Source organism: Cotesia glomerata, linkage group LG8 (assembly GCF_020080835.1).
Source record: "Cotesia glomerata isolate CgM1 linkage group LG8, MPM_Cglom_v2.3, whole genome shotgun sequence".
In the NCBI taxonomy this organism is placed as follows: Eukaryota; Metazoa; Arthropoda; class Insecta; order Hymenoptera; family Braconidae; genus Cotesia; species Cotesia glomerata.
This window is the reverse complement of record NC_058165.1, coordinates 9,793,825-9,915,720: the sequence shown is the minus strand read 5'-3', so window position 1 is coordinate 9,915,720 and position 121,896 is coordinate 9,793,825. Positions and strand designations below refer to the sequence as shown.

The 121,896-nt window shown below is 32.5% G+C and overlaps 8 protein-coding genes, 3 long non-coding RNA genes and 1 other non-coding gene across 17 annotated transcripts; 4 read left to right on the top strand and 8 right to left on the bottom strand.

Moving 5' to 3' along the window:
• The first annotated feature begins 6,892 nt into the window (after nucleotides 1-6,892).
• Nucleotides 6,893-10,996, top strand: LOC123270549 (general transcription and DNA repair factor IIH helicase subunit XPB). The gene is made up of 6 exons (XM_044736659.1): nucleotides 6,893-7,124; nucleotides 7,201-7,409; nucleotides 7,593-7,703; nucleotides 8,690-8,839; nucleotides 8,917-10,662; nucleotides 10,777-10,996. The coding sequence occupies exons 1-6, from the start codon at nucleotides 7,094-7,096 to the stop codon at nucleotides 10,897-10,899; spliced, it is 2,370 nt and encodes a 789-aa protein (XP_044592594.1). The 5' UTR covers nucleotides 6,893-7,093; the 3' UTR covers nucleotides 10,900-10,996.
• A 2,114-nt stretch (nucleotides 10,997-13,110) lies between these two features.
• Nucleotides 13,111-13,943, bottom strand: LOC123270422. The gene is made up of 2 exons (XR_006510598.1): nucleotides 13,370-13,943; nucleotides 13,111-13,307 (listed from the first exon to the last, which is right to left on the bottom strand). It is a non-coding gene; the product is annotated as an uncharacterized LOC123270422 (long non-coding RNA).
• A 647-nt stretch (nucleotides 13,944-14,590) lies between these two features.
• Trnam-cau lies at nucleotides 14,591-14,663 on the top strand. Its single transcript has one exon. It is a non-coding gene; the product is annotated as a tRNA-Met (tRNA).
• A 4,154-nt stretch (nucleotides 14,664-18,817) lies between these two features.
• LOC123270647 (RNA-binding protein NOB1) lies at nucleotides 18,818-21,322 on the bottom strand. 3 transcript variants are annotated; one of them, XM_044736783.1, is made up of 4 exons: nucleotides 21,158-21,322; nucleotides 20,129-20,261; nucleotides 19,790-20,065; nucleotides 18,818-19,747 (listed from the first exon to the last, which is right to left on the bottom strand). In XM_044736783.1, exons 1-4 carry the CDS (start codon nucleotides 21,227-21,229, stop codon nucleotides 18,840-18,842), a joined length of 1,389 nt encoding a protein of 462 aa, XP_044592718.1. In that variant the 5' UTR covers nucleotides 21,230-21,322; the 3' UTR covers nucleotides 18,818-18,839. The 3 variants fall into 3 exon arrangements, with proteins under 3 accessions (XP_044592718.1, XP_044592719.1, XP_044592717.1); XM_044736784.1 differs by having other exon boundaries at nucleotides 18,818-19,501; XM_044736782.1 differs by having other exon boundaries at nucleotides 18,818-20,065.
• Nucleotides 21,323-23,432: 2,110 nt separating this feature from the next.
• On the top strand, nucleotides 23,433-30,800 carry LOC123270255 (E3 ubiquitin-protein ligase Su(dx)). Of its 2 annotated transcripts, none has more exons than XM_044736229.1 (9): nucleotides 23,433-23,748; nucleotides 24,503-24,636; nucleotides 25,547-27,356; nucleotides 27,424-27,666; nucleotides 27,746-27,905; nucleotides 28,123-28,397; nucleotides 29,029-29,254; nucleotides 29,337-29,433; nucleotides 30,429-30,800. In XM_044736229.1, the coding sequence occupies exons 2-9, from the start codon at nucleotides 24,582-24,584 to the stop codon at nucleotides 30,599-30,601; spliced, it is 3,039 nt and encodes a 1,012-aa protein (XP_044592164.1). In that variant the 5' UTR covers nucleotides 23,433-23,748; nucleotides 24,503-24,581; the 3' UTR covers nucleotides 30,602-30,800. The 2 variants fall into 2 exon arrangements, with proteins under 2 accessions (XP_044592164.1, XP_044592163.1); XM_044736228.1 differs by having other exon boundaries at nucleotides 23,434-23,748; nucleotides 24,493-24,636.
• Nucleotides 30,801-34,110: 3,310 nt separating this feature from the next.
• Nucleotides 34,111-35,793, bottom strand: LOC123270256 (ATP-dependent DNA helicase PIF1-like). 2 transcript variants are annotated; one of them, XM_044736230.1, is made up of 2 exons: nucleotides 35,219-35,265; nucleotides 34,111-35,085 (listed from the first exon to the last, which is right to left on the bottom strand). In XM_044736230.1, the coding sequence occupies exons 1-2, from the start codon at nucleotides 35,251-35,253 to the stop codon at nucleotides 34,437-34,439; spliced, it is 684 nt and encodes a 227-aa protein (XP_044592165.1). In that variant the 5' UTR covers nucleotides 35,254-35,265; the 3' UTR covers nucleotides 34,111-34,436. The 2 variants fall into 2 exon arrangements, 1 of the variants encoding a protein (XP_044592165.1); XR_006510551.1 differs by lacking the exon at nucleotides 35,219-35,265 and adding an exon at nucleotides 35,303-35,793.
• Nucleotides 35,794-44,377: 8,584 nt separating this feature from the next.
• Nucleotides 44,378-45,521, bottom strand: LOC123270051 (ubiquitin-conjugating enzyme E2 Q2-like). The gene is made up of 2 exons (XM_044735989.1): nucleotides 45,396-45,521; nucleotides 44,378-44,728 (listed from the first exon to the last, which is right to left on the bottom strand). Exons 1-2 carry the CDS (start codon nucleotides 45,519-45,521, stop codon nucleotides 44,378-44,380), a joined length of 477 nt encoding a protein of 158 aa, XP_044591924.1.
• A 303-nt stretch (nucleotides 45,522-45,824) lies between these two features.
• Nucleotides 45,825-46,747, bottom strand: LOC123270257. The gene is made up of 2 exons (XR_006510552.1): nucleotides 46,621-46,747; nucleotides 45,825-46,532 (listed from the first exon to the last, which is right to left on the bottom strand). It is a non-coding gene; the product is annotated as an uncharacterized LOC123270257 (long non-coding RNA).
• Nucleotides 46,748-66,078: 19,331 nt separating this feature from the next.
• On the bottom strand, nucleotides 66,079-67,209 carry LOC123270049 (ubiquitin-conjugating enzyme E2 Q2-like). The gene has a single exon (XM_044735988.1). It carries the CDS (start codon nucleotides 67,207-67,209, stop codon nucleotides 66,079-66,081), a length of 1,131 nt encoding a protein of 376 aa, XP_044591923.1.
• Nucleotides 67,210-100,419: 33,210 nt separating this feature from the next.
• On the bottom strand, nucleotides 100,420-100,723 carry LOC123271010. Its single transcript, XR_006510758.1, has 2 exons — nucleotides 100,673-100,723; nucleotides 100,420-100,567 (listed from the first exon to the last, which is right to left on the bottom strand). It is a non-coding gene; the product is annotated as an uncharacterized LOC123271010 (long non-coding RNA).
• Nucleotides 100,724-103,166: 2,443 nt separating this feature from the next.
• On the top strand, nucleotides 103,167-107,024 carry LOC123270048. Its single transcript, XM_044735987.1, has 3 exons — nucleotides 103,167-103,796; nucleotides 103,843-104,922; nucleotides 105,051-107,024. The coding sequence occupies exons 1-3, from the start codon at nucleotides 103,167-103,169 to the stop codon at nucleotides 107,022-107,024; spliced, it is 3,684 nt and encodes a 1,227-aa protein (XP_044591922.1).
• A 3,656-nt stretch (nucleotides 107,025-110,680) lies between these two features.
• Nucleotides 110,681-114,415, bottom strand: LOC123270766. 2 transcript variants are annotated; one of them, XM_044736913.1, is made up of 3 exons: nucleotides 114,156-114,415; nucleotides 113,742-114,081; nucleotides 110,681-113,654 (listed from the first exon to the last, which is right to left on the bottom strand). In XM_044736913.1, exons 1-3 carry the CDS (start codon nucleotides 114,304-114,306, stop codon nucleotides 110,975-110,977), a joined length of 3,171 nt encoding a protein of 1,056 aa, XP_044592848.1. In that variant the 5' UTR covers nucleotides 114,307-114,415; the 3' UTR covers nucleotides 110,681-110,974. The 2 variants fall into 2 exon arrangements, with proteins under 2 accessions (XP_044592848.1, XP_044592847.1); XM_044736912.1 differs by having other exon boundaries at nucleotides 110,681-114,081.
• Nucleotides 114,416-121,896: the final 7,481 nt, after the last annotated feature.

Genomic DNA, 121,896 nt, shown 5'->3' with positions numbered 1-121,896 from the left:
GATTTGTTGGCCAGCCTATATGCCGTACTAATAGACGAAACCAATTTTCTGATCTCATGGTGGAGATTCTTTTTGTCTTTTATGAAGTCGGCTAACTCATCAATCTTGTTGCCGAGCCTCTCCATTGGTGACTGTTGGCCGGTGACGGTCGGTAGAGAGTTCATTCTTCCTCGGTGGGTTTGATTAGTGGCAGGAGCAAAAGGTCCTCCACTTTTTGAAGGAATGTTGCTCAGCTGTCCGTTCTCTGCCATCTGGGCTGATTTCATACTCCCTGTAACCTTGCTAGCATTGCTAGACAGCAGAGCCATGGGGTCTACTCCACTGTTCAAACGGTCGCTTGATAACGACGAGTTTAGGCCCGTTTGCACGCCTTCCCTCGCCGGCACTGAGGTATCCATCCTCTGTACTGTAAACGATGTTTGAAAATCTTCTGACATTTTCATATCATTGTTTGGTGTGTGTGTGTGTGTGTGTGTGTGTGTGTGTTTTTTTTTTTTTTTTTTTTTTGTAAAGAGGTACGAAAAAAGATCTTCAAAAGACACCGGTATCGTTAACTCTGCCGCCCATCTTCCGGCAGATATCGATAGTCGGTAGTGTGGATATTTTTACCCACTAAAAAAAACATTCCTCTTCCCCTCTCCCCTAGATGGTACGGGGAGGACTGGATTGGAACCGCGTTAGCATTACTTCAATCCAGTCGTGCTGCGTCTCACGACGCCTACTCCTGGCTACTGGTCCCTTTCTGCGATTTTGTCTTTCAGGAGGTGCTCTGCATAAATTGTAACAGCTGACCAGTTTTCCTCTTGTTTGATCATATAGGTCACCAGGCTTGAGGGGGAGAGCCTGGTGCCTATGATCTCTTCGGTGCTTCTTCTGTAGTCCTTCCATCGAGCACACTCGAAGAATGTGTGTTCGGCGTCGTCGATTTTATCCGGGCAGTATTTGCACGTTGGTGTGCTGTGCAAACCCATCTTGAAAAGATAGGCATTGAACTGCCCATGTCCCGTCAATAGCCGGGTCAGGAAGAAGTCCGTATCCCCGTGCTTCCGAGAGAGCCAGACGTTGATGTTTGGGATCAGGCGCGCCGTCCATCTGCCCGTCTCTCCCGATGTCCATCGGTCCTGCCACTCTTGCTGCGTTTCCGCCTTTATCCTCGTTCTTGCGTCCTTCATGTTATCATCACTGTCTTTAGCGTCATAGAGTTTTGCTCTTTCGAACGCTAAAAGGTCGATGGGCGCGGCTCCTGCAATGACCAATACAGCCGCTTCGGAAACTGTGCGGTAGGCGCAGGCAACCCTGAGAGCGCCTCGCCGCTGTAGTGCTGCGATCTTTCGCCGGTAGGTCTTCTGCTTTAATATGTCTGCCCATATCTCCGCTCCATAAAGCTGTACCGAGTGGACTGCTTCTAGAAGAACTCTTCTCTTTTTTGTTCTTGGTCCCATGGTGTTGGTCATAATTCGTGCTAGGCTAGACACAGTTTTGCTGGCTTTCTTGCATGCACTGTCGAGGTGTTCACGGAAAGATAGTTTCTCGTCTATCATTACCCCTAGATACCGCAGGGCCCTTGTTGATGTCAGCGTTGTTCCTCCCATGTCCATAGCGAATGGTTTTGGAAACCATTTTTGACGGGTCAAAACGACCATCTCGGTTTTCTGTTTGGCGAGTTTCAGGTGATGCTTATCGAGCCAAGTCTCGACGGTGTCGATGGTTTCCCGAACTAGCAGTTCGGCCTCTTCCACGCTGTTCGCCACTATAGTGGCTGCAACATCGTCTGCAAAGCCTGTTAGTTCTACTTGATCTGGCAACGGGATTTCAAGAATCTCGTCGTAGTCTGCGTTCCATAGATCAGGCCCCATTATTGAGCCTTGCGGCACGCCAGCCGTTATGGCGTATTCTTGTGGGCCTTCAGTAGTTTCCACTATTAGCTTTTTATCGTCAAGGTAGTTGTCGACTAGTGCCAGATTTTCTGGCTCCGCGTCAAGCTTGTGCTCCAGAGCGTCTAAAATGTCTCCCCAATTTGCGCTGTTAAATGCGTTTTTGACATCTAGCGTGAGGAGAAGACATACTTTACGAGCTTTGAGGCTACCAGACCATGCTTGTGTTGCTGTCTTTATGACTTTCTTGATCGCTCCGACTGTCGAATGACCTTTCCGGAAGCCATGCTGGTTGGTGGCAAAACCTCCAGCACGGTCGATGTCGTCGCGAAGTCTCCCTTGTATGAGCTTCTCGAGCAGTTTTCCAGCAATGTCTAGCATACAGAGTGGTCTAAACGACGAAGGTGTTATGGGGGTTCCCTTACCTTTGTCTAAGAGAATCAATCTCTGCCGTTTCCAGACCGCGGAAAAGGTGCCAGTTGCCAAGCATGCGTTGTAGGTGTTCAGGAGTAAGTCTGGGTATTCCAGGGCTATAATCTTGATCACCGATGCCGGGATGCCATCAGGTCCAGGTGCCTTTCCTGTTTTGAGTGACTTGGCCGCGTCTTGTAGTTCCTTAGTTGTGAAGGGCGTTACTTCGTTGTTTTTAGTGTAGTGTTTCTTCTCCCGCGGCGGGTGTTTGGGGAAAAGCTCCGCTACGATGCTATCCATTAAGGCTGGAGACTTCGGCGCCTCTGGTGAAGCCTTTCCAAGTCGTTTGGCGACAATTTGGTAGGCTTTACCCCAGATGTCATTGTCGAGATCGTTGCAGATCTCTTTCCACAACTTTGCTTTACTTGCTTTGATGGCTCGATTTAGCGTCTTTTTGGCCTGCTTGTACTCTTTTGAATACAAGTCCTGGCTTGGGGAGCGTTTGGCGGCTCTCGTTGCGCGGCGACGTAGTTGATGGCACATTTTGCGAAGTTCCGCTATGTCTGTTGACCACCAGTACGCCGGCCTGCGAAAACTCCGGTTTTTCAACCGCAGCATAGAGGCGTCACATGCGGCGGAAATCTCCATCGTATTTAGTACTATCCTTTCTGTCTCGCTGCAAGTATCCGGAGCCGGGTTGTTCTGAAGGGTAGACCAGCTCCGTGTAAGTGAAGCTCGCAGCGCCTCTGGATCAAGCTTCCTGACATTCCACTTTCGCTTAGAAAGGTCGTGTTGTGGTACCGGAGTAGATGCCAATCCAACGTTAAATGTCACGAACTGGTGATCACTGCCACTGTATTTTTCGGATACTGTCCAGTTTTCAATCATGTTGGCAATTTTTGGAGTCGCCAACGAAATGTCGAGGATGAACTCTTGGTACCCCGGTCTTCTGAAAGTCGTGGTGCTCCCAGTATTTAGCACTATGAGGTCGAGTCTAGCCACAACGTCAGCGACCTCGTTGCCTCTGGTGTCGGAGAAATCAGCGCCCCATTCAGCCGATTTAGCATTGAAGTCACCAGCTACGATAACTTCGCCGTCGAACTTGGTGATCACATCCTCTATATTTGCCAGTTTCTGTCGGAACACACTAATCCCTTCGTTAGGTGAGAGATAGACGCTCATGAAGTAGATTATGGGGGTTTGAATCCAGACAAAACCTGCTCCACTTCCGCTGTTGATGGTGGTACCGTTCTTTGTATTTGCAATCCAGATTGCCGCCGTGCCAGTTTTGTCTGCGAACCATGCTCTATCTTGGAGGTTTAGATATTGCTCACAGATGAAGCAAACGTCGATCCTCTCTTCAAAGACTCGCTGGCGAAGTAAATTTTGCGCCAACGCACATCTGTTCAGGTTTCCTTGAAGTATGCGTGTCATTTCTGCCCTTTCGTAGCTTCGGCAAGTGCGGTGCGGAATACCTTACAAGCCCCGGAGCCTGGAATATGACATAAGCTATCTGGAGCTTCTTGTTTCTGTGTACAGAGGAAGCACTTTGGCTGTTCAACGCAGTCTGCAGCTTTGTGGTTTCCTCCCCCGCATTTAAAGCAGCACTTGCTTCTGTCAGGCCCCCTGCAGGAGTTCGTCGCGTGCCCGTATCTGAGGCATCTGGTACAGCGTGTTACTTTTACAACTGGTCGAATGCGGCAGTTGACCCATCCGATCATTATACGAGCCTTGTCAAGGATTTTGAACGCGCTAGCCTCGTCTATCTCGCAGAAGGCTGCCCGGTTGCCCCATCGAGTAGGCTTTGTCAAATTTACCCGTTTGATCTCCAGGCTGTCGGTGAAGTCACGTTTGAGTGCTTCGCGGACGTTGTTCTCAGTAGTGATGGCATCCAAGTCCAGGATTTTGATCGTTGCTTTTGGTGTAAGCGTTCTGACTGTACCGATGTTAGCAGTTGCTGTTTTTATCGCAGCCGTGAAAGCGGTAGTGTCTTCAGTCTTGCGACCTATTTCTAGAAGAACGCCCCCTCGCTTCGTTTATTTGATAGGATTTATGTCTACTCCAGTCTCTGTCGGATTAACCTTGGCTTTGATTTCCTTGAGGAGATCGGCGTATGTTCGCCCTTCAGCTGGTTGGACAAGCACAGCTTTAGTTTTTATCTTCTTCCTCCTCGGTTTCTTGGAGCCAACATTGCTTGGCTGGTTTTGGGCTGTAGCAGATTGAGCCACTGGCTCCTGTTCTTCCTTTTTCTTGTTTTTCCGAGTCACTTTGGTCCAGGTATCACCCCGGGCTGTCTTCTTATGTGCTGGCTTATCGATTTCCGAGGAAGGGCTGGGCGTGGATAGCGGCCTCTTCTTGTTTTTCTCTTCTCTATGCTGTGTTTTCTCAGGAGTGACCGAAAACGTCTGGGATTTTTTGTTCAGATCCGGAGATGTTTGCGTGGTTCTCGCCGACTTCGTTGCTGGTTTGTTGGCCAACTTATATGTCGTGGCAATGGACGCTACTATTTTTCTGAGTTCATGGTGGAGATTTCGTTTATCCTTTATGAACTCAGCTAATTCTTCGATCTTGCTACCGAGCCGTTCCATTGGCGATTGTTGACCGGTGACAGTCGGTAGAGAGTTTATCCTCCCTCGGCATGTGTGAGTGTTGACGGGAGCAACAGGTCTTCCACCTATTGGAGGAAAGTTTGTTTGCTGTGCGTCTACTTCCATCAGAGCTGTTTCTTTACTCCCTGTAGCATTGCTAGCATTGCTAGACAGCAGAGCCATGGGGTCTACTCCACTGTTCAAACGGTCGCTTGATAACGACGAGTTCAGGCCCGTTTGTACGCCTTCCCTCGCCGGCACTGAGGTATCCCTCCTCTGCACCGTAGACGATGTTTGAAATTGTTCTGACATTTCCATACCATCTTTTGCTAGGTTTTGGTCCACCCCGAGTATTCTATTTCCTCGGTACCCGACGCATCTGACGTGCAGATATGCCGGGCATTTCCCTATCCGCCACCTGGGGAGGCGCCCGATGCGGGACCCAGCAAGCCCGACACGAGGTGTGTGTGTGTGTGTGTGTGTGTGTGTGTGTGTGTGTGTGTAAGTATGTAAACCTCTGATAACTTTTGAACGGTTGAACCGATTTCATCGCGGTTGGTGCCATTCGAAAGGGCTTCGTCAAACTTAGATTTCCTGTGAAATTGAATCGATTCGGACCGATAGATTTTGAGAAATTTGGAGAAATCTCAAAAAAAATAGGAAAAAAATTTTTTTCAGAAGTGGTTTTTTTTGGGATAACTTTTCAACGGCTTTACTGATCTATTCCAAAAAACTAATCAGCTCTCAACCTTGAAAAACCACGTCGATCGCCGCCAATCCGGTCAAAATCGGTTGATTCGTTCGAGAAATATCGTGAACGAAAGAGAACCGGAAAAAAAAAAAAAAAAAAACAAGTGTTTTTTTGGAGTTACTCCGAAATTTCTAGTTTGACCAATTGAAACTTAGAAATTCTTTATGAGGCTTAAAAAACTGCGTAGAATGCCGCTAACCGCGTAAAAATCGGTTCATTTATTCAAAAGTTATTGCGGTTTGAAAATTCAAAAAATAGTGTTCTATGAAACTTCTATCAGACTTTTCAGCTCAAAGAGCTCAAAAGCATAGAAAAGGTACCTTTTTAAGCTCGGCGAGCTCAAAACAACACACAGATTGTATTTTTGAGCTCGAAGAGCTCAAAAAAAGCGGCCAGGATTAACGGAATTAGCGGGAATAAGTTGCAGAGATGGCCTTTAGGGTCAACCGTTTTCCTAATTTTTTTATAATAGTTGATCTGTTGTAAAAATTTGAAGAATTCTTAAATGTCTTCTAATTTTATTATCATTATTTTTCAAGAAAAATAAAAAAATTCTCTAATGTCTGCTAATGTGTCATCACAATTTTAAATGACATTAAAGTTAGCAGTCACTTAACCATTTTTTAATTTTTTTTAATAAACATATTTTTTCAAGAAAATTAATTTAAAAGAATTGCATTTTTTATTTTTTTAAATTTCTACGTGTCAATTTTTTTTGCCATAATTTATTTGTTAAAAAAACTCTTAAAATTATCAAAATCTGCTAAATTATTTTTCATTAATTTTAAATTAAATATGTAAAAATAAACTTTTAAAAATATTTGAGTACAAACTAAAAAAAAAAATTTTTTTTTCTGTAATAATAATTACATTAATTAAATTAAATATTTAATAATAAATGTTTTTAAAAAAGTTTAATTCAAGACTAAAAAAAATTTTCGTATCACGTTAAATAATTAAAAAAAAATAAAGATATTGATCACTACGAAAATTTTAATTGTCGAGTACTGATTATTTATATTCAGTATCGTATTAATATTTAACAAGTACTTACATATTTATTTATTTTAATATATTCATTGAGGCTCAATTGCAGAAAATGTATCTGAAATTTTATTTTCCCATATTGCATTGTAAATTTTTAAATTTATTACATTTAATGCGGCAACTCTTTGATGAGAAATCTAGAACTCGTTGTTACCGACATAATTTCAACAACAGAGTGGAGCGCCACTTGCAGAATAATAATAATAAATATTTTCATAACTTTCAACACTACGCACGAAACTCAGATGCAACATGCGGAGATCTAAGCTCCGAGACTTAACATTGATAGCCGTTGTGTTGAAATTAAAAAAAGTCATAATAATAGACTGATTGTTTTTAAAGTTATTAAAGTATTTATATCCATATGACATCTATATTTAAATATTTAATTGTTTATTGAACTTAAATATAAAAATCTAAAAATGGGACCACCAAAACGTGTCAAGAAAGAAGGTAGCTTTAAATTATTTATTATTTAAGTATTTTTGGTGATTGATAAAATAATAAAAACACATAAAATTTTAAATAGATCGGGCGAAGTCAAAAAAACGCAAAGAAGAGGAAGATTTTCTTGATGATGAATTCGGTGATAGTATTGACACTGATGGTATACCAGATGCTGCCAAAAATGATGCTGAGAAAGTGGATCAAAATACAGCAGAGGATGAATTTGGTGCTAAAGATTACCGGGAACAGATGATATTAAAGCCAGATAATGCACTGAGACCTCTATGGGTTGTATGTCCTTTTTCTATTTTTTTTAATTTACAATAAAACATTTTATTGTTATTAATTATGTTGGTCATCTGTTTGGGTTATCCGAACATTCTAGTTTATTATTTTTTAGATACTTGATGTGTTGATAGAATATCATTGTCATTGAAAATAATAAAATTATGGCTAGTAATTTTTAATTTACAGGCACCAAATGGTCATATTTTTCTGGAATCATTTTCACCAGTTTATAGACACGCTCATGATTTTTTGATTGCGATATCAGAGCCTGTTTGTCGTCCTGAACATATTCATGAGGTAAATTTTATTATTTTTTTTTTCTAACCAAACAATTAATACTTATATGATACTGTAATTGAGAGACATCGGATAATTTTTAGAAATTTCTTGACTAATAATTTATACCTAAAAAAATTTGTTTAAAAAATTCCATCTTTAGTTAAGCTCTAAAAAAATGATACTGAAGTTTTATTTATTTATTTCTTTGAAAAAGACCTAACAGCCAAGGACAAGTAACAAGGTTACTTAATTTTACATCTTATATAAAAATTATAAATTTTTACATTATAATACATAAATGTTTAGTTACAAAATAGTTTATACAATTAGATACAATAACTTTTGATTTAATCAATATCTATTTTGTAGCTAACATCACTTAGGAAACAGCGGCAAAAGACCATTTATTAATAGTTAATACAATTTGCTTAGCAATCAGTAACTTATATTAAATAATCATATTAATTACATTCAATGGTTTAAAGAAAAATTAGGAAAATGAAAAAGTCAAAACGTCAAGTTAGCTGACAACTGTCAATTTTTTTGAATTCTTATAACAAATCAACTACAATAATAAAAAAGCTTTTTAAAATTTCCACTAATTAATTTTTTTTTTAATTTTCACATGTGAAATTTTTTAAAAAATTTCTTTTTTTTTTATAAATTTTATTGCTATAAAATTCTAAAAAAATTTCTAATGTCTGTCAACTTCAGTGTGATCTAAAAAAATTATAAATGCAATTTTTTAAAAATAATTTTCTACCCCTGGTTTATTTTTTAAGAAAAATCAAAAAATTGTTACGTGTCTGTCAATTTTAATTTCATATACTTATTAATATATAATAGACTGACTTTGATCTGAGCACGCATCTGTAAGCTCCATACCTTAGTTTTTATTTATAAGATTACCAAGCGAATATTTTTCTTGAATAAATTTTTCTTTATTATTATTGATCAATAAATTTATAATTTTTCATAAAAAAAAAAAATTTTTGTTGTTTCAGTACAAATTAACAGCTTACTCACTATACGCTGCAGTAAGTGTTGGATTGCAAACTCACGATATAATTGAGTACCTAAAAAGATTAAGCAAAACAAGTATTCCTGATGGTATAGTTGAATTCATACAACTATGTACCTTATCATACGGTAAAGTAAGTATTAAAATAATTAACTTACTTTATATTATTACAGTAATTACAACTGTTATCTTCAATTTATTTTTTTTCAGGTAAAATTAGTTTTAAAGCATAACAAGTATTTTGTGGAATCCCCATTTCCAGATGTACTTCAAAAATTACTGAAAGACCCAGTGATTCAAGAATGTCGCTTGCGTAAAAAAGTCGAAGATACCGAAAAGGACGGTTTGATAACCAACGTACAAACCAAAGTAGCAGCAATGCAGTTTGGCGCTAAACCACTGGTAGTTCAGCCGACAACTAGTATCACGACTACTGCTGAGAATCCGAAACCAGAAGAAGTAGCCCCTGTACCTGAAGATATTACAACATTTCTTGAAAAAATGGACAAAGAAGATGAGGATGACGAAGATCCACAGCTCAAAATAGTCAGTTTTGAAGTTAATCAAGAAAAAATAGAAATCATACAGAAACGTTGTATCGAATTAGAATATCCTTTATTAGCCGAATATGATTTTCGTAATGATACTGTGAATCCTGATATCAATATTGACTTGAAGCCGTCAGCAGTACTGCGTCCGTATCAGGAAAAAAGTTTGCGTAAAATGTTTGGTAATGGACGTGCTCGTTCTGGTGTTATTGTATTACCGTGCGGTGCTGGTAAAAGTTTAGTTGGTGTCACAGCATGTTGCACGGTACGTAAACGCGCCCTTGTACTTTGCAATTCTGGTGTATCAGTTGAACAATGGAAGCAACAGTTCAAAATGTGGTCGACTGCTGATGATTCGATGATATGTCGTTTTACTAGTGAAGCCAAAGATAAGCCGATGGGTTGCGGAATATTAATAACAACCTATTCGATGATAACACACTCGCAAAAACGTTCATGGGAAGCTGAGCAGACGATGAAGTGGTTGCAGGAACAAGAATGGGGTATTATGGTCTTAGATGAAGTACATACAATTCCAGCCAAAATGTTTCGACGAGTATTGACCATTGTACAGTCGCATTGTAAATTAGGTTTGACTGCTACATTATTGCGTGAAGATGATAAGATTGCAGATCTGAATTTCTTGATCGGTCCCAAACTGTATGAAGCTAATTGGTTAGAATTGCAAAAACGTGGATTTATTGCACGAGTGCAGTGTGCTGAGGTTTGGTGTCCTATGACTCCGGAATTCTATCGTGAATATTTAGGCCATAAAATGAGTAAAAAGATGTTGCTGTATGTAATGAACCCCAATAAATTTCGCGCTTGTCAATATCTAATGCGTTACCATGAGAGACGTGGTGACAAAACCATTGTTTTCTCGGACAATGTATTCGCATTGATACATTACGCCAAAACATTAAACAGACCATTTATTTACGGTCCAACAAATCAAAGTGAACGGATCAATATTCTACAGAATTTTAAATATAATACTAACATAAATACGATATTTGTTAGTAAGGTTGCAGATACCTCGTTTGATTTGCCGGAAGCAAATGTTTTAATACAAATTTCAGCGCACGGAGGATCTAGAAGGCAAGAAGCGCAACGTTTAGGACGTATTTTAAGAGCTAAAAAAGGTGCTATTGCTGAAGATTATAATGCATTCTTTTATACATTAGTATCTCAGGACACTGTTGAAATGAATTACTCGAGAAAACGTCAACGGTTTCTTGTTAACCAAGGATATGCATACAAAGTTATTACTAAATTGTCAGGGATGGACCAAGAGCCAGATATGTTTTATAATACCAAAGAAGATCAGGGTACATTATTACAAAAAGTTTTGTTAGCTAATGATTCAGATGCCGATGAAGAGAAGATTCCGGGAGAAGGTTCTCGGCCGGTAAGTTATTCTTACTACTGTTTTGAATTTTATAATGTTGTTGTAAATTTACTTATGTAATAGTAAAAAAAATTAACGAGTAATAATGTCGATTGTTCTCTTTTCTTTTTACAGACTATGAGAAGAGCTGGAAATATATCATCAATGTCTGGAGCAGACGATGCGGTTTACTATGAATTTAAAAAACCATCATCTTCCACGGCGAAACATCCATTGTTTAAAAAGTTTAGGTCGTAATTTTAATAATGAAGATCAATTTTTCTAACTGTTAATACAATAAAGTTCTTAAAATGTATCTGATTTATTTTGACGAATAAATTTGATACTCAACGAACTAAAAGTGGAAATATTAAATAAATTATGGTCCGTGATAAATTTACGCTAAAGTCCAGGCCTTCACAGGTATAAAGAATTATAATTTTTCGGCGAAAAAATGTAAATAATAATGCAAAACGTGCATTTTTATCGGATAGGGTCTAAGATAACATCGAACCTAAGTCCGTCAATGATGATTTAAATTACTTGAATAATATTTATTTAAAGTGAGTTATAAGAATACATCGTCTGTTACAGTGTTGATAAATCAATTAGAAATAAATTATTAAAATTAAAAAATACAGTGTAAATTCCATGTATGTCACTCGATTTAACGACAAACTCCCTAAAGTGTCGAAATCACTTGGCTTTAGTTGGTTTAGCTTGTCTTCCATACAATGATACACTATATAGCATTACACCTACTCTCAATAACGACAACAATTAAGTAATAAAAAGTACCTTAAGTTGCCAAAATTAGTAAAAACTGCGCAGCTGTGTACGTTGTCTATGTATAATAGGATGGGCCAAAAAAGATGACTAACTTTTTCTTTTTTAATTAACATATTTCTTGTCGACCTGTGTCATGTGAGCATCCCACAAGAGATCATTTAACAATTGAAAACAGATTTTCGGTAACTGACAGACTTCAAGTAATTTGAGTTTTCGTTTGCTATTCAATGTAATGGCCGCGTTCAAGTTTACTAAGTTCTTGGCAGATCTTAGCATATCTTGTAGTAACAACTTAAAGTAACTATATTGTTTTTTTAAAAAATCTATAATAAAACAATGCAAGGTATATTTATTTAAGTGTGTCTAAATATTAATTTTTTGGTAGATAAAGTCAACCCTACTTAGAACTTAGTAAACCTGAACGCAGCCAATGACTTTGATTTTCTGGAAATTTATCTATAGATTTATCTATAGAACTCAAAGTGGTGTTACGTTCTGAGAAAATTAAGTTTTCCCAGATAACAAAATTTTTAATAGTTCTTCAGGTTTGACCGTGTTGAGAAAGTCGATACTTGAGGTAGGTCATGTCATTGATTCCTCTGTGAAGTGCTTTTAATTTTTTTATTTTTAGATAATACTTTTGATTTACCTGCCGACAAGTAGGTAATGGATAAAGAGTCTGAACGCTATTAGGCGCCTCAGGGTGGAACTGCTGATAAGCGCTTACATTTTTAGGGTAGTAATGATGAAACCTTATAGAATAGAATAACTGAACGCTGATAAGCGTGAAGGAACCTGGGTTGAACGCTAAAAAATTTTCTCAACCCTGGGGTAAGGATTTGAGAATTTCCCATAGTAATTAATCAACAGTTAATTCAAAATTTATTAATAAGGTATAGGCAGGTTCAGCCTCGGACCAGCAGATATTGCTTCTCGGCTAAATCCTCGGACTGACTGCTCCAGAAGAAGTTTGGAGACAGAATGTTTATTGCTATCAGGAATAGAATCGGACATAAAATAGAGTTTTGAAACACCCCTGTGGTAGTACTAACTGGTCTTGACGCAACTTTTAAAATATATAAAGGGGTCAATAAAAAAAAAAAAAAAAAAAAAAAAACATAAATGCAAAAGAAAGGTAATTAGATTCATTATTCAACTTTTTTCTACTGTTATCTACATCATTACAATCGTAAAAGTTGATAAACTTGTGTTATCCGCGGATTGGTGGTAGTATCAACGTTTGAAAATATGATCGGCAATATAGGTAATAATTGTCCAGGATAGTTAAGATAGGGAAGTACTAATTATTGCTTGAAATGGTTGTCATGAGGGTATTGGTGAAATTTTATCTTTGTAACAATATATTTGCGTCGGAATAACATATTGACAAGGTGCCCAATCCATTTAGGAATAGAAGGCAAAACGAAAGAGCAGACAAACTGTCAAATGAAGCCAGACTCACTGGCGAGCTACTGGAATTAAAACTAAGCTATGCAGTCTACTACAGAATGATGCAAACAAAATATTAAATGAAATAATCAGAAACGAAGATTTCAAAAGATTGGGATTGACGTACCAAAAATTCAAAAATACAGTCAAACAATGACAAAAAAGCATGGTTTGAAAATAAAAACCTCAAAAGAATAACAATAATTGAATTCAATTTATATTGTGCTTTTGTTTACCCAGGCACTCAGCTGTTCGCCATTGCACCCAGAGCTTACGAAGGGCAATTCCAATTCTCTAATTAACTATTGCAATCTATTATTGTTTTTGAGTTTACATGATAGGGGAGCCATGATTGCAGAGTCTCAATGCCAAAAAAATTACTGTAATAGCGCCCTGTACTCACTGATATATCGGGAAGAGCTGAGTGTCTGGCATCTTCGTTATTAGGTCCACTTTAGCGAGCCACCTAACGATTAGCTAGGCCCTCTACCTCTTTCGTCAGCTCAATTTTGCCCGTACCGCTGGATTACAGTACTGGGACTTCTTGGGTCCGAAATTATGTTCCAGGAGGTTACTGTGCGTGCATTATGGTCCACCCTACAGATCCTACTATATAGAATAAGGCACTTTACAATGGAGCATGTCTGTGATCCAAGGGCAACGTTAGTGGTGAAGGACCCTCTTACTTTGACATGTTGGCGTTCATCAAAGTGAGAGGTCTTCAGATGTTATTTGATCCATACGGTTACATCCCCGGGCCTTGCAGTGGTCCTCGCTGGTGACAACAGAGAGATCCTCTTTGCTGACCCAGCTAATGTGACGATAGGGCTCTACAATAGATTCGAACAAATGATGGGGTCCCTCTATGGAGGTATAGGGGGACCTACGGAAGGTAGAGGTAAATAAAGTAGAAGGTACCCTCCATAGGCCCCTTATATTTTCATTTTTTAATAAAGTAAGCGCCACTTTTAACTTTGTTCAAAAACAGTCCACAGATCACCACCATATGTGGCTGACAATATTATGCACGTAAATATTATTGTGAAAAAATAATAACAATAATACTAATTAACAGAATGAGATCTGGACACATATGTGCCAATGAGTACTTACACAGAATCCAAATTAAAAGCGACCCCACAAGCGACTGTGAATACGAAACACAGGATCTAAACCACCTTTTCTTTAACTGCGACTTATAGCTAAAAAAACATTCGAAAATCTGTCAATTTCTAAAACAAGAAAAAAGTACAAACATGCTATGACATCCGAAACTTAGCCTTTACAGAAAACGTGAAAATTCATAATATAATTGCATCACATAGTTTGCCATAGATATCAAAAAAATAACTAATCTCTGCCACATAAAAATAGACGACGATAATAACACATAATTTAAAATATTCGCGGGATATACGCTCGCCCCCTATAACATATACTAACCGCATCACAAACATTGGCTGTACTAGACTCTCCAAGGGCCAGCTAAGTGGAACTCAGAAATTATGGAGGGTAGAAGTAAGTCAGCAATGAAAAAGAAAATAGAAACACATTGATAAATGAGTTATTCTATTAAAAAATGATTTTTTTTTGTTTTCCGAAAATCTCGTAGATTAATCCCTAATAAAACAATTTTTTTGATGAAAACCATTCCTTTTTTTTTCTACAAAGGTGTGATTAATGTAGGAAATACTCTTTTATGCTCCCAGTTGCTTCGGTAGCGCAGTAGGCAGCGCGTAAGTCTCATAATCTTAAGGTCGTGAGTTCGATCCTCACCCGGAGCATTATTTTTGCCAAAATTTTGAATTTGAAAAGTTAAAAAATGACTTATTAAGGGGGTATTCTGGTCTAGAAATTTGAAAAAATCGATTTTTTTTTTGCATATTTTCAAAGTTTAGACCCTTAAAAATATGTCCTTAAATGAATTTTTCAAAATTCGAATTATTTTCGAAGATACAGTCGATTTTGTGACGCAGCATCTAAGCCGGCCGATCGTCGCGAATCACACAATAAACAGTGGCAGTTCCTGGAAGACTTGAGCACTCGTTCTTTCCAAGAACTCTTTTGTTTTCGACATAAGCCTTCATATATATTCAATATATATTTTTATACTTCTATATATACCTTTATACATACTTAATATACTAGGAATATACATACTAAATATACCAGGAACTGTTCAATGCGAAAGTTATAATGTTGATATTGTTTATCATTTATTATTCTGTTCAGTTTAGTTTCAATCTTGAAGCGAAGTAGACAAGTGCTCTGTGGATAGTTTTGTGAAATAATAAATTTTGTTTTTTTTATTTGCTTAAAAACGGATAGAAAAAGTGCGCGGGGAGCAGTAGTCGTCCAGATAGGCACAAGAAGAAACGATTTTCATCAAATCAATTTACCGCTGAAAAAGATTGTAGTTATACGAGTGCTTCCGCAGCAAAGTTAAAAAAGTTTGGAGATGAGGAAATAGTTATTAACAAAAATTTTGGGTACTGTCTTCTGGAATTTTTCTCAGTTTTTCAAACTCTCTCAACTTTAATTGTGTGTGCTACCTGCAAAGAAGAAATTAAATTTTCTCAAACGGCACCACGCGGTTTAGGATTTAAAATTACATTACAGTGCAGTTGTGAAAATGTTCGATACATTCAATCATGTCCGTTGGTGAACAAAGCTTATGAAATTAATCGCCGGATCGTTACAGCTATGAGACTTTTAGGAGTAGGAAGAGAAGGAATAAATATTTTTTGTAGTGTCATGGATATATGCAAAGGTTTATGTATCAGTACTTACTACAGTTGTCTTGATAATTTTTACATACAGCCGCAAGTGCAATTTACGATCAGCTAATATCAAAAGCTGTAAAAGAAGAGCAAGAATTATTATCAGAATTTGAGCCTAATGAAAATCCAAAACACTTGACGGTTTCTGGAGATGGCACCTGGAAGAAGCGAGGGTTTACTTCACTTTTTGGCGTTACAACCCTTATTGGTAAATACAGTAAAAAAGTTATCGATACTGTCGTAAAATCTAGTTTTTGCCAAGGCTGTAACTTGTGGTAAGAAAAGAAGAAATCTGATCCTCAAGCTTATCAAGATTGGTATGAGGAACATGAAGATTCATGTGCCATCAATCATCGGGGAAGTGCTGGGAAAATGGAGGTAGATGCTGTTGTCGAGATGTTCAACAGATCGGTCGAGAAGCACGGGGTAAAGTACATAAAATATATTGGAGATGGAGACTCCAAGACATTTAAAGGTATTCTTGATATCAACCCGTATGATGATGATCCAGTCGTAGAAAAAAAAGAGTGTGTTGGGCATGTCCAGAAACGTATGGGTTCCAGGTTGCGTAAAGCAAAAAAAGACAATAGTGGTATTGGCGGCAGAGGAGCTGGTAAATTGACAGATAAAGTAATCCATGAGTTGAGTTTATACTACGGTCTGGCAATTCGTCGGCATCCTGATTGTTTGCAGAGTATGAAGAATGAAATATGGGCTACTTATTATCATAAAAGTTCAAGCGATAAGAATCCACAACACATGTACTGCCCAACTGGTTCGTCAAGCTAGTGTAAATGGCAACAAGCCTCAGCTGAGAACACTCTTGAAGAGTTTGTCCACGAACATCCCCCCCTGGATGAAAAAGTACTGAAAGTAATTGAGCCCATTTATACCAGTTTATCGTCTGACGATTTACTACATCGATGTTTGGGATCCGAAACTCAAAATAACAATGAATCGCTCAATTCATTAATATGGACTTTTGCTCCCAAGCATATTCACGCTGGATCTCAAACAATTCAAATTGCGAATTATTTAGCTGTTGCCATTTTTAATGAAGGTTATTTACCCATCTTAAAAATGATGGAACTTATGGGCATCACCGTTGGTACTGAAGCTCATTCATTTGCTATCAGACGTAACGAAGTTCGGATTGAGCGCTCCGAGCTACGAGCTACTGCTGCTTCCAAAGAAGGCAGAACAGCTCGATTAGCTGAAAGAACTTCACAAAACATCGAATATGAAGTTGAGGAAGGCCCAATGTATGGATCTGGAATCGCCGATTAATCCAAAGTGAGTATTGAATGTTATTATACGAGTTATTCTACTATAATTGTTTCTCAAACTTTAAACGCGTTTTTCTCAAAACTACTTTTTTTGAAGTGGTTGACATGATATCTCAAGTTCTACCCGACCGATTCTTTTGAAATTTGGTGGGAATCTTCTTTATATATCTCTCTATCGCGTCTGCCTTGGATTTTAAAAAATTTCAATTTGGAGTATTTTTAAAAAATTCGAAAAGGTCAAAAAAAGGGGGTAAAAAAAAATTGATATTTCATGTCGACGCCATTTTGTGAATTTTTTTTTTTTTCTTGACTAAGGTCAACGCGATAGCGACATCTTTACAGATTGAGAATTTTTCAAATTTTTTTGTTTCAGATCACTACAAGGGCTGGAATCATGTCAACCAGGGTGCACCGTTTTTTTTGTAGCCCCCACTTCACCGACCTGTAATTTGTCCAATTTATCATTTTTTTTTCAATTTTTTTTTATATTCTTGAAACGTTAATAAACATCATATAAAAAAACCTATAGTAAAAATGTTCTTAATTTTTTTTTTATGTTAGTTTGAAAAATGCCTAAAATTTAGGCTTCTAGACCAGAATACCCCCTTAAATCGTTTGGCTCCAAAAAGCACACATATAAACATGAAATGTTAAATATTTGTCTTGAACTAGGACAAAAATCTTCAAATTTCAAAAGTAATTGGAAATTAACGTAATTAAAACTATCCAATTCTATAAATTATCTTGTATTAGAAAAAAAATGCCCATTGTATGAGCTGCAGATGCTTTTGACAATAACTACTAACAAAATTTTTGTCCTCGAATTCATTTCCAAATAATTATTACTGAATTAATTATCATAAACAAAATAAGGTAAAGTACCCAGTAGCTGTTCAGGAACCAGTACCTGCCTGTTTCGTCTAGCAGTAAAGATAGTTTGTTAATTTTTAAACATATTTTATTTATAGGTATATTTTTTAACTGAAACTTTTATTGTTAGAAAAACTTTATCATTAGAAAATATTTTTAGACTGTTTATGGTCATAAGCCTATTTTCGTCTCTTTGAGCTATTGAATATTCTTTTAAACAGTTTTCTCCCTAGAATTTGCTGTACCTCATTTGAAGCTGAACCTTTCAGTTTAAAATTTTAAATACTATCGTAAATTTAGGGATTCAGTATCCTTGAGTTTCTTTTTTATTATCTTTTTAATGCATCCGACGACGAATATTTTTTCTAATCTGTAAGAAAATTTTTCTGTCAACCATGTGCATAACATCTGTTTTCAACTTATTCTCTCTACCTTCAAATTATTTCTTTACGCCTACAATTTTAAGCTACCAATAATTTTGCACAAATAATGTAACCACACCTATCGACCTTTTCCTCATTTCCTCAAACTGTAACCTCTGACTGTATTATCTCAAACAAAAATCGTCAGTCAGTCATCTACTCACAAGACAACTATATCGTCTATTTATCTATCGACAATTTATCAACTATCTATCTGTCGACAATTTATCAATTATCTATTAATCAACCATTAGTCTGAAAATATTAACAAAAGAGTGTAATTTTACATTATCAATAATGTATTTGTCAATAAATCGCTAAGAGTAGAAATTACTCCTGTGTCTTCAAATTCAACAATTCAATTGAAATATCCTTACTCCAGTAAATTGTAGTTAGGAATTAAACACTGCCCACTCTGTGAATTTGTATATCTATATTTACAAATGCAAATATACAAATACATGGAATGAGCAGGTACTGTTTCCTAAACAGCTACTGGGTACTTTACTTTACTTGGTATTTAAAATTAGAAAAAAAAAAAAAAAAAAAAAAAACAAAAGATAAAAATACTATAGAAATATAAAGGTGAAAATTTCACAAATTTATTTTCTTTTTTTTTTACACTCATTAGGATTTTTTTTCATCCAGTACTTATGACCGGCATGGTTAGATCTAATCCCAAGCATAGCTGATTTTGAAAAGACATCTCTCGTTACAAAAGGAGAGTAACCAGCAATATAATCATCATTAAGTGGATTATTCTTCATCCTAGCTAATTTTGATACTCTTTGATCTGGTACAGGTTGGTCAGCAGAAAGAATGGGGTTGACTGCGTGTTTACCACCTTTTGGTGTCGGCAATGAGAATCTTTTTCCACGCACCGGCAATTGTTTCTTATAATTGATGTGAATATGTTCAACACCATTTTCGTCTACGGACACCGCGACTTTTTTTAACGTCTTCAATCCGCAATTGGGACAGAAAACCAAATCCATACGGCTTGTTTTCTTATAACAAGCGTGACAACGGAAGATGAAAGTTCTCAGTTGTTTGATAACTCGTCCATCAAGAGCCGCAACATGCATGCCCATCTGCATTAGTACATTTTGCATTGCAAAATCTGTTGTCATACATGCTACTTTCACCGATTCCTCTGATAATGTGTCTGCGTCCATCATCTTTTTGGCTTTAACAATGTTACTGGGAGTTATCCAACCAGCTTCGTCACTGTCTTCATCTTCATCCTGATCCTTATAATCATCATCATCATCTGCAGACTGATTTTTAACAGGGGCTAGAATGTCATCAACAGTGTGATTCTCATCATCCAATTTAATTTCTTCAGTATTACAATCTAAATTTTTAAATTTCTCAGCCAGATCTGCTGGATCTATTTGTTCTAAATCTGAAATATCTTTTGAATCATCTCCACTTAATTCAGATAATTCTGATTTGACTCGATCATCCTCGTTGATGGAATTAATTTGATCTACTAAAGTTTGATATTTTTCATCATGATCATCATTATCATCATCAACATTATCATTATCATTATCATCATCATCATCATCATCATCATCTTCATCTTCATCTTCACTGTCATTATTACTGTTTTCACCACCTTTAGGATTAAAAAACCCAGCGATACATTTAGGATGAGCTAAAGGCTCTGATTTCTTTAACGGAAGTGTTTTAGCAGTAGTTGGAGCTGATGTGATGTCATCTTTACCAATTTTTTCAATATGTAATTGCAATGTGAGTGCAATAACTTTTATATCTGTCGATGATAAACTTTTATAATCTCCAGTTTTCTTCGCGAATTCAGTTACTGAAAAAAAATATAATTACATTTAGAATTTAATTTCACAGCATGTTTTTAGTAAAAAATTACCTGTTTTAATGTGTTCAGGATCAGCATCTTTAACTTGAAGATCGTAAGGAAGGACAATTAATCTTCGAAGTTGCCTTTTACTTTTGACTTCTGCTGTAACACTTTCTTCAGTAATTACATTAACTGCTACTTTCTGCAATGAATAATAATTAATATAAACATATATTAAAGATAATGATAATCGGTACAATCTACAAGAAGGCACCAATAGATTATTTAGATGGTGTGAACTAGATAAGCTAAAAATTAATGTTAAGAAGTGTGCTTTATAGTTATGCATGGATGTCTAATCTTAGATCCAGTTAATAGTTATCAGATAGAGAAATTAAAAAGTAACCAAACAAAGTTTGTCAATCATATAAGGTATATGAGCAATAGAAGGAATATTATTACGAATCGGCAACAGGCCTACGAATATACAAGCTTTAGATCTCTTGCTGCGAGAAGAAAGTATTTGAAATTGAACTGTGGCTTAAGTTTGTAGTGCCTCACAATAGTTTGAAAACATCAAGAATTAAAACAACAAAAACAATAGCAATGGGAATAAATTGTTATATGTATTTTTTATTTCTATTTAGTTAAAAATTATTATAATCTTGTGTTATTATCTTAATATCGTTTGTTCTGACCATTAATTTATTTATTTATCATTTACCTTTAAATATTAATGATACTGAAATTAAAAGACATCTTATAACTTTTCAGATTTTCACAACAATTAAATTACTATGAAAAAATTTAGTAAAAGAATTCCAAATGTATAAATTAAAAAAACTTATGTGGACAAATTTTCAAAAGTATTATTTTTATCATAATTGATTTGTTATAAAAATTTAAGAAATTGTCAAATGTCGGCTTATCTGTGTCATAAATATATATTGTATTTAATAAATAATGTATAATTGTCGAATGGCGTTAATAAACAAATAAATAAATAAATTGTTTTCTAACAATCACGTGTCAAACTCTTAACCTCGAAACTAAGAAAACAAATTTATACAAAAAAAAATCTATTTACTAAATTATTACCTGCAGTGGTACATTTTTAATAAATGCACTAGTATCAACAATTAAATGCTCAACTTTATTAGTGGAAAACATTTTTATGTAATTTCATAAAATCAACACGTGTTTTACAATAAATATGCGTTAATTTTATCCAATTTGTGTTGATTAATTTTTACACTACTATACCTATAACTATTGTTATTATTTTTGTATTAAAACTTATTTTCATCAAAGCGACCTCATCGAATACGCTTGCGCTGATTTAAAAAATTTAGTGTCTAAAAAACTTACATATTAAAAGAAATAAAATCGTGAATTTAAAAAACAAAAAACACAAAATAAAAAAAAAAATTTCAAATTTTATGTTTGAAAAATAAAACTATACATAACATAATGACCCTGAAGTTAGCAGACACCCGCCATTTTTAAAATAAAAAAACCTGTAATTTGGAAAAAAAAAAAATTTTTTTTAATTTTGAAAAAATACTCGTCTAGATTTTTGAATTTTCTAAACGAGTATTTTTTTCAAAAGATCAAATAATAAATATTCGAGTTATAATTTGAAAATAAATTTTATGATTAAGTATTTTTCATTTAAAAATTTTTACAAATTTAATTACTTTCTGATTTTTATTTATAATTTTCCGAAATCTAGACGAGTATTTTTTTTATTTTTCAGCCTGAAATTCACCGAAAACCGCTATTTTTTAAAAAAATATCTTGTAATTTAAAAAAAAAACAAAAATTTTCAAATTAAAAAAAATACTCGTGTAGATTTGGCAATATTCTGAACGAGTATTTTTTTTTTATATTCATAATTTTTTTTGAAAAAAAAATCATTTGAAAAAAAAAATTTTTAAAAAAATTGAAATTTTTTTTTTTTTTTTTCAAATTTCTTAAAAAATCGATCTTTTTGACGGAAAAAATAAAGATTTTTGAGAAAAAAAAATTTTTTCATTCAGAAAAAGAATAAAAATCAAAAAATTGCTTACAATGGTGATTTTTGCGAAAACAAAGATTTTGAAGCTTCGAGGCACTATGAAAATAAAATCGCAACGCTTTGAATTTTTCAGAGATTTTAGGGGACATTTTAAGGTTGGAAAATTACCGACAATATCCTTCGTTTATCCATTTTATCCAAAGTTATACGAAGATATCCAAATATCCTTATAATTATGCGAATTTTTGTCTTTTTTTCAGTCAAAGTTTTCGATTCAAAAAAATTTTTTTCGTCAAAAGACGTTCACAGTATCTTATAAAGAATATTGTGTAGTTTCCAAAACTCTCCTTGGATTTTCTATACAATCATCATTTCTAGAGATATTTATTATCAAAGTCAAGAAGCACTGTTTTGCTTTGATTCGCGATAACTCCGCGGCAAATCATCGTACAGGCTTTCCGATAACGTCAAATTGAATGGCATTAAATTTTTCAAAAGAGTTTTTGAGTAAAACAAGAGAAAAAAATTTTTTGAAGCCTGTAGACTTTTTTTTAGACGAGAAAAAATTTATAAATTTTTTTTTTGTAGTTTCCTTAGGATTTCTCAGAACCCAAACATGATAAAAAATTTTCATGGTCGTATAGGAAAACTAGACATTCGGAGCTACAATTTGCTTTTTTTTTTTTTTACTGTACGATCATTTTAATCGGAGTTACAGCTCGTTGAAAATCACTCAAAAATTTAGAATCTTTTTGATATCCCTTAATTTTTTTGACTAGTGTATAAATTTATGTTATTCAAATGAAAAAAGTTATGAATATGAAAAAAAAAAAAAATACTCGTTCAGAAAAATGACAAATCTACACGAGTATTTTTTTTTAATTTGAAAATTTTTGTTTTTTTAAAAATGACGAGATATTTTTTAAAAAAATAGCGGTTTTCGGTGAATTTCAGGCTGAAAATTTGGAAAAGTGAAAAATAAAAAAAATATTCGTCTAGATTTCGGAAAATTATAAATAAACATCAGAAAGTAATTAAATTTGTAAAAATTTTTAAATGAAAAATACTTAATCATAAAATTTAATTTCAAATTATAACTCGAATATTTATTATTTGATTTTTTGAAAAAAATACTCGTTTAGAAAATTCAAAAATCTAGACGAGTATTTTTTCAAAATTAAAAAAAAAATTTTTCTTTCCAAATTACAGGTTTTTTTATTTTTAAAATGGCGGGTGTCGGCTAACTTCAGGGTCATCATAACAATGTTATATTTCTGGATAAAATTGAAAAAAAGAATCAAATCGCGCGATTATCAATTAAGCCAAGAGCGCCATCTTGAGGATGTAATTAAGTCTTTTCCTTGGTTCGTTCGTTCTTCTTTATCGTAAATTCGTAATATTTTTATCCTCTTCGTCTTTCCTCTTTGCAACATATAAATGTTGATACTCATTTTTCTTCAAAGAACGGAGATCTAGTTTTCTATATACATTTTGACGTATGGCAAAATGGTGGTTCACTGATAGTAAAGTTCACTCTTCATTCAATGATAATGCAAAAAAAATAATAATAGATACTATTAAAAACAATTAATAACAGCGAATATCAATAAATAGTGTTGTGAATGTGCAATGTATAATAATTTATACTGGATAAATACTATCAGACATTTAGGTTAGTACGATAAACATCAAATTCCTGGCATTAAATTAATATTTTTAATATCCATAATATACACACAAAGCCATATATATATATGTATATATATATATATATATATATCTATATATATATATATATATATATAAAAGTATGCATTGATATATACATGTACAATGTAATTGACAATTTTAGTTTTCGTTTGTCCGTTTAAATTTATCTTTCAATTACGAGTTATGCTTCCTTGGCATTTGTATGACTAATCATTAATGTACATTATTATTTTTTATCATTCCCTTATTTTACTTATCATTTTTAAATATATAATTATCATACATGTATTGTAAGTATCTGTGTATATGAATGTGTATGATTTATACTGATTCTTATTCTATTAATTATATTAGAGAATACATTTTTTTTTCAGAGCGTAATTACAATATTAATTTCAATTGTTAATTAACTATTATTTTTTTTTTACATAAACATTATGATTATGAGTAATAATACTTTTTCTTTTATATAAATATTTATGAATACCTTAGTGAGTATGAGTGTGAAATTTTATTATTAAAAATCAGTTTCGGTTGAGTAGCGACGATTGATTAAAAATATTCATTTAATTTATAATGATTCAAGACACAATTTTTGTTATTGAATTCTGTAGATGTGTATATCAAAAATTATTTGTTGTGAAAATTTATAAATTATTTTTTTTTATTTTTATTTTTTTTTATTTTTTTTTTTTTTTTATTTAAGGAAACAACAGTATTGAGATAAGCAGGATGTTATGATTACTGCCGCTGACAAATAAAATACTGTAACAGTAATTCAATAAATTGAGCACCATGTCTCAATGTGAAGTAGGAACTTCCCCAGGATTTCATCAGCTCAGTATTACTAGTAAGTTTATTACTTTATAATTATTTTTATATTTTTGCTTCGAGATTTTAATGAGAATCGCCGGACTGAGGATTTAGAAAAGAGAAATCAAAATATTATCGGATGCTTGGAAACGTTAATAATTTTTTTTTAGTTTGAATATAAAGTTGATAAATTGTAAGTATTATAGTTGATAGTTGAAAATGTATTGTGTTAAACAATTTGTTAGTTTAGAGTTCATTTGATAACATTAGTTTCTTTAAAAGGAAATAAGAAACACCGCGTCAGTTTAGTATGATAAAATCTTCTGTAATGTTAGCATAGCTCAGGTAACTTTTATAATGTTTACAAGTTGCGAAATCTTGAAAGTTAAATATTTGAGAAGTTCAGAATTCAAAATAAATTCATACAATTTTATTTATTTTTAAATGACAGAAAAAAAATCTTAATTTTTTGATATTCGAATTAAAAAAAAATAACCAATTTAAAAATAAATATAAAAATCGAATCAGATACTTTATGCAAAGTTGTTTTTCTAAAAATTTTTAATTTGATAAAGCAATGTGTTCTTTATTGAAATATAATATAACTTTTGCTTTAACGCTACTCGCTGAAATAATTATGTAAATTTAAATTCAAGTTAATTATTAAAAATATTAATAAAAACTAAATGTCAACTATTGATCGTAAGTTTAATTTTCAAATCCAATTTAATACTCATAATTAATCGACTAAGTGTAAAAATAGAAATTAAATTTTGTCAAGTAAAATAATTTATGTAAATATAATCTTTTTACTCCAACCGAGCAATTTAACTAAAAATAATTTTTACTTAAAATCTTGAATTTCTTCAAACTCGATTCTTTATCTGGTGATTCTTAATTGTTTATAAATAAAATATTAACAAAAATAAAATTAATAAATTTTTCAGTTGAAGCTGCAATCCTGCGTAGTTCATCATTTCTAAAGCCAAATCCTTACGTGGAATTTTCCGTGGACGACAAAAGTCCTCGAAAAACAGAAGTATCTAAAGCAACTTATCAGCCAAAATGGAACGAAGAGTTTACAATTCTCGTGACACCATACTCTCAATTACACTTTCGTTTATTAGATCACAGTACGTTTCGCAAGGATACGATGATTGGCGAGAAACGCATAAGTCTGTTTCAAATTTTATCGCATTACAGCGGTAAACTTGAAAACTTAGAGTTGACCCTAGATTTAATAAACGAGAGTAAACACGATTCGCAGTTAGCCAAAGTCGGTGAATTAGTAACACTGTTCGATGGTTTAAAAATTGATATGTCCACCGTAACACCACCAGCAGTAATAGAGCAAATGCGTCAACCAGCTTGTACATCGTCAATCGGTTCGCACCCATTAGCAGCTGCGAATTCTGCCGATCCGGCAAATAACCGCAGTATATTAAATGGAGGTATCCGGGCGTTGATGCGTGGCCAGGGGACTGAAAACACAGCACCCACGCAACACCGCAGCCCGTATTTAGTTTACGAACCTAGCGATTTTGGGCAATCCGTTATGGTGAATGCCAACGGAACGTCACGTAACGTAATGGGAAACGCAGTTTTGTCTGCAAGGTTGCCGCCGCTCGCCGAAAGTGCATCTTCAGCACCCAGAACAGTAGTCGGATCTATCCGGACTTCTGGTGAGTCCAGTAACGGATCGTCAAGATCAAGCGTCGCTGGATCACGCTTACCTAAATATGCTTGTGATATCCACACCGTAGGATTAGCTGGAGCTCAATCGGATGAGAATTCAGCTCCTTCATCTCGTTTATCAATTGAGAATTCTCGAGATGACGCAATTGACCGTCACAGTGAAGTAACGTCACGTGATAATCCAACTTCATCATTCCCGATATTAGAAAATAACCGCGATGACAATAATTCATCGGTAACGATAACCAGCGGAGGAGTCACTGGAATTAATACAGCATCTGGATTAAGATTACTCGCAGAACGACGTAATGAAAATTCCCAGGCTATTACATCAATGATGGTACCAGATGTGTCTCGGCAGCGGTATGATAATGCACCAATAACGGTGCTTATGCCAAATGATCCGATAACTCAACCGGCTCCAGCTGAAGCTGCTGCGCAACCTATCGCTGAGGTTGAACCAGCCGAAGAACCTTTACCTCTTGGGTGGGATATGCGCTATGATGTCTACGGACGAAGGTATTACGTCGATCATAATACACGCAGCACTTCCTGGGAGAGACCGCAACCGTTACCACCTGGTTGGGAAGTCCGTCGTGATCCGCGTGGTAGGATTTACTATGTTGATCATAACACGCGTAGCACCACTTGGCAGAGACCTAATACAGAGCGACTTCAACATTTCCAACAGTGGCAGGGTGAGAGACAGTTTGTTGTTCAGCAGGGTAACCAGAGGTTTCTTTATCCACAGGCTGGTGGACAGCCTGTTGTTGCCGGTCCGTCGACAAGTGTTGCCACCGACGAAGACGACGCACTTGGACCTTTACCGGCTGGGTGGGAGCGCAGAAAACAGCCAGAAGGACGAGTTTATTATGTTAATCATAAAAATAGAACGACGCAATGGGAGGATCCTAGAACTCAGGGACAAGAAACAGGTATTGATGAACCCCCTCTGCCTGATGGCTGGGAAATACGGCTTACTGAAGACGGTGTTAGATACTTTGTTGATCATAATACACGTACTACTACATTCCAAGATCCTAGACCGGGAGCTCCTAAAGGGTAATTATTGAGTTTTTTTTCTGTATCATTTTTAGTTTTTCTTCTATTTACTTGATGTTTTTTTTAGACCAAAAGGTATTTATCGCGTACCAAGAGCATATGAACGTTCCTTCCGTTGGAAATTGTCGCAATTTAGATTCTTGTGCCAAACAAATGCATTACCTAATCATATAAAAATTAGTGTAAGCAGGCAAACGCTTTTTGAAGATTCTTACCATCAAATAATGAATGCCGAGGCTTTTGCATTGAGACGAAGGTTGTATATTATATTTAAAGGTGAAGAGGGACTCGATTATGGTGGAGTTTCAAGGTAAGTTTATAATTTTTTTTGTCATTATTATTATTATATTATTTAACCAGATATTTATTAATTTATTTTCTGGTTTTAGAGAGTGGTTTTTCTTATTGAGCCATGAAGTTTTAAATCCAATGTACTGTCTTTTTGAGTATGCCAATAAAAGTAATTATAGTTTACAAATAAATCCAGCGTCTTATGTCAATCCGGATCATCTGCAATATTTCAAATTCATCGGTAGATTTATTGCAATGGTAATGTATTATTTTGAATAACTGATCGTAAAACTCTAAAGTAAAGCTCGGCTAGTTTTTTTTTATATTTAATTTGTACAAAAAAATTCATTTAAATGTCATAGATTAATATTTTTTTGAGCATAAAATATAATCTTTGAAAAAAATAAATGACCGCTATTGATTCGATTAAAATAAAAGTAAATTTGAACTAATTTATTGATTTTTTTTTTTCTAGGCTTTATATCATGGACGGTTTATTTATAGTGGATTTACGATGCCTTTTTACAAACGGATGTTGAATAAAAAATTAATAATGAAAGATATTGAGTCTATTGATCCAGAATTTTACAAGTCACTTATCTGGATAAAGGAGAATAATATTGACGAGTGTGGTTTAGAATTGTATTATAGCGTAGATTTTGAGATACTTGGTCAAGTTATTCATCATGAGTTGAAAGAGAACGGCGATAAAATCCGAGTAGTTGAAGAGAACAAAGAAGAGTATATGAGGTACTAAAATTTATTATTTATAACTAGCAACCTTGCAGTCACTATGTGACTGCCGTGATTTGTGAACTAAAAAAAATTAAAATTTTGCTTTATTAAGTAATGACTTTTGTTAAATTGCACTGTACTTTCTTAAATATTGACGTTTTTAAAGATATAAGCTCATCCTGATGTTAAACTCATCAAGAGCTTTCATTTGAGTACCCACGTGCATTTTGATATATTTTTCATATATTCATATATATGTATAAATAAATAAAATATATGAAAAATTGATATGGGTACTCGAATGAAAGGTCTCGATGAGTATAACATCGGGATGAGCTTATATCTTTAAGAATGTCAATATTTCACAAGATAAAAGGTAATTTCTTAATTATGTATCTAGAGATAGAGCATTTTCGAATGCAGCCTAAATACTTATCACAATAAATTGACTATCGTTGAGAATGAAATAAAACCTTGAAAAGGCACAAATTCAAGTCAAGACGTTTGCAATGACACTAAATTTCACTAAAAAAACTGATTTTATCTTATGACTATCTTGGACACAAAATTTTTCTTATTCTCTTAATAATATAGATTACTAATTTTTTATGAATTGTCGATTAATTATAGAAATGAATTCTTTTAGATTAATGACAGAGTGGAGAATGACCCGAGGTATCGAAGAACAAACAAAAGCCTTTTTGGAAGGTTTTAATTCGGTTGTACCATTGGAATGGCTCAAGTATTTTGACGAGCGTGAACTTGAACTGATGCTTTGTGGCATGCAGGAAATAGACGTTGATGATTGGCAACGTAATTCAATCTACCGACATTACACGAGGAATAGTAAACAAGTATTGTGGTTCTGGCAGGTATGAATAATTTTTTTATTGTTTATTATGATTATTTATACTTGTATTATGCAGAAAATCGTCAATGTATAATTTTTTATAGTTTGTACGGACGACAGACAATGAAAAGAGAGCGAGATTACTGCAATTTGTTACGGGAACTTGCCGCGTACCTGTTGGTGGTTTTGCAGAATTAATGGGTAACGTTATTTATTTTAATAATTTTATTTTAAATTTATTGGTTAAGGGGTTACATGGGTTTCTTTCGAGAAAAAATGGTCTATTTTCAACAATTTTTTTTTAATAGAAAAAATGAAATATTTTATTTAAACTATTTACTGACTCAAAGATACATGTTTAATAAGGGATTGCTGAAATTAAAAAAAAAATATTTAAAACTCTGCTAATGTGACGTCATTTCCGACGAGCCCTCGGAAAAAAGATGCGTCCGCGTGATCCGCAGAACTCCTAGCAGGATTATTTAAAATGAAAAAAAAAAAAAAAAAAAAAAAAAATGTGCTTTAGTTAAGACTTCAAATTAAGTCTTGAACGAAGAAAAAAAATGAAAATTGGATTTTTGGAAGAGGTTTTTACAAAAAAATTAAAAATTTGGCAAAAATTTCGCGGCATTTTTTTTTTTAAATTAGTTGTAATTGAAAAAAAAAAATCATTCGTTCCAGACCTTGTAAATTATATCTCAAAGACCTGTCTAAAATTTTATCAAGATCGGTCGAGTAGTTCTCGAGAAATCTTGGGTACCGTCTTTGAAAACATGATTACGAGAAAAACGCGTTTAAAAATTTGAGTGGCAATTCAACAGCGCCTTGAGCGCGCAACTTTTTAAAACTGTATCTCCGAAACTATTATTTGGATCGATTTAAAACTTTAGGACAATATTCTAGAGATGTTGTAGAATTTAATAAGATAAAAAAAACGATTTTTTGAAACCATGTAACCCATGTAACCCCTTAAATGTCACTCTTCAAGATTTACCAAAATTTCTAATTCCAAAAATCATACATCTAATTTCTAATTCCTTGAATTTCATTATAGGAAATTACAAATAATTTCTGAATATATAAAATAAATATTATTGTCATAAACAAAAAAAATCAATTTTTTGAAACCGTGAAACCTATGTAACCCCTTAATTGAACACTTTAACAGCTGGCTAATTTTTAATAAAAAATTATAGGAAGTAATGGACCTCAGCGATTTTGTATTGAAAAAGTTGGCAAGGATACTTGGTTACCAAGATCACATACTTGTTTTAACCGGTTGGATTTACCACCGTACAAAAGTTACGATCAAATGGTGGAAAAATTGAATTATGCTATCGAAGAAACTGAAGGTTTCGGTCAAGAATAGTATTGTCACATTAGTTATATCAACCAAATAATTACAATACAAATCCTCGTTAAAAGTGATCACTGTTAATTTTACTATTTTGTTGTGTCAATTGACAGTTGTAAATTTATCACAACTATACAGGTAATAAGCATAAAATTTCAGTTTTAATATTTAAATATCAAATTCAAATCATTAAAAGACATAGAAAAAAAATCAATTTTATAATTATTGATTTTTGTTATCAGCACGTTTACGTAATTATTTTATTATTCAAATAAAAATTAATATCGTTTAATTTTTTAATATCTATCGGTATACGGGATACTTATAAACTATAAATTTTATATTTTTTTTGTTTTTTTTTTTTTTTTTTTTTTTTTCAAGGTAATAACTTTTTTATAAAAAATTTCGAAAAGAAAAATATTAAATTAGAAAAATTCAACTTCAACTGTGAAACAATTAGTTGTCGAGTAGATAAAGAAAATTAAGTCTTATTAAAATTTTTTATTCATTGTTTAAAACATTCGAATGTAAAAAAGTAAAAAACAAAAACTGATAACTTTCTTTACATATATAAATATTAGTTCATGTATATAAATATAAAAATAATTAATTAAGTTGGCATGAAAAATATAATTTGATTATTATGAAAGAAGTTCAATATTAATGGTTAAAAGAAAATATTTATAAAAATATATTATGACAAAGTTATGTGTACATACTTTATGAATAATCATTGCGTGAAGAAAACAGTTGTATATATGTAATGAACTGATAGTTAATTAATTAATAAATTAATTAATTGAAGCTTACGAGTGAAATAACATTACGTGCTTGTAGAAAAAGAATGAGTTGAGTATCTATATATTTATGAGAATATATAAACGATGATAGCTTGCGATTTATAATCGTTAAAGAAATACATAGTATTTGAAAACAAAAAAATAAAATACAAATAATTCCATAGCTTTATTTTTTAATAATAATTATTTAAAATAGTATTTTTTTGTCTTATAAATTGATAATAATAATTAAAAGATATTGTTTCCATTGAATACTAAAGTATTCATTTTTATAATGCTCAATAAAATGTACTTAAAATCATTGTACATTATACAAAAAGAAAAATAATTTGGGTATTTGAATTTTAAATGATGATTTTAAAATAATAAATTAATAAACAATAAATTAATTTGTAGTTTTAACTTGTTTCCTGTTATTTTCTTTAATTTTTTTGAGCACGATAAAATTATAATAAATATTATTCACTGTATATATAAAAATATGTTTGTAAAAAATACATGTAACAATAAATTAATTTATAGTTGAAAAATTTATGCAAAAAATTTTTTTCATTTTTCTTTATTTTCATCAGCAATTATATTTTTTTTCAAGTGGTATAATACATTTAATCATACATTGTCTTATTTGAACATCCATATAAATTCATGTAAATTATCGTTACTTAAATTCTCGAATACACATACTAAACAATTTGACAGCAAGTTAGAGGTGTAGGGCCAATTATTTTCAAAAATTTTCACGCTTTCTTCTAATAAAAAGTTTCTCCTCACTCCTCTTGAAAAATAAGCTCTTACTGCAGATCCATAGATAGGAAATCGATTTACGATTGTATCTGACAACACAAATCCTTTAACATTGTCATTGTTTACACATGATGCCAAATAATTGTCATTTTCAGCGATAAAATCATAAAGTGAAGTGGTTGTGTTTGGTATTTTTTCATAAATCATTTTCAATATTTCTTGATGGCACATTTCGTGGTATTTTATAAATCTATCTTCTTTGAGTGACAAAAATTCTTGTAAATTACTTGCCGAAACATACAAGCCTCGACATTGCAACTTGACAATTTGACTGATTGAAGCTTCAATTTTTCGTAAATTATCTTCAACCCAGAATACAAAAAAAACAGTTTGGAAAATCCAAAAGTGCACGCCTCATAACGCTCATTCATTTTTTAAGAAAAAATAAATTGTGTAACTGATAAAAAAAAAGAAAATTATAATTAAGTAATTTCTTACAGAGTACTTTTTTTTTTTTAAATATCAGCGCCCTTTTTTCTTGTTATATGCGTACGCAGTCTAAAAAAATCTAGCTTTATCAAGTGGCGCTATAGTTTTCACGTGACAAGAAAAATTCGTTTGTCTTTGTACGGTTATATCGTAATAAATTTTAATAAAAATTCAATTTAAAAAAAAAAGGTGTGTGTGCGATTCACACACGATAGAAGTGAAACTTCAGTGAATCGACAAAAGAATGAGATGAATATTTATAACAAGGGTAGGATAATTACAAAGTTTAATTGTTCAAAAATGAAAGTATTTTGATTAATTTTAAAAGATATTTTATATTTTATTTAACATATGTTACATAATCTATTACTCAAGTTCCATATTTTCAGTTTCAACAAATGATACAAGAGGCTTATGATAACTAAAATACGATACAAATATTTTAGTTTCAATTTGGTTGATATATCTTTGGAACACTGCATCTATTACCGTTTTTGATCTTGTAGTTGATTGAGTGCGATTGTTACACATTTTTAAATAAAATGTTGTATCGAGAAACTCAATCAAAGGAAGCGCTGTATCTGATGCAAAATTTATGTTAAAATCCCCACTTAAAATCATCGGAATTTTATCATAATTCTTTTTGAGAATTCGCGATACCTCTGGGGTATATTTGATCAAATTTTCATGTATAAATTCAATAACTGATTTTATTGATTGGTTGGGAAAGATGTAAATTGCTACGATCAAAATTAAATCTCCTTGGTCATTTCTGCTCTCACAGGCACATATTTCTCCAACTTTCGAAAGCTGAACAGACAATGATTCTAGCTGTTGTGCATTGAGATCCATTTGTGGCGTAACAACACGGGCTCCATCATTTACGTTGTGATAAATTGCTACTCCGCCTGCCCTCGTACGTGGTCTTTTGTAATTAACAACAATATTAAAATTTGGAATGTCTACAATATCTTCATTATTCATCCATGTCTCCGAAAGAATTAAAAAATTTGACGATGACACTATATTGTCATGTTGCAGATCTTGTACATGAGCTCGTAAGCTTTGACAGTTAAAGGTAAACAGTGACATCCCTTTTCTTTTATTTAAGAAATCATATAAAACATTTGTAATTGTCTCAAGTCGATTCAAGTTCAGCCTTCGAAATTCATGTTGTAGATCAATTGTAGATACTGACGCTCTTCGGCCATGGTAAAATTTTTATCATTTTTTTGAAACGAGATATAAGCCGTTTATTGATGTAACTCGTGATAATGCGACGTACAGGAGTTGTTGAACGTGTGATTTATCATATTCATATACAATCTCACCAAAAGTAGCTCCCTGGGACTTGTGAATCGTCATTGCACATGCAGAGACTAATGGGAAATGATTACGTTTTACAATAACGGTTTTATTAGGTACTAGTGGTATAGATGATGTTCTGCGATCTATTGGTACTGCCAGTGGATGAAGATCTTTTTGTTGAATTGATGCCGCTGCCTTTCTTCTCAATTTTTCTCCGATTTTTGGAGATTCTGGAAATTCTAGCCATAAACGACCTATCTCTCCTTTGTCATTATATTCAATGAAAATTAATTTTCCCGTCGCACCATTTGCTAATCCATCTGATACATCGATGTTAGTTGTTATCATGTATGGTTTGTTCAAAACCAATGTAATTTGATATGGCAAACCTCCTGTATCAATAGTTGACATTTTATGTAATTTTTGACGCATAGAAGTTTGCTGTTCAACATTTCTACATCCAATATATATATCAGTTGCCTCTGAATTCACTTTTTCTTCTATAGAATTCAAAATTTTATTGTTGTATTCAGCAACTGAATGATTATTAAAAACAATCGTATACCGTCTGGACAAAGTCTCTCAGCTTCTTCTTCAGAGTAAATCCGTGACTCAATTAAATCTAGCTCTTCCTGATCTAACAACTGTCCATTACCAATTTTTGTTAATATTGTTGCAAAACTTTGATTAGCTTGTCGCATAACTTCGTTTAGTTCGAAAAATTTCAACCCTCGCCATAGTGTTGAACCTGCTATTTGTCGTTTTATTTGTTTGTAAATTGGGGTAGCACGAACTGGCGGTAGTTGACGTAGATCACCAATCAAAATTATATCTAATCCACCAAAATGGACTTCAAAATTACCGGTGATTTGCTTTAACCTTGAATCTATTTGGGACAACAACTCGGCTCCAATCATACTAATTTCATCGATAATCAATACACGAACATATTTAAAAAGTGATCTATATTGTTGGGCTACTTCAATTGATAAAGGAAGCAACTTTGAAAGACTTATCTTCAGTGCAGTGTGTACAGTGTACAGTAAGCTCACGTAGTTTTCACATGCACTACACACGTTAAGGGCATTCTCCCTAAATTGCCATTTGAAAATTTTTCTACCGAAGCGCCGTCTGGTGTCAGAATGTAGCACTAAAATTCTTAAAATTGAATTAAATTAATAATTAATTTTATAATTAAGAAAAAAATAGGGGAATGAATTTGGTCGTTAGAAAAATTAAAATGCTACAATTTGATAATAATTGAAGATAGTAAAATTTAAAATATACTTACATAAAATGAAAAAAAGTAAATTGTAGGTTAAACATGGGAAAAAAATGTCATGTGTAAAATAATTATTTTAAAAAAAACTATTACCATTCACTAAAAAAGAAATGATCAGCTCCGTGTAGAATTTTTAGGAGATTTTAATCACATTTTAGTTAAATTTTAAACAATAATATTAATTAAATAGTTTTATGAAAACCATTTCCAAGTTTCAACATAAACAACAGTATCGTACATATTATGAGGTCCCAAAGGGATCCCAGTGTAAAAAGCGGGAAGTTAAAAATTTTCAAAATTTGTGGATAATGCAGTTCGCAAGTTACACTCCAAATGTAGTTACCATGGGATAGAGAGAAGCAATGTTACCAATAAGCCCTGGAACGGAAGTCATTCATGTAATTTGAATTTATCACCAAATATGGTGAGTTATACATACTTTATTTATTCATATTTTCTAGATAATGTTTATTTTATAAGGCATGCATATAATGCTATATTCTAGATTTATTATTTGATGTCTATAAATAAATAAATCTACATTATGTAGTGAGATATATTGTATACTTGCGGTTTTATTATATACTAACATGCATTTAGTATTAAAAATTAAAATCTTTCAGTAAATTTTGATTTTCGTCTCCGTCACTATCAATTTCAGCTTCATAAATAGCATTCAATTCACCTTGCCCTAATATTGATTCATTTTGATCTGGATTCGGAATGATATCAATTATCTTCTGTTGGATTTTTTCAGATGGTTTATCTTTATTATTTTTATCGGTAGTTTTATCATTTTTATTAGTATCCTTGTTATTTTTTTCTAATATTTTACGAACTCTCATGGTAGGTGCAAGAGAACAGGGCTTAGAAAGGTTACTACAAAGTAGAAAATCTTTTATGGCATCATCAACTTCTTTCCATACCATAGTAGATGAGTTTTCTACGTCATGTGAATACTCTACTTCTTTATCATCATTCGAAGAAGAATATAGTAATTTTGGGTTCAATATTTCAGGCACCAAATGAGTCCAATAGAATTTAGTGAGTTTGGGGAGCATTTTTTTGTTAAAAAATTCTTCGTCATAATGGATGACCAAACTCAAGGAATTTTTGAAAGTCCATATCGAAAATAAACAATATTTTCTTCCAGTGACGTGAAGTTGGCCCTGGATTTGATAATAATATGGACTGTTCTTCAACAATTCTCTCGGTTTATTGCGTTCAAAATGAGGCTTGCACCACGCAACATTATTGTTAATAGCCTCTTCAACGGTTATGTTCCTTATGGTGTACGGGCATTTAATTTCAGCTATCCCATCGGTACCAATTAAGCCATCAGGTGTAGCGCCCAAGCCGAGAATATTTGCGTCAATGAAAAATCCGCATTTATCAATTTGTACGCCAAACTCTTTGCATAAATCACTAAGAGCTTGACTCTCATTGACGATACCATGATTTATTGCAGGATGAAAATTTGCTATTGGTGAATAGAGAATTTCACGAACTGCTTTGTTTTGAGTCGAAATTTTTCGACATTGGCAAGCAAGTTTGAAATTAGAAGCTGTTAAATACAGTCGACGAGTCGTATGCCACTCGACTGAACGTGATTGGCCTACAGTTCTACGCTCAATATTCACTCTGTCGGCTTGTAAAGCCATCAACTTCTGCTCGTGAGCTCCGAATCTAGCTTGATATACTTCAGGTGACATGATCGGCGGATTGGCACCAGGTCCATAATGTGCGTCACTTCTGGAGTAATTGGTTTCCGGGTGGCGATTTCGGAAGCCTTTCTCTGTTGCACGACGTGCATTATTTTCAACTTTCTTTCGTCGCATATTTTCCATATGCCTCAACCGATCTGGAACTTTCTTTCCCATTGAGGTATAAACGTCACACATGGCCGTTTTTGGATTAAATTGGATGACTGAATAACAGACTCGGAAAGTGTAGCTACCGCATTTGTAAGAATCTACACGTTTTGCGAAATTTTTAGAAGCAACCACATTGTTAAACGATTCCGCTGAATTGTTATTGGAATTCATTAAAAAATCTAGTGGGGCAGATATACAAGTACCGAAACAGCCCAATATAGTGCTCCACATATTTATTTTTATTAGTTCATCCATGTGATTTTTAGCTTCTGTTTTATTCCCATCACAATAATGATCTCGACAGTCATCATGCTGACCGAAAACATGATTAGGCATGTTTTCTAAGTCCCTCAGCATATTCATAATTTATTTAAAACGATCGTTTGTTTAGTCTAGAATATAGCATTATATGCATGCCTTATAAAATAAACATTATCTAGAAAATATGAATAAATAAAGTATGTATAACTCACCATATTTGGTGATAAATTCAAATTACATGAATGACTTCCGTTCCAGGGCTTATTGGTAACATTGCTTCTCTCTATCCCATGGTAACTACATTTGGAGTGTAACTTGCGAACTGCATTATCCACAAATTTTGAAAATTTTTAACTTCCCGCTTTTTACACTGGGATCCCTTTGGGACCTCATAATATGTACGATACTGTTGTTTATGTTGAAACTTGGAAATGATTTTTAATAAAACTATTTAATTAATATTATTGTTTAAAATTTAACTAAAATGTGATTAAAATCTCCTAAAAATTCTACACGGAGCTGATCATTTCTTTTTTAGTGAATGGTAATAGTTTTTTTTTAAATAATTATTTTACACATGACATTTTTTTCCCATGTTTAACCTACAATTTACTTTTTTTCATTTTATGTAAGTATATTTTAAATTTTACTATCTTCAATTATTATCAAATTGTAGCATTTTAATTTTTCTAACGACCAAATTCATTCCCCTATTTTTTTCTTAATTATAAAATTAATTATTAATTTAATTCAATTTTAAGAATTTTAGTGCTACATTCTGACACCAGACGGCGCTTCGGTAGAAAAATTTTCAAATGGCAATTTAGGGAGAATGCCCTTAAATGCTCAAATACAAGCACGTATTAAACAGTGTGCAATATACATACACACTGACATCTGCTCTCTCGCTCTGGCTCACAAATTACAGGCGACTATGCTTAGAAGACGGGAGTGGGGACGCTACGAAGTATGGCACAAAGAGGAGAGACCGATAATATACAAATTGTATGTATATTTCTGTCTCATTCTTTCCCCTGGCTTCATCCTACACATTTTTGTATTTGTGTCTCTTACCTGTCGTTTTTTCGTTGCATCCGGTTTGAAATCACAACGATTCTAAAGAAGTTTCACTTCAAAAAATACGTAAACTAGGCTACTGATATGAAATACGGACCCAGTTCATCGCATTCGTAAACTAATAAAAAAGGTCCGGTCTTGAAATATCAATTTGTTCGGGAGTAATCATTGGTACATCCAAAATGGGGTGACATCCGGACGTCCACGTAAAATTTTTTTCAAAACGTTTTTTTTTTTCAAAATAGCTACATGAAATGATTTTAGAAAGTAAAAGATGGTTTGATTTAAGTGATTTCTCCGTGTACATCTACTTATATTATTGTATAAGTGTAATATGGTTGTGATAGAGACATTTAAAGATCACAAAATTGCTTGGCCTTGACGAGTCGAGTATAAAGCACAACCTCACGCGCTTCGCGCTATGAGGCGTGCAAAAGTGCTCACGTGTAAAAGTGTTAGCGAAATAAAGGGTAGCACAGTTTTGTGGATTAACAATATTAATGTCAGCTTTGTAATCTAAAAGCAGTTTCAATATCTTTAAATCTTGCTCAGAACTTAGTAGAATTTGGTCTTCGATGTATCGATAATGAGAGAGAAGTAAAGTCAGAAAAAGCAGAGTATAACCTTTTTTAGTTTTCGCATTTAAATCTGCATCAAACTCCAACAACAATTGTACAATGTTTAAAAATTTTAATCTGATGGACAAATGAATTGATTTTAATTCTTTAGAATCGTTGACATTAACATTAAAACCAATTTCTAACAGTAGTTTGACCATTGAATATTCACCGCTCAGAACAGCCAAATGGAGCGCTGAACGTGTTTTGTCGCAAACTCTCCAAGATGGAGAATTTCCGTAATTATTTATTCTTCTTAAACTATTCAGGAACCAGGATCAGGAATTCTTAACTTAAAATAAAACACTCGGTGTTGGGGTGAATAATTATAAATAATTTATTCCCCAATGGGAGAAAACTCTAGCAATTACTAGAGAAAAACTCCTCGAAGATAGATACAGTCGTGTATGATATGAATAAGTGTGTGTATGTAAGTGAAATAATTGCACTAGGTATACAATAAGGGTGAGAAAGGATCTCAGCCGCTATTAGGTTGTTGAGGTCAACCGGTACCTGTTAATAATGATCCGAGAGGATCTGAGAATTTTAATCCGAGAGGATCAATGTGCGTTTGATCTGAAAAGATCGATTCAATTGATCCGAGAGGATCGAACGTATTTATGATTTGAGACAATAAATTGATTAGTTAAATTGAGATGAAATAGATTTTAATTAGTCAATTTGAATTATTTCGTGATTATAACTATTTTTAATTTATTTTGATTAATTATGCATTATTCGCGAGAATTTAAATAAATTGCAATATTTGATGATTATTACGTGAGAAGCACTAAGTTCAATATTTTTAATATAAGTTAAATTGCGTATTATGAAGCTAAATTTATTCGAAATCTAATTAATTATTATTCATTACTGAAGAATTTGAAGTTAAATTAATATTTAAAGGTGATGAAATTACGCGTCTTATTACCCGGCGTGTAAGTTAAAACAATGGCCGCGACGCCACACCAAAGTACTGCGTCACAACTATCAAAAGTGTTTAAATTTAATTACGATGAATTTATATTATTTTCACGATAAAGAATACGAATTTAATTAACTAGATGAGTTACTTTAATATCAGAATGGATGTATTACTATGTAATTGTTCACAATGAAAAACACAGAATAAATGAAATTAAGTGTTAGCGAGGCTAGCGAGTATATTGTGTCGGTTACAGGTCCCAAACACAACTGAACTTCGCACATGGCGTCTCGCGCCTCGTGCTTCGTGCCGGCCGGGCTTCTTCCCGCTAGCTCATGGTGCGCAGGTGCAGCAGCCATTACAACACGTGTTATTGGACATGTTCGTGGAGAACAGTCATAGAAACGACTCTTGTTGAGTCTCGAGTATAGTTAAGATTTTAGTATAGTTATAAGAGTCAGGGTGACCAACTCTCTTTTGCCTTGGCGGCAAAACAGGACGTTCCAAAATATCTGATATTTCATGAATGCTTTTATTAACGGCATTATGCTCAAAAAGAAGTTTTGCAATTTCAAAATTTTTTCTTTCAATAGCTATTTGGAGCGGCGCTTTATTTTTATTTGTATAAGCTTTAGCACCGTTCTCTAAAAGTAATTTAACTGATTTTTTGTTGTTTTTCATAACAGCTGTTTGGAGAGGTGACACTAGATTATCGTCACAGTTGATGTTAGCATTTTTCGATAGCAGATACTCTACTAAATGACTGTGATTTTTTACACAAGCTTCTCTGAGTAGTTGATAACCATCATCCCAAGCTGAACAATATGATAACCCGTAATTGTTTATTATTTGTTTCATTTTTTCAAGATTTCCAGCCTTTATTATGTTTCACATAGACCTCCTAATAGAGGTCCAAGTCAGATAGCCATGATTTGTTGATTGTTAATAAATCTGCAATTATTTAATGTTTAAATTATTATAATTAATTGTTAAATATTAAGAAACTAAGTAAATTGTTGTTCTCAAATAATACTTACGAATATAATTAATGCAGAAAGTTCAAAGCGCAAAGTATAATTGTTGTCCTATAGTGTACTATATTTGACTCAGTTATGTGCTAAAAGGGAATGTAGAATATCAATTACCCTTATTTACCATAATTGAAGAAAAGTAGCGCCACTGACCGGTGAAACAATCCTCCATGCTCGCGGAGCAGGGTTATGAAGTACTTAGTTAACCATTGTTATTTGATTTTTTGACTATAAATAATAATTTTTACCTCTAATGTTAGCAGAATAGAAGTAACATCTTAACGCACACCCGGGAAAAAATGATCAGATATGAACAGGCATGAGTGTTCAGGTCTGATCAGATATGAAAAATGACCGGTTCTGATCAGACCTGGTCAGGCATGTTCATGTCTGATCAGATCTGTTCATGCCTGACTCGATCAGGTCCGTAAAAAAAAAAAAAAGCAATTTAACAGCCTTTGACACTACTGCTATGGACCAAGGCGTAGCTTAAGATAATAACAGACACCTTGAAAGGACTTATCGATATCAACTGATATATTTTGGTGTTTTCACGCTATCAAACTCAAACTTTTACTAAATAATCTCATTTTTCGCGTATTCAATGGAACACAGTAAAAAATTTTATGTCATTGCGTCAAAATTCATCGTTAAAAATCATCGTTTTGGCATGGAAAATTAAAAAGTTCATGCTTATATAAGCTGAAATTTTTGATGAAAGTCGTACATTTAAAATTTATAAGGGGATAGAAACTGATACGTCATACGGAACAAATTAATTTTAAAAATAGAACTGCAGTCTATAGTTCGATAAAATTTTTCTTCCAGACTTAAAATATCATTTAAGAGGGTAAATCATGCATGAACAGTTCTTGTCAGTTGATATATGGAGTTTTAATCCTTTTCTATTAGGCTAGAACAGACATGATCGGACATGGAAAGGTCTGAGCGTATTTAACGCTTCAGACATGAACAGGCATGGACAGGTCTGAGCATATTTAATGCTTCAGACATGAGCAGGCATGAACAGGCTTGATCAGATCTGATCAGGTCTGAGCGTATTTAATGCTTCAGACATGAAGACATGAGCAGGCATGAACAGGCTTGATCAGGTCTGAGCGTATTTAATGCTTCAGACATGAGCAGGCATGAACAGGCTTGATCAGGTCTGAGCGTATTTAACGGTTCAGACATGAACAGGTCTGATCAGGCCTAATTTCAGGCCTGATCATACATGAACAGGGCTGATCAGGTCGGATTTCAGGCCTGATCAGATATGAACAGGTCTGATCAGTCCTGATCATTTTTTCCCGGGCATATAGATGGAACTTTCCTTGTACACGGAAAGAAAATTAAAGGAGTTTTTACTATTTTACTATTGTAATTTTTACTAAATAAAATAGTAACGGTGGACTATACTTCTCATTTAGTAATTTTTACGATCTACTATTGTAAATTTTATCCAACAAATAAGACAAGCAAGAGTCTTAAAAAGTCGAATACTATAGAGCAAATTATACAGTATGTGTTTGTGAACTTTACAATTCAACTATTGTAAAAATTCACAGTTGGTTTTTTTAAAAGAAATATTAGGGAGGGAGAGAGATAGAAAAAGAAATCGAAATTTTCGTGCTATCTGGGAATCGAACCTAGAACTCTGTGTTGGCAGCCAGAGACTCTCCCTCTACGCTATCCGAGGTAAACTAAGACGCATATCCTTTAACATTTACATAAACTCGAAGTCTAGCGCTGTGTACGGCTATCACTCACACTAATTGAGAAACATTCCAATTCAACTATTGTAAAATTTGCTATATGTATTAATTTTCTATTGGAAAGATACAGAGGCAGCACTGGAAATTTTCATCTCTTACTTTTTACAATAGTAATATCGTATTTTTTCATAAATAAATAGTATTTTTTCTTCTAAAATATTTGACAATTAATAATAATAAAAGTATAGTCCAGATTTACAATAGTTGTATCGTAAATTCTCCCAGAAATTTTTTGCCGTGTAGTCTAGTCGAGAAGTGAGTTTTCTGCGAATAATCGTTAGCCGCCTCTTAAAAATATGGCGATTGGTGCATTGGATTCACAATTTTATTCTGAGTAAGAAATATTTTTTAATTTTTCAGCCATTAAAAATTTCATTTGTTATAAACAAAAAACGAAAAGAAAAAAAGGTAGTCTCCATTTTGTAGCTATAACTTCAAAAATATTAAAGATATTTCAAATTTGAAAAAAGATCCTAAAAGAGGAGAAAATTTTAGTAAAATAAATTTAGACTCCCGGAGTTGTAGCTTTATTATTTATAATTTTAATTTAACGGTGAAAATTGGGCTCCGCGCGACCGTTTCGCTGCCTAGACGTCGCCGCCAAGCAAAGTATGCAACACAAAATAATTTTTTTATAACACTCAATATCAATTTAAAAATCTGAATAAATTATAGTGTCATCTAGACACTTGAAGGAATATAGCCCCGTCAAAAAAAAATTTTAGCTTGATTTTTGTTTAAGTTATTCAATTGTTAATTAACTAATTTTTCGTAGACTTGAGTTTTGATAAAATCTCTTATAAAAGTTTAAAAAATGTGTCTATAAATTTTTTTTCTCTTAGGAGCTCTTGTTATTTAAATAATGAACAAGACCGCGTAGTAAAAGTTTATAAAAGTTTTTTCATTTGTTTATAATGATTTTTCAAAGTTATCAAAAATTTAAATATCCGACTAATGTTATAAAAAAAATTTTTTTTCCTAAATTTTTAATTTTGGTTGTTTTTGTATTGATATATTGCGTCTAGTAGTTTGGCTAAAAAATTTTTAACATTAATTGTTTAAAAATTTGTTATAAACAAATAGACAAATTGAATATTTTTGAAAAATTTTTTTTTTATCATTTTATTGTCATAGTAAAATAATGATTTTTAAAAAAAAAATTTTTTAATTGTTTTTTCCATTTTACCACCATTTAAATTATTTATTAAGAAATAATTTTTTTTTTTTTTAAATCATTATTTACAATTCTCAATATAATTGTGAAAAAAAATTTTTTTTTTATTTAAATTTTAATTGTTTATTTTATAAACAATTTCTTATAAACAAATTGTCATTTTCATTATATTTTTTTTCCGTAGCTTTAAAAAATTACAAATACAGCCATATGCATAAAAGTTGTAAAAAAAATTTTTCTCTATTTTTTATTAAATTTTAAAATAATTTACCCCATCAAAGTTGAAGCGGTCAACTATTTCATGAACTTATAAATTGTTATAACTTCTAAACTATTAATGATACGGTCTTTGACATTCAAAACGATCTTTCAGACAATTTTTTGATTTATATAATAAATTTTTCATACGCTCGATATCTATTATGGTTCAATTTTTATAAACATTTGTTTAGTTCTTTCATTAGTTCTGAGTCACTATCTACTTCTTTTATTCCTACTTCCCATTCATCAAGACGGTCATCAATCAAATTAACGGTGAAAATTTCGTTTTGATCATCGCTTTTATAAATAATAGACAGCTCTTTCAACAAACGATCATTGGCTTGGATGCTTCCAACGATATTACTCGCGTCTTTAATTCTTTTTATACTTTGTGCATCTATATTCGGCAGACTAAATTCATCAGACTTTCTTTTCTTAACATCTATCTCTTTCAGTGCAATATCATCATCGTGTTCTGCAAAATCGTTGTCTTCATCATCCTCCTTAGGTTCATCAGCTTTGGACTGATAGTGATGGTATTACTTCATCAGCATTAGCATTCGATGTTGACGGAGTTGGTGATTCTACCCAAAATAATCAATAAATATAAACAAAATATAAATATTTTTTTTTTTTATTATATAGAAATTCTATATAGAAGATTCGTATATACGAATTATACTAACAATTATACACAACATAGATTATTATATTTAATCACATATAATGATATAAAATTATTCGGTCGTAAAACGAAAATAATTTTTATTTTATTTCATTTTTATTAGAAATATTCTTTACTGTTTAAAAATATTGATTGAAAAGAATTGAAAATGGTGAAATTTAAATTCTTTTTAATAATTTAAATTCTTTTGTTTGTATATATAGATATACAGTTTGCATGGAGTGACCGCTTTTCAATTCTTTTCGATCAGTATTTTTAACCAGGGTTACTCCTTAAGTGTATACATTTTATAATGAATTTTCTTATTTGAACATCCATATAAATTCATGTAAATCATTATTATTTAAATTTTTAAATACATATACTAAACAATTTGGCAGTAAGTTAGAGGCGTACGGCCAATTATTTTCAAAAATTTTCATGCTTTCTTCTAATAAAAAGCTTCTCCTTACTCCTCTTGAAAAACAATTTTTTACTGTGGATGCATAGATAGGAAATCGATTTACAATTGTATCTGACAACACAAATCCTTTAGCATTGTCATTATTCACAAATGATGTCAAATAATGATCACTTTTAGTGATAAAATTATAAAGTGGAATGGTTGTGTTTGGTATTTTTTCATCAACCATTTTCAGTAACTCTTCATGGCACATTTGGCGGTACCTCACGAATCTATCTATTTTGATAAACGACAATCCTTGTAAATTACCAGCCGAAACATACAAATTTTGACTTTGTAACTTGGCAACTTGACTGATTAAAGCTTCAATTTTCCGTCAATCATGTTCATAGGATATGTCCCAAACTATAGGAATAAAGTGCTCATGTGTAAAAGTGTTAGCATAATAAAGGATAGCATGGTTATGTCGATCAACAATATTAATGTCAACGTTGTAATCTAAAAGGAGATTTAATATCTTTGAATCTTGCTCAGAACTTACTGGAATTTCGTCGTCCGTAAATCGAATCTGCGAGAGAAATAAAGTCAGGAAAAGCGGAGTATATCCTTCTTTAGTTTTTGCATTTACATCTGCATCAAACTCCAACAACAATTGTACAATGCTTAAAAGTCTCAATCTAATAGCCAAATGAATTGATTTTGATCCTTTAGAATCGCTGACATGTACGTTAAAACCATTTTCTAACAGTAGTCTAACCATTGAGTATTCACCGCTAAGAACAGCCAAATGTAGCGCTGGATCTTCCGGGGTATCGGATAATTCATGAATGCTTTTATTAACAGCATTATGCTCAAAAGTTTTGCAATTTCAAAACTTTTATTTTTAATAGCTATTTGAAGCGGTCCATTATTTCTATTTGTATAAGCTTTAGCGCCATGCTCCAAAAGTAATTTAATTAATTTTTTATTGTTATTCATAACAGCTGCTTGAAGAGGTGACATTAGATCATAGTCACAGTTGATTTTAGCATTTTTCGATAGCAGATACTCTGCTAAATGACTGTGATTTTGTACACAAGCTTCTGTGAGTAGTTTATAACCATCATCCCAAGCGGAACAATATGATAACCCGTAATTGTTTATTATTTGTTTCATTTTTTCAAGATTTCCAGCCTTTATTATATTTCGCATCTCATAATAGAGCTCTAAATCAGCCATGATTTGCTTATTGATAATAAATCTAGAATTATTTAATGTTTAAATATTTATAATTTATAGTTGAATATTAGATAGCTAAATAAATTGTTTTTTTTTCAAATAATACTTACGAATATAGTTAATGCAGAAAGTTAAAAGTGCAAAATATAATTGCTGTCCTGTAGTATATATATTTGACTCGGTTAATCACCAAAAAATACTTATAAAATATGTAATCACCTATAACCATAATTCTACAATAGCGAGGTCAGCACTATGGAGACTGTACACATTTTACACAGTGTATAATTTCCATAGTCCGTACATAGACTATGAAACTGTGAGAGAAAGGTAGATCTCGGAGAATCTCAAAGTGGTATTATAATAAAGTATTAATAAAGTAGTTAACAGCTGTTGATATTTCATTTTCTAAGTTTTTGGCTATTAAAATCCACAGATTCGGTAGAATCTGGCGCCAAGTTCCGTTCAAATCCGTTGTAAGCGGAGCGCCAGACTACCGACTATGTTTACTGTAAGCAGAAGGTATTTTGAAGTTGCAAAATTTTATTTAATTCTACGGTACTTCTTGTTCCTAAATTTTATATTATAACAGTAATTCATGCTTTATTTTACTTATATTAATTAATTATATTCAATTATAATAATTAATCTACTTGAAATTATTAAATTTTATCAGCACAAACTATAGCAAGCTCAAAAATTTCGATCCTGACTTTTTTTCTATGTAAAAAGTGACATGCTACAGACTAAATAATTCGAGAATGCATGGTAATCTTCCAACAGATGGGAAACTACAGTTAAAAAAATACATTTCACAGCTTGCATCTACATCCGCCAGGGTGCGCTGGAATTGTTTTTACATAAACTGTAGCTTCAAGAGGATAGTTTGCTATAAAAAATGCAGCCAACGCGAGATTTAAGTTGGTACTAATTGTAAATTTTTATTATAACTAGAAATGATATTCGCGCGCAAGCGCGCGCGTGCAAGTAATGCTTTAGTAATAACTCAGAGACCCGTAATCAAATCTTTTGTGCATTCACTTGTTTGATATTTACTAAAATAATGGATACTCCGAAAAATTATTCCCAAAAATAATCCTCTCAATAAAAATATATAAAAGTATTGAAGTTAGTTATAAGTCGAAATTCGCAAAAACCGGGCCACGATTTATCATTGGTTAAAATTAAGGCGCGCGCCTAGCGCACTGTTTAAATTTCTAGTGAGTATTTAAATAGGATTATCATTTTCGTAAACGTCTAGTAACACGAATCCTATGTACACTCATTATACCACTGTCAGGAATGTTACGTGCAGATGAAATAATAGAAAACACGTCTATACATATTTCATATATTAGAGCATCACTTATTATAAGTTCAGTAACATTGGGGATAATGTAACTTCTCAAAGCTCGATCAAGGTGTGAAAAGATTTCCCATTAAATATGCACGTAAAACTCGAGCTGTTTCCTTAAATTTTCACAGCTCAGCAGCATTTCATAGCATTATTTCAATCAAAGGTGGGTTATTTTACTTAGAATTGAATGTTCCACAAAACTACCCATCGTGGCGTAATCGTAACTCACACTGGCGAGGGAGTATGGACCACCAAATCCAATTTTTTCATAAAATTTACGTTTTTCTGTCCTTTTCTCGTCACTGAGAAGAGCTACGAAAAACATTTGAATACCTAACTTGTAGTAAATTTGATTTTCTACAAAAGATCCCGAGCACTAAATTGCTAACATCAATATTTCAGGAGATATTAACATCTTAAATTTTTGTATAGTTTTAAATTTTTATCTACGACCACTTCCAAACAAAACTGTTGTTCTTTCATTATCTATTATGACGTTTTTAACAAATTACTTCTTTTAAAAAATTAGGAGAATTACAGAAAATACAGGGTATTTTATTTGTCAAATTGATCACTTTTGAACTCGATCCTTTTTGATTCGACTGAAAAATTTTTGTCCTTTCCTACACTACCAAAAACTGTTTTTAGGATTTTTAAAAATTTTTACCCAACCCAACAATGAATGAATTTTTTAAAAATTGATCTTCCGGAAACGTATCATATAGAAAATTTTTGTTTTCAAATGTATTTTCCAAAAAAAAAAATACCAAAAATTTTCAAAGGTCAACTTTCAGCGAAGCTATAGACTTAAAAAATTTAATAAAATCGTTCCATCAATAATCTGCTATTTTTAATATGAAAAGCGTGCGAATGAACCTATTGACATATTTCTTTTCTTTTAGTCTTTGTTTCTCATTACCCTTTACGAAAAAGCAATATGGCAAAATTTGACGAACCGTTCTTTTATTTCTTTTTCTTACTTTTTATAATCAATGACAATTTTTTTTTGACAAAACCACTTTTAATCATTATTAAAAGTATAAATGATTTATTATTCACCTTTTTATAAAAATTTCAGGGGCCCACTTTGCCCCTAAAATTTTGAGTCCTTCTAAATTTTAGGGGGCCCACTCCCTTCCCCTACTTGATAATATATCTGTCCCTGAATCTTGAAACAATATGACCAACGTCTTTGAGAAGAAAGATTTGCTAAGTTAGCATGGGAAGAAGCAAAAGAGAATAGACTATTAAAAATTTCTAATGCAATCAAAAAAATTTTGTGATTTTTCATGAATTCCCGAAAATCAAGATTTTATTAAAGCTGGAGGATCTGTTTGATTCAAATCTACTTCGCCATGACGGCAACAATCATTAAAATAATTATATTTATTAGCGACTTTTTCAGCAACAAAATGTTTTGCATTACAATGTCAACATTTAACAATCATATCACCAATGATGTAATGCTCTTGAATTTCTAAGTATTGTGATGAAGTATTGTGATGCATAGGATTGGAAATCAGGTTGTTATTTTCTGGGTATCTAAACAATGATATATTACCTGGCGTAGACGAAAGATTTACAAAATTGTTCATAATATCATATAAAGCAGAATCTGAGGGACAGTTAGCATTGCCAGAAGGTGTTATAGTAACATTTTCCGAATTACTATTTATAATATGATATCTGTTGAAATTATTTGAAGATGATCTAATATGAGAGAATTGATTGGGTAGTTTTTTTCTTTAACAATTTGTGGATTACGTTGCCTTTTCTTTTTTTTTCACATTGTATTCGTCTAATGTATTCTTCTTTCCTCTATTGTTCGTATAATTTTACGCCGTCCCATATTTACACAACAGTTAGTTGCTAACGATAATAAAAAATTTATTTTCAACTTTCAATTAATAAAATAAAATAGTATTTTATATAATTTATGTTACTTTAATACGTGAAAAATATGTGATAATAATAAACATTTAAGATGATAAAAAAAATTCCATCAATCAACAATAAACTAATATAGGTCATTCTATGTCAAATCGACCAATAGTTGAAATCGACCCCTTTCGATTTGGATAAATTTTGATCAGAAATTTTCTTTTATCATATAACGTTCTGCCAAAGGAAAAAAAATAAAAAAATTTTTTTCAAAAGATATCCAAATTCAAAATTTAGCGATTTTTCCAGTTTTTCAATTTTGTTTTTGTAATATCTCGAACGCTATTATAGATACAGGAATGGGCTTTCGTTTGTTTGAAAGGGGACACTTAGGACTATTGAAAAAAAAATATTTTAGAAAAAAATTTCGAAAAATGCTAAATTTCTCAAATTTCGAATTTTTGAAAATCGTCAAAAATGACGACCGCCATTAAAATTTTGGCTCAATTTTTTTTGTATAATACCTTGCACTGATCTTAAAAGATCCTGAAATTTTTGGAGGGGTGTTTTTTTTTTCAAAAATATGAATTTTTTAATTTAAAAAAAAAATTTTTTTTTGTTTTTTGCAACTTCTAAATAAGGTAAAGTTATGCAGATACATAATATTGTAATTTTTAGCATTTAAAAATTGAATGCACGACGTGGAAATATTAAATAATAAATTAATTTCAACTTTTTTTTTATTTTTTGAATATAATCTTGAAGTCATCCTTAACGCATGTTAAGATATAATTTTTTATTTTTTTAACGCATGATATATTTTGTCCGTTTCTTCACTTCAATTACAGTTTTCAACCTCAAATAACTCAAACAAATATTAATTTTTAATAAAAATCGGAAATAATTTCATGAAAATATCAATTTCTTTTCGTTTTTTCGAATACTTATTTACTTACAAATTTCTGCACATTAATGGTTCTCAATCTCAAATTATAAATTGTTCCCATGTTAATAAGACGATAAGTGGCGTCAACAACTACAAATGAAGTAAAAAAAGGACAAATAACAAATTATATCATGCTAAATTATATATGATAAAAGAAAACTTCTGACCAAAATTTATCCAAATTGAAGGGGGTCGATTCCAACTATTGGTCGATTTGACATGGAATGACCCATATATTTTTCAAATTCACCACGTGACAACGTATTCGATTCCTAGAATCCAGCCTTTAATTTAATTTGTTGTCAACTCATTTTTAATTTTTAATTTTCAATTGTTTTATTTGAAAATTATTGATAATGTGATGATAATACTGAAATCAGCAGTCGCTTAAAAATTTTTTGTTTTTTTTTTTCATTAATTAAATTAGAACTAAAAAAATATTTCCAAAAATTGCACTTATAGTTTTTCAAAAAAATCTTCTGTATGTAAAATTTTTCTTTTAATTTCCAAAAAGTGCATTTATCGTTTTTCGAAAAGATCTTCTAATTTTATTTTAATTTTTTAGTTGTAATTCTTTCAATGATTAAAATTGTCAGATGTCTGCTAATTTCATTTTCATACATGATGAACTATTTTTTTTATGAATAATATATGTATAAAAATTAATAAATGTTATGCTAAATAATAAAATTCTAATATTTCAAGAGGAAAAAAAACTTCATGATGGCTTCACCTATTAGAAAAAATTATAAATACTTTTCGTAAGTGGTAATATATGTAATATAGTACTTAAAATAATATAGGGACCCTACAACCCCACTACTTACTCCACCCGTACATGTGCGAAAAATTAACAATAAGAATAAAATTATTTTTATTTTTTGCTAAATTTAATCCGTTTTGGTTATATATATATTTTGACAATTAATTTATAAAAAGATAAAGTTGTTATTCGGAAAAAATTTATTAGAACAAATACTTTAAAAATAAATTTTATTTTGATGAATAAAATACGTATGTATATACTCTGGTTGTATTCAAATTAACCGCGCTCTTTCAATAAATACTCAAGTTTTACATGTAGCGCCTCTTATTACCGTGTGCAATGCGAGTGCTGCTTTAAGTTAACTTTAGATGTAGTCCGCATGAGTGAAATTCACTCAGTGAATGAAACTAACTAAAGTATACATACAATACATTATATGCTCATGATATATTATTGTGTCGTTTATGTATATTATAATTACTTTCAGCCAATCACGTTACGAATAGTTTGCAACACATATATTTTCATATATTTCATCTTAATTTTATTATAGGATTAATTAATTATAGGATTACGAATAGTTTGCAACACATATATTTTCATATATTTCATCTTAATTTTATTATAGGATTACAAAAAATACTAAAATCTGAACAAAAACAGTTTCACTGTAAAAAATCGCGCCAAGACCACGTTTATAAGACTTTTAAGAAAAAAAAATTTTTTTTTCTTTACAAAAAGATATAAAATCAAAATATTAAAAAATCCAAGTAACCGATATGATTGTATTTGATTTTCGGAAATTAAAAAAAATTTTATTGTAAATTTGAAAATTAAAAAAAAATTTTGGAACGTACTTGGTGTGCGTCATTGTGTATTTCAATTTTTTTAAAGTCCTAGTAAATAGATTTTACGAATTTCATTAAAAGTAAAATATTTTGCAACCACGCACACTAAATACGTTCCAAAATTTTTGTTTTAATTTTCAAATTTACAATAAAATTTTTTTTAATTTCCGAAAATCAAATACATCATATTGGTTACTTGGATTTTTTAATTTTTTTATTTTATATCTTTTTGTAAAGAAATAAGAAATTTTTTTTTCTTAATAGTCTTATGAACGTGGACTTGGCGCGATTTTTAACTTCCCGCTAAAAATCTCAGATTTTCAAAAATCGGGAAGTTATTGTTTTTACCCCGTTTGGCAAAAATCGAGTTTTCATCAGATCTCGACGTTTGAAGGTCACAGGAAGCTTCCCTGACTACCCCCGCGATGTTGTCACTATGTCTGTATGTATGTATGTATGTATGTATGTATGTGTGTGTGTGTGTGTGTGTGTGTGTGTGTGTGTGTGTGTGTGTGTGTGACTATGTGACTCGCTTATAACTTTTGAACGGTTGAACCGATTTCATCGCGGTTGGTGCCATTCGAAAGGGCTACGCTGAACTTAGATTTCCTGAGAATTTGAACCGATTCGGACCGATAGATTTTAAGAAATCTTGAAAAATCTTAAAAAATAAGAAAAAATCATTTTTGAAAGTAGTTTTTGGAATATCTTTTAAACGGCTCTATCGATCAACTTCAAAACTAATCCGCCCTTAAGCTTGAAAACCACGCCGATCGGCGTCAACCCGATCAAAATCGGTTGATTCGTTAGAGAGATATCGTGAACGAAAGAAAACCGAAAACCGAAAAGTGTTTTTTCACATAACTTCGTCATTTCTTCTCGGATCACTTTTGATGACATAGCATAATTTATAGAGCTTAAAAAACCGCGTCGATTGCCGCCAAAAACGTAGAAATCGGTTAATTAGTTCAAAAGATATCGTCAATAAAAGATTTGAAAACAAGTGTTTTTTTAAAATCACTGCGACATTTTTAACTTCCCACTAACAAAATCGAAGATTTTCAAAAATTAGGAAGTTATTGTTTTCACCCTGTTTTGAAAAATCGAGTTTTCATCAGATCTCGACGTTTTAAGGTCATAGGAAGCTTCCCTGACTACCCTCGCGATGTTGTCACTGTGTCTATATGTATATATATATATATATATGTGTAACGTATAGTTTGAGACACCCTATTTTTTTTCTTTAATTACGTTAAAAATACAATTGGCAATCGGGGATGAGAGTTTTTTTTTTTTATATATAAATTTCAAAGTTAAAATTTCGAAGACTGTCTCCAATGTTTAAAGCATTCCTTATAATTCAAGGACATGAGTTCAAAATTTTGATACAATTTCGAGCGAATGTATTGTTTGAGGACTTATGTGCACTTTGAGACCATATATATATTTTCAGGTCTGTGCTGAAAATTTCCACTTATTTTCAAGACATTCTTCGAAATTTATACATATTACTATAGCATAGATTGCTAAAACTTCTGAGGACAGGCCTCAAAATTTTGTTATCATTTTTAATAATGTCTTGAACTTTACACACTTCTTTTAACTTCCTGCTAGAAAAATTGAAAATTTCCAAAAATCGGGATGTTATTGTTTTTACCCCGTTTTTCAAAAATCGAGTTTTCGTCAAATCTCGACGTTTTGAGGTCTTAGGAAGCTTCCCTGACGATTCCCGCGAAAGTGTCTGTATGTATGTACGGATGTGTGTGTGTGTGTATGTGTGTGTGTGTGTGTGTGTGTGTGTGTGTGTAAACCTCTCATAACTTTTGAACGGCTTGACCGGTTTGATCGCGGTTGGTGCCATTCGAAAGGCTTCGACTAAACTTAGATTTTAAATACAAGTTGGACTGATTTGGGCCGATAGATTTTGAGAAATCTTAGAAAAACTGCGAAAAAATTTTTTTCCAAATGTGGTTTTTTCCGAATAACTTTTAAACGGCTCGACCGATCAATTCCAAAAACTAATCAGCTCTTAATCAATTTGTGTTTAAAAATGTATCATAGAATTTGAAAAACTGCGTCGAATGTTGCCAACCGCCTGAAAATCGGTTCATTCATTCAAAAGTTATTGCGGTTTGAAAATTCAAAAAATAGTGTTTTATTAAACTTCTATCAGACTTTTGAGCTCGGAAAGCTCAAAATTACACAAAAATTATGTTTTTCGAGCTCTTTGAGTTTAAAAACGTAATGTGCGATGTTGAGCGCTTAATTACGAAAGTAGCGGGAAGTTGCAGGGATGGCCTTCAGGGTCAACCGTTTTCCTAATTTTTTTTTACAGTGAAGCTGTTTTTGTTCGGATTTTAATGTTACGGGAAAAAAAGTTAGCAAATTTTTTTAGTTTCACGATCACTTCGTTTTTATATGGCAGAAAAAATCGGAAAATTAATTTTTTCAAAAAATTTTTTTTGTTATATGAAATCAGCAGACACTTGAAAATATTAAAAAAATTTTTTTTTTTAATTAAATTGAGACTAAATAGAATATTACACATCAAGGGCAGTAAAGCAAGAAATGTACGTCTCAGATCACATGTAATTGTAATAAAAAATAGATGTAATAAAAAATATTTTTTAAAAAATGTGTTTGTGGTTTTTCAAATTTTCTACACATGAAATAATTATAAAAATTTTTTTCTTTCCTAATAATTTTTTCAATAAGAAGAACCATATAATCGTCAGATGTCTGCTAAATTCATTTTCACTTTTTTTCCAAATTATTCTGTTTTACTGCGGATTTATATTGTAATAAATAATTAATAATAATGGAATAACTTTGTTCATTACTTTTGAAGCTTTTACAGGTAACGAAAATTTCAAGTCAACTGAAAATCGTTCATAAAATGTGCCCACAAAAAGCTAAGCGATTTTAAGTTTTATTTTTTTTTTTCATACTTAGTTTATAAAAAAAAACGTTTTAAAATGTAAACTTTTTTGATACTGAAATTGAAAGACATCTGACAATTTTCGAAAATTTTTTTACTAATATATTATAGCAAGAAAAATGTATTTAATAAAGTCCATCTTTAGTTAAACTCAAAAAAATTACAAGCAGTCCAATTTTGTGTAAAATAATTTTCTGGACCTAGTTAGCTTGAAAAAAAAAAAAAAAAATCTTCAAGTGTCTGCATGTTTTATTGAAGTGAATCTTTTTAATTTTATTATTTTTTCGAAATTTATTTTTTATTGAAAAATTGAAATTGAAAAAAATTTTTTTTACTAAATTATCCTACTTTTGATGAATTTTAAGAAAAAAGTATAATTGTTAAAACAATTCTAAATATTGTTATGAGTTGAAGTATTCTAAGCCGTGAAACTAACGTAAAGTCTCCAAAAATATTATTTCTAAGATTATAATTTTTATCTTAATATTATTACAAACAACATTAAAGGTAATTTAATTTAGTGTGCGTGGTTGCAAAATATTTTACTTTTTATAAAATTCGTAAAATCTATCTACTAAGACTGAAAAAAAATTTGACATACACAATGACGCACACCAAGTACGTTCCAAAATTATTTCTTTAATTTTTAAATTTACAACAAAATGTTTTTTAATTTCCGAAAGTTATATACAATCATATCGGTTACTTGGATTTTTTTATATTTTGATTTTATATCTTTTTGTAAAGAAAAAAAAATTTTTTTTTCTTAAAAGTCTTATGAACGTGGACTTGGCGCGATTTTTCACAGTGAAACTGTTTTTGTTCGGATTTTAGTATTTTTTGTAATTATAATAAAAATTGACAATTGGTATCAACTTAAATCTTGCGTTGGCTGAATTTTTTATAACAGACTATCCTCTTGAAGCTACAGTTTATGTAGAAATAATTCCAGCGCACCCTGGCGGGTGTAGGTGCAAGCTGTGAAATATTTTTTTCTCACCTCCGGGCGGAAAGCGTCAATTTTCCTCCCGCTGCGCTAAACGAAAATGCCGCTTTCCGCCTCCGTCGAGGAGAAAAATAGTATACACACCACGGGCAGTAAATAAGAAAGCCTCAGATCACATGTTTATTGACCTCGGCTTCGCCTCGGACAACAATTGCATGTGATCTGAGACATTTCTTATTTTACTGCCCTAGATGTGTAATATACTATTTCTAACTGTAGTTTCCTATCTATAGAAGGATTACCATGGATTCTCGAATTATTTAGTCTGTGGCATGTCACTTTCTCCATAAGAAAAAAGTCAGGATCTAAAAATCTGGGTCGCTATAGTTTGTGCCAGTGAATTTAATTAATTTTAAATAGAATTTATTATTTTCAAAGACCATTATTAATTAATATTGATAATATAACATATAACGTATTATTATAGAGTATCATTGAAGAAAAAAAAGGTCTGTAGAATGAATAAAATTTTGCAACCTGAAAATATCGTTCTGCTTATGGTAAACATACTCGGTAGTCTGGCGCTCCGTTTACAACGGATTTGAACGGAACTTGGCGCCAGATTCTACCGAATCTGTGGATTTCTGATACTTGAGTAACTAAAAAACTAGCCTTGAGTAAATTATCACAAAAATAATTTTTAATCTCTTTTTATAAAACCCGCAATAGTTCAACAAATAGTTAATAATAAGTGGATAAGTATATAAATGACTAAACTAAAATAAGAAGTAAAGAAATTCTCAGTTTATTATCACATCTCTAAAATCAGTATAAAATTATTGATTATGAAGAATAGGAATATTATATTTTTTCAATAAATTTAGGAATTACAATTTATCATCACAAATATTATTTACCTTTTACTATATTCATAATAAAAAATACATACTTTACAAAACTTATATGCTTATATGTTTAGATGAGATGAATCAATTACTGTCGTCTTATTTATGTAGTTGTTAACCATCTTGTTTTGGTGGAGCGTGCCATCCACGGGTCGCGTGCACTTGTATGACTTTATGGAACAATTTCTGAACTTACTGTAAGCGAATCAGACATGGAAAATCGGCGTATCCGGCCGTTACCTTTCACTAAACTCGATATTATCTGTATAATCAAAGATTCAATACTGTACGCAGAACTCCAGTCTTGCTGAGTCAGCAATTCCAAGCAAAGAGAACCACCATGTGTTACAAATTCACGCATCATTACAGGATGTATCACTCTTACTAATGGCGGTTCGTGTGGAAAATTTGTTAAGAAGGTCATTTAAAGAAGAATACTGTTTTTCTTCTCTTCAATCTTGAGTAGCTTTAGATCTTTCATTAGTTCTGAGTCACTATCAAATTTTTTTATATCTAATACGTCCCATTCATAAAGAACAGACAGTCGTCAATCAAATTAACGGCGAAAATTTCGTTTTTATCATCGCTTTTATAAATAATAGACAGCTCTTTCAACAGACGATCGTTGGCATGGATGCTTCCAACGATATTACTCGCGTCTTCAATTATTTTTATACTTTATGCATCTATATTCGGTAGACTAAACTCATCAGACTTTCTTTTCTTAACGTCAATCTCTTCCCATGCAATATCATCTTGTTCCTCAAAATCGTTGTCTTCATCATCCTCCTTAGGTTCATCAGCTTGGACTGATGGCCATCGGTATATAGATATAGATTTTGCATGGGTTGAATCGTTTTAAATCTTTTTTTTTTAATAAGGAGGTGATGGTATTACTTCATCAGCACTAGCATTCGATGTTGAAGGAGTTGGTGATTCTACCCAAAATATTTATGTTCAAAAATAAGAAATCTACGAAAGAACAAATATTTTAAATCTATAGATTATATCTATCTAAATAATTAAAGGAGATTTCCATCTATATCGTTATTCATCACCATCACGAAATCTCGGGAACCACAGGGCTTAGAAATTCGAAACCTTGTAGGAATATTTTCGGCTATGTAGAGATCAGCTAAGAACGGATTTTAAGAAATTCCTCCGCCAAAGGGGGTTGCGGGGGCGTTAACAATGAAAAATTCCCGTTTTTAATCTATAGCTCCTATAAACTCCAAATTGGGTAGGAGTTTTCTGTAAAAGATGTAGAAATAATATACGAATGAATTTTAGGTTAACTTACTTTACAGGGGTTTGCTCGGGTGGGTGTTAAGAATTAAAATTTTTAATTTCCAAGCTATAGCTCCTTAGCTATACACTCCAAATTAAGTAGAATTCTTCTATATGTAATATAGAAATGATCTAAAAGCGGATTTTACAACGAATCACTTCCAATAAAGATCATGGGGGTGGGGTGTTAAAATCTAAAATTTTAATTTCCTCACTGTAACTTCTACAGACTTAAAATTTAGTAGGAATCTTCGTGTGTGATGTCAAGTTCAATTAAAAATGGATTCTACTTCCGTACTACTCGAGTGATGCTAATAGATTTCATACTAACTTTACCATCTTTTTATACCTCTGCGTGTAAAAGATGCTATTTCGAAAATTAATTACTCAAAAACGGTGCGGTAAATTAATTTGAAATTTTGGTGGTAAATTATTAATATATTTATCTTTCGATAAAAAACATTCCATAAGTTTCTTGAAATATGCTTTTCGTGGAGGTACTACCTTAAGAAGGGTTTACATTTTTTCTCTCTCTCGCCCTCTATTGGACAAACGGAAGTATCTCTGTCATACTTGTACAACAAATGGAATCTTAAAACGCATTTTATGCATAAATAAATGAAAATTTCCCAAAAAAAGCGCTTCGCTCTTCGATAGATAATTAAATTATCTATCGAAGAGCGAAGCGTTTTTTTTTTTTCTAAATTTTATCACATACATGAGAAAAACACGTTTGAAAATCAACTATCAACTGCTCTTAAGCTAGGCAGATTTCAACTGTAAGATCAGATTTCTACTGGTGAGACCTGCCATTACTTGAACTGAAACTTTCAATGCTCATTTCAAATTCTTTTCGTCGTGTCAATTATTATTCATTTTTGTAAAAAAGCCACGGCAATGTTATAGTGATTGCACGGTGAAAGTTACAATGGATATTAGCAAGAATAATCAAATGGAATAGAGGTACAGGCCAATCCGATCGGATTTGGAATCTGTGAAAGTCAAAACAATACTCCAATTAAATTTCAAGTCTAGATCTAAAAATAACCCGCAATCATATTGTGCTATATTCAATGTTTATCACCATTTTCATCGATGAATCTGAATATCAACTTGTCCAAGTTTGTCGAGGATGTTTGAAACCTTTCATATGTTTTTGAAAACACAGACTCAATAGTGTCTATATTATGGTTGAAAGTCTTGAGATAAGCAATTGCAATTTAATTACCTGTGAAAAAGAATAGTACGTATTAAAAAATCATAATTTTATAAAATTTTTCAACAATCTTTCTATATGAATCATACTAACAATAATACATAACATAGATTATTATATTTAATCGTATATAATGATATGAAATTATTCGGTCTTACAACGAAAAAAATTTTTATTTTATATTATTTTTATCATAAATATTCTTTTTTTCTTATGTGTAAACATTTTATAATAAATATTTTTATTTAAACATCCATATAAATTTTCGTAAATCATTGTTATTTAAATACTTGAATATATATATATTAAACAATTTGGCAGCAAGTCAGAGGCTTAAGGCCAATTATTTTAAAAAATTTTCATACTTTCTTTTAGTAAAAAGTTTCTCCTCACTCCTCTTGAAAAACAAATTCTTACTGTGGATGCATAGATAGGAAATCGATTTACAATTGTATCTGATAACACAAATCCTTTAACATTGCCATTCTTCACAAATGATGCCAAATAATGATCACTTTTAGTGATAAAATTATAAAGTGGAATGGTTGTGTTTGGTATTTTTTCATCAACCATTTTCATCAATTCTTCTTAGCACATTTGGTAGTATCTCATAAATCTACTTTCTTTGATAGACGACAATCCTTGTAAATTACCTGCCGAAACATACAAATTTTGACTTTGTAACTTGGCAACTTGACTGATTAAAGCTTCAATTTTTCGTGAATCATATTCATAGGACATATCCTGAAATCTAGGAGAAAAGTTTTTACGTGTAAAAATGTTAGCATAATGAAGGATAGCATGGTTGTGTTGATTAGCAATATTAATGTCAGCGTTGTAATCTAAAAGAAGTTTCAATATTTTTGCATCTTGCTCAGAACTTAGTGAAATTCGATCGTGCGTAAATCGATTCACCGAGAGGAATACAGTCAGAAAAAGCGGAGTATATCCTTCTTTAGTTTTTGCATTTACATCTACATCAAGCTCCAATAACAATTGTACAATGCTTAAAAGTCTCAATCTAATAGCCAAATGAATTGATTTTGATCCTTTAGAATCGTTGAAATTTACGTTAAAACCATTTTCTAACAGTAGTTTAACCATTGAATATTCACCGCTGAGAACAGCCAAATGTAACATTGGATCTTTCGGAGTATTGGATAATTCATTAATGCTCTTAACAACAGCACTACTCTCGCGGTTTGAGAATGCCGTAAAAATACCGTAATTTTTCGGAATTTATGCTCATGCCGTATATTTACCGTTATAATTCGGTAATAATGCGGTTAAACTATAGTTGTTTTGGCCAGTTTTTATACTGTAGTTATCCAGTATATATACTGCACTTATGCTGTACAGTTACCAAAAATATACTATACAATTACCGCATTAATGCCCAAATTTTACCCAAAAAATTCCAAATAATTACCGTAATAATACAGTAATTTTGCCGAATATTTTCTGACATAATGGACAATTATTAAAGATTTAGTTTTATTTTTAGTTCACTTCTATGTTAGAAATGAATAAAATGAAAAATTTCAAATTTTGCTTTTTATTCTCCATCACTACTTTGCAAAAACAAATACTGTTTTTAAATAAAAAATATGTAGAATATTATTTTTTAATTAGGTATTTAGCAGTAACTAATATAAAATAATACATATGTTAAGTAAATATATTCTAATTTTAATTTCAATTTTTAATTTCTCACTTAGAAAATTGCAAATTTTCTAAAATCGATAAGTTATATTATTTCACATATATAATTATATTATTTAATTTTAAATATGCTTATCGTAAGATGGACGGTGTGGCTTAATGTATATAGAATAAGCAAAAAAAACAATGTGGTATAGACCGGGTAGCTCAAATGGTAGAGTAGCCGATATGTCCCCAGGAGGTTCTGGGTTCGAATCCCAGTCCGAGCGTTATTTAATTTGACACCATCTTTTAAATATGGTTTTAATACAATCATTTTACCGCCTTATTACCGTAAATATGCCACATTTTCAGCGTAAAGATTCTAAATATTTTAGATAAAAAAACTGACCAAAACAACCGAAAAAATGCTGAAAAAATACCGCATTAATACTGTATAATTGCGACATTTTTTCGGCATTTACAAAACCGCTAGGGTAGCGCCTCTGACGGGTGAAACGGTCCTCAATGTTCTCGGAGTAGTATCACGGAGCTTAGATAGATATTGATGAAAAATTTGATTTGTGAATAGAAAATACTTTAATATAAATATTTTTAAGAAGAAATACTTGAAATTATATCCTAAAAGTTATAAAAAATGCAACAATACTAGAAAAAATCAGGTATAAAAATTTTGCAATTACTGTGTTTTAAAATTGGGCAGCCGAACTTTCTTAAAATAAAAATTAATATGTAATTTTTATTTTTAATTCCTATCAAATAACTATTTCACCATACATAATAATAATAATTTAATTATTAAATAACTATTAACTAAAAAGTAAATCTTTTTGTAATGTATTTGACAATTTCAAGACATATTGAAAGTATAAAGCAATATAAAATTAGAGGTTTCTTTTATAATTAATTAATGTATTATTAATTTACGGAACATTTACGTATTTTGAATAATTTCACCCCATGAATTACAGTTTTAATTATCCTTTTTTTTATAACAATTATTTAATCCTAATCATTATTTTTGGTTATGGATAAAGTATTTGATCGAATACTTTTAACCGCTAAATTTAAAAAGTGGATCGAGACAGTAGCTGCGCGCTCTGTAATGAAACTTTATTTTCCCCTCATTTCGAGGACATCTTTATACATTGCGTGCGTTCTCCTTCTATCTAAGCTCCGTGGTAGTATTTAAAAAGTAGTTAACAACTTTTGATATTTCATTTTGTAAGTATTTGGCTATTCAAATTTTGATGCTACGGAAAAAAAGATAGGTAATTTTTTTAGTTTCTTGGTCACTTTGTTTTTAATGGCAGGAAAAATCGGAAAATTAACTTTTTCAAAACATTTTTTTTATTATATGAAATCAGCAGACACCTAAAAATATTTGGATTTTTTTTTTTTTTAATTAAATTAAGACTAAAAAAATATTTTGAGAAAATTGTGCTTGTGGTTTTTCAAATTTTCTACACGTGAAATTTTTATAAGAATTTTTTTCTTTCCTAATTATTTTTTCAATAAAAAGAATCATATAATTGTTAGATGTCTGATAAATTCATTTTCACTTTTTTTCCAAATTATTCTGTTTTATTGTGGATTTATTGTAATAAATAATAAATAATAATAGAATAATTTTTTCCATTACTTTTGAAGCTTTTATTGTTGACGACAATTTCAAGTCAACTAAAAATCGTTCATAAAACGTGTCCACAAAAGCCAACCGTTTTAAAGTATTTTTTTTTCATATTTTGTTTATAAAAAAAAATTTATAAAATGTAAACTTTTTTGATATTGAAATTGAAAGATATCTGACAATTTTTGAAAATTTCTTTACTAATAGATTATAGCAAGAAAAATGTATTTAATAAAGTCCATATTTAGTTAAACAGTCCAATTTTCTATAAAATAATTTTCTACACCTAGCTTGCTATTAAAAAAAAAAAAACAAAAAAATCTTCAAGTGTCTGCATGTTTTAATGGAGTAAATCTTTTTAATTTTATCACGTTTTCGAAATTTATTTTTTATTGAAAAAATAAAATTGGAAAAAAAATTTTTTTTTTTTAAATTATCCGACTTTTGATTAATTTCATGACAAAAAGTATAATTGTTAAAAAAATTCTAAATATTGTTATGGATTGAAGTATTGAAATCCGTGAAACTAATGTACAGTTTCCAAAAATTTTATTTCTAGGATTGTAATATCCTTATCTCAATATTATTACAAACAACACTAAAGATAATGAAAATCTGACAACTTTTCCATTGTGTAAGTATGTGAAATAGTTTTGTCTCGAATTGTATTTGTATTCACTTTTTGTTTTATAATATTGAATTAGAATTTTGTTACTACTTTTTTTTCACAATATTTTTTTTTGTATTCCTGGGAAAAAATGATCAGACCTGACCATGCCTGTTCATGTATGATCAGGCCTGAAGTTAGACCTGATTATACCTGTTTATGTATGATCAGGCCTGAAATTAGACATGATCATGCCTGTCCATGCCTGCTCATGTCTGAAGCGTCAAATACGCTCAGGCCTGTTCATGTCTGATCAGACCTGTTCATGTCTGACGGGTTAGATACGCTCAGGTTTGATCAGGCCTGTTCATGCCTTTTCATGTCTGATCAGATCTGTTCATGTCTGAAGCGTCAAATACGCTCAGGTCTGATCATTCCTGAACAGGCCTGTTCATGTCTAAAGGGTTAAATACGCTCAGGTCTGATCATGCCTGTTCAGTTCTGATCAGGCCTGTCCATACCTGTTCATGCCTGAAGGGTTAAATACGCTCAGGTCTGATCAGGCCTGTCCATGTCTGTTCATGTCTGAAGGGTTAAATACGCTCATGTCTGTTCATGTCTGATCAGGCCTGTCCATGCCTATAAAAGTTAATTAAATTTACCCTACGGTAGGTTTTTAATGATAATCAAAATACTTTTATTTATTGAATAATAAAATATACCGTTTATTGATAATTTACAAATTTATTAATCGAAATTAATGTACATACACTGAACATATTCAAAAATTTTTTCTTAGCATATTTGGTCCTTAGCATGAATAGGTATGGACATCAGGTATGATCGGGCCTGAGCGTATTTAACGCTTTAGACATGAACAGGGATGAACAGACATGGACAGGTATGATCAGGCCTGAGCGTATTTAACACTTCAGACATGAACAGGCATGACCATGTCTAATTTCAGGCCTGATCATACATGAACAGGCATGGTCAGGTCTGATCATTTTTTTCCGGGTTGATCTGATCAGACTTGCATAGTCTGAGAGAGATGTGATAAAAATTTTTTCTTTGACGAAAAAAATTTTTTTGGTCATCACAAAAAGTGCAAAATTATTTTTATCATTACGTTTAAATAATTTTGAAATAAAAAATTTGTTACATTTCCTATGGGATGTTTTGCTATGCTCTGCTTCTGCCTAATATTAAAATCATTACTTATTTTATTATTTAAATAAATGTGATGTTATAATGAGATTCGGTTAAATAAATAAATTAGGACTATCAAAATATATTATAAAATCAATTTTTATATTATATTTATGATAAACTTATTCGATACGTTATGTACTTCATAGAATTGTTGTCTCATAAGATAGCAGCAAAGCAGGCGGGAACTTCAAGGCGCACGGATATCACCAAAGTTAAACAGCATTGAGCGTGGTCAGTAGTTGGATGGGTGACTGCTGGTGATACAGCCGTACAATTATATGTAATCATTTTTTTTTTTATTTTTATTTATTATAGAGAATTGCGTATGACTCTATTAAATACTATATCCATAAAATTAAGCAAAATAATTAATTAAAAGTAACAATGGGCTTTCAGACCTGACCATGTCTGATCAGGTCAATTCATGCCTGATCAGGCATGGTTATTTTTCATGTCTGATCAGACCTGAAGACTCATGCCTGTTCATGTCTGATCATTTTTTGCCGGGAATTGTTATCTATTGAATTTAACTTTCATCAGGTTAATTTAAGCTTACATTATACGAACATTAATTAAAATTTTAGATTTATGAAAATTGTAATATCACTTTAGAATTATTGGTGTAAATAACGATATATATACGTAAATTAAACATAGTTGATCATTGGCAGAGTATTATAATAACAAATCATAACGATTAAAGAACGATATAATACAAAATTAATGAAAAACAATTGTTTAAAAAAGCAAAATTTTTTTGAAATTAATGTAAATAATCATTTATAATCAATAATCAAAATTACGTTTGTTTTTAGAATTGAGACGATTATCATCAAATATCATATGTACAATAAAAAAAAAGACAATTGTCTTAATATTTGTACAGGAAGGGATAAAATTAAATATGAAAAGACACAGGAAATTAAATGATAAATGTATGAAGAATTTACCGGTTGTTTATTTGTTTTTGATTATAAACTTACTCTTCGTCTATGAAAATATTTGACACTTGAGTAACTGAAAACTGAGCCTTGAGTAAATAATTACAAAAATAATTTTTAATCTCTTTTTATAAAATCTGCAATAGTACTACAAATAGTTAATAATAAGTGGATCAGTATATAAATGACTAAACTAAGAAGTAAAAAAATTCCCTGTTTATTACCACATCTCTAAAATCAGTATAAAATTATTGATTATGAAGAATAGGAATATTATATTTTTTCAATAAATTTAGGAATTACAATTCACAATCACCAACATTTACTTTCTACTATATTCATAATAAAAAATGCATGCTTTACAAAACTTATATTATTGTGTTTAGATGTGATGAATCAATCACTGTCGTCTCATTTATATAGTTCTCAACCATCTTGTTTTGGTGGAGTGTGCCATCCACGGGTCGTGTGCACTTCTATGACTTTCTGGAACGATCTTTGAGCATTAGCAAGAGTGTACACACTCTCTGAACTTACTGTAGGCGAATCAGACATGGCAAATCGGCGTATCCGGCCGTTACCTTTCACTAAACTCGATATTATCTGTATAATCAAAGATTCAATACTGTACGCAGAACTCCAGCCTTGCCGAGTCAGCAATTCCAAGCAAAGAGAGCCACCCTGTGTTACAAATCCACCTATCATTACAGGGTGTACCACTCTTACAAATGGCGGTTCGTATGGAAAATTTGCTGAGAAGGTCATTCGAAGAAGAATACTGTCTTTCTTCTCTACAATCTTGAGTAGCTCTATATCTTTCATTAGTTCTGAGTCACTATCCACTTCTTTTATTCTTACTTCCCATTCATAAAGACAGTCATCAATCAAATTAACGGTGAACATTCCTTTTTTATAATAATCGCTTTTATAAACAATAGACAGCTCTTTCAACAAACGATCGTTGGCTTGGATGCTTCCAACGACATTACTAGCCTCTTTAATTCTTTTTATACTTTGTGCATCCATATTCGGCAGACTAAACTCATCAGACTTTCTTTTCTTAACGTCAATCTCTTCCAATGCAATATCATCATCGTGTTCCTCAAAATCGTTGTCTTCATCATCCTCCTTAGGGTCATCAGCTTGGACTGATGGTGATGGTATTACTTCATCAACATTAGCATTCGACGTTGAAGGAGTGGGTGATTCCAATTGAACAATTTCTGGTGGCTCGGGTAAAAAATGACGACGACACAATTGCCTAATCAACTTTATGACTTGATTGATAATGTAGTTATCGGAACCTGATGTTTCGCTTAAGCTTTGCACGACTTCTAACACTTCAGGTTTTTCAGAATCTGTAAACCACACTGGTGGAATTGTGGGATAAGCCTCAGTAATATTTCCGTATATCAAGTGCTTTTTACCATTTTCATCGATGAATTTAAATATCAACTCGTCTAAGGTCGCCGAGGATGTTTGAAATCTTTCATGTGTTTTTGAAAACACAGACTCAATAGTGTCGATATTCTGCTTGAGGGTCTTTAGACAAGCCATTGCGACTTAGTAACCTGTGAAAAACAGTAGTCCGTGTTATAAAATTATAATTTTATCACATTTTTGTATAGAATTATCAAACTACACAGTAAAAAAATTTTCGTCAAATTTGATACAAATATTTGTGTTACTTACTGTTTTTACACAAACTAACGTTAATTCCACGATTTAGTGTGTCAAATTAACACATGAGAATGTGAAATTCTACACACTAGAGTGTGTAGTATATTTGCAATTAAAATTATTTGAAAGTAAAAATATTTAAGAGTAATTTTAGTCAAAGGCATAAAATAAAACAGGTTAAAATTTTTTAATGAAATCTAATTGAACCAAGCTATAGTCAAAGAGCGTTCTATGTGAATAACAAATTCTCTCTCTCTCTCTCTTTTTAATTTGTGGCTCGAACCGCTAGGTTCATTTAGCCGTTGTGTATGGTATATTTTAAGAGTGGAGCTTGTGGTAGATGGATTTCACTTCATTTTTACTTCTTGGTGGAACCGCTAGATTCGTTTGAATATTATGTGTGGGAAGACGTCTATTACCTATAAACCAATTAGTCAGATTACCGGTGACTTAGATCCTGATTACCTAAATTTCCATAACCCAGAATTCGATTACCCAAATTATCAATGACGTAGAATTCCTATGAAGTAGATTACCGATTACCTAGAATCCCGATTACTTGGAATTCGATTGCCTAGAAATTTTATTGGATATAATTCCGATTACACAGAAATCCGATTGCCTATAATTCTGATAACTTACAATTCCTATGGCATAGATTTCTTTTACCTTGATAAAAAAAATTAATTTGGATAGATGGAACCATATGCAACACAACTTTCATTTTATGTTAAAATTTAAGATTTTTTTCATAAACCGACAACATAATCAGATGTGTTCAACTTATGTTATGAGCGGGAAAAATTTAATTTAAATATTTATTGAAACTATCAATGCGTCTATTTAACTTGTATAGTAATAAGTCTAAGTTGGGTGTATTTCACAAAATTTATATACTTATTCGTAGAAACAGTGGACAAATAAGTGCTTTGCAAATTTCTGCGAGCGGTTCTTGATATTTCACTATCATTTTTAATTTAAGTGAAAAAAAAAATTTTTCTCAATTAAAAAAAATACATTATAATTACAATAATAATAATAATAGAAAATTAATATAACCCTGATTAAACAAAGTGATTTGGAATAATTAATTTTTTAATCATTTTTAATCATACCAAATCATGTACATCATTTTGGAAATTTCACAATTAATCATTAAAAATCATTTCAAAAACTGAGATGGAACTGACAAAATATAAAATGATTAATAATTTCTATTTTTTTATCGCATCCAAAATCATAAAATGATACAAAAAAATTACAGGTAGTTGGAATCAATAAATGACAAATAAAACAATCATGTTATTGTTATCATTGTGACGTTCGACTCTTTATTGAGTCTTCATCAGGCTCTGAATAATACATGCATAAATTTATAAATGCAATTTCAATTCTATTGCGCTCTATTGAAATTATTATAACCAACTATAAAATTTTACCATAACTATAAACATTTATAAATTTATGAATGAAGTTAGTATGAAATTATTTGCATCACTCGAGTGGTACGAAAGATTTCATACTAACTTTACCATCTCTCTATACCTCTGCGTGTAAATGCGATTTCGAAATTCATTACTTAAAAACGGTGTGGTGGAGTGATTTGAAATTTTGGTGGGGAATTATCAGTATATTTATCTTTCAAAAAAAAAAAATTTCATAATTTTCTTGAAATATGCCTTGCAGGACCCAACTACCTTAATCATTTTTCGTTTTACGTGAAATGATATATTTGGATCAAAAAAAGTCAAAGCAGCTTTTTCATTAGTTAAATACCACAGATGGTTTTTGAATTTGTGCAATATTGCCTCAGAAATTTTCTTATCACTCGTCCTGTATTGATACACAGTTTTTATGTAATTTAAATCTTGGTATGGAGCTGATGCTGCAAGAGGTGCCACAAACCAAAATGACACATAAATAAATACTACACTGATGAAAAATTTAACTTAATACCTTAAGGGGGTATTCTGGTCTAGAAGCCTAAATTTTAGGCATTTTTCAAACTAACATAAAAAAAAATTAAGAACATTTTTACTATAGGTTTTTTTATATGATGTTTATTAACGTTTCAAGAATATAAAAAAAAATTGAAAAAAAAAAAAATGATAAATTGGACAAATTACAGGTCGGTGAAGTGGGGGCTACAAAAAAAACGGTGCACCCTGGTTGACATGATTCCAGCCCTTGTAGTGATCTGAAACAAAAAAATTTGAAAAATTCTTAATCTGTAAAGATGTCGCTATCGCGTTGACCTTAGTCAAGAAAAAAAAAAAAAATTCACAAAATGGCGTCGACATGAAATATCAATTTTTTTTTTACCCCCTTTTTTTGACCTTTTCGAATTTTTTAAAAATACTCCAAATTGAAATTTTTTAAAATCCAAGGCAGACGCGATAGAGAGATATATAAAGAAGATTCCCACCAAATTTCAAAAGAATCGGTCGGGTAGAACTTGAGATATCATGTCAACCACTTCAAAAAAAGTAGTTTTGAGAAAAACGCGTTTAAAGTTTGAGAAACAATTATAGTAGAATAACTCGTATAATAACATTCAATACTCACTTTGGATTAATCGGCGATTCCAGATCCATACATTGGGCCTTCCTCAACTTCATATTCGATGTTTTGTGAAGTTCTTTCAGCTAATCGAGCTGTTCTGCCTTCTTTGGAAGCAGCAGTAGCTCGTAGCTCGGAGCGCTCAATCCGAACTTCGTTACGTCTGATAGCAAATGAATGAGCTTCAGTACCAACGGTGATGCCCATAAGTTCCATCATTTTTAAGATGGGTAAATAACCTTCATTAAAAATGGCAACAGCTAAATAATTCGCAATTTGAATTGTTTGAGATCCAGCGTGAATATGCTTGGGAGCAAAAGTCCATATTAATGAATTGAGCGATTCATTGTTATTTTGAGTTTCGGATCCCAAACATCGATGTAGTAAATCGTCAGACGATAAACTGGTATAAATGGGCTCAATTACTTTCAGTACTTTTTCATCCAGGGGGGGATGTTCGTGGACAAACTCTTCAAGAGTGTTCTCAGCTGAGGCTTGTTGCCATTTACACCAGCTTGACGAACCAGTTGAGCAGTACATGTGTTGTGGATTCTTATCGCTTGAACTTTTATGATAATAAGTAGCCCATATTTCATTCTTCATACTCTGCAAACAATCAGGATGCCGACGAATTGCCAGACCGTAGTATAAACTCAACTCATGGATTACTTTATCTGTCAATTTACCAGCTCCTCTGCCGCCAATACCACTATTGTCTTTTTTTGCTTTACGCAACCTGGAACCCATACGTTTCTGGACATGCCCAACACACTCTTTTTTTTCTACGACTGGATCATCATCATACGGGTTGATATCAAGAATACCTTTAAATGTCTTGGAGTCTCCATCTCCAATATATTTTATGTACTTTACCCCGTGCTTCTCGACCGATCTGTTGAACATCTCGACAACAGCATCTACCTCCATTTTCCCAGCACTTCCCCGATGATTGATGGCACATGAATCTTCATGTTCCTCATACCAATCTTGATAAGCTTGAGGATCAGATTTCTTCTTTTCTTACCACAAGTTACAGCCTTGGCAAAAACTAGATTTTACGACAGTATCGATAACTTTTTTACTGTATTTACCAATAAGGGTTGTAACGCCAAAAGTGAAGTAAACCCTCGCTTCTTCCAGGTGCCATCTCCAGAAAACCGTCAAGTGTTTTCGATTTTCATTAGGCTCAAATTCTGATAATAATTCTTGCTCTTCTTTTACAGCTTTTGATATAAGCTGATCGTAAATTGCACTTGCGGCTGTATGTAAAAATTATCAAGACAACTGTAGTAAGTACTGATACATAAAGCGTTGCATACATCCATGACACTACAAAAATATTTATTCCTTCTCTTCCTACTCCTAAAAGTCTCATAGCTGTAACGATCCGGCGATTAATTTCATAAGCTTTGTTCACCAACGGACATGATTGAATGTATCGAACATTTTCACAACTGCACTGTAATGTAATTTTAAATCCTAAACCGCGTGGTGCCGTTTGAGAAAATTTAATTTCTTCTTTGCAGGTAGCACACACAATTAAAGTTGAGAGAGTTTGAAAAACTGAGAAAAATTCCAGAAGACAGTACCCAAAATTTTTGTTAATAACTATTTCCTCATCTCCAAACTTTTTTAACTTTGCTGTGGAAGCACTCGTATAACTACAATCTTTTTCAGCGGTAAATTGATTTGATGAAAATCGTTTCTTCTTGTGCCTATCTGGACGACTACTGCTCCCCCGCGCACTTTTTCTATCCATTTTTAAGCAAATAAAAAAAACAAAATTTATTATTTCACAAAACTATCCACAGAGCACTTGTCTACTTCGCTTCAAGATTGAAACTAAACTGAACAGAATAATAAATGATAAACAATATCAACATTATAACTTTCGCATTGAACAGTTCCTGGTATATTTAGTATGTATATTCCTAGTATATTAAGTATGTATAAAGGTATATATAGAAGTATAAAAATATATATTGAATATATATGAAGGCTTATGTCGAAAACAAAAGAGTTCTTGGAAAGAACGAGTGCTCAAGTCTTCCAGGAACTGCCACTGTTTATTGTGTGATTCGCGACGATCGGCCGGCTTAGATGCTGCGTCACAAAATCGACTGTATCTTCGAAAATAATTCGAATTTTGAAAAATTCATTTAAGGACATATTTTTAAGGGTCTAAACTTTGAAAATATGCAAAAAAAAATCGATTTTTTCAAATTTCTAGACCAGAATACCCCCTTAACTTAAAGGCAAGAATTTTAAACCAAGAGCACCGTTTTGGAGAAAGCGAATTTTTTGAGTCAAGATATAATTCTTCCCGAGTCGAAATATAAATTCCAATTTGAGCCTCAAAATCCTCAGTGAGGTTTTTGAGGGCTAATTTGGAATTTCAAGATAGATTTTAATATGGAAAGTACCCTGGCGGTTTTGTGGTCACGGTGAAAATACTATGGAAAGTCGGTAGTTCCCTCTATGGTCAACAGTGAGAACTTAGTATTACAGTAGTAATTTCACGGTGAAACATTGGTGACTTTGTTTCATTTCACTACTGTTAAAATATGGTATATATCAGATTATTAGACCTTGGTAAAATGGTTCAAATGACATTTTTATATGGCAACTATGGAGTGAAACCATAGTAAAAAGTTTATAAATGTATAGTTATTTGACAGTCAAAGCACTGTTGTTACACAGTAAAATAGGAGTGAATCCAAAGTCGTTTCACCGTCGTTTCACTGTCGTTTCACCGTCGTTTTGCTGTCGACTTACCGTCGTTTCACGTTCCTTCCTTTGTCGAATAACGCTCCTTTGACCGCCTTTGTATAACCTACTCATAAAAAATCCCATTTGAAAATGCTAAAATTCTCCAAAATGAAAAATTTAGTATTTTTAGGACAATAATAATTTTAAGTAGTATTTACGGATTTTTTTTTAACTTATTAATTACTAACTCATTGATACACTACTAAGCATGTACAACCCGGCGTGAGTTATGAGCACTGATGTTCACTGAAAATTAAATTTCAGCTCACACCGGGACTCGAACCCACGCCTCACCAGTCTCAAGCAAGCATGACGAGCGTTGTACCGCTTAGCCATGGCACTGTCTACTAAATGGTAGTGAGTTTGAATCAATATTTTTAAACAGGGACAGGCAGTTTTTAATTAAAAGTTGATGAAATTTTCTTTTATATTTATACCATTATAATTAAGGACATTTTTCATGGTATCTTGAAATATCCTGATTCTGTAAAAAAACATATAATTAAAATTTTTTATTTCATAAGCTTTCCTTCATTTGTGTTTGTCATATAAATATTGATGTGATTATTAAATTTATTAACTGTCGAATAGTGTCAAAAAATAAATATTTTTTCCTCACTCTGTAAGTTATTATGTTGTTTCAGCTTTTAACGCTGACATTTTTTAAATATATTTCTGAACAGTTATTTGAAATAAACTGTGGCCTTGCATTGATGATATACATGGATTCTTTTGAATTTATTATCACCGTGATAAGTGACGTGTTATTTTTTTTAATCGAGCGAAAAAATATTAATTTGTAAATAAAATTTTTAAAGCGTTTATTTAAAAAATTTTTTTATTCTGAAAATTAACTACAAATAACTAAATTTAATGTGAAATATCAATAGAGTTCAGCACTCTACACTGTTTATAAAATAATAATTGAACAGCATTTACATCATTTGTCCGGAAGAAAACGAACGAGTATATACGGTGAAAAGAAGTTGATTTTACTGTGAGTTGACGGTCGAACGATCGTCGAACCATAGTAGGTCGACAGTGATATCACTATGAGTTTATGAGGTGTTCACTTTGAAAAAATCATTTTTCCGCAGTAGAAGCACGCCATACTGACAACAGAAATGCTAAAGTTCCACGAATTAGGAACGGTCTTTTCACCATAGAACTGCTGATAAGTCAACATTTATTTACCATCCGTAGTTAGTGACGCAACAGAACGAATATACTGTTTTTCGACAGTGATTTCACCGTACTACAACCCTAACTAGATAGTGAAATAGCCGTCACGTGAAACGACCGTGAATCGACCATCTTTTCACTATGGTGTCACCGCGGATTTACCGTAAGCATGAAACCGCCAGAGTAGTCACGATTTGAACCTCAAAATCCTACTTACAGACGGTTTTACAACTTTGAGGGTAAAAATAGAACTTCAGAATTCACGTTTGAGCCTCAAAACCCTCATAATATTCTTTAATCATTTTATTATTAACAATTTTAAATGAATATGGCACTATTGTTTTTTAAATCCTCCCTGCATTTTTTAAATAAGCAAATGGTTTTATCTGATAAAATAAATTAAAAGTGATCAAGGTGTGAAATTTTTTGGCAGTAGTACAAGTTGTCATATAACATTTTACTAATTAATTTCATCAAAATAAATTAGCCAAATTGAAAAAAAAAATTTTTTTTTCTTGACTCGGGAAAAAATGATCAGATATCAACAGGCATGAGTCTTCAGGTCTGATCAGATATGAAAAATGACCGGGTCTGATCAGACCTGGTCAGACATGTTCATGTCTGATCAGATCTGTTCATGTCTGATTTGATCAGGTCCATAAAAGAAAAAAAAAAAGATTGGTGCCGACGGGGATTCGAACCATGTAGGTTGCGCTCTTCGGACTGATACTTTATTTTTTTTTTTTTTATAAAAGTTTATTTATTCCATACAAAACAATCATATAAATTATAAGTTAAATAAACTAAATAAAAAACTTTTTAAAATTTTGAGGTAAGCATTGGCTGGTGTCATCAGCTCTCGGCTCCTTGCTGTCTTGATTTATTAATATTTAGTGCTTTGTTTAATTAAAGGTTTTAGTTGGATTAAATCCTATTTAAATTACCATCTTTTGTCTTGTTTAACTATGGGAAAAAATTTTTTGAAAAATAAAAAACCCTAGTTTAAATCTTAATTTTGCACTTATCCTAACTTACAACTATGAATTATATACATATTTACATAGATCAAAGCTTATTATAATACTAATTATAATAATTAGTTCTGTTTATACTTCATTTAATTATTTATTAATAATTTTCTTCTTTGGAGATCTTTGTATTCATTGGTTTCTTTGCATGTCCACCAATATTTTTCAGCGTCTAGTCTATGGAGATCAACTTGATCACATTTTGGCAGGGCAATGGAGTACTTATTTGGGCTGTCCTTGAAGGTCGTTAGATTTATGGACTTGTCACCTTTGTGTTGGCTTTTGTGGTATAATATTGGTATATTATACCCATCTTGGATGAAGCCTATCTTGTCAAGGACAGTGAAGTCCTGGGGCTGTAGAAGGCCTTTCTGAGCTTTGACGTGTATGTCTCCAGTTGTCGTTCTTAAATTTTTTATGATGTTGTTGTTAATATCTTTGGTCTTGCAAAAATAATCCCTAGTTAATTTTAATCGATGGTTGTTGATTCTAGGGATGTTTGCAGCATCATAAATTTCCTTGTTGCTGATTCGATGTTGATAATCAGTCTCAGGTCTTCTGTGCATGTTTAAGGCCGTTCTTAGGCAAGCTCTTTCAAATCTTCTCACCTTTTCCATCTGGGCTGCTCCGAAGTTCCAGCAGACTGAAGCTGCGTAGGTCAGCAGTGGTCTGATAAGTAGTTGGTAGCATATCACTCTAGCCCTGGGGCTAATATGTCTGTTATGGATGAGTCTGTTTAAAGATTTGAAATAGTTGCGCGCCTTGATGAGCTGCAGGTCCAGGTGATTGTTACATTTGGCTAAATAGTCAATATTCATGCCGAGATATTTTATTATATTTTTTGTCGGGATTTTTGTCAGTTCCCGAGTGTCCGGCTTGAATGTTTCAATGAAGAACTTTTCATTATTGACTCTTTTAGCTTTGATAACAAATCTCGCTGGCTTCCTGAAGACAATCGTCATGCATTTTTCCGGGCTTACTCGTAGATTCCATCTTGCAAATAGGTTGTTAATCTTGTTGACTAGAGTTTCTAGTATATTCTTTAACTTAGAAGGATATTTCTCGGCTGTATAAATGATGAGATCATCAGCATATGCAATGGAGTATGTGTTGTTATTTTGGTTTAATTTACATGCATTTATGATATGGCTTATGAAAATATTGAATAGTATCGGCGAGTTGACGGTGCCCTGCTGTAGTCCTTCCTGGATTTTGAACAGCGTTGATGAATTTATTTTTCCATTCCATGTATAGAAAGTTCTTTCACTAATCATACTCCAAATTGTGCCAATCAGATGTTCTGGAAAATTGTTAGATATAAGTATGTAAATTAAACCATGTAACCAAACCGTGTCAAAGGCCTTCTCAAGGTCTATGAGTATTGCTCCAATAAGATCCTGGTCTATGTATGATATTACGTCAGACAGTAGCTTATGTATTGCATGTACGGTAGAATGCTGATGTCTAAAACCAAATTGGTTGTCCGGAATTATCTTGTTTTTATTGCAGTGGTCTACGATGGTGTCATTTATTATTACTTCGTATACCTTGCTGATGTTTGGTGCAAGGCTGATAGGTCTGTAACTGGATGTTATGTTTCCTTGTTTGCCTTGCTTCAGGATTGGGATCATTTTTGAGGTTTTCCAGACTGTGGGAAAATACTGTCTATTGAGTGAGTTGTTGAAGAGAGTTGAGTAGTCCCTAATTATTGCTGGAGTGAGATGTTTTATTACTATTGATGGGATGTGATCAATGCCAGTTGAAGTTTTATTTGGTAAATTTTTAAGTACGTTATTTATTTTTGCTGGAGTGCAGAAATAGTTATTCATCTGGTCATTTGGCGCGTATGCTCTATTGTCATCAGTGAATGTTGTGATTGTTCTATTGTTATTATTATTTTCTTGTAGGTTTGCTAAAAATTGTGTAACTGTTTGATCTACTGTGTTCTTGAGCTATGTGTTGTTGTTTAGGTATCGTGATGAGTTAATAGTTTCGTAGTAGGCTCCGATTATGTCAATTTTGTCTTGTTCTTCTTCTATTAGGTATTCATTGTTTATTTTTTTCAATGAGTTTTTGTTGATTTTGCATCGGGTTATTAGCTGTTCATCTTCTTCTTTGACCGTGAGACTTGGAATGGTTGTTTTGTTGTGTGGTCTAAATACCTTGTTGATTACCGGAAAAAATTTGTTTGGGTCCCTATGATCTATTTTTTTTACTATTTTTTCCCAGTGATTTTCCATGTTTTTCTTGATTTCGGTTTGAATTTTAAATCTTATGAGATCAAGGAGTTGTTTGATTTCATTAATTAGTTGTCGGTTTCCTGCTGCTGTTTTCTGGGTCCAGTGGAGCTGTGTTAGTAAATATGATTTTTGCTTGTGTAGTTTCTCTATCTTTTTATTGATATAATAGCTGTTGTAATTGTTGTTATTGGATTTTTTAGGTACTGTTGCGTCTATTGCATTTTTAATGTGGCCACCTATTGTTTGAATATAGTTGTCTATTTCTTGAGTTAATAAGTTTCTGTCATAGAGAATTTCTAGATTGTAATTGTCGTTTAGATGTTTAGTAAATTTTTTCCAGTTTGTTTTTTTTATATTGAGGCATCATGGGACTCTCTTCGTTTTTCTTTTTTATATAGAGTTCTTGCAAGTCTATTTTTATAATAATAGCTTTGTGGTCGCTGTCGTATGATAAAGTGTCTAGTCTATTGTTTTTTAGGTTGGTTAGGTTTAGTCTTGAGTCTGCCAAGCAAATGTCTAAGTATGTATTTTTTGGAGTGAAGGTGGGTTCATGTGCTATGTGTATTTTGGTTCTGTAGTTGACTGAGTTTTCTTGTTCCCAGTGAACTAGCCATCTTCCTCTTGTTGTTGTAGTTCTATCGCCTAGATCTTTGTGTCTAGCGTTGAAGTCACCTGCAATTATATAATATATGTTGCTGCCCAGTGAACACAATTATGTCAAACTGACGTCAGAATGACGTCATGCTACGTCATGATTTACGTAAGATATAAGTCATATATGAGTCACATATGACTCATAATTTCCCACTTCCTGACGTAAGATTCTTACGTAATACGTATGACGTACCTATGATGTAAGTGTGACGCTTGCATGACATTTATGACGTTTATATGACGTAATTATGACGTTTTTATGATATATAACTGATGTCAAAATTAATTACGCGGAAGAAAATTTTTTGAAAAAAAAGTAACATTTAATTATGCGGTTTTGGGTTCGAATAATAATTTCGAAACTGATTACATGCTGAGGAAGAAGATTTGGAGTTGAAAAATCCTGGCGTGTGCTGGGCTTGAACTCGGGTCCATTGAGTTTGGAGTCTTGAATGCTGCTCACTTGTCTGCACCAAGATTGATATTAAAAACGTTTATTTAAATCTATATGAATTTAAAAGTTGGAAAGGATTAAGTTTATACGTTTTTTTCAAGTTTTATTAAGATTTATGATGAGATTGCATATAAATTGATCTATTTTTTCTAAATTTTATAAATTTTCAGAATTTCCATGAATTAATATTTCATTGGTCATAAGAACGTCATAACGATGTCATATTAACGTCATAAATTGTGAAAGTTGAAAACAAAAATGTTTAGATTGTCCAATTAAACGCAAAATGCCACTTAAAGTTGGCAAAATTTTCCTAAATTCAAAAAAATTCATAAAACATAATTAAAGAGAATTATATTACTTTCATGAAAGCTATACTTTTGCAAAAGCCCATTTGTCTTCAACTATTAATATTTCAGCTACCAATGGTCGCACAGCAAATTAGAAGACATTTTCGGAAGCTGGAATGAATTTTCTATGAGGACCTGTCAAGTCATGAAATGAAAAAATTTTTCTAAGCCTCTGAGACGAAAAAAAAAAAAATTGAAAATTTTGAAAAAGTTCTCCTTCATCCCATTTTTAGCTAAAATTTTTTATCAGAAAATCTATAAACTATAATCATGGAGTTTTAAAGCCTTAAAATGCATCTTTTTAGATTTGCAATACGATCATTTTTCACTGAGATACAGCAGGTCAAAAATCGGGAAAAATTCAGACTTCTTTGTGGGTAGCATGCATAGAAAATAATTTATTCCAACTTCTAAATAATCACGGTTTTTTCTCACTATTAAATTTTTCATTTTCTATTATAGATACAATAATTACTAAGAAATACAATAAGTTTCACAAAAAATTTGCCTTATTTCACTCTCATACTCATTAGGTCAAAAGTGAGTTTTTGTAGCAAAATTGCTCGCAAAAATTTGACTTTGTCAAAGCTGATACTTATTTTGTAAAAAAATTATTTTTGACTTTTTTTAAGGAGTACCCCGTTTCGCCCTCAAAAATAAAAAATCTTTTTCTAAACGGCAGTTTTAAATTAGTGCTATTTATCTTAAACAGAATTAAAATGAAGACGATTTACAATATTTGTCCCCAAAAACTTAATATTTCTTTAGATAAATTCCATTTTGTCCTCCCTCTTCCCCTATACTTTTTTTGAATGAATTTTTTACTGCTTAATTTCAACGAATCTATGATGGAAAACTATTGCTCCAAAGTTACATCAATATCATGTCAAACCGTAACTTAATATTGACGCATCCTGATAAAAACAAGTATGGCAAAAGAATTGAAAAATATTGGTTTTTTCATAACTGGTTTCTATTACCTTCAATACTTTTTTTTTTAACAGGGTATAAAGATAATTTCAAAATGAAATCAGCCTTACGTACGATCGTGATTTTTCACTAATGTAAGAAAAAGAGTTCAGAGTTACATCAGTATTAGGTACAATCAGAACTTTTCAGTGATGTAAAAAGATGACTAAACTTATGTCAATATTACGTATAACTGTGACTTTTAACTGATGTAAAATAGGGACTTGAAACTTACATCAGTATTACGAAGAATCGTGACTTACCAGTGACGTAAATGTATGACTTGAAAATTACATTAGTATTACGTAAAACCGTGACTTACCAGTGACGTAAATGTATGATGGTAAAGTTACGTCATTATGACGTACAATAATGACTTTAATACGACATAACATTTTTTATATCAGAATGATGTAAAAATGACATCCGGGTTGTGACATCATAATAAGATCATAGGGAAAGTCAGTTTTACGTCAAACTTATGTCAAAATCTTGTGACATTCTTATGACATTCGACTGACGTCAGATGAACGTCATGTGTTCACTGGGTGTTGTCTATGTTTAGGTTGGAAAATAGATTATTTAGTTCATCTAGAAATATTTGCTTGACGTCTATTTTTGTGGTTGCATATAGACTTCCAATTATTAATTGTTTGGCGTTGTTCAATTTAATTTTTATTAATTAGTATTCAATTATTTTATTGGAGCTAGAATTCGGGTGTGTAATTTCTGTATATTCAATGTTGTTCTTGATGATTATCGCTGTTCCTCCTCCTCTGTTTGGGCCGGCTATGTCTGTGCGGAGTATTTTATGTCCATCTATTGTAAATTTATGCTTTGGATTGAGTTTGGTTTCTGTAACTAGGGTAATATCTAAGTTATTTTCCTATATTAATTTTGTAAGGTCGTATCTTCGTTGGTGTTTTATTTTTGAGTTTACATTTATTGCTGCTATTTTTATAATTTTTTGAGAATCTTCCATGTGGTAAGTTCTTGTGTTCTGTTGTGTGTGTTGTTCAGGTGTCATTGTTGTTGTACATCGACGTTATTTATCTCTAATAAATAATTGGTTCTGGTGTTGTTATTGTTAATTTTCTGTTCTATGGCTGTTAGTCTTTGGTTGATTATGTCAAATTGTCCAAGTAGTTCTCTGGCCTATTAAGGTGGAGTTGCTGCTTCCTCTGGTTTGGGAGATGTTGCTGGGAGTTGAGGGAAAACTTCCTGTTGCAAATTTACTCTTGGTGTTCACTACTGTTCAACTACTGTTGGTACTGTTGTTTGGTTCTGGTTCAGCGCATCAGCATAAAGTTGATTTGGGTCCACATATCTGTTGGTTTTTTGTATTTTAGAGAAAAGTCTTGCTCTTTTCTCATTTTTCTGTTCTTTGACCAGCTTTATTGCATTTTTATAATACTCGCAATCTCTGTAATTCGCCGGGTGACCGTTTTTCCCGAAATTTGCGCATTTTAAAGTTTCTCTATTATCTTCTTTTTTGATTTGGCATTCGTCTTGCGTATGTGATTCACCGTACTTTACGCATTTTGGAGGCAGATGACAGTTGGCTTTTGAGTGCCCGAGTTTTTGGCAATTTCTGCACTGGAAGATGATTTTTTTTCTTAAGTTTTCCCATTTAACAGGCTGGAAAAGTAGTCCTTTTATTTTTGTTAGTTCACTGATCCGGAGGCACTGTAGTGCCTCAAGCCAAGTACACGTTCAATAACATATGTAATAATATGTGTGAACGTGTAGGCGTGAGGCTACAGTTCCGGAGGCACTGTAGTGCCTCAAGCCAAGTACACGTTCAACAACATATGTAATAATATGTGTGAACGTGTAGGCGTGAGGCTACAGTGCCTCTATTCTCGAGTCAGATGTCAACATAACCTCACCATATTTTTAACTCGATTTATTTTATTACTACATTCATATCAACACTTTACACTCGCTTTAAATATTTTAATTATTAGTTCTTTCTGTAAAACACCAAAAACTATATTGTTTTTTTCATTATTTAGCGTTATCCTAATTTATAAAATTTTCGCTCCCCCGTTTTTCGATTCTACGAGAGATTTTACTAATTTCGGTCGAATTTTTTATTTCGAAGTTGGTACAGTTTAATTTTCTGCGGATAGTATACTAATGTGTAGTATCACAGTTAGTCCGTTTCCGTTTGGCGTCTGAGATCCTCTTCGGATAGTTACTCTGCTCCAGATTTTTAAGTTGGTACAATTCAATTTTCTAAGGATAGTAACCACTGTATAGTATCAGAGTTATTCCATTTCCATTGGAAGTCTGACAAAATAAGCGGTTAATTCAAATTTGAATTTATTTAAAATTTTATTGCGGGTATTTGTAAAATAATTAAATGCAATTTTATTCTATTTAACGTATTATTATTATTATTATTATTATCATAATTATTTAATTTAATAATATTATAATGAATATTTGTTGTAGATATTTGATGTAAATATTTAGTGTGGATTGTTTTCATTACTTTTCCGGCTGTGAACTGTTATGCCCCTAGATTCATCCAGCAGGTGACACTAGGTGTCAGAAAGCCGCAAATTTGAATTATTTCAAATATTTTATTAATTTTTCATTCAAATTTATTTTACTTACATTATTTGTATTACTTGTCCGGTTGTTAACTGTATTGCCTCTAGATGAACCCAGCAAGTCTGACAAATTAGGCGGTTAATTCAAATTTAAATTCATTTACTATTTAATTTCAGGCATTTGTAAAATGATTAAATACAATTTTATTTTATTCAACGTTTCATTATTTTATTATTCACATTATTTGTATATTATTATCATTAGTATTACAATTGTTATGGAAATATTTCTATAATTATCATTATTATTATTATAATTATTAATATTATTATTTAAATAATTGAAAAACTGGCTCTCAATCGAAGTAATATTGAGTAAATACAGCGCAATGACTAATATGAATTATTATAACTATGATTTTAAAAAACGCGCGGTAATTTAAATTCAAAAATTCAATTAAAATTTTATTATTATCAAAACAATAATAATAATAATAGTAATTAATATTTTTTCTCTTTTAAAAACGATGCGAAATTGTAAGTTATTACTAAAAATTTTTATTTTTATTTTAAAAAGCGCGCGAATATTCAAATTTCAAAATTTCACTTATAATTTTATTATTGCATTTATAATATATTAAATATTATTATTCCATCATTATTATTATTATTAATATTATTTAATTAATTAAAGAACTGGCTCTCAGTTGAAGTAATATTGAGTAAATATAGCGCGATTACTAATATCAATTATTATTATCATGATTTTAAAAAACTCGCGGCAATTTAAATTCAGAAATTCAATTAAAATTTTATTATTATCAAAACAATAATAATAATAATAGTAATTATTATTTTTTCTCTTTTAAAAACGATGCAAAATTAAAAGTTATTACTAAAAATTTTTATTATTTTAAAAAGCGCGCGAAAATTCAAATTTCAAAATTTCACTTATAATTTTATTATTGCAATTATAATATATTATCCGTACAAAAACAGTTTCACTGTAAAAAATTGCGCCATGTACACGTTCACAACTCTTGATTTACAAAAAAACCAAAGAGAAATTTTCACTTTACAAAAAGATGTAAAATCTGAACTAAAACAGTTTCACTGTAAAAAATTACACCAAGTACACGTTCACAACTTTTGATTTACAAAAATACCATGGAGAAATTATCACTTTACAAAAAGATGTAAAATCGAAAAAAAACAGACCAAGTAGCCGTTATGATTTTTAATAATTGAAAAAATTTTGTGGTAAATTTAACAATTAAAAACAATTTTTTAAACGTACTTGGCGTGCGTCATTGAGTACCCCAAATTTTTTCAGAAGTATTGTAATAACGTCACAATATCACTCAGATAACTCATTTATTTTAACCGTCAGTAGTTTAATAATTATCTTAACTCCTGTTCTTTTCCTTAGGCCTAGCTCTACTAGCACCTAAAAATCAAGTTTCCTATCTCGTCAAGAGAAATTCAATTTTAATCATAATCCTCCAATAATTATTTTTTTTTTTTTCATCAAAAACGATCCAATAAGAAATGTCGAAGTTATGTAAAAAATGCACTTTTTTCGAAATTTTTCGTTTTTGATAACTCCCGAATGAATCAATCGATTTTGACGGGACTGACGGCAATAGATGTAGTATTTCAAGTTTAAGAGTGGATAAGTTTTTGAAATTGACTAGTGGAGTCCTTTAAAAGTTATTCCAAAAAAACCATTTCTTGAAAATTTTATTTTTGAGATTTCTCAAAATTTAGCGAACCGAATCGATTCAGATTTTCAACAAATTTAATGGCAATGATACTCTTTGGATCGCCACTTATCTCGATCCGATCGATCGAGCTGTTCAAAACTTATAGATTCATATGTTTGCATCAAAATATTATCAGTAGGGTCAATGACTTGGTGAGGAGGGGCTGAAAGAATTGTTGTCCCTAAAATCGCTTTTCACATCAGTTCTTTGGCCTTAGTTATCAGACGTGAAAAAATTTGGGGTACTCAATGACGCACGCCAAGTACGTTTAAAAAATTGTTTTTAATTGTTAAATTTACCACAAAATTTTTTCAATTATTAAAAATCATAACAGCTACTTGGTCTGTTTTTTTTCGATTTTACATCTTTTTGTAAAGTGATAATTTCTCCATGGTATTTTTGTAAATCAAAAGTTGTGAACGTGTACTTGGTGCAATTTTTTACAGTGAAACTGTTTTTGTTCAGATTACACTATCATTTGTTACTTGGACTAGGTGATGTTTTATATCCTGGCCATGTTTGTTTTTAAATATTATCGGATTTACTTTTATAATTTGGACGTTAGGAATTTGAAGTTCCTCTAGTTCTTTCTTGATGTCCCTTTTATTAAAATCGCCATTTACTCCTTTTAAGACTATTGATTTCGGTTTCTGGCTTTTTGGAGTGTACGTGTAATATTGGGTTTGGTTGTCAATAAACACTTTGTTTACTTTTGCGTAAACATCTAAGTTGAAACAGATTATTGTGATATTATCTTTAGGACTTACTTGTTTTAGCCTGACATCATTTTTAGTTATTTTATTGTCGCATAATAATTTGATTGCGTCATTTATTTTTACTCCAATTATTATAATTGGTGGTGGTTTGTGGTCTTTTTGTTTTGGAGCAGTCAATTTTGTGTTTACATTTACATTTGTGTCTGTGATGTTTGCGGTGCTGCCATCTTCTGTGACGTCCATTAAGTCATCTTCGATATCATCGTCGTTATTTTTTTCGATGGTAAGATTTCCATACCTGTTGCTGGTCGACGCCGCTAGATGTCCTTGTGAGTCCGCTGGTTGTGGGAGGTTTTTACACTACCACTACATAAATAAATAATACAAAGGTATACTTTGGCAGGTTAATATAATTTATTAAATATTTAAATAATTTAACGAGATCTAACAAATGTACTTAGATTATTTAGATAATTGCTTAGATAATTGGTATTGTGTGCATCTACAGCTGTAGCGTGCGATTCAGTATATTTCTTGGCCACCATCGGTCTTGGCGCTGTTGTTGCTGAGGTAGTTTCTCTGCTGGTCGTAGGTGCCGTCGAGGCACGTTTAGTTGCAACTCCCGTCGCTGTGGCGTGACCGAGCTTATCGTGCCGCCACAACCACTCCCCCCCGAGTGAGTTTCCGCGGGAAGTTTGAAGGTGACTTTTCGTGTGTAAGTCTTTTGTGGTCTGTCCATGGTTGATCCCCAGTGATGTGATTGCGACTGCGATTGCGTCGGTGCAGGAGTTGATGCTTCGTCGGTGACTGGATGAGAGTCGTCATTTTTGGCAATGTATGCCGGCTTCAATCGCTCGATTGATATGTTTTTTTCCTCGCCGTCAATGTCAAGAGTGTATACTCGATCAGAGATTCTGTTGAGGACTTTGTACGGTCCGATGTATGGAGCTTCCAGTGGTGCTTTGACTTAATCGCATCTGACAAAGACGTGAGAACATGTGTCCAGGTTTTTTAAGATGAATATGCGTGCCTTGTTGTGGTGGGCTGTCGTTGTTGGACGAAGACCACGCATGTACTCGCAATGTTTTTCCACGAAAATTTGAGGCTCGGATGGCATTTTAGCGGAAGTGAAGAATTCGCCAGGTACTCGGAGGCATGTTCCGTATAGAAGGTCGGCAGGAGTGGCCTGGATATCTTCTTTGAAACTGGTTCGTAGTCCAAGTAGAGCTGTTGACAAAATTTCTGTCCAGGGTTTTGGAGAGCACATGAGTGCGGCTTTTAAAGTCCGGTGCATTCGTTCGACGATTTCGTTTGATTGCGGATGGTACGGTGTTGTCCGGGTTTTCTGGGCTCCGACAAGTTGTGCAAGTGCTGTGAAGAGGGCCGATTCAAATTGGGTTCCCTGATCAGTAGTAATTTGCGTGGGAGTACCATAGTGAGCAATCCAATGATCGAAGAGCGCGGTGACGACGGTGTCAGCTGTCATATCCTTGATGGGAATACCGACTGGCCATCGGGTGAAGCGGTCAATGATGGTGAGACAGTATTGGTATTCACCAACTTTTGGTAAGAAGATTATGTCTAGGTGGATGTGGTTGAATCTGTTATCTGGAGCTTCGAGATGGTTTGGCTTGATTTTTGTATGACGGTGTACTTTGGCTCGCTGACATGCTAAGCATTCGCGGGACCATTTAATTGCGTCTTTCCTTATTCCCGGCCATGTGTATTTAGCTCGTAGATTGTTCGACGTTGTTTTTCGTCCAGGATGCGACGGATTGTGCACTGAGTCGAATGCAGCTTTTCGGAGAGTCTGAGGAATGTAAGGCTTAACAATTCCAGATGAAATTTCGCAATAGACATCGGAGTTTTCAATTGATAATTTTTGTAATTTTAACGACGTTAAATTTTGGAGCAAGTTCACCAGTTCTTCATCGTTGTCTTGCTCTTGGTGAATTGTTGCAGGTGTGAGTACTGATGGCATGTTGATGGTGTTGACTCATGATAGAGCGTCTGCAACGATGTTGTCTTCGCCTTTCACATAGACTATGTCTGTTGAAAGTTGTGCGATATAGTCAAGTTGTCGTAGTTGACGTTCCGATGCTTTGTCCAATTTCTGTTTAAATGTGTATGTTAATGGCTTGTGATCAGTTTTTATGATGAAGTTGCGACATTCCAGAAGATGACGAAAGAATTTTGTAGCTGCGAAAATTCCTAGTAGTTCCCGGTCGTAAGTACTGTATCTTTTCTCGGTCTCGGAGAGTTTCCTGGAGAAAAATCCTATAGGCTTCCATGTATCACCTTCGAGTTGTTCAAGTTTGGCTCCAATGGCTGTGGATGAAGCGTCGGTGGTGAGAGCCAGTGGTTCAGTAGACGACGGAAATGTGAGTAGCGTGGTTTTTGCTAGTTCTCGTTTGCAGGCGTGGAATGCATCGTTGGCCTCTGGTGTCCAATCGATTTTTGTTTTGTCATTTTTTATGGACTTCTTCAGGTAGGCGTTGAGAGGTAGCATGATTTGCGCTGCGTGAGGAATGTTTCGTCGATAGTAATTGATCATGCCTAGGAACCTGCGGAGTTCGCAAACAGTTTCTGGCTTATTGAAGCCCAGGATAGCGTCAACACGTTCTTGAGTGGGCGCATAGCCGTGCTCGTTGATCGTGAATCCCAAGAAATTTATTTCTGATTGATCGAAAAGACATTTCTTGAGGTTGATGATGAGGTTGTGTTTTTTGAGGAGTTCAAAGACGGTGCGGACATGCTCAAAGTGTTCTTCCTCGTTGTCCGAGAAGATCAAGATGTCGTCTATATAGACGAACACGAAGTCGAGGTCCCTGAAGAGGTCGTCCATGTATCTCTGGTAAGCTTGCCCGGCGTTTCTGAGACCATAAGGCATACCTAGGTACTCGTATAAGCCCCACGGTGTGATTATGGCAATTTTAGCGATGTCGTCCGGGTGGACTGGCAGCTGCAGGTAGGCCTTTTCCATGTCAAGTTTGGTGAATCTTTTTTTGTTTTTTAAACGTGGAAAAAGATCCTGTATTAGCGGTGGTAGATAATTGTCATGCTCAGTGGTCTCATTTAATTTTCTGTAATCGCCGCACATCCTCCATGAGTTGTCTTTTTTACGAGTCATGTGGATTGGACTCGCGTATTTGCTTTTCGATGGTCGCAGGATGCCGGAGTCGAGAAGTTCTCGTATTTGTTGTCTTGCGGATGCAGCTTTTTCCCCACCGAGCTTGCGTGCGCGTGCTGTTGCAGGTGCACCACGTGTTATGATTCTGTGCGCAAATTCCGTCGACGTAATACGAGGCTTGCTTATGGGCTTTGTGATGACGTATTGTTTCAACAGTTCAGCATATTTAGGCGGTAGATCTGCGCTGATCGTTGAGATGGTGTGAAATTGCGTAGTACTGGTATGACCTTTTGATGTTAGCTGCGTCGTTGGGTCGATCAGCTGTTGATTTTTCAGGTCTATCAGTAAGTTGTAATGCGTGAGAAAGTCGGCACCGATGATTGCAGTGTCGACATCGGCTACGATAAATGACCAAGAGAAATCTCGGCGTAGGTTGAGCTCCAGGTTGATAGTTGTTGTGCCATATGTGCTTATTTGTGAAGAATTTGCCGCGTATAATGTCAATTGTTCTGCCTTTCGATTTTTGCGAAAGGTTTTTGCTGGCAGTATTGATACCACCGACCCGGAATCAATTAGGAATTTATGGTGGGTGATATTGTCGATGATGTGCAGGCGGAGCTCTTTTGGACACGGAGGATCGCTGTCACTCACTGCTCCTAGTGTTGACAGCGGCTCTAGTTTTCCTGGTTTTGCTTTGCAAGGAAGTCTGAAGCCAACGTGCATGGTAAAATGCATTTTCGTGCCTCAGTTCCGAACTTGTTGTGGAAGAAGCACATGCCATTGCGTGTTGGAGTTGGAGATCTTCCGCGGCGTTGTTGATACTTCTGAGGATGACCAGTTGCTTGCTGAAATTGCGACTGTTGTTGTTTCAATTGTTGTTGACTGATAAATTGATTATTTATCAGTTGTTGTGTCTGTTCCTGTTTTGCTTTTAGGTTGATAATTTCCTGCATACAAGTGGCTAGAGTTTGTTGTAGTTCGGTGATCTTCAGCTCGAGGTTGTTCTGGCTCTGTTGTGTTGCTGGACGTACCGAAGTTGCCATGACCTGCGTACTAGGTATCAGCTCTACGAAGCGGTCAGCGAATTCCGCGATGGTGTCCAGTGGGAGCTTGCTGGTCGTGATCAAGTGCGGTCTAACCTCTGGAGGTAGCCGTTCTAGCCATAGCTGCTGCAAAATGCTGTCATCAATTGCACCGTCTGCTTGCTTGCGCATTATGCGCAGTAGTTGAGACGGGGTTCGACCCGCGAGGGTGGTTTCCCGCAATAATTTGTGTACTTGTTTTTGCCTGGAATCAGTAAGACGTGAGATAATTGCATTTTTAAGTGTTTTGTACTTATCTGTTGTCGGTTCCTGGCGAACGACGTCTACGAGTTGTTCGATGATGTCTGGGTCCAGCGCTCGTATGACGGTGAGGTACCTGGTGGTATTATCGTCAGTGTTTGTCGTGGTGAACTCGGCGTCGACCAGGATGAACCATAAATCCGGTCTGGTTTTGTTGAATGGCGGCAACTTTGGTTTTACGACCGCTGGTGGGTTTTGGCGGGAAAGTCCAGCCAGTAATTGTTCAAGAATAAGTGACGTATTTTGATTACCTGGAGTGTGTTGTTGTATTTTAGGTATTGTGCCCGTTTTGGTGTTGTTGTTGTTGTTGTGCAAGGGATCCATTGACAAAAGGTCCTTGAGAATTTCTTGGGAAACCGCGCCGTCCAATACTAGCGAATCTTTTCTTTTGTAGATTGGATTACCTTGGGAATCATAACCGAGTATGATGTTGTTGTCATCGGTTGTTTTTTTCTCAGGAGTGCGCTCGGTACCCATTTTGTCGATTATTTGTCACAGTGTCTTGATAACTGCGTCGTTGTTGATATGATGCCGGTATTTTTCACTTCGCGTTTTTTGGCGGGATGCCGTGTATAACCCTTTTGTACTATCACGTCGGGGTCACCAATTGTGGGAGGTTTTTACACTACCACTACATAAATAAATAATACAAAGGTATACTTTGGCAGGTTAATATAATTTATTAAATATTTAAATAATTTAACGAGATCTAACAAATGTACTTAGATTATTTAGATAATTGCTTAGATAATTGGTATTGTGTGCATCTACAGCTGTAGCGTGCGATTCAGTATATTTCTTGGCCACCATCGGTCTTGGCGCTGTTGTTGCTGAGGTAGTTTCTCTGCTGGTCGTAGGTGCCGTCGAGGCACGTTTAGTTGCAACTCCCGTCGCTGTGGCGTGACCGAGCTTATCGTGCCGCCACATGGTTTTTTCGGATTTTGCCAGCCATCTTTGTCTGTTTCACTACTGCTATTTTGTCTTGATCTTGATACATTAAGATTTGGGCGAAATTTTTTATCATTCTGCGCTTTCATGATGATCTTTTTGTATTCACGATCTAGCATTTCAGTTGAAACCCGTATTTGCCGTTGTGGATGGGCTTTTTGGATTTTGTTCACTGGATTTAAATTACTTGAGTCTGTGATTTTTCTTTTTGTGTGCATTGTAGCTTTGCCGTCAGCCATCTTGGCTGCGGTGGTGTTTTTGTCTACTTTATTCACTTTAGCACTTTTTTCTTTTGAACATTCACTTGTGTAATTGTACACGAGATAAAACTGATCCTTTCTAGGATATTTGTTGAATTTTTTTATCACTTTAATTGTCTTTATTTGTTAATTTTTATGGCAGCGATTACGGCACGATGCTTACGTGTCGGTGCCCTCTAGCGGGAATGGACTGATACTTTACCTGTTGATCCAATGACTTATCTTAACTCTAGTGTACCTTTCAAACTAGTTTAAGTAATTTAAATTTTATACATGACTTATCCTTATAGTTAACGGAGTTCTATACTTAATTGATTAATTATTAATAATTAATTATATACAGTAAAAAATTTCGCGTCATTGCGTCAAAAAAGTTTGTGTTAAAAATTTTTATGTTAAATATTTAACACTTTTTTGCGTTGATTTAACAAAATAAATGTTAAATTTACACATAAAAGTGTTAAATATTTAACACAAAAATTTTTAACACTAAGATTTTTGACGCGATGACGCAAAATTTTTTACTGTGTATATTAGAGTGATTTATTTGGGACGGCTATGTATTTTTTTCGCTCTATTGACATATGGTTCTATGTAAAGTAAAAAAAAAATTTCTTCAAGCTTTATTCCATAATTATAATTTTATTGTTTTTTTTTTAAATTGAAGTTTTTTTTTTTTAATTTAAACGTATAGGAAATGAAGAATTATTTGTGTGTTCTACAATTTAGCAGCCTTTGACACTACTGCAATGGACCAAGGCGTAGCTTAAGATAATAACAGACACCTTGAAAGGACTTATCGCCTATCGATATCAACTGATATATTTTGGTATTTTCACGCAATCAAACTCAAACTTTTACTAAATAATCTTATTTTTCGCGTATTCAACGGAACACAGGAAAAAATTTTATGTCATTGCGTCAAAATTCATCGTTACAAATCATCGTTTTGGCATGGAAAATTAAAAAGTTCATGCTAATATAAGCCGAAATTTTTAATGAAAGTTGTACATTTAAAATTTATAAGGGGATAGAAACTGATACGTCATACGGAACAAATTAATTTTAAAAATAGAACTGCAGTCTATAGTTCGATAAAATTTTTCTTCCAGACTTAAAATATTATTTATTAAGAGGGCAAATCATGCATTAACAGTTATTGTCAGCTCATATATGGAGTTTTAATCCTTATAAGGATTAAAATAGATATATCTATTTTAGGCTAGATCAGACATTGACAGGTCTGAGTGTATTTAACGCTTCAGATGTGAACAGACATGGACAGGTCTGATCAGGTCTGAGCATATTTAATGCTTCAGACATGAACGGATATGAACAGGCATGGACAGGTCTGATCAGGTCTGAGCGTATTTAACACTTCAGACATGAACAGGCATGGACAGGCTTGATCAGATCTGATCAGGTCTGAGCGTATTTAAGGGAGTATTCTACTGTAGAATTTTGAAAAAATCGAAATTTTTTTTTTTCATATTTTCAAAGTTTAGATATTCAAAAATATGTCATTAAAAGGATTTTTCAAAATTCCTATTATTTCATGAGTTATAGCCGTTTTAGTGACGTGGCATCGGTTCCGGTCCGACCGCTACAAGTTAACAAAAGACGGTAGGCGTTCCCGAGTCCCTACTTATGTCCCTTTCTATTGTATAGTATTCCTTTTAAATCTATATTTAATTGAAGGACATAGAAACTATTAACCCCTACAATGATAACCCGGTAGTAGAAAAAAAGGAGTGTGTTGGGCATGTTAACAAACGCATGGGTTCACGGTTACGTAAAGCAAAAAAAGATAATAAAGGTATTGGTGGCAAAGGCGCTGGTAAACTCACTGATAAGCTTATCAATTAATTGTCTTTATATTATTGTTTGGCAATTCGTCGAAATCCAGATTCTGTTGAAGACATGAAGAGAGATGTGTGGGCAACCTACTTTCATAAAATTTCAACTAACGAAAATCCTCAGCACATGAATTGTTCATCTAGTTGGTGCAAGTATCAGAAGGCAATAGAAGACGGCACTATTGACGAATTTGACCATAAAAATCCTCCTCTAAATGACAAAGTTTTAGAAGTAATAAAACCAATTTATGAAAGTTTATCAGCTGATTCTTTATTGGAACGGTGTTTGAGCGTGAGCGTAGGTATTTCTCAATTCTCACCTAAAAATCAAGATTCCGTGTTTCATCACATTAATTTGTACCTGACAAACATAATATGCAAACAAATGCTACAAAAACTATACTGTCAGATTGAAAAATAATCACTGATCTTTTAAAAAATTTTTTTTTGATTTTTTAATAACTATTTTTACATAAAGTGGTGACATATTTCTCATGTTATATCCCTGGCGGATTCATGGTCACGATAAAATGATCGTCAAACGACGGTGAATGCACCGTAAATTCACAGTGTTGATAAATGATCGTTGCTTGACTATCGAACGACCGTCGTTTGACAGTGCCTGACGGGTATCGTTGTGAAAATTTTTCACTGTTACTATGATTTTTATTCTGTATAGTTATTATACTTCACTCGTCGAAAAACAAAATTTTTATTTAGTTAACCCGATTTTTTACCTAAGCAAAAATCGTAGATCATCAATCGATCGTCTGTCATTTGACAGTCATTCGAAAACATAAATTGTCAAAAAACCGTAACTCGGTGGTGGATGCACAGTGGTCTGTAAGTGAAACGAGCGTATAATGTCGGTAAGTTAGAAATTTTTACAAGTCAACGGTAAGTAAGTGCTGACTATGTTTTTTTTTTATTTCATTAAAAATTCTCAAAGTAAATAAAAAGATAGGCAAATGAGAATTTTCAGTAAATACTAGGGATGAAAAATTTGAAAAAAAAAAATTAAATTATTGTAATTTTGTTTATTTCAAAGTAAAATCATAAAAAATTAATCAGATTACATACAATCAACAGAGATACATCATTTCAATACTTTTCAGAAGAGTTTATAACCTACAGCAAGTGTTGAATTTTTTTCATAGTTTTAAATGAAGAACCATAATACTTTTTGTTTATGACAAATGTAATAATAACTAATGTTTTTTTTAATCAGGAAATATTTTTTTCAACAATTCATTAGTCAATAAATTATAATTCATTTTTAACTCAACTTATAACATATTTTCTATACCTCTAATATTTTCACTGTAATTCTACAAATTCGGATCCATTATTAAAAGTTTTAGTTTTTTATTAGACGACAATTTTAATTTCAAAATTACGGCAAAATTGTTTATTATCAAGGAAAATTATGATGAAATATTTTTTTTTTTAATTAAATTTTAAGCAATTTCTTTTCCAGAACTTTTTTTTATACAATTAATAATTTCACCGTAATTTCAAAATAAAGATTTTCATAATTATCAAAAATTTGAATCATTAATTACGATTATTATTTTGAATTTACGGAAGAACTATAAATTTATTTAAGCTATTTTTATCTGTAAAATGAAAAAAAAAATGACTAAGTTTTGACACCCTATGAGGTGACTAAATAAAATTTTCGGACAGTGTCTCAGATAGCTTAACTGGTAGAGCGGTGGGTGTGCAACTAATCAATCCGGGTTCGAGCCCCGGTCTGAACCGTCAGAAATATTATTTTTATTTTATTGTTTGTGACAGTAGCGTGAATTTTCTGTGATTTGACAGTATATTGAGCGTACAGTGTCGGTCATAATGTCGTAGATTTACTTGCGTACATTCATCTTTTCTGCACTCACAGTCAGTACATCAACTGTCTTAAAACAGACGTTTATTACTCACTTCTCTATTACTTGGAGGTGCATAACTAATGTTTGCATCGTGAAATCACCGTATATATTTGATTAATTTATAGTAGACGTCTTTCACAATGGTATCCGATGCTGACTGACAAATCGCTCAATAAAAACGAATCTTATACGGTGAAACGACCGTGAATTATCCGTACTTTCACCGTGTTGCCGAAACCGCCAGGGATGTTAATTTGTAATTATAACTCAAATTTTTTTCGGTGAAGCAAATATTTTCTAAGTCCAAAATACAACTTTTCACTGAATGAGACTTTTGAGGTTGTAGTGAGGATTTTAAATCAATGGGTGGTTCACATTAAGACCTCAAAATCTTCAATGAGGATTTTGAGTATCAAAGTAGAGTTACTTTCTGTGCGGCAAATATAACATCAAAGGAATTGATGCTTTTGAGGTTAAAACTAGGATTTGTTTTTTGACTCGGGTTGGTTCAAGAAAATTTTCTTGATTTAAGAATTTTTCTTCTTGACTCGAGAGTGTTCTTTTCTTCAAAATGGTGTTCTTGGTTCAAGATCTTGATCTTGAGTCAACCCATGCAGGAAACCCCCAGAGTTGACAAAGGGGCCAGGCTTGGGCCAGTACTGGGAAACCTAGCTTCGGCGTACCTGTATTGGCCCATGCGTGAGCCAGGCTGTTTAACCCAGCCTTGGCCATGCCAATGATTATCCAACCTTGGGCCAAGACTGGCTAACCCAGCCTTGGCCATTCATTGGCGACCCAAACGTGGGCCAAGACTGGTTAACCCAGCCTCGACCATGCCAATGATTATCCAACCTTGTGCCAAGACTGGCTAACCTAGCCTTGGCGATTCATTGGCGACCCAAGCTTAGGCCAAGACTGGGCAACCAAGCCTTAGTCGGCCCAATTATTACCCGAGCCTGGACCAGAACTGGGTCACTCAGTTACGGCCACAATGATTACCCAAGAGTTAGCCAAGATTGGGAAACCTACACTGAAAAAAAATTAACTTGATTCAAGAAAAAAATTCTTGAACCAAGAAAATAACTTTGAAGAGTTTAATTGTCTTCAATCAAAACGAAAAATTCTTTAATTAAATAAAATTTACTTAAATCGAGAAAAATTTCTTAGTTTAAGAATTTTTCTACTCAAATCAAGAAGATGAAATTCTTAAAAATTATTTACTTGATTTAAGTAAATTTTTTTTTTTTTGTAGCCAGGGGCGTTGAATGGCAACCCAGACTTGAGCCAGAATTGGGTAATCTAGCCTTAGCCATTCAATGGGAAATTCAGATTTAATAAATCATTAAGTAATAGAATTTTATACAGTAAATATTTATTGTTTAACGAATATTTGCTAACAAATTCTAAAATTTAAAATTTATTATTTAACCAAGACAATTGCATATCGTCAAAATTGATATAGTCTTAAAAAAATTAAAATATAATAATTTACAGTTGAATTTTTAATATTGATAATTTTAAACATAAAAATTTATCATAAGATATTAAAAATATACAGAACGATGTACAAAGTTTAAAGTAATATAAGAACTTGACTCTTGCATTTTTTTTAACTATAATAAACATTTGTAAAAAATAGTTAATTTTCATCGAAGCACAATATTAAATAACATAAATTATATAAATAATAAACCGCCACACTTCGTCACCATATAGATTTAGCTTATCAGAATAATGAGATGTGCATCAACTTATCAGTCGTACGGTGTAAGGGTTAGTTATCAGTCTGGCAAGCGCGTGGCTCGGGTTCGAATCTCGGTTAGAACGGATACGATTTTCACTTTATTTCTATAATTAGCAACAGTTAGGTTTGAATTTACTTTACTTACAAAATAAAATAAAAAAATAACATACCAATAATTCTTTTTTATCATTTTTTATCAAATGGCATGGGCCAGACTTGAAAATTAACTATGGCTCAGCCCTGGTAACCAGGCATGGGCCAGTCCTGGTAATCAGGCGTGGGCCAGTCCTGGTAACCAGGCTTGGCCCATCGTTATCATCCCAGACTTCAACCAAGACTGAGCCAAGCCTGGCTTACAAGCTTGGCCCAGACTTTTACATAGTTGGGCCAAGCTTGGGCCAAGCTAGGCCCCGTGGTACTTTCCTCTATGGGAAGTTAAGTTTTTTATCCGTATATGAATGAACAAATACCCAAAAGATTTTGTTACGTTTCAAAATCTAACTCGAAAATATCCCGAAAAATATAGATTTTCAGCAAATAAATTGCTTTGGACATCCCTGATAAAAAAAAAAGTATTGAGACAAAGAAAAAAGTTTTGAAAAGTATTGGTTTTCTAGTCAATCCAATACTTATCAATACTTTTTTCTTTGTCTCAATACTTTTTTTTATTCAGGGATCTAGCATGCATGGTGAAATGCATCTAGTTTGTAAAATTTGATTTCATCGGCACTGTAATAATGCGACTAAAAATTGCTTAACAAATAAATGTGAATAGAAACAGAAAACATATAAATAAGCGGCAATATTATTAAGAATCTATTCAATACATCGTATTGTTAACGTTACGGTAAATGTTAATCTTTTTAATAAAATTTTTGGAATATTTATAAATGAAATAAATGACTATAACACATGAAACTTTACAGCAAGACTGAAAACTATGACAATAACTATAAATACAACTTAAATTACAAATAACTTTTGAAGGAATGGTTTTATCGAAAAATTGTAAGAGAAATTTTTTGTAAAGAATTCAATATCTCATCCGAATATGCACCGATCATAGTCGTAGTGGCATTTTTTTCGAAGAAAAAATATAAATATCAAAAAGTTCCAATTTGCCATGTTATTTAAAAGGGACATGTAACTCGATTTCGGCACGGTTTAATTTGGTAATTAAGAGCTTATTTATGTGAGATATTTTTTTTTAGGTCAAGAACTAAAAATCCAGGGAACAGCAGCGGAAAAAAAATCAACTTGGGAAATAACGGACACCCTAATGTGACAGTCTCATTTTAATCATCCTAGATGATTGGAATTAAAAATTTAGTATAATAAACTCAATTATTTAATTTTCTCCATGCATGTTTGAAAATTTTCAATCCTAACGTAATCATTTTAACCATTATAGCGACAAAAGTTTCAAAAATATTTCATTATTAGAAATGATTTGACATGATTAAAAATTTTCAATCATAACTTAATCATTTTCAATCATCACAGATGTCAGGAATTCAACGATTATTTTATGCTTAGAAAGGATTCGATATAATTAAAAATTTTTAATCCTAACTGAATCATTTTAAATCATAAGAGGTGACAGAAATTCAAGGAGTATTTTATGATTAGAAATGATTAAAAAATTTCAATCATTATACAAAAAAATCATAGGTAGGAATTAATAAATGACAAAAAAAGAATCATGTTATTGTAATTATTGCGACGTTTCGACTTTTTATTAAGTCTTCATCAGGCTCTGAAAAATACATACATAAATTTATAAATGTTTATAGTTATGGTAAAATTTTATAGTTGGTTATAATAATTTCAATAGAGTGCAATAGAATTGAAATTGCATTTATAAATTTATGCATGTATTATTCAGAGCCTGATGAAGACTCAATAAAGAGTCGAACGTCACAATGATAACAATAACATGATTGTTTTATTTGTCATTTATTGATTCCAACTACCTGTAATTTTTTTGTATCATTTTATGATTTTGGATGCGATAAAAAAATAAAAATTATTAATCATTTTATATTTTGTCAGTTCCATCTCAGTTTTTGAAATGATTTTTAATGATTAATTGTGAAATTTACAAAATAATTTACATGATTTGGTATGATTAAAAATGATTAAAAAATTAATTATTCCAAATCACTTTGTTTAAACAGGGTTATAATAATTTTCTATTATTATTATTGTAATTATAATGTATTTTTTTTAATTGAGAAAAAATTTTTTTTTCACTTAAATTAAAAATGATAGTGAAATATCAAGAACCGTTCACAGAAATTTGCAAAGCACTTATTTGTCCACTGTTTCTACGAATAAGTATATAAATTTTGTGAAATACACCCAACTTAGACTTATTACTATACAAGTTAAATAGACGCATTGATAGTTTCAATAAATATTTAAATTAAATTTTTCCCGCTCATAACATAAGTTGAACACATCTGATTATGTTGTCGGTTTATGAAAAAAATGTTAAATTTTAACATAAAATGAAAGTTGTGTTGCATATGGTTCCATCTATCCAAATTAATTTTTTTTTATCATGGTAAAAGAAATCTATGCCATAGGAATTGTAAGTTATCAGAATTATAGGCAATCGGATTTCTGTGTAATCGGAATTATATCCAATAAAATTTCTAGGCAATTGAATTCCAAGTAATCGGGATTCTAGGTAATCGGTGATCTACTTAGGAATTCATAGGAATTCTACGTCATTGATAATTTGGATAATCGAATTCTGGGTTATGGAAATTGTAATAGGGCTATTTACCCTGTGACGGTAAAACCGCACACGCGTGATAATTATTCGACGCAGCACTGGCGTGTCTCGGTCTTCGGGATCCGACTAGTATTAAGTGGGGGAAATTTTGGGTTTCTTGGTCAGTTGAGTAGAGGCAACAAGTCAGAAGTAGTGCAGTGATCAACGCAATAACATCGCTAGCCAAAACAGTCCAAAGAAGGAAGCCTGAGTTTCCAAGGCACAAAAATTACACAGGTATTGAGACTTTGATTCCTTTGATGAGCCAAGGGGGTCATATACCCGGCTCATCAATTTTACTACTTCTCATTATAAATCAAAATTTTGATAATTCAATTGTTTATAATAATTTGCTCAATAATAATTAATTATTTTAATTGATTTGGTTCGTTAGCAGTTTGAACATTCTACTTGGGGATATTATACCCGAGGAATGTTCTAGACCTCTTGGGTTTGGAAGTCGTGAGTAATTGATTTGTTAATTTGGCCAATCGATAATTGTTAACATCTTAGATTGGTTTAAATAAATTTATTTTATTAATTAAATTCTGAACATCGAGAAGGTTCCAATCGACACGACATAGTATTCGGTACCCGAGGTCCAAAACGTGCTACGCAGCTACGAACAACGGCGTCCATTTTGAGCGCGCAAATTCCTTTGTGAATTTTACTACTCAACAATTTACAATATTAACAACTGGACTATTATTATAAATTATAACAATTGAATTATCGTTTATTAATATTATTTGTTACAAGAAAGTATTATTTATTTAATATAATTTATTGAGAATCGGCTACTGAGTTTCGACGCAATTGAGATCGAATTAACCGTGGATAATTTTTCGTGAATTTATTTTATATTGAGACAAATTGTTTTATTAATCTATATATATATAAGAGATTTCCACCTATATAGTCACTCATCACGATATCTCTGGAACCATTAGAGCTAAAGACTTGAAATTTGGTAGGAATATTCTTTTCACCGAGTAGAGGTCAGCTAAGAACGGATTTTACGAAATTCCACCCCCAAGAGGGGTTGCGGGGGTGTTAATTGAAAAAAATTCACATTTGAAAAATACAGCTCTTATAGGTATTAAACTTAGTCAGGATATTCTTTTTGGCATGTTTGAATTTACTAAGAACTAATTTTATGATATTCCACCCCCAGAAGGGAATGCGGGGGCGTTGAAAATTAAAAAAAAATTTTTATCTTCCAATCTATAGCTTCTAGAACTCTGAAACTTGACCAAAAAATTTTTTTTAGCATCTTTGAGTTTACTGACAACTAATTTTATGATATTTCACCCCTAGAGGGAGTGCGGGGGCGTTAAAAATTAAAAAAATTGTTTTTTCCAATCTATAGCTTTTGAAACTCTGGAACTTGGCCAGAATATTTCTTTTGGCATGTTTGAATTTACTAAGAACTAATTTTATGATATTAAACCCTAAGGAGGTTGTGCGGGGGCGTTAAAAATATTAAAAATTTGTATCTTCCAATCTATTGCTTTAAGAACTTTAAAACTTGGCCAAAATATTTTTTTTGGCATGTTTGAGTTTATCAAGAATTAATTTTATGATATTCAACTCCAAAAGGGTTGTGCGAGGGCGTTAAAAATTAAAAAAAAATGTGTATTCCAATCTATAGCTTTTAGAACTCTGAAACTAGGCTGGAATAGAGTTCGGTAATAATGCCCTTAGAAAAAATGCATGGTGTAAAATAAAAATAAAAAAGTCAAAATATTTAATTAATAGCTGCAATAGATCAAAACTTGAAACGATTTTTATTTCGTCCTGTTAAACAACCAAGAATAAATACTTATAAATTTATACGTTAGTGTTTTTTAATAAAAAGGTAAATTTTAATTTTGACTTTAAAATAATATGACTAATTAATTTTTACAATATTTTTATTATTCCATTCGGCTTTTAACTGTTGCTGCTTGACCATTCTTTGCACCTTTTCATTACTCAGCTTCTCCATTATCTTCATAAATTCCCAAAAAAACGTAAAGGCGTCATACAAGGCTCGATGGAAAGATTTCTGTCATAAAATAAAAAAAAAGGATTAAGTTATTAAAATGAATTATAAATAATACTGTAAATAATAATGTAAAAAATACATGTAAATAATATTGTAAATAATTACATTTCGTGCTTCATCATAAGCTGCGCCAATTGATTCGCTACGAGATTCTTTTGAATGACATAGCTTCATGAGTCCGCCCATCTCTCAAGAAAACTTTTACAACGGTTGTACAACCAACAATGTATGTTCCATTGACTTCTTCAACGTAGTTCAGATAAAACAAAAAATTATTTAATATAATTTTCAATTTTTGATTTTTTAAAGCAATTTCTTTTTTAATTTAACTAAGAACTTTTTTCTTATTCAAATTTTTTTAATTAAAAATTATCTGAGAAGTGTATACATTTTAATTTTGACTTACCAATTATCTGCTTCTTGAGTTCGTGCGACCAATTATCATTCGTAAAAGCCATGTCTCCATGTATAATTAATGTTTCTAAATTTAAATTATCAAGATTCATTATTTTTTATAATTTTTATCGTTGTGTAATGATTTATAGATTAAATATTTATTTTTTATTGATTTTGTTGATTTAATATTTATTTTTGATATATATTTATGTTTTTTATTTATATTTCTATTTTATTTATTTATTTTTGAAATAGCCTTGAAGTTATCTCCAAAACAAATGAATTATTTAACTTCATTAATATTTTTTTAATGTGTCAAAGTTTTAAAGAGAAAACAGATAGCTGTCAAACGAATTATTTTCTAAAAGTAATTTAATTGATAGTTAAAGTGAAATTAATTAATATTATCATGTGAAATGATCATTTACTAAAATTGATTAAAATTGTTCAGTGAAATTATCATCACGAATAATTTAGTGACTTTAATCAACATCTGGACTATCGATACATCATGTGAAATGATCATCGAATGATAAGTTTTTCATTAATTAATATTTTCTTGAATATTTAAATATTTTCATTGCTGCTTGGGATTTTCCAGAAATTAATTTATTATCATAAATAAAAAAAAAAAAAATTTATTAGTTGATATAGCGTTCATCCAATTTTTATTTGAATATAATAATTAGATAATACTAAACTCATTGATCAAAGGTCATTTCTTGAAAGGTTTTTTTAATATTTAGTAAGTTATTATTTGATTTGATTAATATTATTTTATTTATGATGATATTTTAATTTGAATGAATTATTCTGTTATAATCATTTAAAATTTTCCAGTTGCATGAATTTTCTTTCGGTATTTAATCGATTATTAATTCATTGATTGATATTATTTTGTTTATTATAATACTTTATTTTGAATTAATTATTCTGTTATCATTCAATTCTTACTAATTGTATTACATTATTTACTTTTCACAATCTCTTCATCATATTTAATAGGTTATTATTGATTGATTGATATTATTTGGATAATGATCATAATTTAGTTTAAATTAATTATTCTATTAATATTTTATACTTACCGGTTACATATCATAATTTACTTTTCATAATTTCTTTTACCCATACAAATTTTTACTGCACACTAATGGAATCGAGCATTTCTTTCGAAATTATTGAAATTCCCGGCGACGGCGCGTGTCTTTTTTCTTCATTATCGTTTTTATTGTATAACACAGTGTCCTTTAGTGATCAAATAAGAAGTGAAATTATGCTTTACGTGTTTAAAAACTGGCAGAGATTCCAATGCTTTACCAATCAGTTAAATGGAGAACCTTATAGTAATAAACATTCGTACTTTGATGACATGTCGAGGCCCAACACGTATGGAACTCTTTGTGAAATCAAAGCGGCGGCAGAATTATTTACATATGAGTTTCAAGTGTACCAACATGGTCATCTAATAGTTGCGTTTGGAGAAGCAACAAATGGAATTAAAAGATTAAGGTTTACTGGGAATTTTAATAAAGGTCACTTTGACGTTTTACTTCCATTGACTGAACCCATCAATAACGGTGTTTCTCAATCGGAAAGTATTGATAACGTTCAAGCATCTTTCACTCAACCATCACTTTCATCAAGGAGAGGACAAAAACGGCGAAAAAGATTTTCAGGTACAATTAGGTCTAAACAACTTAGAAAATCTGCTTCAAAATATGCGGTAAATCATAAAGAAGTTCAGAGAAAGGCTGTTAAAAAATACAAAAAATCATCCTGAGATCCAAAAAAGCAGTTCAAACGTATGTTAATAATCATCCTGAAGTTATTAATAAAGCTCAAAAGATTATCAGACTAGAAATCCGCATGTTAATAAAGCAGCTACAGCTAAATACCATGAAAAAACAACAAGGACTAAATTATTGCCCTGGACTTCTAAGTGTTTATCTGGTTTTAAATACAATTGTCAAATTGATTATTCCAATGACAAAATTGTCAATCTTGGTCCCCGTTCTCCTTGCCAATGGTGTAATGCTTTGAAATGGAAAGATGAGACTCAAGGAATGTGCTGCAGTAGTGGTAAAGTTCAACTTTCTAAGCTTGGCCTCCATCCTGAACCTTTACACAGCTTATTGACTCATCAGGATCCATTGTCAGAACATTTTCTAAAAATACCCGTAAGTATAATGGATGTTTCCAAATGACATCTTTTGGAGCCAAAGAGGTAAGAGAAGGAAATTTTATGCCAACTTTCAAAGTTCAAGGGCAGGTTTATCACAGAATAGGCAGCTTGATGTCTGAACCTAACCAAAAGCCTTCTTTTCTTCAAATATACTTTGTTGGTGATGAATGTCATGAAAGAGACATCCGTTGTGGAATTTATCCTGGCGTTTATCCGGAATTAGTTCATCAATTGCAGAAGTTGTTATATCAGCATAACCAATATCTTAAGGATTTTAAGGCTGCAATAGATTCAATTCCTAAAGATCAAAAAGACTTCAAAGTAATAATTAATGCTGACAGAAAACCGGCTGGAGAACATAAGGGCCGTTTTAATGCTCCTCAGGCAAAAGAAGTTGCAGTTCTCATTGTCGGACAGGATTTCGAAAAAAGAGACATTGTTCTTCACAGTAGAGACAATAAGTTGATGCGAATTAGTGAAACACACCGCTCATATGATGCTTTACAATATCCTTTGATGTTCTGTTATGGAGAAGATGGCTATCACATCAATATATCTAAGCGTGACGAGACGACTAAACTGCCTCTCGATAAGACAGTATCTGCTTCAGAATTTTACAGCTTTAGGATTATGGAGCGTGAGAATGAAGTGTGCTATTTATTGCGATTCCGCAATCTTTTAAATCAATTTTTAGTTGACATGTACGCAAAAATTGAGACTGAAAGACTTAACTATATTCGTAACAACCAAAAAAAAACTGAGAAGTGAGGAATACGTTCACTTGAAAGATGCTTTGTCAAAAAATGATGAACAATTATCAACAATGGGAAAAATGGTTGTGTTGCCTTCTTCTTTTACTGGAGGACCCCGTTACATGCATGAGCGAACTCAAGATGCAATGACCTATGTACGTCATTATGGACGGCCAGATTTATTTATAACATTCACCTGCAATCCTAAGTGGCCGGAAATAACGCAGCTTTTGAGTGAAGGTCAACAGTCTTATGATAGACATGACATCGTAGCGAGGGTTTTCAATGTGAAAGTGAAACATATGATAAAACTTCTTACAGTAGGTCGTATCTTTGGTGACACAAGGTGTCACATGTACACCATAGAATGGCAAAAACGTGGACTCCCTCATGTTCATATTCTATTATGGTTAGAAGAGAAAATGAGACCAGAGTCTATTGACCAAATTATCTGCGCTGAGTTACCTGATCCAGACATAAATCCAGATCTTTATCAAATTATCAAGACAACCATGGTTCACGGTCCATGTGGATCTTTCAACTTAAAATCACCCTGTATGGTTGATGGTAAGTGCACAAAAAATTTCCCAAAGGAATTTTTAAAAGAAACTCAAACAGGAGATGACGGATATCCCAAGTATCGTAGACGATCACCAGCAGACGGAGGAAAAACTTTCAAACTTAACGGAGTTGAAATCGACAACCGATGGATAGTGCCGTACAATCCCGTTCTATCCCATACCTTCGGGACTCATGTTAATGTTGAGAGTTGTAACTCCGTAAAAGCCATAAAATACATCTGTAATTATTTAAATAAAGGATCTGACCAAGCATCGTTTACCGTTCAGGATTTTGATGAGGTGACGAAGTACCAGGCGGGACGTTACATCAGTAGCTCTGAAGCAGTCTGGCGAATATTTCGTTTTCCTATTCATGACAGGTTTCCTTCGGTGATGCATCTTGCTGTACATCTTGAAAATGGTCAAAGAATTTATTTTACTGAGCAAGATGTGATTGACAAAGTAATTAATCCAAAAAAAACAACACTAATGGCTTTTTTTGAGCTTTGCCAAGTTGATGACTTTGCAAAAACTCTTTTGTATGTTGAAGTTCCAGCTTATTACGTATGGAAAAATAACCGCTTTGATAGAAGAAAAAAGGTAAGGTTGTTTCAGGTTATTTAGGAGTCAAGAAAGATCAAGTTTTAGGTAGAGTTTATACCGTGCATCCCGGAAATACTGAATGTTATCACCTGCGTCTTCTCCTACATGAGATTCGAGGTCCTACATCATTTTCTGCTTTGAAAACTGTTGATGGAGTGATTCATCCAACATTTCAAGCAGCATGTAGAGCACTTGGTCTTCTAGAAGATGACGCTAATTGGTATCGCACTCTGGATGAAGCTTGCATCTCTGATTCGCCCTACACGATCCGTGAGCTGTTTGCCATTATGTTAGTTTTTTGTCATGTTGACGACCCATCGAAATTATGGGAGAAATATCGAGATTATTTTTCAGAAGATATTAAGAGAGAGGTAGAACGAGACGGTGGAAATGTTGAGCTGTTACTTGACGTTATTTACAACAAATGTCTCATACTACTTGAAGATATTGTTATATCAATGTCTGGAAAAACACTTCTTCAGTTCGGCCTCCACTCTCCAACCCAAGATGAAAGGTTTATTGTCACTAATCGTCAATATTTGCGTGAATTGGCTTACGACACCGTCTATTTAACTAAAGTTGTAGCTGAAAATGTTCCTAAATTAAATCTAGAACAGAGAAAAGTTTACAATGAAATTTTAAATTCGATTATATCTGATTCTGGGCAGTTGTATTTTCTTGATGCTCCAGGTGGTACTGGAAAAACGTTTTTAATCAATTTACTGCTTGCGAAAATCAGGAGTGAAAAAAACATCGCTATAGCCGTTGCTTCTTCAGGAATTGCTGCGACTTTGATAGACGGAGGTAAAACAGCTCACTCTGCCTTTAAATTACCTCTCAATTTAGGTTATTCTGAGTCTCCACTTTGTAACATCTCTAAACAGAGTGATATGGCTCATGTGCTGCGAGAAACAAAAATTATTATCTGGGACGAATGCACTATGGCTCACAAAAATGGTATTGAAGCTCTAAACAGATTGCTCAAAGATATTAGAGGTTGCGACCGAATTATGGGAGGAGTAATTGTTCTCTTGGCCGGTGATTTTAGACAAACTTTGCCTGTTGTGCCACGAGGAACACGTGCAGATGAAGTTAAAGCCTCTATTAAGTCATCAATTTTATGGCCTTCGGTCAAAGTTTTATCTTTGACTATCAATATGCGTGTTCATCTTCAGCCAAATTCGAAAGCAGAAGAGTTTTCAAAAATACTGATTGATATAGGTGATGGCCAAATTCCGGAAGAAGACGGAAGAATAAACGTGTCCTATATTAATTGTGAAACTGTCCCAGATTTAATCACCTTGACTGACAAAATATACCCGAATATTGACAAAGCTGGCGATAATTGTAGTTCATGGTTAAAGGAGAGAGCCATCCTCACACCAACCAATGAACAAGTCAATTGTATTAACAACTTTTTGCTGGAGAAACTGCCAACTGAGCAAGTAAGATATGAATCGGTGGACAAAGTACTGGAGGATGAAGAAGCTGTCCACTATCCTGTTGAATTCTTACACACACTCAATCCACCAGGGATACCACCTCATGTTCTTCAACTCAAGATTGGCACTCCAATAATGTTGCTCCGCAATTTAAATCCGCCAAAATTATGTAATGGTACCAGGCTTCAAGTCAAGGTCTTACACAAAAATGTCATTGAAGCCATGATTTTCACCGGAAAATATGAAGGAGAAACTGTATTCATTCCAAGGATCCCTCTGATTCCATCAGATTACCACTTCGAATTTAAACGTCTGCAATTTCCTGTCAAAGTTTGTTATGCCATGACGATTAACAAGGCACAAGGGCAGAGTTTAAAGATGACTGGTATTGATTTAAGAAATGACTGTTTCTCTCATGGCCAACTATACGTGGCATGCTCAAGAGTAAGTTCACCTGACAGCTTGGTCATTCTTCAACCAATAGGAAAACGAAGAATGTTGTATATAAAGAAGTTTTAAGTATTTAATTTTCTATTTTTGACTATATTAATAATTTCTTTAAATTAGATCGATAGAATCAGAAAATAAACAGTAATCCAATCAATAAATATTAAAATTTAAAAAAATTTTTGGATCTACCGCTAGAATGGTTTTTAATTCAATTATTTTAAATATTTTATCTATATAATAATTTCTTTTTACTGTTACAAAAGAAATGTTTATCAAGCTTTCAATTTTGTTTAGTGTTAATTGATTGGATACATTTATAGATTGAAAACGAATAGATATAATAAATAATATATTTTAATAGTTTTCAGGTTTATTGTAAAGCTAAAACTATGAACAATGTGTTTTTTGGATTTTAATTTACATTTCTAATATACAAAATTAGTGATCAAAAAAATTTTAAAACTATGAAAATAATAACAGTATAAAAATAAGAACAATGATAAAATAGAAAATGATAGCAATATGGTAAAAAGTTCATAGTTTTAAATTTATAACCATTGTTCATTTAGAATTAGTTAATAAAAAAGATATAAGTTAAATTACTGTCTTTTTATTTAGCACGACAGAGTATTGATGCCTAGGTTTAAGTTGTTTATATCCAATCTATATTTATATAGATTTGATATGTGTAACAAATTCTAAACTTGATGGCATTGACACTCACGTCGATCCATGGTGTAGGTCTACTGGGGATCCTGCCATGTAAAATAATGGGAAAGCATCGTACGACACAGTACCTCCATGGTGATGTGGAAAGCCGTGTTATTTATTATTTTAACTCATATAAATCGATAAGACCCTAAGTAGTTAAGGGTGTCTTAATTTCGTAAAATCCGTTCATGATAAATAATTAGGCAGCTAGATAACATAATTTAATATTTCTTTCACTTGGCATGTATTTTATGCCACGCGAAGCGGGCGGGTAACGGCTAGTTATTTATAAATCGAAAAATTCCACGTGGTCATTTATATATTGAACTATGGAAGACTAAAATTATTATTGGAATTATTTATAAAAACTATTTATCAGTGTGGATTACGTCCGAGAAAATTTAGTTAGAATTTTACAAAGAATTATTCTTAAGAATTTATTCAAAATTTAAGAAATAAAATTACGAGTTGAAATTGGAGTAAAATTTTACGTCAATATTGTTCCTAAAATTTTATTTAATGTTGAGTATTAAACTCGTGGATAATTTGAAATAAATTCAAACGTCGGTTTTTAGTGTAGATTTTTTGAGAATTAAATTATTAATAGTGGAAATTGTTTATGATTTTAATTGCAGGCTAATGACTGAGAATTAGTAGTAAAAATTAATGTTGTCATTTTTGGAGTAATTTTGTAATTCGGAAAATAAAAGTAAAGTAGAGTCAGTGTGTGTGAAGACGTGTGGGTTATGTGTGTGAAGAAGTGTGGGTTAAGTGTGTGTGAGTGTACGTGTTCTCTGCTTGTTGATGAATTGCCGAGTAGAGTAACTCGTACAGTCCTAGAAGCCGTTGTATAGACGCCAAGTGGGGTACAGCGGCAGTAAGTTAGAAACTGCGGTATAGACGCTCCATAAGAGGGTACCGTCAGGATTAAGAATTTTGATAGAAGCCGTTGTATAAACGCCAAGTAGGGTACAGCGGTAGTAAGTTAGAAACCGCAGTATAGACGCTCCGTATGAGGGTACTGTGGGATTAGGAATTTTTTGGACGACCCCTACTTGTTGATGATTTGCCGAGTAGGGTAATCAAATCTTGGTGCGACGTTTTCTACTTGTTGATGAATTGCTGAGTGGAAGACTAGCACTAAGTCGGAGTCGCCGGTTTTAGCCCGAAATCCTCCGTTAGATATAAGTTGTAGTAGCGACTTTCCGGGGGAAAGCGTGAAGTAAGTTAGTTGTAAGTAAATTAGTTGTAAGTGAGAGGTGTACGTGCAAGGGCACGAGTTGTTATCATATTTTGTTGTTAAATAAATACCGGTCATTTTTGTTAAATAAAAATTTATTTCTTTCAGACCACCTTCCTCCACTCTCTCTCCCTGTAGATTATAAGCTCAGCTCTGGTTTCCGGTTCCAGGAACCGAGATACAAAATCCTGGTGGCGCCCTTGTTAATTTAGAATCATTTTGCTAGGTATTATTTTATTTTATTAAATTAATTGAGGGGCTAATGAGCGGAAAAAACACCCGTTACAAAATCTAGGTAATCGGGATCTAAGTCACCGGTAATCTAACTAATTGGTCTATAGGTAATAGACGTCTTCTCTTGTGTGTTTAGTTAATTAGAGATGGAGCTATGTATATGTTAACTTTGGACTTGCGGATAAAGTTGTATAGTAGGTAGACATGACTAGGAGCGGGATTTTTGAGAATAAGATGTAAGTCAATAGGGGGTTTGAAATTCAGTTTTTCTAGCGTTTTAAGTAGGGCTGGGCGGTGTACACTGTATAAAGGACAGTTCCAGAAGAAATGGTCTAGATCTTGAGATGTAAGTCTACAATCACAAATTGGAGTTTCAGCTAGGTTTTTCCTGTACACTGAGAGACAGTTTTATTAAATACTAATAAACGCTTATTTGTATTTAGTAAAACACGTATTTGGCTCATGCGCAAATAAAAAATTTATTAAATACAAATAAAATTTTTATTTGGACCAGTTTTGAGATTTTATTAGTATTTAATAGGTATTTATTAATATTTAATAAACGTTTATTAGTATTTAATACGCGTTTATTAGTGTATAATACGTTTTTATTTATACACAAAATAACTTAGTTTTTTAGAAATCAATGAAAAATAAGATAAAAACGTCATAATCGGTTTTTTTTGTTAATAAATGTTTGTCAACAAATTTTATAATAAATCTATCTATTATCACCAAATAATGTTAAACTATTGACGATTATCCATAGTTTCAAATTAAAAAATGTATATCAGGAAATGGAATTTTATAATGAAAATACATAGAATTTTTTTTTTAATTTTTAAAGATAAATATTTATGACACTGAAGTTGACAGATAAATTAAAAAAAATTTTTTTTTATTTTATAGCAATTAAATTATTATAAAAATAATATGATCAAAAAGTTCTACATGTGAAAATTAATAAAAATTACAAGTGAAAATTTTCAGAAGCATTTTTTTACTGTGATTGATTTGTTAAAAAAATTTTTAAAATTCACAGCTGACGGCTAACTTCAGTGTTATGAATATTTATAAAAAAAAATAATTAAAATTTATTATATTTAACTAACTTTTCTTTTATTAAAAATCACTACATGATATAATAATGGTAGCATTCGCACTTGTGCTGACATTAAAATTAAAAATCAAATAAGGCTAACCGCAAACAGGTTATAAATATACACATATATACATTGAATTACTTAAAGAAATTTTAATTTTTATATGCGTTGAAAAATTGGCCACAATGCATCTAAATCCTTTTCTTTTGATAAAACATCCATTGGTTAATAGACACTCTTCACTGTTTAATAATTATTTTAATTTTTATTCACTATTAATAAACAATAACTCCGAATTCTACGCCTTGACTTCAGCATTAAAGATGGCTACCGTTAAAGCGAGACTGGCGGTGGTTTTAATAAACACATATTAGTATCTAATAAAATTTTATTAAATACTAATAAAATTTTATTCACTGCAAAACAAATGATATTTATATTTATTTATTTATTTATTTATTACTTGAAAACATCTCAACAGCCCGAAGGCCAATTACAGAGAATTCTGATTTACAATATGTAATACAAGAGGCGCGTTAACGGTTAGCAAAATACTTAACAATTATTGAGTTATTCAATAATAACAGAAACTTACATAGAATTTTAAAGAAATTTTAATACATTAATACACTAATGCTGGATGAAATTATTACATAATATAAGATATAATTTACATTATTATTAATATAAAGATATAATTTACAAACCTAATTGTTTTAGTGATACTATTTTCATCTAGTGTTAACTACCAGTGATGCAAGGGCACTGGGACTAATTGATGAAGAAGACTCAAGCAGGTCAAAATTATTACTTTGACGTACAATAATGTTACATGCATTAATCATTCTATATAATGGTGATGATGAAGTGAAATTATTTTTAATTTTTGGTGGATAGAAAAGCTGATCAGAGCGTAGTAATCTTTGAGGTACTTGTATAGGTATAATTTCAAGGAATCTGGGACATTCTATATTATTAGACAGAATGCTCGTCATAATAAGTACAGAAGCACAGATCCTTCTTTCTTCCAACGTTAAAAGATTTGTCTCTGCACACATGGCCAGGTAATCATTTCCCCTATCAGGATAAACTCCATATTTTTTAAATAAAAAGTATTTGACGAATTTTCTCTGGACTTTTTCAATGAGACTGATTTGCTTTTTATAAGTTGGTGACCACACTACAGATGCATATTCTAATCTTGATCTAACAAGTGATATATAAAGGGCTTTAACGGCATTCAGGTTCTTAAATTTTTTGGAAGACCGAATCACAAAACCGAGAATTTTAGTCGTTGAACGTACAAGATTTGTGTAATGATCATAGAAAGTTAACTGGTAGTCAAAAGTTATGCCTAGATCATTAACTGTTTGGACCCTATCTAAAGTCTTGCTGTCAATAGTGTAATCAAATAAAATTAAACAGTTAGATTTGTGAAATGATATTATTTTACACTTAGTCTTGTTTAGAAAAAGTTTATTATCCATACACCAACTGGCAAATATATTCAGATTATATTGTAAGAATTCACAATCATTGGAATTGCGTATGACATGATAGATCTTGGCATCATCAGCAAATAGATCAATGTAAACCGATAGCAAGAATCCAACGTCATTAATAAATATAATAAACAATAACGGACCAAGATTAGATCCTTGCGGAACTCCAGACGTTGAATAGAATACATGAGATAGATAACCATTAAAAAGTACATAATTTTTTCTATTTGAGAGATATGATATCATTAAGTTGACTAGCTGTCCGGGGATGTCAAGATCTACTAATTTGTCAATAAGTATATGAATATCCACCTTATCAAAGGCTTTAGAGAAGTCCGTGTGTATAACATCAACCTGTTTCCCATTCGAAATATTATCTGAAATAAATTGAGTGTATGGAAGCAGATTCGTTACCACAGACCTTCTCTTCAGGAAGCCATGTTGTGAAGGTGTAATATATGGAGTAAAGTATGAAAGTAAATGTTCATATAAAATCATTTCAAAAATCCTAGCAAATGCAGGTATGATTGAGACAGGTCTGTAATTATCAATAAGTGACTTATCCCCGGATTTGTGAATTGGACATACTTTGGAAGTTTTCCACATGTCAGGAAAAATACCCTTAGTAAGACAGTCATGGAAGATAATTTTTAGAGGTAGGATTAATGCACTGGAACAATCCTTTACTACTTTACAAGGGATACCATCTAGTCCCGATGACATTTTATTGGGAAGTTTATTTATACACCGCATTATATCAAGCTCAGTAGGTAACTCAATACCACCCAAAAGTACTCTGTTATTGACTGTAAGACAAAAGAACACATCATCATCAAATTTTTCATATACACTACTGAAAAATTTGGCAAAAGAGTTAGCAATTATTTCAGAATCATCTACATAGATACCATCTAATAAAAAGCTACTGGGAAATTGACTGCAATTTTTTTTAGACTTAATATAATTCCAAAATGACTTGGGATCCGAAATTAGTTTATCCTCAGTACGTTTTATGTAATTATTATATGCTGATTTAATTTTTACTTTTAGAGTTTTTCTGAAATGCTTATATTGTTGAGAGTTGTTATAAGATTTATCCATATTAAGTTTACGACGAGATTGTTCTTTGGCCTTACAGTCATTAATGATGTCAGAGGTAAACCAAGGAGGATATTTGGATGGCCTGTATGTTAGATTAGTAATGCTAGGTATAGATTTAGAGAATGCCGAATCTAAACTATTGTAAAGATATTTACATTTTTCATTCGGAGAATGAAGATCGTGTAATGGTTCCCAACTTATAAGTTTAAGTTCCGATATAAGATGCAATCTGTCCATTTTATGAAAATTATAATTACCTAGCGGCTTTTTCAGAGGGTATCTATTTCTTACCACGCTAGCAGAGACAAGTATCCTCAACGCCGGATGATAAGTATCAAGTTTTACCACAGGCGATTGTTCCTCCACAACTAAGCAATCCACCGATGAAAACACTAAGTCAAGTATTCTACCATTGATGTTCAAAACATCATTGAACTGATTTAAATTGTTTAGTAGGGAGAAATTAATGAGTATGTCAGCCTTCATATCCAGACCACCATTAAGAGAGTCAGAAAAATACGGAGAATTGAAATCACCCAAAAGTACCAGTGCTCCAGCATCTATGACAGGGTCAGACGAGAGAAGCTCAAGGATGTCAGAATAGATTTGTGCAGGCAGATCAGGTGGAATATATATAGTCACTAAGTGAATTTTAAGACCATGATTAATGATTTGAATACCTACTATCTCAATCTGGAGGAATTCTTTAAGGATATTATTAAACTTTAAAGGTGCTACATTAAGAGAATTCCTGCAGGCAATTAGTACACCTCCACCCGACCTCCTGAACTCCTCCCGTCTATCACATCTAAAAACAGAATAATTATTATTAAAAATTTCATTATCAAAAACACCAGATTTAAGCCATGTTTCAGAGAAAGCAAAAAGGTCATACTCAGCCATAAAACTTTTACTATAAATTTGATCCAGCTTAGAATTTAATCCCCTAACATTCTGATAGTATAATGTTAGGCCTGAAGATCTAAGGTTTATGCTGTTGTTATTCTCGGAGTCGACGCTGAAATAGTTCGACGATCCTGAACTATGGTCGGTTGACCATTTCGAGTGACAATTCTCAAATTCTTCTCCCCAGCTGCTGTCCTCTCCAGAAGTTGTTGACGGACTAGTTTCTGCTCCTCCCTCTGTAGTTCTGTGCGGTCTTGCACAATCGAAAGGTTCATCGGAAGTGTAGGAATTGATTTCTTCTTTTTCTCCAGAATTAGAGATGATATGATCTGGTCAACAGAAATGTGGTTAACTAATGCAACCTTAATTGGTCTAGGCCGTAACAAGCTATTCGAGAATTTACCAATTCTGGAGCAGGATAAAAACCCAACATTATTTGCCAGACTGTTACAGATATTCTGCACTCGTTTCATATCATCTGTTAGTCGCTCCGACGAAGAATCTGAAGAAGATTCACTTAATCCAAGGAATAAGACGTTATTTCTTCTGAGCATTCTGTCATCAACTTCCCTTAAAATGGCATTGTTATCAGTTGAGATTTGGATGTCTGAGATTTTGTTAGTGAGCTCCGTTAATTTCACTTCATTAGCTACTATAGAGTCAGTGTTTGTAGATACACATGAGTCAAGGTGTGTAATTTTGTTCTCTACAGTGCTAATTCTTTTATGAAATTGCTCAGTGAAGGTTTTCACTTGTGATTTTAGCCCATCCACGCTTTTGACAACAGTAGATAACTCCGTTTTAATGTCATTTTTGAAGTCATTTCGCATCGCCAAGATTTCTTGCTTCAGCATCTCACGTATATCTTCAGCAGAAGAAGAACCACGTCTGCCGCAGCATCTTTGATAAGATCCCCCAGTGAGCGGTACAGCTTGTTTAGCACAACTGGGGTGATAAAAAGACAGACAGCTCGAACATTGAACTTGTTCCTTTACAATACCCTGTGAGCAACCGCGACATTTAGCACCGATAGGTGTAGTAGTTGATTTGCCATCCTTGGGATCATTCATGATTGTAGACAGGTTTTAGTACACAGAGTACAGTACAGTATATAAACACAGTATCTTAATATATATGTTTATGTTTTTGTTTTGCTGTCACTCTTCACTCTACACTCTTCAAGGTGACGTATTATAAGTATATAGTAATATAAGTATACAGCAAAAATAGCAAGTGAATACGGCACTAAGCTGAAGATAGTGACTATATACACGAATTAAGGTACCCCTTATTGGAACAGCTATCAATTACGGCACTGAACTTGTAAAATGTGCTAATACCACTTCAGTAATATAATATTACCACTTATATTTAATTATTTACAATATTTACAATATTTGTGATTTTTATTCTATTTTACGTAATCAATTATATTTAGATTAATTACAGATGAATCACTGAGAATAATTATATTTCAATTCACAAATAATCAGGTGAATCTTGATAACGCCACGTGTAAAGTGGCTAAAGTAACTCACTGCACGCAGTTTATAAAATAGCTTATGTATTATTAAAAATATTGCATAAACCACAAATGTTTATAATTAAACATATAAACCAATTAATAAGCCACACTATTATATGTCATTCACAATTTTATATTATAAATGTTACTGGTAATTACTATTGAAATACGGAGCTCTACTTACAGTAGGTGTATAGTACGTTAACGTCACAACGAACTATATGTAATTAATATTTATTGACAAGTAGTACTAACATAAAGAAATTCCAAGTACGCGTTTTTATTTGCTCCCGGGAAAAAATGATCAGATCTGATCAGATATGAACAGGCATGAGTCTTCAGGTCTGATCAGATATGAAAAATGACCGGGTCTGATCAGACCTGGGCAGGCATGTTCATGTCTGATCAGATATGTTCATGTCTGACTCGATCAGGTCCATGAAAAAAAAAAAAAAGATTGGTGCCGACGGGGATTTGAACCATGTACGTTGCGCTCTTTAGATTTATACTTTACCTGTTGACCCAATGACTTATCTTAACTCTAGCGTACCTTTCAAACTACTTTAAGTAATTTAAATTTTATACATGACTTATCCTTATAGTTAACGGAGTTCTATACTTAATTTATTAATTATTAATAATTAATTATACACAGTAAAAAATTTCGCGTCATTGCGTTAAAAAATTTTGTGTTAAAAATTTTTATGTTAAATATTTAACACTTTTTTGTGTTGATTTAACAGAATAAATGTTAAATTTACATATAAAAGTGTTAAATATTTAACACAAAAATTTTTAACACAAAATTTTTTAACGATTTTTGACTCAATGACGCAAAATTTTTTACTGTGTATATTAGAGTGATTTATTTGGGACGGCTATGTATTTTTTCCGCTCCATTAACATATGGTTCTATGTAAAGTAAAAAAAAAATTTCTTCAAGGTTTATTCCGTAATTATAATTTTATTGTTTTCTTTTAAAATTGAAGTTTTTTTTTAGTTAAAACGTATTGGAAATGAAGAATTATTTGTGTGTTCTACAATTTAGCAGCCTTTGACACTACTGCAATGGATCAAGACGTACACAGTAAAAAATTTTTCGTCATTGCGTAAAGTGTAAAAATGTTTGTGTAGAATTTAACATTTAAGTGTGTAAAATTTAACATTTTAGTATGTTGATTCAACACAAGAGAGTGTTGATTCAACACAAATTGTGTAAAAAAAAGTCATCAATACAAATTTTTGTGTTAAATTTGACGAAAAATTTTTAACTGTGTAGCTTAAGATAATAACAGACACCTTGAAAGGACTTATTATCGCCTATCGATATCAACTGATATATTTTGGTATTTTCACGCTATCAAACTCAAACTTTTACTAAATAATCTTATTTTTCGCGTATTCAATGGAACACAGTAAAAAATTTTATGTCATTGCGTCAAAATTCATCGTTAAAAATCATCGTTTTGGCATGGAAAATTAAAAAGTTCATACTTATATAAGTCGAAATTTTTGATCAAAGTTGTACATTTAAAATTTATAAGGGGATAGAAACTGATACGTCATACGGAACAAATTAATTTTAAAAATAGAACTGCAGTCTATAGTTCAATAAAATTTTTCTTCCAGACTTAAAATATCATTTAAGAGGGTAAATCATGCATGAACAGTTCTTGTCAGCTGATATATGGAGTTTTAATCCTTATCTATTTTAGGCTAGACCATACATGATCAGACATGGACAGGTCTGATCAGGTCTGAGCGTATTTAACGCTTCAGACATGAACAGACAAGAGCAAGCATGAACAGGCTTGATCAGGTCTGATCAGGTCTGAGCGTATTCAACACCAGACATGAGCAGACATGAACAGGCATGGACAGGTCTGATCAGGTCTGAGCGTATTTAACGGTTCAGACATGAACAGGCATGGACAGGCTTGATCAGGTCTGAGCGCATTTAATGCTTCATACATGAACAGGCATGAACAGTCATGAGCAGGCATGAACAGGCTTGATCAGGTTTGATCAGGTCTGAGCGTATTTAACACCAGACATGAAAAGGCATGGACAGGTCTGATCAGGTCTGAGCGTATTTAACAGTTCAAACATGAACAGGCATGGACAGGTCTGATAAGGCCTGATCATACATGAACAGGTCTGATCAGGTCGGATTTCAGGCCTAATCAGATATGAACAGGTCTGATCAGTCCTGATCATTTTTTCCCGGGCTGTGAATAAAATTGTCTCTCAGTGTAGGCACTGGCGTTGCGATTATAGTGGTTTAATCGCATTCGGCAAAAGGTTGTGCTTGCTGGCCTAATGATGTCTACTTTCCTGAACCATGGTTTACTAAAGTTTTCCTAGTAATGTTGAAAATATTGTTTACCTTTAAATCTGCTGTTTAGTCTTAGAAGTTTATCCACAGATGATATAATTATATCAGAAAAGTGCATGTAAAGGTCAGTGAACGGAATTTTTGTTTTTTAGGAATCTTTATTTAGCATTGTAGCTTCTCTGGCCAGGTAGTCAGCTTCTTCGTTGCCTTGGATTACTATGTGACTTGGTATCCAGGTTAATTTGATGACTAGGTTTTGCTATTGGGCTTGGTGTAGTTTGTTTAAAATCGAGGGAATTAAGTAGTTTTTGGAGTTAGCTGGGTCCGAACCGATTAGGGTTTGTAGAGCACTAAGGGAGTCTGTGAAGATAACTGAAGATTGAATTTGATGATTTGTGATTATGTCTATCGTTTTACTTATGGCAAGGCATTCGGCGGTGAAGATTGAAGAGAATTTATTGATGGTGTATGATAGATTTAAGTTTAGCTGGAGACAGTGGATGCCTATACCCACATGTTGATCTTTTGTGGTTTTTGAGCCATCGGTGAAGAACAAGGTATCCGCTCTGTGATGCTTGTTGACAAATTCGTTAAATTTCTTTTGAACTGTTTTATTAACTATTGTTTTAAAGTTTGTACCTGATGTGATGTCGATTTTTGGTGTGTACAGTCTGATTGTATAAGGGTATTCCCATATAGGAAAGAACAACGGGCCCAGGCTTGGCCCAACTCTGTGAAACTCTGGCCCAAGCTTGTAAGCCAGAGTTGGCCCAGCCTTGGTGGAAGTCTGGAATGATAACATGGGGCCACGGTTGGTTGCCATGACTGGGCCAAGCTTGGTTGCCATGGCTGGGCCAAGCTTGGTTGCCAGGGCTGAGCCATAGTTAATTTTCAAAAATTTTTTAAATTTTATTTCTGATGTAGAGCTAACGCAAATTCAGACCGCTTAACTCTTAATTTAAACCTAATTTTCGCAAAGTAAAGAAATAAAGTGAAATTCGCATCCGTCCTAACCGAGATTCGAACCCGAGCCGCGCGCTTGCCAGACCGATAACGAACCCTTTACACCGTACGACCGATATGTTGAAATACATCTCATCATTCTCATAAACTAAATCTATAAGGTGACGGTTTATTTATATAACTTATGATATTTAATATTGTGTTTTGATGAAAATTAACTATTTTTTACAAATGTTTACTAGGTAAAAAAATGCAAGAGTCAATTTCTTATATTACTTGAGGGGTTAGGGGTAGTCAGAGGCACGAAAAAATGAGAATTTTCAGTATTTTTTTTTGCTATTAAATCATGTTATTTGACAAAAGTAGTAATATGGCATTATTATACAATTTTTTGACTTGAAGTCACGAAAATTTCAAAAAAAAAAAATATAATTTCCAAAGTTATAGCTGTCTGTGTTGACCCAGTTCCAAAAAAAGGTCCTTGCGGTGACAATCATAAGTCCTTGGAGATTCATCTAAAATCAATCGGATGAAAAAAATTAGTTTTATAAATAGATAATCCTGGGCCTGATCGAAGGATTTTTTTTTCAAAAATTAACAAAATGGCGGCCTCAGGAAATTTGTCTAGATTTTTGGGAAAAAATCAACAGTTAATTGGTCTTAAAAATCGAAATTTTTGAAAAAAAAAAAATCCTTCGATCAGGCTCGAGTTTATTATGTATTCTAAAAGCTGTATAAATTTTATTAAAATCTACTGAGCGGTTTTCGAGTTACAGTTGTCACCAGTTCAAAAAACATAGTTTTGAGAAAAACGCGTTTAAAGTTTCACACTAGATTCACGTACAGAAATACGAATTATTAAATTACTTACATCGAGTCATCTATTCCTGGGCCATATAATAGTTCTTCAGCCATTGTGGAAGTTTCCAAAACATCAATTTGCTGTTGCCTACGAAGCATTCTGCCTTCCCGAGTGTTATCGTTGGCGCGCTGATTTGCCACTTTCACACGTGCAGCATCCAATTTTTCAGCATACCGATGGGAATTAGACAGTTTATTTGTCTATTACTTTTCCTGTAAGCCTACCTCTACCACCAAGACCTTTTTGTTTAGTTTTCAGAGTACGCAGTCGAGTCCCCATCCGCTTCTGAACATGGCCGATACATTCCTTTTTATTTATGGTTGTATTTTTGTAAGGATCTGCTTTTATAATTCCAGAATAGGTTTTCGAATCGCCATCGCCAATGTAGTTTGTATATTTAACTCCATGTTTTGTTTCAGACTGCTGAAACATTTCAATCATCGCATCCACCTCCATTTTCCCCGAAGACCCTTGTGATTAGCACTACACTCATTTTCATGCAATTCATACCATTCCTCGAACTCAACCGTATTTCTTTTCTTTTTCCAATACTCACAAAGCTTACAATAAGCACTTTTAATGTTTATATCAAGAATCTTTCCAGTATAATAGCCAATTATAGAAGAAACTCCAAATGACGATGTAAATCCCCGTTTTTGCCAGGTTCCATCTCCCGATACAGTCAAATCGTTCTTATTCTCATTTTCACTTGTCGCTTCTTTTTCTTGATTCACAGCTTTTTTCATCAAGGCTTCTGCAACGGTTTTACCACAATCCAAAATGTGCTTCAATAATATTGTATGCGTAGCTTTATCTAAAAAAGACGGCATGTCCATCAGGCCACAAAACTTGTATAAACCTTCGTATCCTATCCCTAGTATTCTCATCACAAAAATAAAGCGTCTATTTATTTCATAAGAATGCCCAATGAAAAAGCAGGAAGGAATATATTCACTGTCACAGTTATTAAATGAAACTACAATTTTAAATCCCAGCCCACGTGTACTAACTGTTAGAAATTCAATGTTTCCATCACATTTTTTACATTTCACAAGAGCAGAAATGGCAGTGAATACCGTAATAAAATTAATTATTCGAAATTCAGAGGTGCAACTTTCGGGTACATCGTTTTCAGTATTTTGTTTCAGTTTTTTAGACGATGTACTCCGAACACTTTCATCACGTTCCGCCGTTTTTGGGTTAAATATATTTTTTCGTTTCTTTGAATACGACTTACGGATATTTTCAGATTTCCGAACTTCTCTCGAAACTTTTCTCGTATCACGTCCCATAATAAATAACTTCAAAAATAATATATTTTAGTAACGCACAACTATCGACTGCTCTCCGCAACTGCCACAGGCATACTAGTGACGTGGCGAAAAAAAAATAATTTGTAGCACTTATACTACCTAGAAATTGTAATTATATATATTTAGGTATTTATAAATTTAGGTACTACTACATACACCAAAGTCTTAGTTCATGGATGACAATAGAACCCTAAAAGGAGGTTTCTTGAAGCTGCCGCTAGCTATCTGCTCCCGAGCGCTTTGAAGTACCCGAGCTCTCTTTGTTATTTGTCGAATAACTCAAAAACTAATTATCGGATCGACTTGAAATTTTCAGAGAATATTTTTAAGATATTACACATAACGAAAATGCAAAAAAAAACAGTTGATTTTTTGAAAATTCTGACTACCCCTAACCCCTTAACATATCAGAGCCACTTGCGGTCTGTCGCTGTGCCGCTAATGCTGGAGCGGGAAGTTTCGAGACGTACGCATGGGCGACAGTAACACCCCTAGGGACAAATATAAAAAACAATATCCTAGCTCAGAGTGTCAATTGTTCTCAAGCATTCCACATTATTCTACCTTCCACCCGGTAACTTCTTGTAAAACTATTTTATATAAAAATATTTATAATACTTTATATTTCGTGTTTCATATATGCAAGAGAAATTACAATTATCAAGGTAAATGACAATTATCAATTGAATTGAATAAAATTTCGAATTCTATAATCTAAAATTTTATATATTTTTGACAAGGACTTGTATTAAAATAAATTGTATAGAATATTGATCATTTTATTGACTTAAAAATATTATACACGTTACTGTAAATTGTGTTTTTAATTTGGTTATTTTTTTTTTACGGCAGATTTATTATATTTTATTGTCAGTTAATATTATTTATAAATGCTATTGTTTAATTTTTATGTGAACAATTCATAAAATCTTTATAATGAAAATTTATATTTTCCTATATAGAAAATGAATCCAGAAGAGAATAATGAAAGACTCCCTCAAGTAGGGGACTCCATGGATTACGGAGGATATTCTTTTATCTGCTTCACGCGTACTGAAGTAGTAAGCAAATTTCACTGTGAACTCAAAGACTTTTGCGGATGTCCCGCCTTGTTGTGGGTATGGGCGTCTTCACAGACTTCACCAT

Coding starts and splice junctions, on each gene's coding strand:
- LOC123270549 (XM_044736659.1), top strand. CDS start 7,094: ATGGGACCACCAAAACGTGTCAAGAAAGAAG. Junction 7,410..7,592: donor CACTGAGACCTCTATGGGTT/GTATGTCCTTTT, acceptor TTTAATTTACAG/GCACCAAATGGTCATATTTT. Junction 7,704..8,689: donor GTCCTGAACATATTCATGAG/GTAAATTTTATT, acceptor TTGTTGTTTCAG/TACAAATTAACAGCTTACTC.
- LOC123270647 (XM_044736782.1), bottom strand. CDS start 21,229: ATGTTTTCCACTAATAAAGTTGAGCATTTAATTGTTGATACTAGTGCA. Junction 20,262..21,157: donor TTAAAAATGTACCACTGCAG/GTAATAATTTAG, acceptor TATTCATTGCAG/AAAGTAGCAGTTAATGTAAT. Junction 20,066..20,128: donor TCCTGAACACATTAAAACAG/GTAATTTTTTAC, acceptor ATTTTTTTTCAG/TAACTGAATTCGCGAAGAAA.
- LOC123270255 (XM_044736229.1), top strand. CDS start 24,582: ATGTCTCAATGTGAAGTAGGAACTTCCCCAGGATTTCATCAGCTCAGT. Junction 28,398..29,028: donor AACAAAGAAGAGTATATGAG/GTACTAAAATTT, acceptor GAATTCTTTTAG/ATTAATGACAGAGTGGAGAA. Junction 29,434..30,428: donor TGGTTTTGCAGAATTAATGG/GTAACGTTATTT, acceptor AAAAAATTATAG/GAAGTAATGGACCTCAGCGA.
- LOC123270256 (XM_044736230.1), bottom strand. CDS start 35,253: ATGTTTAACCTACAATTTACTTTTTTTCATTTTAT. Junction 35,086..35,218: donor TTTACTTTTTTTCATTTTAT/GTAAGTATATTT, acceptor TTCAATTTTAAG/AATTTTAGTGCTACATTCTG.
- LOC123270051 (XM_044735989.1), bottom strand. CDS start 45,521: ATGGTTGATGAAAAAATACCAAACACAACCATTCCACTTTATAATTTT. Junction 44,729..45,395: donor TTGTGTTGTCAGATACAATT/GTAAATCGATTT, acceptor CATCACTATCAG/TCCAAAGCTGATGAACCTAA.
- LOC123270049 (XM_044735988.1), bottom strand. CDS start 67,209: ATGGCTTGTCTAAAGACCCTCAAGCAGAATATCGACACTATTGAGTCT.
- LOC123270048 (XM_044735987.1), top strand. CDS start 103,167: ATGACATCTTTTGGAGCCAAAGAGGTAAGAGAAGGAAATTTTATGCCA. Junction 103,797..103,842: donor TTATGGAGCGTGAGAATGAA/GTGTGCTATTTA, acceptor ATCAATTTTTAG/TTGACATGTACGCAAAAATT. Junction 104,923..105,050: donor AGCAAGATGTGATTGACAAA/GTAATTAATCCA, acceptor CCGCTTTGATAG/AAGAAAAAAGGTAAGGTTGT.
- LOC123270766 (XM_044736912.1), bottom strand. CDS start 114,306: ATGCTCAGAAGAAATAACGTCTTATTCCTTGGATTAAGTGAATCTTCT. Junction 114,082..114,155: donor TTTATCCTGCTCCAGAATTG/GTAAATTCTCGA, acceptor TCTGTTGACCAG/ATCATATCATCTCTAATTCT.